Below are 144,179 nucleotides of genomic sequence, written 5' to 3' on the forward strand. Positions count from 1 at the left end.
ATAAGCTCTTTTATTTTTCCCTATACTTTACCATTGGGAGACCTCACTCCAATGGCGAAGACTTTTTTTCAGTGGTTATATCAATAGAATGCAGCCCTCCCTCTTAACTTTGATTGGCTGTAGCCAGCCAATCAATGTGGATGGGGTGTTTCACATCACGAGTGTATCAGTATGACTGAGGATGAGAAATAGGGACGATGGATGATTGATGAGAAGTAGGGATGGTGGATCAAAAGTAAGGATGATGGATCAGAACTAGGGAGGATGGATTAGAAGTAAGGATGATGGATGAAGGAGTAAGGATGATGGATCAGAAGTGGGGATGAGAGGTAGGTCTTATGGATGAGATGTAGGGATGATGAATGAGGGCTGAGAAATAGGGATAATGTATGATGGATGAGAAGTAGGGATAATGTATGATGGATGAGAAGAAGGAATGATGTATGAGGAATAGTGATGAGAATTATGGATGATGGATGAGAAGTAGGGACAATGGATGGAGAAGTAAGGATGATGGATGAGAAGTAAGGATGAGACGCAAGGTTTATGGATGAGATGTAGGGATGATGAATGATGGATGAGAAGTAGGAATGGTGGAGAAGCATGGATGAGAAGTAGAGGTGATGGGTGAGAAGTAGTGATGACGGATGAGAAGTAGGAATTATGGATGAGAAGTAGGAATGATGTATGAGGAGTAGTGATGAGAATTAGGGGTGATGGATGAGAAGTAGGGGTGATGGATAAAAGTAGGGTGAGAAGTAGGGTTGATGGATGAGAAATAGGGATGACGGCTGAGAATTAGGAATTATGGATGAGAAGTTGGAATGATGTATGAGGAATAGAGATGAGAAGTAGGGATGATGGATGAGAAAGTAGGGATGAGAATTAGGGTTGATGGATGAGAAGTAGGGATAAGAAGCAGGGATGAGAGATGAGAAGTAGGGATGATGGATGAGAAGTATGGATTATGGATGAGAAATAGGTCTGAAAAGTAGCTGTGATGGATGAGAAGTAAGGATGATGGGTGAGAAATGTGGAAGTAGGGATGAGGCGTGAGGAATGAGGAGCCCCAACATTCACCAATATGTTGGTGATGTACAACTCTGCTTGAAAGCCTCCTCCTCTCCGGACAGCCGACACCTCAAACACTGCCTGCACCCCTTCCAGATCTGGATGTCCAGCATCTATCTGCAGCTTAGCCTCACTGAAGGAGACTGTTGGAAGGGGCGATCTCCGAGGGCCAGGTTGTGCTCACCCGGTCACCCCAAGATCCACCTCTCCCACAGAACTTGCCGAGTCTTGATTGGGAGGTCCCCACCGGGGAGGACTTCGGGTCTAGGATCGTACACACTGAGCTCACACCACACTACGAACAGACACCACACCGTTGGATTCTAGTACCAAGTTCTTTATATAGCAAATAACGAAGGAAGCACTCTTATATACACAGTGGTCAAGGGACCCCAAAGTCTTGGAGGATTCGGGAAGGGGGAAGCGGGACAGTCTTTTAGTCTCTGGGTCAGTACGCGGCGTACCCTACGCACAGCTCTCAATCCTCGAGCCGGGGGTACGGGATGATGGTCGTACTGGCTGCCTCACCTCCGTCGAGTCGGCTCGGTCGTGATGGTGGTCTCGATGGTCCAGCCGGACCAGAGTACTCCTCGAGCCGCGACGAGGTCAGCAGGGCTCGATCTGGAGAGGTTCGTGAGAGCCGCGACAGCGTCAGCAGGGCTCCGATGGTCTTAGAGGTCGAGCCGCGACAGCGTCAGCAGGGCTCCGATGGTTGCAAGTTCAGCTTGAGCCGCGACAGCGTCAGCAGGGCTCCGATGGTTGCAGGTTCAGCTTGAGCCGCGACAGCGTCAGCAGGGCTCCGATGGTTGCAAGTTCAGCTTGAGCCGCGACAGCGTCAGCAGGGCTATGATGGTTACAAGTTCAGCTTGAGCCGCGACAGCGTCAGCAGGGCTCAGAGGTTCAGGATGAGTCTTCTTAGGGTCAGCCGCGATCAGATCAGCAGGGCTTCAGGTCCAAGATACAACTCCCCGCTAGTTGTCGGGCCGCCCCAGTTATAGTCCTCCTGCTCTTTGATCTCCGGACCCTCGCAGGCGGAGGTCTCAGGCCCTGGGGGCTGGTCGTTGGCGAGGTCCGGCGGTTGGCTCTTTGATCCCTTTGAAAGATGGGTCTGGCAATTCCCAGACGCCCAGCGGGGTCTGGAGCCAGCCCTCGGGGAGGCCAGAGGGGTGATCGAAACTGGGCCACAGGGGAGGGCCAAAGGTGTGACAGAAACCAGCCCCTCAGGGGAGGCCGGAGGTGCCATCGAAACTCCCTGGCTTATCTCACTCGGGAGCTTTTTACCCCCCAGCTGGGACTGGCGTGCCTTTGGAGTCTGGGTTTCGCTGGGGCCGGGGTCACGCTAGGCCCAGGGAGACAGGGATGTCGGGAAGGGAAGATGGCATCCGGGCCTTGTGGGGCATGCAAGGTTAGGCGCTCGGAGCCGGGAGTGGTGCGGGGAAGGCAGGCCTGGTCGAGGTTCCAGGGGGATCTAGGCTTAACTGGGGTAGGACGACCAGGCTCGGGTTGCAGGCTACACTAACGGGGAGGCTGCGCAGGGGACTCGGGGTACAGGCCTACGCTCACAGGGTGTGGAGGGACAGAGGCGAACCACGCCACGAGGCCGGGTCCAACACGCGTCCCCCCCAGCTGAAGGCGGGGAGAACTACCCATCCTCTTGGGGGTTCTCTTCGCTGAGGCGGAAGAATCTGGACAGGCCGTCTGCGTTGGCGTGGTCAGAGCCAGGCCGGTGTTCAACAGTGAAGTCCATCCCCTGGAGGGAGATGGACCAGCGCAGCAATTTGGGGTTCTCCCCTCTCATCTGCATTAGCCACCGGAGAGGTCGGTGGTCGGTCTGGACCCGGAAGTGAGTACCGAACAGGTAGGGCCTCAGCTTCTTCAGGGCCCAAACCACCGCAAAGGCCTCCCGCTCGATGGTGCTCCACCTTTGTTCTCGAGGGAGTAGCCTCCGGCTAATGAATGCCACTGGTTGGTCTAGGACGTTCTCGTTCACCTGGGACAGGACAGCTCCGATGCCATGCTCGGACGCGTCCGTCTGGACTACAAACTCTCATGAGTAGTCGGGGGCCTGTAGGATGGGGGCGGTGCACATGGCGTCTTTCAACGTTTCGAACGCCTCTTGGCAGGCGGAGGTCCAGCTGACCTTCTTCGGCTGGTTTTTGGAGGTTAACTCCGTGAGGGGGGCTATGATGCTGCCGTAACTCTTGATGAACCGGCGGTAGTACCCCGTGAGCCCTAGAAACGCCCGCACTTCCGTCTGGGTCGTGGGGGCCGGATCTATGATGTTACAACGCGTTATTTTACAACGCAGACCGTTACATCGCAATTTTTACAACGCAGGATCCATTACAACGCATGGCATTACAACGCATGGCATTACATCGCAGATGTTATTACAACGCATGGCATTACATCGTAAGTATAGGTAAGTATACCTTTTTAAAAAAAATGTAATTATTTTAATTTAATTAAATTATTTTAATCAAAATAATAGTAATTATTTATTTAAATTAATTTTAATAAAAAATGTAATTAATTTTATTTAATTAATATAATTAAATTAGTTTAATTTAAATATTTTTTTGATTGTAATTAAAATAAATTATTTAAAATAATGTATTTAATTTAATTATTTTAATTAAGAAATGTAATTAATATAATATAATTAATTTTATTTAACTTAAAAACACCCCTGTACCCCAAAACCCAAACCCTGCCCTGAAACCTAAAAACACCCCTGTACCCCAAAACCCAAACCCTGCCCTGAAACCTAAAAACATCCCTGTACCCCAAAACCCAAACCCTGCCCTGAAACCTAAAAACACCCCTGTACCCCAAAACCCAAACCCTGCCCTGAAACCTAAAAATACCCCTGTACCCCAAAACCCAAACCCTGCCCTGAAACCTAAAAACACCCCTGTACCCCAAAACCCAAACCCTACCCTGAAACCTAAAAACACCCCTGTACCCCAAAACCCAAACCCTGCCCTGAAACCTAAAAACACCCCTGTACCCCAAAACCCAAACCCTGCCCTGAAACCTAAAAACACCCCCGTACCCCAAAAACCAAACCCTGCCCTGAAACCTAAAAACACCCCTGTACCCCAAAACCCAAACCCTACCCTGAAACCTAAAAACACCCCTGTACCCCAAAACCCAAACCTTACCCTGAAACCTAAAAACACCCCTGTACCCCAAAACCCAAACCCTACCCTGAAACCTAAAAACACCCCTGTACCCCAAAACCCAAACCTGAAACCTAAAAACACCCCTGTACCCCAAAACCCAAACCCTGCCCTAAAACCTCAGTACACCTATACATATACTCCTATACTCATATTTATTTAAAAAATTACTTAAATTAATAAATTTAATTTATAATATTTAAAAACATAAATAAATATTTTTATTTATTTTTATTTATAATTAATATTAATTAAATCATTTATATAATATTAAATAAAATTAAAATAAATTATATACTTACCAATACTTACGATGTAATGGTATGCGTTGTAATAGCATCTGCGATGTAATGCCATGCGTTGTAATGCCATGCGTTGTAATGGATCCTGCGTTGTAATAGCTGCGTTGTAACAGCATTACGACGTAAAAGTTGCGTTGTAAGTGATACACACCGTGGGGGCCTCCCAGGCCACGATGGCATCGATCTTGGGCTGGAGGGGGGCTACGAGGCCGCTTCCGACCTGGTGCCCGAGGTAGATTACGGACCCTTGTCCGATCTGGCACTTGCTTGCCTTAATGGTGAGACCAGCCCTCCTCAGGGCGGTCAGCACCGCCCAGAGGTGCTGGAGGTGCTCAGGCCAGTGGGAACTGTACACTGCGATATCGTCCAGATACGCAGCGCTGAACTCTTCCAACCCAGCCAGGACCTGGTTCACCAGTCGCTGGAAGGTGGCGGGGGCGTTCTTCATTCCGAAGGGCATCACCCGGAAATGGTAGTGACCATCCGGGGTGGAGAAAGCGGATCTTTCCTTTGCTCCCTCGGTGAGGGCGATCTGCCAGTACCCACTGGTCAGGTCGAATGTGCTGAGGAAACGAGCAGCCCCGAGGCGATCGATAAGCTCGTCGGCTCGGGGGATGGGATGAGCATCGGTTCTGGTGACTGCGTTGAGCCCGCGGTAGTCAACGCAGAACCTCAGCTCGGGAACAGCACCGGGGGCGGCTGCCTTCGGAACCAGGACCACGGGGCTAGCCCATGGGCTGTCAGAGGCTTCGACCACCCCGAGAGCTAACATCTTCGATACCTCGGCCTTGATGCAGGCCCGGACTCGGTCAGGGACGCGGTAGGCTCTGTGCCGTACCGGTGGGCTGTCCCCGGTGTCCACGTCGTGGACGCACCAGTTGGTGACGCCGGGGGTGAGGGAGAAAAGGTCCGAGAATTGTCCCAGTAACTGGCGACAGTCCCCGCGCTGCTTGGGAGAGAGGGAGGAGGAGAGACTCACCCCCTCTACGGAGCCATCTTTTTCTTTTGTGGACAGGAGATCGGGGAGAGGCTCCGTTTCTTCTTCTTCCCCATCGTCCGTGGTGAGGAGTAAGCTCAACTCGGATCGGGCGAAGTGGGGTTTGAGGCGGTTTACGTGAAGGACCCGCAAGATGAGATAAGTCACCTGACTCTTGCGTTCTACCACCTTGAAGGGCCCTGTCCACTTGTCTTGCAGGGCACAGGGCTCCACGGGGGCCATCACCCAGACCCGCTGTCCGGGCTGAAACTCGACCAGAGTGGCATTTTGGTCATACCACCGTTTCATTTCTTCTTGGCTGGCCTCGAGGTTTGCCTCGGCCAGCTCTCGGAACTTCCTCGTCTGGTTCCGGAGGGCCAAAATGTATCGAAACACATCGGGAGGGGGCTCTGGGGCCGCCGTCTCCCACCCTTCCTTGACCAGGGTGAGGGGTCCCCGGACGGGGTGCCCGTAGAGCAGCTCGAAGGAGCTGAACCCCAGGGACTTCTGGGGGACTTCGCGGTATGCGAAGAGGAGACAGGGAAGGAGGACGTCCCACTTACGCCTCAGGGGCTCTTCGAGTCCCATGATCATTCCTTTGAGGGTCCGGTTGAAGCGTTCCACCAGACCGTTACCCTGGGGGTGATATGGGGTGGTGAACTTGTACGTCACCCCATATTGTTGCCAAAGGGACTTCATGTATTTCGAGATGAAGTTGGTCCCTCGGTCGCTGACGACTTCTCGAGGGAATCCCACCCGGGAGAAGATGGCCATGAGGGCCCGCCCCACTACGGGGGCGGTCACCGTTCGGAGGGGAACGGCTTCGGGGTATCGGGTGGCATGGTCTACCAGCACCAGGATAAAGCGGTGCCCCAAGGAGGTCCGGGGGTCGAGGGGGCCCACAATGTCGATTCCCAACCTCTCAAAGGGGGTACTGACCACGGGGAAGGGTTGGAGAGGAGCCTTGCGCTTCCCTCCGCTCTTTCCGCTGGACTGACAAGTGGGGCAGGACTTACAGTGGGCCTCCACATCGGAGCGCATGCCCGGCCAGTAGAAGTGGGTGACCAGGCGCTGGTACGTTTTGTCTTGTCCCAAGTGTCCCGCCAGGGGCACGTCATGGGCCAGGTTCAGGAGAAAGCCGCGGAAGCGTAGGAGGACCACCAGCACTCGGCCGGACCCTAGTTCGGCGGACTTTTGCTCGCTGTATAAGAGGCCGTTTTCCCAATAGACAAAGTGGGAGCCAGACTGGTCACCGGCGGCCTGGGCGGCGGCCTGCTGCCGCGGCCCCACCAAGGATGGACAGGATGTCTGCTCTAGGCAGAATTCTTCTCGGGACGGTCCCCCTTCCTGGCGCCATTGGGCCAGCTCAGGAAGGTCGTCCAAGGTCGGGGTCGGTTCGACACCAGGGCCGAGGGGACCTGCGTGGGGGGAAGCTCTCCCTGGGGAACAGCTCAGGGGTCTCAAAGGATTCAGGGACCTCGGGGTTCTCGGGGGTCGCCAGGGCCGCCTCTAAGGTCGCCCCTTCGGGGGTGGTCCTTCGGGCGGTCATCGACCGGGTACTCACACAGGCCCACTCGGGTAGGCCCACCATCTCTAAGTGGGTCCTTTTCTCAACCCGCTGCCATGGGGAGCTCTCTAGATCGTTGCCGAGCAGGCAGTCCACAGGCATGTCGGAGCGGGCTGCCACTCGTAACTCCCCAGAGACGCCCCCCATTCGAACGGGACTTGAGCTATCCGGCAGGTGCGGACGGAGTTATCAGCTGCGATCACCCTGCAGGAGATGTGGGGAACAATCTGGGCTTCGGTGACTAGGTGCCGTTTGACGGCGGTGATACTGGCCCCAGTGTCTCGGAGCGCCCCTATGTGATGGCCATTGACAGTCACCTGCTGTCGGTATTTCTCTGTGTTGTCGGGTAGGGGAGCTCCGGGGACCATCTCCCTATCACCCAGGGAGACTAACATCATAACTGCGGGGTCTGCTCCCTCGAACTCTTCCTCCCCCTCCTCTTCTAGGGCTACTGAGGTGATGTGGCGCACTGGGAGCCCTGCAGCGGCAGGCTTCTGGAACAATGGGCAGCGGGGGTCATTGGCATAGTGCCCGGGTTTCTGGCAATGATAGCAGGCTTGGCTGACTTGGGCCCTGGCTTAGCTGGGGGAATCCCTGCGCGCGCTGTGGGAGGCGAGGTGCCGGGCTGGTTTCTGGGGGGACTACGCGGGGACCCTACCTGAGAACCCCTCTGTCTATTCTGATTCCCCCCTCCCCTCTGGCGGGACGATCCCTGTTCATTTCGGCCAGAATCTCCCCCGGGCCCCCGGGGGACTCTGGTGCTCACCCAGCGATCGGCCTCGACGGCCAGCTTCCGGGGGTCAGCCAACTTGCTGTCCAGGAGGTGCTGTCGGAGTTCCACAAAGCAATTCAGAGACAAATGTTCGTAGGCAATGAGGTCGATGAGCCCCTCGAAGGTGGATACTTTGCTGCCCTTGATCCACCCTTCCAGGGCCCGGCTGTAGAAATTGACATATTCTACCCACGTGGTGCCGGGGATCTTCCTGCATTCTCGGAAGCGTTGGCGGTACATTTCTGGGGTGAGCCCGTACCTTGTGAGGAGGGCCTCTTTCATGTGGCTGTAGGAGGTCTGTTCGGCAGACGGTAGGTCGAGTAGGGTGTCTCTCCCCTCACTCAGGAATCGACCCCACAGCCCGGCTCCCCAATCTTTCTGCGGAACTCGGTGGGAGGTCATAGCTACCTCGTAGGCCTTGGACCATTGCTGGATGTCATCGTTTTTATAATATTCTTTGACCACATCCTTGGGGATGTGGACCTTGGGTTCCACTGGGGGAACAGACTCTCGGGTCGCTGCTGTTTTGTTGCCTTCGTTCCGGGCCTTTAGTTCTATTTCCAATACGCTGCGCTCGTGCTCCAGCTGGAGCTTCTTTCCGTCATGTTCTCGTTGGAGTTTCTTCTCCTCCAGTTCTCCTTGCAGCCGTAGCTGCTCGATGGCTAGCTTTTTCTCGGCCAGCTTGAGTTCTACCTCCATCTTTAAACGGGCTAGTTCTAGCTTGTGGCTTCGGTTGCGTTCTCGGTCGGTCATCTCTTCTCGAGATAGACCTCTCTCCGTGCTGTGAGTCCGCGTCGGGGACTCTGCTCTTTCTTGCTCTGGGGCGTGGGTTTCGATCAGTGGTGCTCCCCCTCCATCGGCTTCTGTCGGTGCTGGAGGTTGGGCTCCGGTCTCCACCCAGGCTGTTAGAGCTTGTTGAAAGTCCTCTTTGGTGTTTAATCCCGTTGACGGGATACGGAGATCTTTGCAGAATTGCTTGAGCTCACGGTGCGAATAGTCTCCCAGCAGCTCCATCTGGAAGGTGGTCTTGTCGCTCGTGAGGCTCATGGCTGCTCTTCGTTCGGGTAGTGTGTCAGTGCTGTACGATCCCTAGACGTAGGTTCTTATCGCGACGCTGCCACCAATGTTGGAAGGGGCGATCTCCGAGGGCCAGGTTGTGCTCACCCGGTCACCCCAAGATCCACCTCTCCCACAGAACTTGCCGAGTCTTGATTGGGAGGTCCCCACCGGGGAGGACTTCGGGTCTAGGATCGTACACACTGAGCTCACACCACACTACAAACAGACACCACACCGTTGGATTCTAGTACCAAGTTCTTTATATAGCAAATAACGAAGGAAGCACTCTTATATACACAGTGGTCAAGGGACCCCAAAGTCTTGGAGGATTCGGGAAGGGGGAAGCGGGACAGTCTTTTAGTCTCTGGGTCAGTACGCGGCGTACCCTACGCACAGCTCTCAATCCTCGAGCCGGGGGGTACGGGATGATGGTCGTACTGGCTGCCTCACCTCCGTCGAGTCGGCTCGGTCGTGATGGTGGTCTCGATGGTCCAGCCGGACCAGAGTACTCCTCGAGCCGCGACGAGGTCAGCAGGGCTCGATCTGGGGAGGTTCGTGAGAGCCGCGACAGCGTCAGCAGGGTGCCGATGGTCTTAGAGGTCGAGCCGCGACAGCGTCAGCAGGGCTCCGATGGTTGCAAGTTCAGCTTGAGCCGCGACAGCGTCAGCAGGGCTCCGATGGTTGCAGGTTCAGCTTGAGCCGCAACAGCGTCAGCAGGGCTCCGATGGTTACAAGTTCAGCTTGAGCCGCGACAGCGTCAGCAGGGCTATGATGGTTACAAGTTCAGCTTGAGCCGCGACAGCGTCAGCAGGGCTCAGAGGTTCAGGATGAGTCTTCTTAGGGTCAGCCGCGATCAGATCAGCAGGGCTTCAGGTCTAAGATACAACTCCCCGCTAGTTGTCGGGCCGCCCCAGTTATAGTCCTCCTGCTCTTTGATCTCCGGACCCTCGCAGGCGGAGGTCTCAGGCCCTGGGGGCTGGTCGTTGGCGAGGTCCGGCGGTTGGCTCTTTGATCCCTTTGAAAGATGGGTCCGGCAATTCCCAGACGCCCAGCGGGGTCTGGAGCCAGCCCTCGGGGAGGCCAGAGGGGTGATTGAAACTGGGCCACAGGGGAGGGCCAAAGGTGTGACAGAAACCAGCCCCTCAGGGGAGGCCGGAGGTGCCATCGAAACTCCCTGGCTTATCTCACTCGGGAGCTTTTTACCCCCCAGCCGGGACTGGCGCGCCTTTGGAGTCTGGGTTTCGCTGGGGCCGGGGTCACGCTAGGCCCAGGGAGACAGGAATGTCGGGAAGGGAAGATGGCATCCGGGCCTTGTGGGGCATGCAAGGTTAGGCGCTCGGAGCCGGGAGTGGAGCGGGGAAGGCAGGCCTGGTCGAGGTTCCAGGGGGATCTAGGCTTAACTGGGGTAGGACGACCAGGCTCGGGTTGCAGGCTACACTAACGGGGAGGCTGCGCAGGGGACTCGGGGTACAGGCCTACGCTCACAGGGTGTGGAGGGACAGAGGCGAACCCGCCACGAGGCCGGGTCCAACAGAGACTTCCTATTGTTCATCAAGAACAAGCAACAACTAATCCACACATAGCTAAACGACATGCACCTGAATTAAACCCAAGGTGTCACTCAAAGCCAAATCTTTCATAATCACCCTGGACACCAATCTCACCTTAAATGAAAACTAAGATGGCCTGGTGCCAGCTTTGCCTACTAAAGAAAGTGAAACCATTCCTTCCAGAAAGTGGCTTTGGAATGCTCTGAGCCACATTGACTGCACACCGCTGCACACGGCCAATAGGCATTGCGCATTGCCACAGCCTCCGGGCCAATCAGAAATGAGTGCAAGTTGTGGCTGAGCGGTGGATGGCACAAGGACTTCTGCAGGGTGTTACCAGAGACTGCTGTAAGTTTGCAGAAGCCAAGAACATTGCAATCTTGGAAGGTGTGGAGTAGAGTTTCAGGATGCAGATGCTGGGCACAGGATGTAGTTTGAGGCCACTGCACACCTGCACAAAGACCTTGCCAAGCACAACCAAATACCACAGGCTGTGAATTCTAGGATCACCATGCATGGGGTGTCCGCAAGCCACATCCTTTTCTGATAGTCTGCTCAGCAATTCTAAAAGGCACGCACTGTGCATTCCGGAGGAACAGTGGCTGATGGGTTCTAGCTGGACAGCATCCTGGCTCACTCATGGAGTCGCTGTGCAGATTGGAGATCAAAGCAAGAGGCCACCCCCCATACTCAGGTTCATACCCTGTGGAATTGAAAACCATGGGTTAACTGATTTTACTTTTACCACGACAATCAATAAATATATCATTAAAAAGCTCCAGATCTTAACAGAAAAAGCTGCGTTAAAGGAAATTACAATTACATGCCTTCTTCCGCTGCTGTTTCCTGCCCATCCCTAGCCAAACAACTCGTGCTCTGCCCCCTCCTAGGACCTACTAATGGGTGCCGCTGGCGCACCAAAGGCAAGCCCGACTGTGCCCGTCCACACCTGGACTGCCCCCAGCACTACAGACCCTGGTCCATACAACCGCCACCACTACACTTCCTCCAACTTGCTAGCACTCAACACCAATCACCATTATGATTGCTGCCCTTGCTCCAGAAGCCTCCCCATGTCACTATCTGCACACACCTCACCTCAGCTCACTTCGCCTGCGTGCTTCTCAACACCAGTTATCTCTGCAGTCAAACTACTGAGGTATGGAACCTCATTGACATACACTCCCCGGAAATCCTCTTTCTCACCGAAACATGGATCAGTCCATCATCCACCTCTGCCATCACAGAGGCCATCTCTCCTGGCTTCAAGCTCATCCTTCGTGACAGGCTCCACAAACTTGGAGGAGCTCCTGTGATCATCCATAAAGACATCCTCACCTGCACAACTGCAACTGATGAACCAACAGCGCTCATGGAACTCATGCACTTCCAACTTCACACCAGTCACAACATGACCCTCTCAGGCACCCATGCTTATTGAGCGCCAGGACTCCACACCACCTTCAGCAACCTTCTCACCGACTTCATCACTCCCATCACCATTAGATCTAACAACTTCCTACTGCTTGGCAACTTCAAGTTCTCGATAACCCGACGTTTTGCAATGCCACCGACCTTCTAGAGAGCCTCAACAACATTGGACTTACACAGCTCTTACAAGGCCCGACTCACATCGCTGGACATACACTCTAACCAATCTTCACAACCAACAACAAGATTACCTTCAGCCACCTCACCCCACTCACATGGACGGACCACTCCATCGTACACTTCTACATCAATACACCAAACTCAAGCAAAGCAAAACCAGCCATCGACTTTAGCCACAACTGAATCAACATAACAGAAGGAGACTGGACCTGCACTCTTAGATCCAACCAGCCTATCCTCACAGGCGACTTACAGAACAACCTATCCACTTTTCACAACTGGATCTCAGATTGTGTCAACACCTTGGCTCCCATGAAGAAGATTAGGCATACAAAATCTTGCCCTCAGCATGCGGGTACATGGAAGACCTAAGAGACTCCAAGCGATATTGCAAACAACTAAAAATAAGATGTAGAACTAGCTGAGAAAACACCTCTAGAGAAACCTGCAAATCCATTCTCAGAAAGACCACAAACAAATCAAAGAAGCCAGGAAAGCTGACTACGTGCTCAGATAAAAATGCTGCAGTACCATCATCACCCTCACATGTGCAACAACCTCTCTGACGTTTTCCACAGCAAAACACTCAAGATCTACACCAACGTTGCACTCCAGTCCACTGTAGTACACATCATCACGCAACCCTCCACGCCCAACAGGAGCACCCAACCTCTAACAAATAAGAGCCCACTCACCACAGACACCACTGCCAGAATCATGCAGACCGTTCCCACTGACCCATGTACCACCCGGGAAGCACACTAATCAGTGCCAACCTCACCACCAACATCAACTCCTCCATCCTCAGTGGAAACTACCCTGATAGCTGGAAACACACAAAGTCCTGGAGAAAGAGATCAACAGGCAACTCTCCGCCCATCTTGAACAACTAAATTTCCTTGACTCCACCCAGTCAGGGTGCCGCAGCAACCACAGCACATAAACCGCCCTCCTGGCAGCAACAGATGACATCCGGTACATCAAGGAAAGAAGAGAATCCTGTGTTCTCATCCTGCTCAACCTCTTTGCCTTAGACACCGTCTCCCATGGCACCCTCAGGCAAAACTCCAGGACTCAGGAATTCAAGGGCCCGCCCTGAGTTGGATCACCTCCTTCCTTCACAACAGGACTCAACAAGTCAGACTCTCTACTGCCACCTCCAAACACAGGATGCTTTTCTGCAGAGTTCCCCAGGCTCCAAAACTCAGCCCGACCCTTTTTATCGTGCACATGGCACCCCTTGCCTGAATCATAAGAGCCTACAGCATTAACATTGTCTCCCATGTCGACAACACTCAGCTCATCCTCTTCCCTGCCGACACAGACAACACCACCAAAGCCAACTTCACCTCCTATATGTCCAACGTGGCCAAGAAAACTGTGTTAAACTCAACACAGACAAAATGGAGATCCTGAATTTTGGAAACAAGAGTCCCCCTGGTACCCCTCCTGGTGGCCTCCATACCCACCCCCTCCGACCATGTCAGAAACCTCGGCATCATCATTTGTGACAAACTCACTATGAAAAAACAGGTCAATGCTGTGAACGCATTCTGCTGCCTTCTCAGAATGCTTCGCGAGATTTTCAGATGGCTCCCCACGCACACAAGGCCCTCATAACCAGCCGACAAGACAAAGGCACTGCACTCTACATCGGCATCTTCAACCTGCTCACGCAAAGACTCCATACCATCCAAACACCACCGCCAGACTCACCCTAGACTTCCCCAGAGGCGCTCATATCACTCCCTATCTTACTGAACTACATTGGATAGCCATCCAGAAACGTTGCAAAGTCAAGCTGCTCATCCATGCCTACAAAGTCCTTCACAGCATCAGATCAGCATGCCTCAATGAGGACTTCAACCTTCAAGACAGCTACACTCCACCTCTCTCTCCCTTGCACTAGTCCCCACCTCCGCAGAAGCAAGTCAGAAGGGCGTGCCTGCTCCTTCATCACCACCAAGAACTGGAACGAACTTCCTCAATACATCAGAACTGCTACGCCTCTTCTCGATTTCCGCAAGAAACTGAAGACCTTGCTGTCCTACTAGGAGCTCCACCTGGCCTACTTTCATGCTACAACGCCTGGACACCCTCACAGGTGATGAGTTGCGACATACAAATCTATATTAGATAACATAACATACTTATAAGAAATCTCTCTAAAGAACTTAATGTGTATAGAATTTATGGGTATGATACAAAACCTAAAAAACAATGACATTTTCCAGCTAAGGTGAGCCTAACCTCACACAATTTGCATCAATGGTGACACACAAATCACATATAGATCTATACCTGCAGATTTCTTTGTTTTTTGTGGTCAGTGCTGGAATGAAGGGGGGATCCAGCTGGATCCTGGATCTAGCAGCTATTATTGAGCTGAATCAGAGATCCGTCGGTCCCCAGAGAAATATGCTGAATTTGTCCCACTGTCATTTGCCAACACCAGGACACACTTCCGCAGCGCCCAAACGTTTTGTGCTTTCTGTTCAGAGCAGAAACGTGCAAGCAGTAAAGGAACTTTCTTATTTTAAATTTCAGCTGGGCTCAAAGCAAAGGCCGAATTTAAGGGGCCTTCTTTTGTCAGTAAATAATTCTGGCTGGGAGCTATCTGGAATTTAAACACCAGGAGCCAATGAAATGGAGGGAAACAAAAGCACAGTTTGTAATCACTTCTCAAGCACATAAGTTAGTATTTACGAGAAACTACTGTTTGGAGGCAATTTTTTACTTTTTTCAATCCCTGAATATAAGAGATAAGCATGTATTGTGAGTATGTTAGATGTATTGGTCTATATGAATATTTACGCATATAACAATTTAAATAGCAGTCATTTTTTTTTATTCTTTAATATCGCTTCTCATTCCAATGTAGGCTGTCAGAGTGCTTTACATCACACAAAGTATACATTGACAATAAATCATACAATAATGTAAATCAATGTACAGGATGTTACATAAGACAAAGCCGGTTTAAAGGTGTAGGGGTTGCACATCGTCTTTACTGGTAGGAATTATGTGTCAAGAGTTCATGGCCAGGAGAAACACAAAGTCAGGAATTCAAACGTATCGCAGTGCTTGGGGTGGTCTGTTCTAATACGACTTTATCACTATGCTAAGAAACCCTTTGTAGCAGCCTTAGAATAATAACAGATTGAGAAAAAACAATATGGTTCTAAGCCCATGCCTTGCAGTTTGCATAGAAGTCCTTGATGCCAGTTCATATCTGACTGCATGTTAGACAGTGTGCTTTGCTGGAGACCACATTAGCCCTCTATGCTACATTATGAGTCAAAACAGTGACTGGACAAACCACCAAAGTTATCTTACCATTATTATGATTCCCTCAGATTTACTGGGCACACAAAGCTCTCGCCAGCAGGTGCTTTAACGACATAAAATATTATAAAATGCAGCATTGTAATTAATTAAATCAAAACGGATTTTCTGTGACACTCTTCCTTGCTGGCAATTTCTCTGTGGCAGAGTTAAGAAAAGAAAATACACAGCTGTATTAATTGACTGGCAGACTGTTTTAATGACTCCACCCCTTAACCTTCAATATCTTTTTTTTTGTACTTTAATATTGGGCGAACTGGGCCGAAGGTATTGGAGCACTTTACATGAGCACCAGCTACTTTATACAAGAACACATTACATTTTTTTTGCCCAGAATCACAGGATGTTGAGCCAACGCTGAGACTCGAATCTTGTTCCCACGATCCAAAGTTGGCAGCTCTGACTGTTAAGCCATATCCAGGGCCACTAGAATTATGCGATTCTGCGGTTACACTGATTTTTGTATAATTATAGATTTGACTCATTTGCCACATAATCCATTATCTGCTGCATAATCTGCCGATGTTAACAAAAAAATAATTCTAGCTTAAACAGCTCAAAAGTTACTAAGAACACAGTGACGCATGTGGCTGCGCAATGGAAGGCCCTTTTCAAAGGTTGACTGGTCAACTTTCTCTAGCTTATTGTTATATTTTGGGAGTTAAACTGGTACTTATGAGGTACAACAAATGCCCAGACAATGCTAACAAGTTTTAAAATGTCAAAATAACGAAGTTCTACTATCCCAGGCCAAAATGTGCCGTATATTTCGGCTTTTCTTGCCGCATAATTTACTCAACTCTGCAACATAATGTGGCCCTCTCGAGCGCATAATTCCATTGGCCCTGGCCATATACTCTCAGAGTAAAGAGTGTTTCCAGTTCCTTCACTGCTTATTGTTCAGAGTGAAATTACACGTATGTCGTACTGCAGTAAGTGAAAGTGATGCAGTGGCACTGACTGACTAGGAAACGTCTGTCTTGTCTCTGGCCGATCCCAGCCGCCCTGTGATCGCGGAAGGTATCAGGAAGCTGGATCCGGGTGAGTCAGCGGATCCCCAGCAGGGAGGGGTTTGGCGCTCTGCCCCCAAGTGCCTAGTCTGAAAACCGCACAAACAAACAACGGCTGGCACCGTCGCTGGCACAGCTGCGTCAGCGCGTTCACTTCCAGGCTGTCCACGCCAGGCCCCCGAGTTGAGACCCTTGTGCATCAAACAGGTACGTTTCCCTCTCCTGCAGACACACACTGGCACCGTCGCTGGCACAGCTGCGTCAGCGCGTTCACTTCCAGGCTGTCCACGCCAGGCCCCCGAGCAGAGACCCCGTGCATCAAACAGGTACGTTTCCCTCTCCTGCAGACACACGCCCGGTCCCGCGTAGGCTCTTCCTGTGCTCCACGGCGGCCGCAGTCCACCGTCGCACCCAGCGGGCTTGTGCCCAGCAGAAATGTTTACAGCAGGCGCACCGGAGCTAAAAATAACCCGGGCCTTGTGACAGCTGTCGCATTCGGAGAGAGGGCCACTGAGACCGCGCGTAGAGCCGGTGCGTGCCATCCAGCGCGACTCCTGCTCTAGAGAAAGAGCCTAGAGGACGGGTGGGCGCTCCAGGGACCCTTTCGAAGTCATCGGGCCTGTCCCGTTCACAGCAAAACAGCCAAGTGTGCTTATACAGACTTCAACCGAGGTAAGCAAATTACAGTTCACACAGAATCGCACCTTCAGCGGAGAGGCCAAGTGTAGGATGGGCACTGAAACGTTGCTCTTGTTTTTGAGTGGTACTGGTGAACAGAGGAGAGTGTGAGAAGCTCGCACTGGTGGGAAATGTGAGACGTTGGCAGTGTGAGGAGCTCGCAATAGTGAGCAGTATGAAGAAGGCCAGAGTGAAAAGTAAATACTGGCAGGCACAGGCAGGGTGGCGTGTTCTCGCTAGTGAGGCTCTGTGCCACTGGGGACGAAGATAAGACGCTGGCACTGGGGGAAATTAAAAAAGAGAGAAGCTCACATGTTTCTGCGCCCAGAGAGGAAGAAGCCGGGACTGCTGGGAAGTGCACCCAAACGATAAATGTGGGTCGGCTTTCTCAGGCGTCTGCCCAGTTTGCTGGTAAACAACCAGTGCTTGAAATGGAAAAATAGAAGTGCAGGTACTCTGCTTGTTTCTGAGAAGTGTCGGTACTCTCCTATTAAAGGTATTGCATTTCTCTTGAGAAGTGCCGGCACCCTCTCTCTCAAAATAAAACAAGCATTTACAATGCAACGGTTTCGCCTTTGGAAATGTTAAAGCTATTTGCAATGTAAATGACAATGCCATTTATTTATCTGTTTTCAAAACCAACACATAAATACAAATGTTGTCATTTACAATGCCAATAGCTCAAACTTTTCCAAAGGCGAAACCGTTGCATTGTAAACGCATGTGGCTGAAATTGATGTGCTTGCAAAAATACAGGAGCCAGGCAGAAGGGAAGAGATTTTTGCCACACACTAAGCGTTTTATAGGACATAAAAACAAGGCCTGGCGATGCCTTCAGTACTCAATGTACATGAGCATAAAATTCGAATACGCCACACATGGAAGTGTAATGGACTGACTATACATTTCAATTTAAATGCTTCTTTTTCGATTTTTAGCTTTTTGAAACATGTAGCTTTCAAGTCACAGTTAGAATCATTCCTTCTACTAGTGGTTGAAATGTTGACATTACAACACCCCTCACCCCTCCCCCCGCCCCCATGTGGTGATGTCATAAAGCCACTTCATGCAGCTCTCCCTGCAGTCCGACCTCCTGATGCATCAGCCATGTGGTGAAAAAGGTCACATGACCTTTGCTTATACAGTAAAACAAAACCAATGATTTAATGTCCCGTAAGTCGGATATTCTATCCTTTGATATTTAAGGTGCACCCACGACAACAAGCAATACAAACTGCTGCTGTGACTCCCACTTATTTACTTTCATACACAATAGTGGAAAGGATTACTGTTTTGAAAACCTGGTAGAAAACAATCCAATCAAATTCAACCACTCCATTTCAACCTAGCCCAACCCAAACCAATTGAATACCATCTAATTTAACTAAATCCAACACAACATTCTCTAACCAAAGCAAGACTCATTCATTTCAACAGAATTCTGCAGATACAACCTAAACCCTGACCAACTCAAACCGTCTCTGTGGAAACCGTTAATAACCGTCCCCAGCAGCAACCGTAGCCAGGTAATCTTTTTTAAAATAGGACCGAGTGGCAATCCGCGTGTGCCACGCCGCGCTGCCTGGCAAAAAAAGTGCGGGCACGAACCAATGGCAGAAGAAAGTTAGAATCTCACTGCCACATGGGGTCGAGCTCACATAACCTGACACTATTGATTCATCTCCGGCGCAGGTTGTTCTCGTCAGTGAAATGTAAACGAGACTCTGACAGAACACACACCATGCCGCGTGACACGCTAATAACAATCATAACCTGGTTTACACATTACTTCATCTCGCGGTTGAGCAGTTTCGAACCGTGGTAAATAAGTGGCAGGTGTTCCTCTGATGTTATTGCGCTGTAACATCTGTATAGTGCTTACTACCCCTATAAGGGGCGCTGAAGCGCGTATCCACACGGACAGCATGGTACATACACCGCGTGTGTGTGTGGTTGGACGGGTGTTGGGTTTGCTTTGAGTCTACGTGGGTAGTGATCCCTAGTTGCTGAACTTGAGGATGGAGGGGTGTACCGGCATCGCCGACTAGAAGTCGCGACATGCAGATCACGACAGGTGTCAACAGCTAGCGCTTAAACTCACTGAACAATTTTAGGCTCTTCAGAGGCACATGCCAAGCACAATCTCAGAATATTATTTTCAGGCAGGTCAATAAATGTATAAAAATATGGAGTTCTGGGCAGTGAAGATAATAGCATATGTGTGATAATCTCATGTTTAATGGTAGCATTGCACGGAGGGGTGACGCACACCCAGATAAGGGGCTGTGTTACATGAGGTCAGCGAGGTGTTAGTCCGAGAAGATGAATAATTCTGCTGAACTTCAAAAGCTATGCACTGTGCGACATTCCCATATTATTTCCATTTCCCCACATAAAAATCCTTAATATCTGGATCTAGAACAACACAGTGGCACGTCTTGTTTGCAGAAGTAGCGCAGGAATCCCGGAAAGCTTACCTCTGGCCGGAGCAAGTGAGAGAAAACACGCCGAGTCAGCTCCCTGGACATGGCTGCTGAACACACCCCCAGTCCACGGAGTCCGCTACAGCTCCCAAAAGCAGGCAGCCCGGGCTCCCAGCTCCATTCCCGGCTCAGCGCAGAGGCACCGGCTCCCACAGCAACGAGAGGCGGCGAGAGCTGCCAAGCCCCGCCGGCAGCCTCACAAGCCAGCAGCAGCCCCCCACCACACTTTCACCGGCAGCAACTGTCCGGGCAACATGGTGCCCAGGCGGCGAGGGGGCACGGGGCGGCACAAGTTTGAATCTCCCAGCTCGGTGGCTTCGGCGAGGACCTGTCTAGAGGGGAGAGGAGGAAACAAGCGGGAGGGGGGCGGGAGAGAACACGGACGACGGGAGGGGGGTGGGAGAGAACACGGACGGTGGGAGGGGTGCGGGAGAGGACACGGACGACGGGAGGGGGGCGGGAGAGGACACGGACGGTGGGAGGGGGGCGGGAGAGGACACGGACGGTGGGAGGGGGGCGGGAGAGGACACGGACGGTGGGAGGGGGGCGGGAGAGGACACGGACGGCGGGAAAGGGGAGGGAACGGGAAAAAACGTAACTCCGCCCAGGGAAAAAATCTCGGGAACGCCCCCGAATCTGGTCCGGCCTTGACGGACAGATCCGGCACCCAATGGCTAGCCTCCATTTATGGAGCTAGCCAATGAGAGCCGGGGGACGTTCCCGAAGTGCTTAGTGTCGACATAGGATTTCACCTGCGCTGAAAGGCTGCGCAGAGCGCAGCCTTTCGGCAGGCGAAACCCAAAAAGTGCCGGTACTCCGTACCAGAGAGTACCGGCCCATTTAAAGCACTGTAAACAACCAACCTTATATGTAGCTCGGAGGATCCGATGACCCCCAGCATCCTCTCCTGTAAGTATTTTCTCACAGCCAAGCAGAGTAAACAAAATAACGTGACATAGGCTGGCTGCTAATCGCTTCCACACTCTCTTCTCTTGGTGACATAATGCTGTCGGCCCTCTTCATTTTGAACAGGTGCAGCGCCTTGGTTTGGATAGCACGGCACCTGGGGTGTCACATTCTAACCCTTTCGGAGGGATTGGCACCTGTGTGCCCATGTATGTAGCGCACATTTACTTAGGCTGTTGCAAAGAACAGTGTCCTGCTAGGTAGCAGCAACTTTACTACATGGAAAACCCAAGAAGACAAACAGCAGGCCTCAGAGCGACAGCAGCAGCACTTTGAGGATGCTAACGTGGAATATAACCAAAGTGATGATGGTATCAGAGCTCGCATGGTTACTCACTCATCCACCTACGCACCCCTCTCGGTGACTACAGCTCAAGCTCCAGAGCTCGCATGGTCCCTCACTCATCCACCTATGCACACCTCTCGGTGACTACAGCTCAAGCTCCAGAGCTCGCATGGTCCCTCACTCATCCACCTATTCACTCCCCTCAGTTACTTCAGCTCCCGCTCCAGAGTTCGCATGGTCCCTCACTCATCCACCTATTCACTCCCCTCAGTTACTTCAGCTCCCGCTCCAGAGCTCGCATGGCCACTCACTCATCCACCTATTCACTCCCCTCAGTGACTTCAGCTCCCGCTCCAGAGCTCGCAGGGTCACTCACTCATCCACCTATTCACTTCAGCTCCCACTCCAGAGCTCACATGGTCCCTCACTCATCCACCTATTCACTCCCCTCAGTTACTTCAGCTCCCGCTCCAGAGCTCGCATGGTCCCTCACTCATCCACCTATTCACTCCCCTCAGTTACTTCAGCTCCCGCTCCAGAGCTCGCAGGGTCACTCACTCATCCACCTATTCACTCCTCTCAGTGACTTCAGCCCACACTCCAGAGCTCGCACGGTGACTCGCTCATCTACCTATGCACACCTCTCAGTAACTACAGCTTAAGCTCCAGAGCTTGCACGGTCCCTTACTCATCCACCTATTCACTCCCCTCAGTGACTTCAGCTCCAGAGCTCGCACGGTCACTCACTCACCCACACTCTCCTCAATGACTTCAGCTCCCACTCCAGAGCTCAGATGGTCCCTCACTCATCCACCTATTCACTCCCCTCAGTTACTTCAGCTCCCGCTCCAGAGCTCGCATGGTCCCTCACTCATCCACCTATTCACTCCCCTCAGTTACTTCAGCTCCCGCTCTAGAGCTCGCAGGGTCACTCACTCATCCACCTATTCACTCCTCTCAGTGACTTCAGCCCACACTCCAGAGCTCGCACGGTGACTCGCTCATCCACCTATGCACACCTCTCAGTAACTACAGCCTAAGCTCCAGAGCTCGCACGGTCCCTCACTCATCCACCTATTCACTCCCCTCAGTGACTTCAGCTCCAGAGCTCACACGGTCACTCACTCACCCACCTACACTCTCCTCAATGACTTCAGCTCCCACTCCAGAGCTCACATGGTCCCTCACTCATCCACCTATTCACTCCCCTATTCACTCCCCTCAGTTACTTCAGCTCCCGCTCCAGAGCTCGCATGGTCCCTCACTCATCCACCTATTCACTCCCCTCAGTGACTTCAGCTCCCGCTCCAGAGCTCGCAGGGTCACTCACTCATCCACCTATTCACTCCTCTCAGTGACTTCAGCCCACACTCCAGAGCTCGCACGGTGACTCGCTCATCCACCTTTGCACACCTCTCAGTAACTACAGCTTCAGCTCCAGAGCTCGCACGGTCCCTCACTCATCCACCTATTCACTCCCCTCAATGACTTCAGCTCCAGAGCTCGCACGGTCACTCACTCACCCACCTACACTCTCCTCAATGACTTCAGCTCCCACTCCAGAGCTCACATGGTCCCTCACTCATCCACCTATTCACTCCCCTCAGTTACTTCAGCTCCCGCTCCAGAGCTCGCAGGGTCACTCACTCATCCACCTATTCACTCCTCTCAGTGACTTCAGCCCACACTCCAGAGCTCGCACGGTGACTCGCTCATCCACCTATGCACACCTCTCAGTAACTACAGCTTAAGCTCCAGAGCTCGCATGGTCCCTCACTCATACACCTATTCACTCCTCTCAGTGACATCAGCTCAAGCTCCAGAGCTCGCATTGTCACTCACTCATCCACCTATTCACTCCTCTCAGTGACATCAGCTCAAGCTCCAGAGCTCGCACGGTCACTCACTCATCCACCTATGCACACCTCTCAGTGACTACAGCTCAAGCTCCAGAGCTCGCATGGTCCCTCACTCATCCACCTATTCACTCCCCTCAATGACTTCAGCTCCCGCTCCAGAGCTCGCACGGTCACTCACTCACCCACCTACACTCTCCTCAATGACTTCAGCTCCCACTCCAGAGCTTGCACGGTCACTCGCTCATCCACCTATGCACTCCCCTCAGTGACTTCAGCTCCCGCTCCAGAGCTCGCACGGTCACTCAGTCACCCACCTACACTCTCCTCAATGACTTCTGCTCCCCCTCCTGAGCTCGCACGGTCACTCGCTCATCCACCTATGCACACCTCTCAGTAACTACAGCTTAAGCTCCAGAGCTCGCATGGTCCCTTACTCATCCACCTATTCACTCCCCTCAGTGACTTCAGCTCCAGAGCTCGCACGGTCACTCACTCACCCACCTACACTCTCCTCAATGACTTCAGCTCCCACTCCAGAGCTCACATGGTCCCAAACTTATCCACCTATTCACTCCCCTCAGTTACTTCAGCTCCCGCTCCAGAGCTCGCATGGTCCCTCACTCATCCACCTATTCACTCCCCTCAGTTACTTCAGCTCCCGCTCTAGAGCTCGCAGGGTCACTCACTCATCCACCTATTCACTCCTCTCAGTGACTTCAGCCCACACTCCAGAGCTCACACGGTGACTCGCTCATCCACCTATGCACACCTCTCAGTAACTACAGCTTAAGCTCCAGAGCTCGCACGGTCCCTCACTCATCCACCTATTCACTCCCCTCAGTGACTTCAGCTCCAGAGCTCGCACGGTCACTCACTCACCCACCTACACTCTCCTCAATGACTTCAGCTCCCACTCCAGAGCTCACATGGTCCCTCACTCATCCACCTATTCACTCCCCTATTCACTCCCCTCAGTTACTTCAGCTCCCGCCCCAGAGCTCTCATGGTCCCTCACTCATCCACCTATTCACTCCCCTCACTTACTTCAGCTCCCGCTCCAGAGCTCGCAGGGTCACTCACTCATCCACCTATTCACTCCTCTGAGTGACTTCAGCTCGCACGGTGACTCGCTCATCCACCTATGCACACCTCTCAGTAACTACAGCTTAAGCTCCAGAGCTCGCACGGTCCCTCACTCATCCACCTATTCACTCCCCTCAGTGACTTCAGCTCCAGAGCTCGCACGGTCACTCACTCACCCACCTACACTCTCCTCAATGACTTCAGCTCCCACTCCAGAGCTCACATGGTCCCTCACTCATCCACCTATTCACTCCCCTCAGTTACTTCAGCTCCCGCTCCAGAGCTCGCATGGTCCCTCACTCATCCACCTATTCACTCCCCTCAGTGACTTCAGCTCCCGCTCCAGAGCTCGCAGGGTCACTCACTCATCCACCTATTCACTCCTCTCAGTGACTTCAGCCCACACTCCAGAGCTCGCACGGTGACTCGCTCATCCACCTATGCACACCTCTCAGTAACTACAGCTTAAGCTCCAGAGCTCGCATGGTCCCTCACTCATCCACCTATTCACTCCTCTCAGTGACATCAGCTCAAGCTCCAGAGCTCGCATTGTCACTCCCTCACCCACCTATTCACTCCTCTCAGTGACATCAGCTCAAGCTCCAGAGCTCGCACGGTCACTCACTCATCCACCTATGCACACCTCTCAGTGACTACAGCTCAAGCTCCAGAGCTCGCATGGTCCCTCACTCATCCACCTATTCACTCCCCTCAGTGACTTCAGCTCCCGCTCCAGAGCTCGCACGGTCACTCACTCACCCACCTACACTCTCCTCAATGACTTCAGCTCCCACTCCAGAGCTTGCACTGTCACTCGCTCATCCACCTATGCACTCCCCTCAGTGACTTCAGCTCCCGCTCCAGAGCTCGCACGGTCACTCAGTCACCCACCTACACTCTCCTCAATGACTTCAGCTCCCACTCCAGAGCATGCATGGTCTCTCGCTCATCCACCTATGCACTCCCCTCAGTGACTTCAGCTCCCGCTCCAGAGCTCGCACGGTCACTCAGTCACCCACCTACACTCTCCTCAATGACTTCATCTCCAGAGCTCGCACGGTCACTCACTCACCCACCTACACTCTCCTCAATGACTTCAGCTCCCACTCCAGAGCTCACATGGTCCCTCACTCATCCACCTATTCACTCCCCTCAGTTACTTCAGCTCCCGCTCCAGAGCTCGCATGGTCCCTCACTCATCCACCTATTCACTCCCCTCAGTGACTTCAGCTCCCGCTCCAGAGCTCGCAGGGTCACTCACTCATCCACCTATTCACTCCTCTCAGTGACTTCAGCCCACACTCCAGAGCTCGCACGGTGACTCGCTCATCCACCTATGCACACCTCTCAGTAACTACAGTTTAAGCTCCAGAGCTCGCATGGTCCCTCACTCATACACCTATTCACTCCTCTCAGTGACATCAGCTCAAGCTCCAGAGCTCGCATTGTCACTCACTCATCCACCTATTCACTCCTCTCAGTGACATCAGCTCAAGCTCCAGAGCTCGCACGGTCACTCACTCATCCACCTATGCACACCTCTCAGTGACTACAGCTCAAGCTCCAGAGCTCGCATGGTCCCTCACTCATCCACCTATTCACTCCCCTCAGTGACTTCAGCTCCCGCTCCAGAGCTCGCACGGTCACTCACTCACCCACCTACACTCTCCTCAATGACTTCTGCTCCCCCTCCTGAGCTCGCACGGTCACTCGCTGATCCACCTATGCACACCTCTCAGTAACTACAGCTTAAGCTCCAGAGCTCGCATGGTCCCTTACTCATCCACCTATTCACTCCCCTCAGTGACTTCAGCTCCAGAGCTCGCACGGTCACTCACTCACCCACCTACACTCTCCTCAATGACTTCAGCTCCCACTCCAGAGCTCACATGGTCCCAAACTCATCCACCTATTCACTCCCCTCAGTTACTTCAGCTCCCGCTCCAGAGCTCGCATGGTCCCTCACTCATCCACCTATTCACTCCCCTCAGTTACTTCAGCTCCCGCTCTAGAGCTCGCAGGGTCACTCACTCATCCACCTATTCACTCCTCTCAGTGACTTCAGCCCACACTCCAGAGCTCACACGGTGACTCGCTCATCCACCTATGCACACCTCTCAGTAACTACAGCTTAAGCTCCAGAGCTCGCACGGTCCCTCACTCATCCACCTATTCACTCCCCTCAGTGACTTCAGCTCCAGAGCTCGCACGGTCACTCACTCACCCACCTACACTCTCCTCAATGACTTCAGCTCCCACTCCAGCGCTCACATGGTCCCTCACTCATCCACCTATTCACTCCCCTATTCACTCCCCTCAGTTACTTCAGCTCCCGCTCCAGAGCTCTCATGGTCCCTCACTCATCCACCTATTCACTCCCCTCACTTACTTCAGCTCCCGCTCCAGAGCTCGCAGGGTCACTCACTCATCCACCTATTCACTCCTCTGAGTGACTTCAGCTCGCACGGTGACTCGCTCATCCACCTATGCACACCTCTCAGTAACTACAGCTTAAGCTCCAGAGCTCGCACGGTCCCTCACTCATCCACCTATTCACTCCCCTCAGTGACTTCAGCTCCAGAGCTCGCACGGTCACTCACTCACCCACCTACACTCTCCCCAATGACTTCAGCTCCCACTCCAGAGCTCACATGGTCCCTCACTCATCCACCTATTCACTCCCCTCAGTTACTTCAGCTCCCGCTCCAGAGCTCGCATGGTCCCTCACTCATCCACCTATTCACTCCTCTCAGTGACTTCAGCCCACACTCCAGAGCTCGCACGGTGACTCGCTCATCCACCTATGCACACCTCTCAGTAACTACAGCTTAAGCTCCAGAGCTCGCATGGTCCCTCACTCATCCACCTATTCACTCCTCTCAGTGACATCAGCTCAAGCTCCAGAGCTCGCATTGTCACTCACTCATCCACCTATGCACACCTCTCAGTGACTACAGCTCAAGCTCCAGAGCTCGCATGGTCCCTCACTCATCCACCTATTCACTCCCCTCAGTGACTTCAGCTCCCGCTCCAGAGCTCGCACGGTCACTCACTCACCCACCTACACTCTCCTCAATGACTTCAGCTCCCACTCCAGAGCTTGCAAGGTCACTCGCTCATCCACCTATGCACTCCCCTCAGTGACTTCAGCTCCCGCTCCAGAGCTCGCACGGTCACTCAGTCACCCACCTACACTCTCCTCAATGACTTCAGCTCCCACTCCAGAGCATGCATGGTCACTCGCTCATCCACCTATGCACTCCCCTCAGTGACTTCAGCTCCCGCTCCAGAGCTCGCACGGTCACTCAGTCACCCACCTACACTCTCCTCAATGACTTCTGCTCCCACTCCTGAGCTCGCACGGTCACTCGCTCATCCACCTATGCACTCCTCTCAGTGACTTCAGCTCCCGCTCCAGAGCTCGAACGGTCCCTCACTCATCCACCTATTCACTCCCCTCAGTGACTTCAGCCCCAGAGCTCGCACGGTCACTCACTCACCCACCTACACTCTCCTCAATGACTTCAGCTCCCACTCCAGAGCTCACATGGTCCCTCACTCATCCACCTATTCACTCCCCTCAGTTACTTCAGCTCCCGCTCCAGAGCTCGCATGGCCTCTCACTCATCCACCTATTCACTCCCCTCAGTTACTTTAGCTCCCGCTCCAGAGCTCGCATGGTCACTCACTCATCCACCTATTCACTCCCCTCAGTGACTTCAGCTCCCGCTCCAGAGCTCGCATGGTCACTCACTCATCCACCTATTCACTCCTCTCAGTGACTTCAGCCCACACTCCAGAGCTCGCACGGTGACTCGCTCATCCACCTATGCACACCTCTCAGGGACTACAGCTCAAGCTCCAGAGCTCGCATGGTCCCTCACTCATCCACCTATTCACTCCTCTCAGTGACATCAGCTCAAGCTCCAGAGCTCGCACAGCCACTCACTCATCCACCTATGCACACCTCTCAGTGACTACAGCTCAAGCTCCAGAGCTCGCATGGTCCCTAACTCATCCACCTATTCACTCCCCTCAGTGACTTCAGCTCCCGCTCCAGAGCTCGCACGGTCACTCACTCACCCACCTACTCTCTCCTCAATGACTACAGCTCCCACTCCAGAGCTCGCACGGTCACTCGCTCATCCACCTATGCACTCCCCTCAGTGACTTCAGCTCCCGCTCCAGAGCTCGCACGGTCACTCAGTCACCCACCTACACTCTCCTCAATGACTTTAGCTCCCACTCCAGAGCTCGCACGGTCACTCGCTCATCCACCATGCACTCCTCTCAGTGACTTCAGCTCCCGCTCCAGAGCTCGCACGGTCCCTCACTCATCCACCTATTCACTCCCCTCAGTGACTTCAGCTCCCGCACCAGAGCTCGAACGGTCACTCACTCACCCACCTACACTCTCCTCAATGACTTCAGCTCCCACTCCAGAGCTCGCACGGTCACTCGCTCATCCACCTATGCACTCCTCTCAGTGACTTCAGCTCCTGCTCCAGAGCTCGCACGGTCACTCACGTCTCCACCTATTCACTCCTCTCAGTGACTTCAGCTCCTGCTCCAGAGCTCGCACTGTCACTCACTCATCCACCTATGCACACCTCTCAGTGACTTCAGCTCCCGCTCCAGAGCTCGCACGGTCAATCATTCATCCACCTACACTCTCCTCTCAGTGACTTCAGCACTCGATCCAGAGCTCGCACGGTCACTCATTCATCCACCTACACTCTCCTCTCAGTGACTTCAGCGCCCGATCCAGAGATCTATCTGTAATCGACAACTCACTCCTGCCTTAACTATGCACGTTCTGGGAGTCGTGAAAGTTTGTGCTAGTCTGCGGTGCCGGATCTGATTGACTACACGTCCTGCCTTCTGTGGGGCAGGGAGGCCTGCTTTGCTACTGCCATGCTATACCTGGCCCGTGAGAAAACCAAACTTCTCCCTGTGCTGTGATAGGGAGGCCTGGATCAGGACGCTACCGCCATTTGCACATAGCCGTGCCTCGATCTACAAGTCAGAATTTTACCGTGGACCACCTTTTGGACACACCCGTCTTGAGGTTTTCGCTTACTGGCAACTACTGCTCTACAGAGGTATACTTTACAAGACAGATTTGTTCCGCCTCTGCTTGCTACACAGCTAGGTTTTGATACTCACCGGACCTGCGCGTCGTTACTCTAACCTGAAGAATCCAACAGCCCTGAAGAGTCATATCCTTCACACGATGTGACGAAACACGTGTCGCCTAGTTGTATTTTCGTATGTACTGATCAAGATTGAACTATAAACTTACATTTAACGTCGCTGGATCTCGACCTCATTTACTTGAACTTTGTCCAACTTATCTGGTTCTGACAGAAGAACCAAGAATTTTGAAACGTGTGCACAGGACTTGTACTTATAGGGAGGCTTGTGTTGTCCCTGCTGTAGCTGTACTCTGCCCTCTAAAGTGGGGAGCTTCACTGGTTCTGCCCAGGTGCTGTATCACATATTCAGCGCGTTTTATGATCATAGTGATGGCGCTTTATGTGTGCCAGCGCTATCGGTGTTACAGAAGGGGACACACAAGCGTCTGCTGTCCCTTCTGTAATACCAAAGTGCCCCCGGGGGTGCGCAAAGAGGCCCCAGGTGTATGAGTTGTATGAAGAAGGGGCATGTCCACTGGTCCATCTTTCGCACAATCAGAGGGTATATAGAAAGCACTAGAATAACATACCCTGTGAACCACAGACCCTTTCACAATATTTCATCTGGGATACCCATAGTCCGGAGGCAAGAGCCTGCGGAAATCATTGAGCAGCAGTATATAAATATAGGTCTCAGTTTAAGAAAGGGAGAGAATAAATGTAGACATTAAGTGACTTAACCCCACCCTAGCTAGGCAACCCATAGCTGGAGCCTGCAGGGCCAGTGGACAGTAGGATCCCAGATGCTTCCCAGTGCTAGATGTGGAACCCACTGGTGAGGTACGCCACACTAGGTAGGTCAGGGTTCATTATACTATATGATTACATAAATGTATGTAATTCCATAAGAGTTTCTGCTTTTTCTTCCAGTAGTTTGGCATGTCTTATATGTTTATGCATGTTTATGTCTGTTAACAGAGAGCCTACAACAGTCCTTGAACTCATCTCACTCCTTCTTTAGTGTGTTAGCTACCTATATTGTACCTGTCATTTATGTGTGAAAATCGTGTGGTGTTCCTTCTGCTACTTCTACCTGTTCCTTACTTATTTTTTGTATTAGGGTGGTTGCGCTGCTGCTGTCGATGTTATACCTATATTTTGTGGTGTCAGAACGCCTTTCAGTGGATCACGTGGAAAGCAGGAGTTACTGGTCCCCCCTGTGGTGGGCTGAGGCCTTTAATCCCGATGTCCCGGGGCACGTCCTACTATGGATCCTGCTCAACTGGGTGAAGCACCCCTTATGCACCCGACTCTCAGTTAGGTAGCATGGGGGTTGGGAGCACACTGCCTCACAGCCAAGTTCATCCCAGGTCACAGTACCACTCACAGGCACACAGGTGCATCTCCAAAGGTTGTCAGCTTGCTGGCTCTAGGGAGCCTTTAAACAGAATGGGGGTTGGAAGCACACTGCCTCACAGTGCCAGCACAGTTTGCCCCTTTGCATCCTGGTAAATGCAGTACACAGTTCAAACTAACTTCAAAATTAGCTGGAGTTTTTCACCAAAGTTGGTGCAGACATTTCTGTATATCTCTAGACACGTGTTTCTGAGTTGAGCCCTTCATCAGTAGATAGCAGCAGTTTTAGAGAGCAAAGAAAAATCATCTGGGGTTGCTGGAAAGGCTGTCAATTTCCTTCCAGGTCACAGTACCACAGTACCACTCACAGGCACACAGGTGCATCTCCAAAGCACGTCAGCTTGCTGGCTCAAGGAAGCCTTTTAAACAGAATGGGGGTTGGGAGCACACTTAGGTAGCATCGTACAAGCACTCAAGGCTTCTTCGGAGGGGGCGGTGGTAGCACAGATACAAATCAGTGAACACGACTCATAACTCAACGTGCAAGCAACGTAAACAATAAATCAATGTCCAGCGGGGAGACTAGCAGCCCTGGGCCCCCAGTCCTGGTCACAGGCAGAAGTATTGCGGCACTTCCCCATCTCACACAGCCCATCTGGCTGCTTGGCCGTAGAGGAGATTGGAGTCTCAACTCCCCAACTCCCTACTCTTGTAGTCCTTTTCCAGGCACAACGTAATTTAGTGTTTGAATCTTTGAAGTTTTATGTTGGGGTTCTGCTTATTTGAAATGGACATTCTTCCCCTTACTTCTGAAGGATGTCTGTCGCAGCAAGTAGGGCTCTGAAGCTGATTACCCACAACAAGATTCATGGAAGTGACCAGAGTTCACACCTGGATGTCAGCCACAGTGATATGTGCACCAAGAGGTTAATCCTGGGCTCCCAGCACTACCCTGTATGATTTCCTTATCAGCCCCATCTCCTTGCACAAGATGTGCCCTCGTCTCTTCCTTGTGATCTATAATTGAATCAAAAAAACATTTTAAATGCACAGATAGGGTGTATCTCCTGTCCTTCAGGCCATGCCCTCCCAGCTTATAGGAATGCAGCAATACACTAATCAGTCTGGGGGGATTACTCTACTCATGTTATCCACCAGGCAGGCCTGGGCTTCTCAAATGGAACCCAAGGTCATCCATGAAACGTACCAGTGCAACCGCACTTGCACTCAGTTTACGTCCACAGCACACTTCGTGCACAGCACTGTTATTCTCATGAAGTATGCCACTACAAGCATAAGTACATGCCGTACACACATTCAGTCTACACACACTGTTCAGTACTACAGCCTTTCTGTATTGTACCAGAATGTGTTATTTAAAAAACACACACTGCCAGCATTCACACACTTACCATGTGCGCACTGTACCACACTTCACCCCTTGTGTAGTGTACTTCTTGCGAGCACACATGCACCCAGCACATGTTTCCATGACGCACGCCGTTCCATATCTACCCGATGTAGGCCAGGGGTGAGTTAAACACACAACAGCTTGACTTTTAAAAAGGGGAGTGAGCCTGTAGGCCTCACTTCAGTGACACATGGTAAAAAGATCATGTTCACTACTACTGAGCATACAACTATTTGCTACCACCACTGCACTTGTGCTACTGAACTCCTGATGAAGGTGGTAGCATTCCACCACCATGAGAGCAGGGCTTTGGGTGCCCCTTCCGATCCAACAAGACCGCAATCCGTGAGACAGGCCTATGTCATGGCACACATGCTTGATCCATGTTCGTCTATGACAAAAAGTCAGCATTTGGGATCCGGAAAACAATACAGTTGAGCACTCAGGGCAGGGGTACACGCCTTTTACCATGCAGAGGACTTTTCCGTCCCAACAGTTGTGAAGCTTGGTATAAAAATATGCAAAAAACAAAACAGTTTGCTTTGTCAATCCTGGATTTAATGCATGATGTGAAAGAAAGAGCGAAAACTCACAAAATATGTGAGTTGAGTTTACTTTTGATTTTGCCTGTGAAACAAGCAGTTTTTTAAATGGACTAGAGAACACTGATAAACATTAAAACATACCTGATAAGTGGTTCCATGTCATATATAATACCTTTGGCCAATTATTGCATTTTAACCAACAGGACTTTACATGTTGAGGTTTTCTGTCCATAATGAAACTGTTAAAAGCAAAAATACAAGCGCCACAATGCAACATGTTGTTGGCTGAAAAGCGAGGAACAGTGATGGTATATGTTGCGGTGCCATTTGAAAATTAGTTCCTGACTTTCTGCCTTGTTTTCGTGTAGGGGATAGCAGATTTAAGATCTCAGTGAGTAAGAGGGCAGAGTTTATCTTTCAAATGCAAGGGTGAGCATCTAAAAATCCTAGCAATATTACTGTCTTCTACCACCAACACCTGACTGTCCCCCCTCTGGGGTTCATGGTACTAAGAAGGTCAAATTGATGCACCCTTTTTGAGGATGGGTAGACTTCATTTTGACATGTAAACCTTTACTGAAGTGTACTTGTGCCTGAATTCAATATCTGCCTGAAAGTACCCCTCCACCTCTATGGTATTTCCCTGAAACGCCTTCATATTTATATATTTGGGCTCAAGTTTAACGTTCCCGCACACTCTTTGCACCAATGCTTCCAGAATAACCATAAGTGCACCACCTTGCCATTTATTTTAAAGCCAGCTTTCAGACAACAATTCCTACCTGATTGTTCCTCAGCCTCACCGGCACTCAAAATCCTATTGGCTTCTACCATCTACTCACTAAATACTGCAACACTTCCCTTTGCCACTATTGGTCCTCACATTCTGGCGAAGTGTCCCCTCCTACCACTTTACCTATATTCCTTGTTGAGTGCAAAATATGACTTAGATTACAAACTTTGCTATTCAATCCTGCACCTAGTGAACCTTTTTTTAACTTCCACTTCTATCCAGATTATGTCTTCCTGCTTTACTTCTCCTATGTTTGCTGACTCTCTTTTTATTGATTACACCAACTTCACCCTCACCACCCCTTGCCACCACTATCTCCATTCTATTTCTGTTTTGTAGGTTTTCCATGGCTCTCATGCCACAATTAGATTCCTCAACAATTTTTGCAATATCAGAGGCTTCTTTTAAGAAGGGGGTTCCTTGCAGCCCACAACCGCTCCTGCATTTGTTTTTACTGTTGCATTGAGCGATGAGGTAGTAATTAATTACCTTATCTATTATGTTGAGAATGTGACATTTGATTGCCAGCTCCAGTAGTCTAGCCACAGATTCATCTGTGCTTTCATTGCGTTCTCTGTGGCTGGGCATGTCACTTATGTCTGTTCATAGCCAGGTTAACTGATTCAGCAAACCTGTTGGCAAATCTCGACTTAGCCTCCTGGTCCACATCCGAGATTGTCATGGCTTTGTTGGTCTTTATGCAAAAGAAACAATTGATGGATGGAATGCTGTACAATGCAAACATTCACCCCCAGTCACAAGGATCTGGGTTAAATCCATCATTCTTTTGCTCACCATACCAACCCAGTTTGGACCCAGCCATATGCAAATCAGTCTTGACCATGTTCCTTGTGGGAACAGTCCAGCCTGAACTGCCAAGCCAGGTTTTCCCTGGACCTGAAGCAAGCATCCTGGGGCCGGTTTCAGGGCATCACCCTTCATCAGCCAGGCTAGCTTGAATCCAGTGGTGTAGTGAGCATGGGAAGGGTATGCCCAGGCGTGGGTCCTGTGCTCACTACACAACTGGAATCAAGCTAGCCTGACTGATGAAGGGTGATGCCCTGCAACCGGTCCCAGGATGCTTGTTTCTGGTCCAGGGAGGACCTGGCTTGGCAGTTCAGGCTGGACTGTTCCCACAAGGAACAGGGTCAAGACTGATTTGCATATGGCTGGGTCCAAGCTGGGGTGGTGTGGTGAGCAAAAGAATGATGGATTAAACCCAGATCCTTGTGACTGGGGGTGAATATTTGCATTGTCCAGCATTCCATTCATTAATTGTTTCTTTTGCATTTGTTGGTCTTTAGCCACGGGTAAGTACTTAACTACATGGTGCTCCTCTTTACCTAGAGCACTGATTAACAAAGACTTCTTCCTGTTGGACCCGAGGTTCTTCCCATCCAAGGAAACTAAATGGTTTTTGAATAGTTCCACCCATTCTTCCCAGAACATTGGTGTTGAACTTGACTTTCCATAAAGAAAGAGGGTTGAATGATGCCTGGGGAATCCATACTAATTGGTTGAGTTATCGGGGTAGAACTTTTCGTCTTTGTTTTTTACTGACAGTTTGAAACAATCCAGATTGGGGCATCTGACACCTCCACCACGGATCCGGTTTTGCTGTGGTAAGTTGACAACAACCTACAGACATGCTTGAGTGTTTCATCTTGGATGATATGACTGGCTGCACTGTTCGCCCAGATATCACAATTTATTGAAGATAACTCCATATTTTCAGACTTCCAAACAGGATTCTGTCTAGGAAGAGGCACAGAATTTGCCCTCATCTCCATCTGGGATGACCTCAAGAACACCATAGACTGGAACCGGGTTGCTGCAGATCTTCTCTTGGACATCCCAGCTGCCTTTGACACTGTTGACCATGACACTCTAGTACAAAGAGTCTACAAAGCAGGCATAGAAGGGACTGCTCTCAAATGGATCACATCATATCTGCAAAAGAGAACAAATGTCATCCATTCTTTCCCTTTCTCCTCCAAACCGTACTTCACAAAAACCGGGGTCCCTCAAGGCTCTATCATCTCACCCATGATTTTCAACACCTACATGAAGTCATTACCAGCAATGATCAATGAATTTTACCTTGCTTGCTATAACTATGCAGATAACACACAAATACTCCTTAAACTGGAAAGCCCCAAAGATTTTGGAAACTCACAAATTTTCCGTTGCCTCAGAGCCGTTGATCAGTGGATGACATGGAGCCATCTCAAATTGAATGCTTCCAAAACTGAAATACTCACCTGTAGCATTTGAAAAAAATATGACCCACTCGCTGCTTGGCCTAATGATGTGGGAACAGCTCCTAAACTATCTAAGGAATTAGGAAACCTTATAATTACCATGATCGCCAAGCTATCAATGAATGTCCAAGTGGACAAGTTAGCAAGATCAAGCTTCATTACTATGAAAACTCTGCGACGCATCTTCTCCCACCTAGGATTTCCACACAAGGTCCAGGCTACTATCTCTCTTGTACAGTCTAAACATGATTACGTCAATGGCCTCTACCACGGATCATCTTTATCAACTATGAAAAGACCGCAATTGATTCAGAACTCTGCTTCCAAACTACTCCCACATGTAAAGCCACAAGCCCACATTTCCCCTGCCGTGAGAGCCCTACATTAGTTACCGGTTGCCAGAAGAACTACATCCAAGCTTCTTTGTATCACCCACAAAGTAATACATGGAACAAAACAGCTCTTCATCAGAAAAGAAATCACCAAATACATTCAACAAAGGAACCTGTGCTCCAGATTTACACCTCGCCTCAAAATCCCACCAAACAAGCAAAAAACCATAGGTAGCACATCCTTTTGTGTTCAAGCACCACACTAGGGAACTCTTTACCCCAAACATAAGATCCACAGATAACTATCTTACCTTCAGAAGACTACTCAAGAGCTGGCTCTTGCCTACTCAACCAACATACTCAAATAGAAATGTACAGCAAATCACTGTGTATATAAGCATTTAATTTGAATACATTTATGTGTCTAGATATTTGTATTTCTTTGTATAAATATGTATAATAATTATGTTTGAATATATATAGAAATTCTTTAGGTCTGCTTAACAAATGTATCTATTACTTAAGGTTATTGTTTTCTATGCTGCACATCTATATAGGTCACTGCATAGTTTCCATATACGTTTATCTATCACAATATGTACATTTTATCATAACTACGTACAATTGCTTCACTAATGAATTATTAAAAAGAAAAAAAGAAAGCACACAAATAAATTTACTTAAAATACAGCAACACTTGAAAGCCTGAGTTTATCAATTACAACTTACATCTTGATATATTACCTTCCTTGTACATGCATACCTTTCATGTACTTATGTATCTATATATTTATTACTTTACTCCTGCTGTAAAAAAAACACTTTTGCGTCTCTCCAATGCACTATCATATGTTTCACCTTATTCCTCTCGCAATACATCCTCTACTTCCACTCTCTGACTCATCCTTAACCTCATTCTACTACTATGATCTCCAAAGGAACCAATTCTACTACTATGATCTCCGAACAACCCATTCTAGATTCTTCCCTCACGTATCCCTCCTTCGACTCATCTGAGACCCCATTTTACGACTAGGACTTCCCTAATCCATTTCTAGAGACTCTTCCCTCCTCCATCTCTCCTTTACTCATCCCAAACCCCTCCTACTACTATGATCTCCCAATAAATACTTTCTAGACTCTTCCCTCTTCTATCCCTCCATTATCCTTTCAATCCAACTAACAGACTTCCTATCCATCACACAAAGTAATTTATATTTCCCTAAACAAATTCAGTACTAACCTTTTTGGGTTATGGAGTAGCGTGCTACTCACCGAAAAAGCGCTTCAAAACCTCGTCAGGGGTAGTAAGTGTTATATAAATACATTTACTATTATGTTTTCACTTACTATATGTTGCCAACACGATTCAGAGTTTTGCAGGCCACCGCGATAAACAGCTGCATCAAATACCTCCAGCGGCTGACTGAAATGCAACACAGTAGAGCACGTCCCTCCATGTCCTGTGACGATGCAAACCTATTTATGGCTCCCCCTGAGTGTTGCCTAGGGCTCCAAATGGGTCAACACCAACATGGAACAGTCACTTCGAGTCCATCGTTCTTCTGAGAAGTGGAGTGCTGAACCCACTATTGGTACTCTCCACTGCTGTACTTGCTAGTGTACGCTCCGCTGCACTCGAGGGACTCTCAGCTGGCTTGCGCCTGGGTTTCAAAGCTTGAGAGACATGAGTTTAGGGTAGGTCTGATCATTGAACCAACCTGCAGAGTGCCATGCTACACTCAGGTGAAAATCGAGTTGAGGGCAAACGTTTCTGCCAACTGAATGATCTGTCACACAGAAATGCCCCAAATTGTATAGATCAGTACTTACAGAGAGTTTACCTGTGTTGCTTATGCTAGGCCTATGTCAGTTGTGCGTTCTTGACATCATCAAGTTCCACCATATATGCCAACCCTCCCGATTCAGGGGGGAGACCACCGATCTCAAGGCTCTTCTCCCGCTTCGCGATTCTTGCAAAAACCCAATTCCTTTGCAGGCTTCTGATGGCAGGGGCAGGTCTTGTGTGACTGCTTAATTTTCAGATTTTAACAAAAAAAGGTTTTTTCTAGCTCTAATATATGGTCCAAGATTGTGCTGGACGGTACAAAAATGAACTGGCCACCTTTTAGCTGTTTCTTGCTTTAATGAGGAATTAACTTGAGTGACAGCTTAGTTCCACATACAACTCTCAATCAATCAATCAATCAGTCATTTGTTAAGCGCACTACATACCCGTGAGGGTCTCAAGGCGCTGGGGGGGGAGCCGCTACTGATCAAACAGCCAGATCTTTAGTGTCCCCCTGAAGGTCAGCAGGTCTTGGGTCTGTCGTAGGCTCAGTGGGAGGGTGTTCCATGTCTTGGCGGCGAGGTGGGAGAAGGATCTCCCGCCGGTGGTTGTTCTTCGGATGCGCGGGACGGTGGCGAGTGAGAGGTCGGCGGAGCGTAGCTGGCGGTTGGGGGTGTAGAAGGAGAGCCGTCTGTTGAGGTAGGCTGGACCGGTCTTGTGGAGTGCCTTGTGTGCGTGGATGAGGAGCTTGAAGGATATCCTCTTGTTGACGGGGAGCCAGTGCAGGTTTCTCAGGTGGGGGTGATGTGGCTGTGTCATGGTACATCGAGGATCAATCGTGCCGAGGAGTTTTGGATGCGCTGTAGTCGATTGATGAGCTTGGTCGGGGCTCCCGCATAGAGGGAGTTTCCGTAGTCGAGTCTGCTGCTGACGAGGGCCTGGGTGACTGTCTTTCTTGTATCTGTCGGGATCCATCTGTAGATCTTGCGGAGCATGCGGAGGGTGTTGAAGCAGGAGGAAGAGACGGCGTTGACTTGCTTGGTCATTGAGAGCGTTGAGTCGAGGATGATTCCCAGGTTGCGTGCTTGGTCGGTGGGGGCCGGGGCTGCCCCCAGTGCTGTTGGCCACCAGGAGTCGTCCCAGGCTGACAGATTGGAGCCAAGGATGAGGACCTCCGTCTTGTCCGAGTTCAGCTTCAGATGGCTGTTCTTCATCCAGTCGGCGACAGCCTTCATTCCTTCATGGAGGTTGGCTTTGGCAGAGATGGGGTCCTTGGTGAGGGAGAGGATCAGTTGAGTGTCGTCGGCGTAGGAGATTATGTTGAGGTCGTGCTGTTGGGCGATGTGTGCAAGCGGGGCCATGTAAATGTTGAACAGTGTCGGGCTGAGGGAGGATCTTTCGGGTACGCCGCAGATGATCTCGGAGGCTTCGGAACGGAACGGAGGAGGTGGTCCATTCCAGAGCCTTGTCTCGGACCCCTGCGGCATGGAGGCGTGCGCGTAGTGTGCGGTGGCAGGCGGTGTCGAAGGCGGCGGAGAGGTCTAGGAGGATGAGTGCTGCAGTATCCCCGTTGTCTAGCAGGGTCCTGATGTCATTGGTGGCGGTGATGAGGGCGGTCTCGGTGCTGTGGTTGCTGCAGAACCCTGACTGGGAAGGGTCCAGGATTCTGTTCTCTTCGTGGTATCGGGTTAGCTGTCTGTTAACGATTTTCTTGCTGACCTTGGCCGGGAAGGGGAGCAGAGAGATGGGTCGGAGGAAGTTCTTGAGGTCTCTTGGGTCTGCCTTGGGTTTTTTGAGGAGGGCGTTGATATTGGCGTGTTTCCAGCTCTCTGGGAAGGTCGCGGTCTCAAGGGAGAGATTGATGACATTGCGTAGGTGGGGTGGGATGGAGCTGCTTGCTTTGTTGAAGACGTGGTGCGGGAATCGATTTGACGGAGAGCCGGAGTGGATTGTGCTCATGGTCTTGATGGTGTCATCGACGCTCACGCTGGTCCAGGCTAGTAAGGGGACGTGGTCGATGGTGTGCGGTGGGTCTGTTGTGTTGCTGTCTGTTGGGGCTGTCTGGGTGTTGAAACTGTTGTGGATGTCTGCTATCTTGCGGTGGAAGAAGGTGGCGAGGGAGTCGCACAGGGCTTGCGACGGCGGGAAATCGTTGGTGTTGGAGCTGGGGTTATAGAGTTCCTTCACGATGTTGAAGAGCTCCTTGCTGTCGTGTGCATTGCTGTCGAGGCGGTCTTTGAAGGAGGTCTTCCCGGCAGCCCTGATGAGGTGGTGGTGGTTGCGGACGGCGTCCTTGTGTGCTCGTTGCTGTCCGGAGTTTGTTCACTGTGCCATTTCTTCTCTAGTTTCTGGCAGGCTTGCTTGGAATCTAGGAGTTCTTCTGTGAACCAGCTGGCCCTCTTGCTGGTGTCTCTGTGGGAGGGTTTCTTCAGCGGGGCGAGGGTGTTGGCGCAGTCCTCGATCCACCGTCTGAAGTTGTGGGCAGCAACGTTGGTGTTGGAGGGTTCGGTGGGTGGGCTGAGAGCGAGGTTTGCATATAGTTGATCTTCGGTGATTTTGCTACAGCGGCGGCTGGGGATCGGTTGGGTGCGATGTTGTGTGGTGTGTTTCTGGAAGGTGAAGTGGATGCAGCGGTGGTCGGTCCAGAGGAGTTCGGAGGTGTGGCTGACGGAGATGTGCGGGCTTGAGGAGAAGACGAGGTCGAGCGTGTGGCCGGCGGAGTGGGTGGGCGTTGTGACAAGTTGTCTCAGTCCGAGGTTGGCGAGGTTATCGATCAGGGTTGTGGAGTTGTTGTCATTGTTGTTCTCAAGGTGAAAGTTCAGGTCTCCGAGGAGGATGTAGTCGGTGGAGGTCAGGGCGTGCGTGCTGATGAAGTCGGCGATGGATTCGCTGAACTGGGGGTGGGTTCCGGGGGGTCGGTAGACGAGGGTGCCTCTGATGGTGGAGTTGGGGGTCTGTATGGATCTGGAAATGCATGTGTTCGGCGGTGCTGAGCGTGTCGTCTGTGCTAGTCGAGACCCTGATGCAGTTCTTGTGGACGATGGCGATTCCTCCTCTGACTCCGTTGGTGTGGTCTCTGCAGGTGATCTTATAGCCGTCTGGGATGGCTATGGCGATGTCGGGTGCGGAGGAGTTGTTCAACCAGGTCTCTGTCAGGAAGGCTACGTCCGGGGAGGTTGTGTTGAGCAGGTCCCAGAGCTCGACGGCGTGTTTGCGTGCGGAGCGGGTGTTCAGTAGAATGAATCGGAGGTGGTTGAGGTCTTTCTTGGCGGGTGGTTCGTCGGCTCTGTGGCTGGTGTAGCTGCAGTTCCGGCAGGTGAAGGGACCATGTATGCGTTTAGGTGCGGCCTTGAAGCAGTTGTAGGTCCATCCGAGGTTGAGAGCGTGCAGAGTGCTGGTGTCATAGTGGCGGCGGTCGTCATGGTGGGTACGGGGGCCAAGGGTGCTAGCGCTGGGCACGGTCCAGGTGCGGATGGGCGCAGACAGGCTTGTCGCGTGCCAGCGGCGCGACCGCGCAGCGGCCGGCATGTATGAGGAGGTGGGAGCGAGGAGCAGGTGAGAGGCGGGGGCAGCGAATGGGCAGTCAGGGTGGCGGAGCCACAGGGGACGCAGTGGCGGGGGCGGTGAGGGGCAACGAAGGAAACAGAAGGCAAAGGGTACAACTATTGAGGGGTAAACGAGTGGCACAGAGGGCAGAAAAGTCACAAAAGGGCAAAAGGTCACAGAAAACGGGGGAAACGGGTGGCACAGAAGGCAAAAGATCACAAGAAAAGGGCAGTAAGGTCACAAAAACGGGGGGAAACGAGTGGCACAGAAGGCAGAAAGGTCACAGAAATGCAGGGGCAGCTAAGCAACAGAAGGAAAAAACGGTCAGAGAGACACGGGGGCCGCGAGGGGAGTAAAAGGAAAAACCGGGCAGAGAGACACGGGGGCAGCAAGGGGAGCAGAAGGGAAACCAGGCAGAGAGACACAGGGGCAATGAGGGGAACAGAGGGAAAGAACGGCCACAGACCACGTACAGGCAACGGGGGAGAAGACAACAGCAGTCACAGACACAACAATGAAAATGCAGTCACTACAACGGGAGCAATTAAAGAAAATACAGGCAATACAATGGAGGATGAGCAAACCTACGGCCTACCACTGGCCACCAGGGATGAGGCGCAGGTTGTAGCCTGCAGGTGGAGGAGGGCCTCGAACTTCTTCAGCAGCGGCAGCTGGGGCAAGGACACACAGGCGGTGCTGGGCGGAGGGGGAGCAACCTACCTGGAAGGGTCAATGGTCACTCTAACGTAAAATGTCAACATAGAGGTAGAATAACAACACAGAATTGGCCACTTAATTTGCCTCTTCTAGCTGCATCATTGGTTCATCATCCCTGCAGCATGATTTGGTCCTTAACTGACGCATAATTCTAGTCGCCCTGGTTTTTAGGCATGTGTGTCTCATAGGTTCACAGGGCCAGGACAGGATCAGCCCGCCTGTGCCTGTTCTCCAGGCAGAGCTTTGGCATTAAGTTGAAGTCAGCTCTCTGCCTACAACAGGGTGGGCTTGCACACAGGCAGCCACAAATCCTGTGCCTCTAAAAGCATGATAGGGTTGCAGCAATCAGGCCCAGGTATGGACAGCTATATTAGGAGGTATGTAGCTATGTCTCAGACTCCATCAGTGTCGGTCAGACATGAGTGACCTGTCAATCTGGAAGTATCTAAAAGGCAGGTATTGTTGGCAAATAGTAATACACTGGGAGGGCCAGCTTTAGGATGGTGCTACTGGTGCACCGGCACTGGGTGCTGACCTGGAGGGGGGGCACCGACCTCAGAGGGGGTGCTGTGTTTAGCAATAACTTAAAATAAAAAGCACCTGCTGCTGAGTTCCTTGTGCATTAAGCTTTCAGGCAGCAATAAAAATGTCAAGGTAACTTTTGTGATTAACGAATGTTCCTGCTAAAGTGAGAGATCGGAGTTATGTCTAATGGCAGTTTTCACTCCCATAAAGTAGTGCAGAGGGTTAATATGCTAGCTGCAAATAACAGATCTGTATTTTATGTGGATAGCTGAGTGGATTAGTGAAGCCAGCCTTTACCAGCACTTTACAACAAATGAAATGTGTGTGAGAGAGGCTATGGAGAATTGAAGTGCACTTTTGCTGGGTGGTAATGAGGGAATCCGAGGAGGAGGCCATGGAGGCGGACAGGGGAGAGGGGTGGGTGCCAAAAAAGATTGTTGCACCGAGCGCTGTGTGATCACAGGTCAGGCTTGTGGTTCTGAAATGCTTGTGAGGCTGCTGTGGAGTTAATCACGTCAGGTGTATGCTTCAAAAGAGTTGGCAGGATAGCAAGAAGGAGCCTCAGTCACAAGCCAGGCATGTGACTGAAAACGCCACTAAACCTAGGCATAGTCAGTCACAAGTCAGTTATTTGGTTTCTAAAAGACTTGGGCGTTAAAAGTAGGGGGGCTGGGTGTGCTGCGAGCACCCCCAGAATAACCACGCTGGGGTTCAGAAGGTAAATGAGCAATAAAGATGCCTTTACATTTTCATTTGATCTTGTCACATTTGCTGTGGTTAAAAGACAGAGGTCAAATGTCAGACTGTGCCTTCTGACAAATTGCTGCTTATCTTTTTTAACATTGAGAATGATATTTACTTCTCTTTCTCTGACTACAAAGTGAGACCATTTTGTAAAGTAAACTATGTGATAACCTTGCTAAGGTACATGGGGTGTGAAAGCAAGGGAGAAGGATGGCTACTTTTTCCTGACATACAACAAAAGTTAAAAAAACAGTAGAGCCGGGGCACCATGCACCCTAATTTTTTTCACTTAGTACAGAAGTTGGGCCACAGGCACTCTGCCAGTTTAGTGTGGGCAGTTTGAAGTCCAGAGGGGAGGAAAGCAGGGAGGGGGGCTGTTGGAGGGGAGGTTTGTATTTGTTTTTTGTTGAAGTTATTTCATCGACGAGCTATGTGAAAGGCGTGACTGAGGCTATGAGGATTTTCACTAGTCTTAATGCATACGCAGTGGGATAAGAGTGCCAGAATTCTGAGCGGTAACGTCGATGAGCTTGGGGGCAAAGTTAAATGCAGTATATATATATCAGGAAACAAGCCCCTGATGTTGTCCTCCTTCAGGAGACGCACTTGATAGGACATTCATGTGGCGCATGCAGGGTTCACAACGAGTTCGAGGGGGGTGGGTATTATGTTGAAAAATACATTTCACAAAACACGTAACGGAGCAGACCAGGTCTAGGAGGGGTGTGTAACTATGCAAGTGACTGCGAAACAGTTGGATGCATGTGTGAGTAAATGCTGTTGAGGAACATAAGCTAGAACCAATCCCATCAGCCCACCCTTTTGGTGGAGTTTTACGTCATGTGGGGGTTTTGCTGGTCATTCAACACCCCATCCGACCTTGTGGTGTCGGTGCGGGAATGAATGTCAGTACTCTAGCCATGATGATCATCGTAGAGTGGTGTTACTAAAGTGCAGTGCCAAAGTAATAGTGATACATAGAATTGACTACTTAGACTCGGCAAAAATGTTCAAATCGAAGTATATGTGTCAGGAGTTAAAAGCACGCCAAGTGGGGAAACTACCTAATGGCGCTGTGCAGGGCGGTCGACATGTTTCAGCCTATTGGGGAGTTACCCCGGCTTTCTTCAGGACCATAGAATGGAATAACTACTGCATCTAGATGTATCACTATTACTTTGGCACTGCACTTTAGTAACACCACAAAATAACATAACAAAATGATGTCCCTCCCCCGTTTCCTCTATGCCCTGCAAAACTCACTCGACCTTGTCCCTCAGACATATTTTAAGGAAATTGAACGCCTCCAGAGAGATTTATTTTGGAATGGAACGCCACGTATAGCCCTAGGCAAACTCACATTAAAATGGTATGATAGCATCAGCCTCCCTGATATAAAGAAATATTACTGGGCTGCGTATCTGGCAGCTATCAATCATGGCACCTATGGTAACCCTGACAACCCAGGCTACCTTATGGATAGGTGCAAAAACACAGTTGATAGACAGAATGTAGAACAATGTCATACATTCACCCCAGTACAAGGATCTGGGCCTAAATCCATCGTTTTTTTGCACTCCACACCACCCTGGGTTAGACACTGGCTATATGCAAATCAGCTCTGACCCTGTGCCTCATGGGAACAGTCCAGTCCGAACTACCAAGCCATGTCTTTCCCAGACCGGAATCAAGCATCCAAGGACCGGTTCCTGGCTATCAGCCTTCATCAGCCTGGATAGCTTGACTCCAGTGGTGTGGAGAGCCTGGGACTCACGTCTGAGCATACCCAGCCCACTCGGGGTGAAAATTGCAAAAAACACAGTGGATGGACAGAATGTAGAACAATGTCATACATTCACCCCAGTACAAGGATCTGGGCCTAAATCCATCGTTTTTTTGCACTCCACACCACCCTGGGTTAGACACTGGCTATATGCAAATCAGCTCTGACCCTGTGCCTCATGGGAACAGTCCAGTCCGAACTACCAAGCCATGTCTTTCCCAGACCGGAATCAAGCATCCAAGGACCGGTTTCTGGCTATCAGCCTTCATCAGCCTGGATAGCTTGACTCCAGTGGTGTGGAGAGCCTGGGACTCACGTCTCAGCATACCCAGCCCACTCGGGGTGAAAATTGCAAAAAACACAGTTGATGGACAGAATGTAGAACAATGTCATACATTCACCCCAGTACAAGGATCTGGGCCTAAATCCATCGTTTTTCTGCACTCCGCACCACCCTGGGTTAGACACTGGCTATATGCAAATCAGCTCTGACCCTGTGCCTCATGGGAACAGTCCAGTCCGAACTACCAAGCCATGTCTTTCCCAGACCGGAATCAAGCATCCAAGGACCGGTTTCTGGATATCAGCCTTCATCAGCCTGGATAGCTTGACTCCAGTGGTGTGGAGAGCCTGGGACTCACATCTGAGCATACCCAGCCCACTCGGGGTGAAAAATGCAAAAAACACAGTTGATGGACAGAATGTAGAACAATGTCATACATTCACCCCAGTACAAGGATCTGGGCCTAAATCCATCATTTCTTTGCACTCCACACCACCCTGGGTAAGACACTGGCTATATGCAAATCAGCTCTGACCCTGTGCCTCATGGGAATAGTCCAGTCCGAACTACCAAGCCATGTCTTTCCCAGACCGGAATCAAGCATCCAAGGACCGGTTTCTGGCTATCAGCCTTCATCAGCCTGGATAGCTTGACTCCAGTGGTGTGGAGAGCCTGGGACTCACGTCTGAGCATACCCAGCCCACTCGGGGTGAAAATTGCAAAAAACACAGTTGATGGACAGAATGTAGAACAATGTCATACATTCACCCCAGTACAAGGATCTGGGCCTAAATCCATCGTTTTTTTGCACTCCACACCACCCTGGGTTAGACACTGGCTATATGCAAATCAGCTCTCACCCTGTGCCTCATGGGAACAGTCCAGTCCGAACTACCAAGCCATGTCTTTCCCAGACCGGAATCAAGCATCCAAGGACCGGTTTCTGGATAGGTGGCTTCTTCCAGGAGGGAATTATTATAGGTCACTCTACTCGAAACCTGACCGGTTTCGCTTGACGTGCCCTACTGGTCACTCGGTAAGTGTAAGGATCCGGTTTCTGTTTCCGCAGGAGTGCCAGGAGCCGATGAGAACCCCAACCCTTCCTCCCCACACCTCCTGTGCCTATCGAACTCTAGGCCACAGTGGTGATATGGAAGGAAAGGAGGGAACAAAACAAGGAAAGTAGGGGAAGACAAAACACTGGACTCTTCAGACCCTGCTCTCTTCTGCGTCTGTTTGATGATGAAGCTGCAGGGAATAAAGGGGTTAAGACAACAACCAATCAACCACTCCACCCCTTCAATGATACACCAAGACCGACAATCACCTGAGAGTACACAGGAGTGATAATGTAAACATCTACTGTCTCATCTGGAACTGTATAGTAGAATCAAAACTTTATGGTGTTTGGGTATAACCTAAATGGAGGAATAAATATTATAATGCCAGTAAGACCTCTATGTGTGCACATTCACAGGAATGAGGCTCTTTCTCACCTATTCGATTTCCCTCCAAACTTATGGAAAGATAAGGGGCAGGCCTTGAGTCACAACAGGTATGACCTGTAGATTAAGGTGAACATACATAAATACCTCAAGTAGTCTGCATCAAATATACAAAGTAATAATAGTGCGCTACAAGCGCTTTACCGGGTCTTCTGGTCCTTATACTGTGATAAATGCCAGCATCCGGGAAATCCAGAGAATGCAAGGGAGTAAAATAAAAAGGGGAATAAAGAATACTCGCCAGGCGGACCACAAATCCCACAATGCCCCGTAACCCCACACTCCCCTGCTCCGCAAATACCGGCCGCTAGACGGGACCGTAATCCGGCCCAACGACGGGTCAGCAAGTAGCAGAGTGTATGGAATCACGAAGACACCCGGGTAAGATAGCCGGCACTGGTCAAGGGAAATAATAAACAACGGGTCCCACGTTAAACAGCTCACGTGGGTCTACCAGGTAGTGTAGGTAGGAACACTCCGTACAGCCTGTACGGAGTAAAAGCCGAGAGACACTCGACTTGCAAAGATTGGAGCTGCCAAAGAACCTCAGAGCGGTACTCTGAAGAAAATAGAACAGGAAATCAGGAACTCCGTGATAGCGGACGTTCAGAACGGATGTCCGCGAATAAGTGACTCCCAGCCGGGAACCACACTGCGAAAGGTCAACAGTGAACGAGTACACAGGAACAAGGATACACACTAAAGGTGCGCATAGGAATAGACAAAAGGCTAAGAGGAAGTGTCGCAAAACACCAACGGGGAAACTAGAGCGCAAAGCGTTAGACTCCGGGAGGAACGAGCTTTTGTTCCGGCCCGATTCCCTCGCGCATGCGCAGTTCCTTGAAACCATCTTGCTTTGGTTTCGATATTTCATCTGTGCTATCCGCGGATGCTCGGCAGGCATGACAGTAAGTGTGTGGCACGCCGCAAACAGATCCCTCGGATGGGAGCATAAACTGACGTTGGCTTTACCCCTGTGGGACTCTGGGCAATTGGGTAATCTGTGGAATTCAAAGGGCTTTGACAAATGGGACTTGATTGGTATCTCACAGATTAAAGATATGTGGGTAAAGGGAGGAGTGAAAACATTTGCTACTCTCCAAAGCCAACACAAGCTAGCTGACACTGAGCATTTTCGCTATACACAAGTTCGCCATACACTGCACTCAGTCCTCCCAAAGGGTTTCTCCCCTCCGGAGTCCTCCCCGCTGGAAGATAGGAAATTGGATGGCCACCTCCCCGAGAAAACCATATCACTAATTTTTAACAAATTAATATATAACATGGAGGATCCTCTTCCAGTACTGCGGAATAAATGGGTGGCAGATGGTATAAAAATGGATGATGAGGATTGGCAAGAGGAAGGGTCCTCCCCTAGGGTGGTGGCAATTCCAGCAAGACTTAGGCTAGTGCAGCTTAAAATCCTGCATAGGGTGTATATCACCGGACAGGATAGGTGCAGATGGGAAGAGCGGGAGCAGGGGAATGTCGCAGAAGGTGTGGGCAAATAGGCACCTTTATGCACATCATATGGGAGTGTGTACATATTCAGCCCTACTGGAGGGATATACGTGAAGTAATGGGGGTTGTGCTCACAGTAACTATTCACCTGGAAGCACATAGATGTCTCCTGAACATATGGGAACCTACGGATTTGAATACACATCAAACACAATGGGCCACTTCTGGATTTATGTTAGCCAAAAGAAACATTGCTCAGGCCTGGGGAGCAGCAACACCGCTGTGGGACTCTGCGCAAGCCTGGAGTGGTGCATGTTCAGGGGAAAGACAGTATATGTTGCCTGAGGTTGCCCTAAAAAGTGGTCCCCGAATATGGTCCCCATGGAACTCGTATCATGGAGACATATGTGTTATTGATTTGGATGGCCTGCTCACTCCATATTATGTCCTTCTGTGTACAATGTGAATGATTAGTGCCTTAATTTGTCATGCCTATGCCAATACTGACCTCATTGTATGATTGATTGTATGTCGATGATTGTTAAATAAAAAGATTTATAAAAAAAACAGTAGAATAACTCTCAAGATATTACAAACTTTGTCAGCATTTAGAACATCACAAGGGAAGCACTTTTTTTGTAGTTCTGAAATGTGATGGAAACAAAGGTTTTAATATGATCAGATAAATCAAGACACTTTACTTGCTGATGTACTCATGATACATATTTGCTGACACTCCACATATTATCTATTATGTGTGTCCTTTATAGTTTTATCAGTAAAACTGCCTGTGTGGGCAAATTTAGAAGCCATTTCAATGAAACATGTGCTGTCTATAAATGACAGTGCACTACCACACCATGCATTGGTAGTATATTGGCAATTGTGTGCTCCAAAATGCACCACTGGCTACATACCACACCTTTACTACTCCTCTGCTTAATTGTTTATAATAATTTGCTACCCTTGTTATTTACATGCTCCTTGGATTTTTCACAATCCCTTTGTCTTCATGTAACATTGAGCAGCAACCTACTCTGAAAACTGTTCCAGCAGCATTGCTAAAAGTCCAACTTGTTTTCTGTCACTCTCTTTTTCAATTCTAAGAACCATTCTATTATATTTCCTACAAAATCACACTCACGTTAAAAAACAAGCATTATCAAAGCCAATAGGTCTCATCTATGCAAGACCTTTAGTTTTGCTAATATGTTTTAGCCATATTGTACACCATCGTGGCTGCTGTTCAGCATTGCTAAAAGTCAGCGGGGCAAAGGAGAGTGGGGTGGAGTGCAATAAAGTGTAGTAGAGCGCAGTGCTATGGAGTGGAGTAGAGTATAGTTGAGTAGCATAGAGTGGAGTTAAGCGGATGTCATGGTGTGGCGTAGACTGGAGTGGTGTGAAATGCTGTGGAGGGAGTAGAATGTTGTAGAATGGAAGGGGTTAAAGTGTTGTGGCGTGGTGTAGAACAGAGTGGAGTGGAGTAGAGGGTGTTGCATAGAGTGGAGTAGAATGCTGTATAGTAGAGTGGCTTAGAGCGGAGTGGAGTGTCATAGAGTGGAATGGTGCAGGAGAGTGGAATGGCACAGTGTGGAGTAGAGTGTTGAGTATCGTAGAGTGGAGTGCATAGAGTGTCAGAGTCAAGTGGCGTAGAGTAGAGTAGTGGAGTGGAACAAAGTGGCATGGAGTGGCATAGATGGAGTTGTGCAGAGCGTCATAGAGTGGAGTAGCTTTGTAGAGTTGCATAGAGTGAAGTACAGTTTAATGGAGTAGAGTGTGATAGAGTGTAGTGTCATAGTGGAGTGTCCTAGAGTGGAGTAGAGTGGCCTAGCGTGAAGTGGCGTAAAATACAGTGGTGCAGAGTAGATTGGCATAGAGTGAAGTAGCGTAGACTGCATTGGTTTTGAGTAGAGTGGTGTAGACTGCATTGGCATAGAATGTAGTGATGTAAAGTAGAGTGGTGCAGAGTAGATTGCAGTGGCATAAAGTTCAAAGACGTAGAGTGGATTGGCATAGAGTGGGGTGTCGCAGAGTGGAGTAGAGTGGCGTAGAGCAGTGTTGTAGAGTGCAGTGGCATAGAATAGATTGTTTCAGAGTAGAGTGAAGTGGCATAGAGTGGAGTGGTGCAGGGTAAACTGGAGTGTTGCAGGGTTGAATGTAGAGGTGCAGAGAAGTGTGGAGTGGCATAAAGCAGAGTGGTGTAGAGTGTAGTGGCATGGAATGCAGTGGTGCAGAATGGTTTAGAGTGGCGTAGAGTGGAGTGACATAGAGTGCAGTAGAGTGGCATTGTGGAGTGGTGTAGAGGACAGTGGTCCAGAGTAGAGTTTGTAGAGTGCAGTGGCATAGAGTGCAATGGTGTAGAGTGGTGTTGCATGCAATGGCATAGATTGCAGTGGTGCAGAGAGCTGCAGAGTAGAGTAAAGTGGCTTAGAGTACAGTGGTGCAGAGTAGTTGGAGTACAGTGCATTTATTTTGAGTAAAGTGGTGTAGAGTGCATTGGCGTAGAGCGAAGTGGCGTAGAGTAGAGTGGTGCAGAGTAGAATAGAGTGGTGTACAGTGGCGCAGCGTAGAGTGCAGTGGCTTAGAGTGGAGTCGCTCAGAGTGGAGTAGAGCGGCGTAGAGTACAGTGGCATAGATTATGGTGGCGTAAAGTAGATTGTTTCAGGGTAGTGAAGTGGTGTAAAGTGGAGTGTTGCAGGTTGAGTGCAGTGCAATAGAGTAGTGACATAGAGTACATTGGTGTAAAGTGCAGTGACATGGAGTGAAGTTTTTCAGAGTATAGTGGCACAGAGTGGAGTGGAGTCGTGTAAAGTAGAGTGGAGTGGCCTAGACTGGAGTGGTGTACAGTGCAGTGGAGAAGAGTGCAGTGTTGCCAAGTAGAATGGGGTAGAGTGCACTGGCATAGAGTAGAGTGGTGCAGAGTAGTTTAGAGAGACGTATAGTGCAGTATTACAGAGTGCAGTGGTGCACAGTAGATTAGGGTGGGGTAGAGTGGATTCAGTAGAATGGTATAGAGTTCAGTAAGGTGGCATAGAGTGCAGTAACCGTAAGCCACAGCGACATTACAGATGCACTCACTGACTGGCACTCATTAAAATATTTGTCTAAAGGAAAAAACCAAAGGAACATCTAATGTACAGGTTGGCAACAGTGTTCCAATCAATCAAACCCACGGAACTGTTTGTATGCTGAAATCTCAAACCTAAGTGGGCAACTGCGTGGCTTTTAGATGCGCAGCGCAGGAAAGTGAAAATGAAAGGTAGGCCCCACTGGCTCAGTGCAGAAACAAACTTGAGCTGACGTTTGCTCAGTCGATGACAATAAACACTTGCGGATTGCTTCCGCTTCCCATCAGCCCACTTCACCTTAGAAATAATGGCTACAGACTCTTTGTGTACTCTGGTGCACCAGTTACCCTCTTGCAGTTACGCAACACACAAGACGTAGAGTGTATTAAACACCTTTGTCTTGCTCTCAGGTCTCTGCCAAAGTGCTGCCCTGTTTGGCATGGAGCCGTGGAAGTCCTTGGTTTGGGGTTTCATTTCACCTCGCGCAACAACTACACTCCACACTGTTATTTATAAGTGTAAAAGGCCATTTTATTAGGACAAGGTTGCCATAAGTCCAATTCGATTAACAAAACACAAATGCAACTGTATAACTTTTATCATAACAATAATTCATTCTGCCCATCCATTCCCAAACCGTCTCACCTGTTGTGCTCCTCCCCTTTCTAACTGTAACCTCCTCCATACATCCATTCTCACCTTCACTGCCCTCTAAAACATCCTCTCTTGACTTTCTTCTGTTGCTCCTTGCATCCTGTGCTCCGCCATCAGTCACCTGTGTACCCTCCCACCAAGAGGTGGCTCCACCTGTATGTGACTCGCCCCAGTAGGGCGGGTACCTGCCCATTTCAATCTATCCCGTTCACCTTTCGTATCCCTCAGAATTTCCTGCGACACTATATGGACTAGTTCCATATTTTGCTAATCACATCCCGTAGCTCCGTCATGTAGTATGCGTTCCCCATCCACGAAAGGTGCACCCCATCATCCCTGAACAGGACTGACTCCTCCAGCCTAAACCCCCAATGGGCAATCACTCTTACATCCTTTGTCTGGCAGAAAACCGCCATAGCTCTGTTCAATTTTCTGCGTGCTTTGTCAATGTCCGCATGACTGGTGGTCCCCCTCCACACTCTACGAGGCACCAGCTCAGTCCGTAATAAGCATTTTCCAGCCAAATTCTTCTTCAACACCTCCAAGTCCCTCTGCAATGGCTGCAGCAGTGCCAGTCCTGACACTCTCACTAAGTAATGTTCTCCTAGGTGTAAAACGAGCATATCTGGGAAGCCTCTCTGAGGTAACATCTTTGTCAACCATCGCAGTAAAGCACCCCAGCACATTCCCCCTTTATCCCACCAACAAATTTCATGATGGCTGCTCCTCAAACCCAGGGTACACCCATACACCTGCTGGAATGAATACTTGACTGCCCAGTGCACAAAAGAGTGTCCCACAATCCAGTTAACCGTCTTGGTTCCTGGTCCTCTCACGTAGCCTGTAGTATAAAGAGATGGTAATTAGCCTCCAGAAAACAAACCTCTTCATCACCCACCCACCCTCTCATCCCCCGTTGTTCTACCTCCAGCTCCACCCTATTTTTCTCACAACATCTGGAACGTCATTGTCCTATTTGCCGTATTTTGCCCCATTACCAACTTAAACGTGCCACCGATGTGGATGCGCCTATGCGAAGGAATTTATCCCACAGTCAGCTGGCTCCCTACCCATCATGCGAAGTGCCCAGCGTAATACCGCTAGTAACTGGAAAGCCGTCACTCGCTCCCCTGAAGCATGACAGAAAACCTCCGCTTTGGGCCGCCCCAAATTTGACATGTACTCCTGCCATTCCCGCACCAGCCGCACCTCTCTGCACCCATTGTCCTTCAACCCAAACCCATCTTTCTCCACCCGCCTGATCCGTCTTGGAGTGGCTCAACCAAATTCCTATTCTTCTTTGGTGCAACCGCACCTCACCATACGACAGCCTCGCCTGCCGTGGTTATCCCAACCATTCTGAGACGCTGAAAGCGCCAAAAAACATCCAGATCATGCATAATCTGAATATGGACACTTCATCTGTGTCATAAACACAATCTGGTAAAACCCCCAACAACTCCCTCAACATGTCAAACGTGATGGCTGCTCTCAAAGCTTCCTCCCCTGCCCCCTGCTCCAACCCCAACCTTTCAGCATTCTACTCAGAATGTTATCCTTGGCGGGATCAAAACCATGATATAGCTTACTGTAAAATGATATCCCAGCTCACTTCCCTGCTATTGTCGTCTGTGACAAACCTTTATCTATGCAACGTAACACAAAACTCAAAACTCCCTGTTCTACCACTTTACGTGTGGTGCTCATTGTCGCTACCCCTTGATTCAGAAACTCCCTAAACTCGGACCATGCCAACCTATAACTCCGTTGCGTGGATTCCGCCAACAACCTTTTAACCAGGCCTACTACTCTCACTCCCCCCAGGCCCTGATGTCGTCCGGCAACTCTGTCATGCACTCCTCTGCTCCGGTCCTGTGCCCCACTGGTGTCACCCTGCTCCTACCGCCTCACCCGTCGGTTTCTCCCACCCCAGGCTGCTCCAACCTGGGGGGTGCCCTGCACCACCATGTCTCACCCCCGTGCTGGCTCTCCCTGTTTTCTTACCTGTCTGCTGCTTAGCAGTGAAGCATACCCACTTGCCCCCTGCCGTCTCCTCTTCAGGCTCCTGCATTCCCCCAGCATCCACCTCCTCCCCCAAAGCCTCCCCTCCAGAATCTCCCAGCCCTCTCTCTGGCCTCACACATGGTTGCCCGTCTCACCTCGCTTTCCTGAATGGTTGTCCTCCAGGCTTAGCCCCTCCTAAATGAAGTAAAGAAGCTGAGAAAATTCTCCTGACCCACCCCCCTGTGGTCACCTCTGTGGCCCCTGGCCCCCTGCCATTGGATCCCACATTATAGGCTGGGACCTGCGCCTCCGCCCACTTTGATTTCTTTAATGCGGTGACAAGGCCTGCAACTATCTCCCCTGTCCCAGCCCTGGGGGGAGGCCTCCACGTGAGGTTTAATGGGCTGCTCCCTCCCCCCCCCCGGCGTCAGGCTCATTAACTAGCTTGCCGGCGCCCGTGCTCAGTGGTGCCGGCTTGTGATGGGACCGCCCCACCCCCTGCTGTTCTCCTCACTGTGCTCCAGCGTGTCAGGCAGCCACGCGGGCAGGCTCTGTTTCCTCAATAATATCAAGAAGCGGGTGCTGTTCCTCTATTCATGAGGCCTGAGCAGTAGGTGTACACCATCCATCAAAGGGTGATGGTGGTAACGGAGTGATACTAGGAGTAGTCGGGAATCACAGGGGATCCCGCTTTTGGGGAACTAAGGTCCTCACACACCCAGCAAACTAGGTGTCATGCTTCGTCATCTGGACCTGCTCCTCGTTGGGTTGGCGCTGCAATACCCAACGGGCACCCGCAAAGGGGCTCTTTGTCGGAGATCTTTTGTTCCTTTGCCGTTTGATGAAGTGGGGGTGTGTGGCCGGTGAAAGTGTAGATACAGTGAAGTGTAGTGAGTGAGTTGTTAAAAAAGGTTGGATATTCCAAAGGATAATTTTATTCAGGTTGGTTATCCGCCTTATTAAAAAATGTGTGGAGAGTGGCAGCTCCCCTGAAGTGAGGGTTCAGTTGGAGCTATACTCATCTCTCTACGGTCATTCCGCGCCGCGGTAAAATCCTACAAAAAAGAGCTCCGTAGCATCAAAACTAGTTTCTACGAGGACAGAATTAAAAACGCGGCCTGCTCAGCTCATGAAACCTATATAGTTCTAAAAGAACTACTCCACGCCCCCGACCCCCCACTCAAACCCCTCGATCCCAAAGCAGCTGAAACCAAATGTCAAAAATTAGCCACTTTTTTCGACGAGAAGATTAAAAACATTCTTCTAACCATACCCCCCCCCGAACAGGACCCCACACAGCCGGATCCTATCATCACTATCGCCAATCCTCAACTGCCGCCAGCCCTCCAACCCTCCCTGGACATTTTCGGCCCCGTAACAACGGAAGAAGTAGGAACCACGATGGCCGCAATTAAAAGTGGTTCTCCCCTTGATCCTGCCCCCCTCCGTTTTCTAAAAAAAGTGTCAAGTACCATCATCCCCCCCCTCACGGCCCTGATCAATTCCTCTTTCTCGGAGGGCATCGTCCCCCCCAGCTGGAAAGCGGCAGCAGTCAAAGGTCTGCTGAAAAAACCCTCTTTAGACCCGGAGGACTTCGCCAACTACAGGCCCATATCCCTTCTCCCTGGAAACAGCAAGATCGCAGAGAAGCTGGTAAATAAACAACTATCACTTTACCTAGAAAGTAACAACCTCTTAGCGGCCTCCCAGACAGGATTTCGTCCAGGGCAGGGCACCGACATCGCCCTCCTGACAGCAGTGGAGAAGGCCAGAAGCATTCTGGACACAGGAGGATCAGTGGCAGTGATCCTCCTAGACCTCAGTGCGGCCTTCGACACTGTAGACCATCCCACCCTAATCCACCGACTGGGAGAAATCGGATTAAAGGGTCTGGCCCTGAAATGGCTAGAATCCTTTTTGACTGGACGCTCCTTCCAGGTGCGGGAAAACGACAGCTGCTCATCCATCATCCCCCTCCGGTGTGGAGTGCCACAGGGCTCATCTCTGAGCCCCACACTTTTCAACGTGTACATGGCCCCACTGGAGAAGAGGGTTAGCTCGTTCGGCGTGTCAGTCATCAACTACGCCGACGACACTCAGCTGGTCGTTACCCTTTCCCATCCTCACCACGCCCCTTCCGACCTCCACAGCTGCCTTTCCGAAGTCCACCGATGGATGAATCTCTCCTCCTTAAAATTGAACGGGTCCAAGACCGAGATCCTCCTGATGGGCCACAATGGGCCCTCTTTACCACCTCACCTCTGGCCCAGGTGCCTAGGGGACCCTCCCGCACCCAAGGAAGAGGTCAAGAGCCTTGGTGTATGGATCGAGAAAGACATGAGTTTCAAAACCCAGGCAAAGAGAACCGCAGGGACATGCTTTGGACTACTCAGAGCCTGCAGGAAGATCTTTCCCCTGCTCCCAGAGACCGCAAGGAGGCTCCTCATCCAGGGTCTAATCCTGGCAAGATTAGACTACTGTAATGCTATATACTTGGGAGCCCCTGAAGCCACCTTGAACTCACTGCAGAAAGTCCAAAATGCAGCAGCCCGTCTACTCACGGGCACACCTGGAAGATCCTCCGCCAGGCCAGCCCTTAAATCTCTCCACTGGCTCCCAGTCAGAGAAAGGGTCTTGTTCAAAGCCCTCTGTCTGGCCCATAAAACACTCAACAACAACGGTCCCCCTCTCCTGAAAGAACTTTTAATCCCATACAAAGCAGAGAGGGATCTCCGGTCCAATGCAGAAAACCTCATTACAGTCCCTAGAGTGAGAAAAGCCAAGACCGGTGGCCGTCGCTTCTCGGTTCACACGGCGAAACGATGGAACCAGCTACCCCGAAAATTTAGGACAGAACCGAACTATCTTCAGTTCAGAAAGACCTTAAAGACCTTCCTTTTCCCGCAAATATAATCTTACTAGTTGGCCAAAAGCCCTGGAGAAGCAGTTTAGCGCTGGGATGCTCTTCGGAGTTACTACGCGCTTTACAAAACCATTAAAAAAAAAAAAAAAAAAAAACATGTTTCTTGCCTCGTGGTTAAAAAATACCGTGGCAATTCATAAGGACTTTGGACATGAAAAACTAACTACACTGTGTGGTGGTGCTAATTGCTAACTACCACTATGGAAGAACACTACCTCGAAACTCTCCAGTAGTGTTGTTTGAGGACCTAGGGAGAAATAAAGTAGATGGAAAAAGCGCATGAGCTTATCACAAACAGTATGTGAGGGTCCCTATAATGGCCACTCTAAGTAGTCATCTGAACTCCTAGTATGTGCTTTTTAAAACGTAAAGTGAAGAGCAAACCGGACACAGAGAACATGTAAGTGCCCTGCGAGTAACGTGAGTAAGGGGCATGGATGTTACCCCAAGCGCAAGTTAAAAATGTACAGGTGGAAACACCGTACAACAGAAGACTGGTCTCTTAATCAAGAACTTGTTACCATTGTGTCAGGATCATTAGTGCCAACAATCAGTCAATCAAACAGGCAGACAGGCTTTCATATGCGGGACAACCATGGTGGAACCCGAAGGTCAAATGCCTGCAAGGTGAAGGGAGGTGTGTTGGGGTGCCACAGATGAACTCACCTTCCTGTCGCTGGAGTGTCTCCTCAGCCGGTGCGGCGAGTCAAAAGAACACCTCGGAGGATGGTGTCCAGGGAATTGAAGTAAAGTGAAAAGCATATAAACGTACAATTGGTATAGGGAGCAGGTTGATCGATAAACCTCCATGTTTTGGAGGCAAACAACCCCACCATCTGTACGGACAGCAGCCTCCAAGATGGGCTACTCCCCTGCATCATTGTCCGCCCGCAAACGCTGGCGGCATCCACACACCATGCGTGTGTGCAGTCATGGATGGAGGTGAATACTTCCCCTAGTGCTCACTGTGCATGATGTCTGGGGCCCACTGAGCGGGTGGGGCCGGCAAAGGCAGTGGGGCGCGCGGTCCTAGTGACAACCGGCTCGACGTACAAACACTTGTGCGTGGTGCCAAAAATCAGGGCGGTTCTGAGGCCAACGCTCACAGCCCATAGCAGGTACTCACATGTCCGTCGCGCGGTCACGGCGATTCACCTACCGTCTGCGTCTGCACCGGGATACTGGTGAGTGACTCCCGGGCAGGGTTAAAGCCTGGTTTCCGGTTCACGTGCAGGCTGCCCAGGGCGGGCGTAGTCCGGACCACGTGATCTGCCCGTCATACAGGGCAGACTAAAGCACTCTCACGGCCCGCTGTGGCAGCCATATTGGAAAGGGCCGGAAGATCTTAGTGCCAGATCAGCGCTGGTGTACCGGGGCTGGTCCTCAATGTAGCGGGGCAGGCATCAGCGAAGGGTGGTGGGTTTTATTATCACACTGCGTAGGGGAATCTACTGTGTAGATGAGCTGAATCAGTCGATTACTGTAGGTACTGTGTGGCGCCTGGTCCCTAGTAGCCCGTTGGCAGGGGTAAGGGCCAAAACAGCATCAATGGAGCTATCTTGCCCCCTTGAAGGTGGTGGTCATTGTTGTGGTATGGGTTGGAGGGGGGGTTGTTGGAGGTTGGGGGGTTGGTATGGGGGTTCAGTGATACCCGGAAGTTTGGTAGGGTAGGGTCAAGGGAGTGCTTGATGTCGCACTTGGTTTGGGTGAATATCATAACAGTGTTCAGTAGCACTCCAACACATGCTGGTGGAACAGTATTGGTCACAGAGATGAGTTCATGCCCTAGTATACATACGTGTAGTTTCATCTGTTGTTCAATGCTGTCCACGGAATGTCATCATTCAGGCCAAGAGTGGATGTGGACAACTGGTGTATCCACCTCTGTTCTATCCTGAATAGTGCTTGTTGAGTGATTCTTGATGGCATTCTAATACCAGCCATTGCAGTGAGTCTGGGTTATGTCCCTGTTCTCGGTAGTGTGTGCATTTTAGTTGTGACCCTTTGGCATCTGATGTAAATGTAAATGTAGTTGAGCTTATATAGCGCACAGCTACCCGCAGTGGGTTTCCCGGCGCTTGCTTAGGGAACCCTTCCTGGTATTCCCCTGTGAGATAGCAGGGTATCCACAAGGTGAAAGTCAGGCATCCCGCCGCGAGGGGCCGTTGTGGAGATTAAGCAAGCTATTGCCCAGAGTCGCAGAGTGTGAACCCGTGAGTCGAGGAGACACCGGGGCGAGAATTATCGAGTCCGTGGAATTTTTTGCCCAAGACCCCGGGGAATTGAACCCTGGTCCAGGACCGATCTCAGCTTCCGGGTCTGCCGCCTCTAACCCCTGAGCCACACTTCTCCATGTTGCTTTTGTATTCTGCTATGCGAATCTTAAGGGCTCTCATTGTCATGCCCACATACATTTTGCCGCAAGGGCAGGTAATCAAGTAAATGCATCTTGGTGTGTTGCAGTTAGTATGTCTCCTCATAGTCCATGAGAAGGTGTCAGTCAGGTCTATCGTTTTCACAACCCTGGTTTGATCACAGACTACACAGTTGCCACACGGGTAATGCCCCGTGACGGCGGGGAGATCTCAGAGTGTTCTTTGGGTGTCATTCTGTCTGGTTTGGGTCTGGTGTGCACAATCACATCTTTCAGGTTGCTCGTTCTCTTGAATGTGAATCGGGGGGGGGGGGAGGGGTGAATTCTAGTTCGCCTTTATTCGGGATGGCCCAGTGCTTTTTTATGATACCTCTTATGTGTGTGGAGTGGGGTGTGTATGATGTAACACACGTTATTGACTTCTTGTGGGTTCCTTGTGTATGTTCTGCAAGAGTGTTTCTCTGGGGTTGTTCAGTGCCCTCTTGGCGGCATCCTTACCCAGTTTGTCAGGTTAACCTCTCTGTTTTAGGCTGTTTTCAAGTGCCTTAGCCTCGGCCTTATATTCACTGATTGTGCTACTGTTGCGTCTAAGGCGCAGAAACTGCCCAAAGGGGAGGTTATCTCTAAGGGCCCTCGGGTGGTCCCTTTGGTACAGCAGTAACCTGTTCCTGTCTGTGGGTTCTTTGTACAGGTTGGTGTTAGCTGTAAATTGAGGGGATATTTGTTTCAGAAATGTGTGGGTGAACCTGATATATTGATTTTGTGTATTAACCCACTCACAGAATTCCTCGCAGGTGGTCCGGTTGCCCTTCCAGAACACCAGAATATCATCAATAAACCTCTTCCATAAGGTAAGGTTATTGATGTATGGGTTATTGGCATTTCTGATGGTGTTCTCCTTGAATGTGGCCATGTAGAGGCAGGCCACACTCGGAGCAAAGGTACTCCCCATTGAAGTGCCTTGCGACTGGTGGTACAGCTGTATCTGGTACTCACAATAGTTCTCAGTTAAGGCCATTGTGGCACAATTCATGAGATGGGTGTAGGGGAGCTCCAGTCTTCCTTCCTAAGCCACATCTCTACTGCATTGAGTGTCTCTAGTTGTGGGATATTTGTGTAGAGTGCTTCTACGTCAAGGGTGAGCAGTAGATTGATTTCAGTTGTGTCTTGTATCTCCCCTATGATACACAATATGTTGGTCGTGTCCCGTACATATGAGGGGGTTTTCTTAACGATGGGCTGTAAAAACAGCCCTTTAGCCCCCCTTCGTTAAGAGACAGGCTCTGTCTCCTGCCTCTGCACTTCGGCTGCAGCGTCTTGCTTTGGCCCTGCCCTCTGGGCCCAGACGACTTCTTTGCGGTTGGCGGCTTGTCTCAGCATGCTGCTGCCGCCACACCCACTGACGCGGACTACGGGGGTCGGACCATACTGCCCACACATGTTCCAGCTCGCCGGGTCGGAGGAGGTCCGCCTGGCCTGCCTGCCCCAGCACCTGCAGCGCCTCATGCACCGCACCGCGTCGCTGTCTGGTCCGGCCATCTCGACGCCAATTGGCAAGGTAGGCAGTCTTACTGACCCCCACTTGGCGCTGCCTCTAAAGAAAGGGGCCTCCGTTCGAAAGCGCCCCTGTCTGGCCTAACCAACTACTATAACTAACTTTCTTTCCCCTAACTCGGTGGTGCGAGGTGTCAGGAAAGAGGCCGGAACCTCTCTTCCTGACACATTTATAGACCAACCCTGGTCCGCCCCAAACTCCCTCCTTTGAAACCCCCCTCCCACCTTGTCCTTCCGGCCTGTGCGAAGTGCCCCGGGTGAAGACTGGTCTGCAACCCTTGCTTCCCCCAGGGGCCGGCATTGTGGAAGTTGCTCTTCCATGCTTTTCAGTTCACAGTTCCATGCCTTAAATTCCATGTGATACAACACATTCTGTTCTTCAGTCGCTCTCGCGCCTTCAGTTTTTCATGCTGCACCCTCTCTCTGCTTTAATGTTCCTCTGAAGATTACAATTGGTTTGTTTGTATGACATTCCCTCCCTCATGTTCTTAAACATCAAGTTATTCTGTAAGGAATGCTGAACACCTCCTCTGTGCATGCATATGTCTCTGTATAGTATTTATTATATATGGCAACCCTAGCTGAAAGGCACTGGAGGTCTGTACAAGGTCCAAGGCAAAGACATTGTCAGTGTGTTATTGAAGGGGTGGATGGAATCTTATAGCCAGGGGCGTAGCTTAGTCAAAAACGTTCGGGGTGTGAGTCTGAGGTTTCCCAACTTGCGACATGGAGGACCCAACTGAAGAGTCACGACCGGCTGAGGTCACTGAATGACAATAACAAACAAGCTTAGGGGCATTAGTTTTAAGTTATTCAGTAAAGCAAGGACATTCTTGGTACAATAATATAATCTTAAACCACAACACAAGTTAGCATAGAACTCAAAGTGTTAACAATGTAAAACAAAGCTGCACATTTTCAAAATAAATGGCAATCATATAGTGAATCCAAATGTATTTAAAAATGATCCGATTTGATTTCCTTTCTAGTTTGCTGGGCTGAATACATCAGGCGTGTACTAACGTAGCACAGCACAAGCATGGAGAAGACAGAAATATGCTAGATCTTCAAATGCGAACCAGTTCTGTGAAGCTCAATTTTAATGACTGGGAGATAAACATTCAGGGGGATATGTACAAGGAAGTGGCGGAGAGAGATAAACATTCAGGGGCATATGTACAAGGAAGTGGCGGAGAGAGATAAACATTCAGGGGGATATGTACAAGGAAGTGGCGGAGAGAGGCGTTAGCCTTCCTGGCTTAGCGCCTCTCTCCGCCACTTCTGAAACGCAAAGCTGCACCATATTTACAAGAATGTGGTGCTGCCTTGCGTTTCCCCCTGCGATGGCGCTAAGATTAGCATCTTAGCGTCAACGCCGGTACTTTTGCACCATAGTGCAAGGGTATCTGTCTGCAGGGGAGGATTGTTTATGTGTAGGAGGGTGTCCCTTCCTGCACATAAACAATCCTAAAATACCATTCTGTCACTTTTATGTGTGCTGCTTCATGCAGCACACATGAAAGTCACAAAATTGCATTTTTTAAAGGATTGTTTATGTACAGGAAGGGACACCTTCCTGTACATAAACAATCCATGCCATTTTGCTTTTTCCATATGTGCTGCACAAGGCAGCACACATGGAAAAAGAACAAACAAGAACATTTCTCCTCGTTTTGCCAACTTAAGGCCAGGTTTTACCTGGTCTTAATTTTGACACTGCCTCCTATGTATGCAACCCTTGTACATAGGGGGCAGCGTCAAAATTAATGGGTGTTGCAGTGGAACACCCACCGCAACACCCACTGCCCAGCCTTAACGCTGCCTTGTAAATAAGGTGCAGCCCCTATCGCCACCACAACGTCTATATAAGTGATGTTGTGGTGGCAAAAGGGGCTTTTACATATGTCCCTCAGTGTTTTAAGTTTTATCCCACACCCAGGTCTCAGCATCACAAAAGGACAAAAAGTTCAAATGAAAAAGAACACTTAAAAAAGGACGATATTCTCTTTTTTTTTAAATTGCCTCTTGTTTAAGCAACTTATTCCGATTCTAGGGTCAGCATTACTGCTTGTGGCATGCGGTGCAACAATCTTTTTTGGTGCCCAGCCCCCCAAATTACCTCCTTCTCAACAGATGTCCTCACTAAAGCCATCCAACATTGCCCTTCATTTCTCCATTGCCCCTCGCGCAAACGCATTTCATTTGTTTTATAGCGCTATTCATACCAGTGTAGGGAGTCAGAGCCCTCTACATCATACAGACATTATACAGTGATAGTGAATCATACATGTGTAAATCAGTCTGTAGGAAATGTTAAATAAAACAATGAAGATTACAAGGTTTAGGAATCATCCATACTAGTAAGGAGTATATTTTAAGAGTGAGTGGTCTGAAGAAGCACAAACTCAGTATTTAAAACTTACTGCTGGGATTGGCTTTACTCGTGAGACTGTATTTCTATCCAACCCAACCCTTTTTTAGCAACATTAGAATAATGAAAGCCTGGGGAAAAAGCATAACGTTCTAACCTATACCATGCAGTTTCCATGCTACTCTTTGATGAAAGTTCATAGGTCACAGTGCTTTCTTTATCTTTACATTTTTAGGTTTCGTAACCTGGCGAGGGGCGAAGCCCCTCCCAGATCGAAATCTGTTGTTTTTAATAGTGAGGTTAGGACAGCCTCTGTTTCCAATTGGCTAGCTCCATAAATGGAGGCTAGCCATTGGGAGGCAGAGGCTGTCAATCGCGCTTTCTCACGAAAACGCGATTCGGGGGCGTTTCTGGTGCTTTTTTTAAGCCCCGCCCCTTTGTCCCGGGCCGCGCTGCGATTGGCTGCCGGCCCGGGACACCCCCGTGACGTCATTCCCGGGCCGCGCTGTGATTGGCTGCCGGCCCGGGACACCCCCGTGACGTCAGCCAATCACAGCGCGGCCCGGGACCTGACTTGTTTTAGTAAGCTTCGAATGTGCACGTGGGCAACACTACAGCTGGTCTAGACGCGAAAGGGTTAATGGAGAAAGCGGCGTTGCAGGCTTTACAGCATTTCTTGAAGCAGGCTGGTGTTTGTGCTCCTGCCGCCTGTGGGAGGCAGAGCGCACCCAGCAATTACAGAGCCGCTTCCACAGCCGAGTATCGCCAGGCAGAGCACACCTCCCCGCAGCCATCCCTCTGCATACCCACAATGCACAGAGACTGACTGTTCCAAAATAAGAATCTGGGCAGGTATGATGGCGGTGCTGGCAGCCGCCCAGAGGTCTCCGTCGTCCCGGGTGGGACCCGAGTGCTTGCCGATTCCCCCCGGACGAGCGACCGGTCCTTGGAGGTCGTTCAAATGGTGAGCGGCATGGCTGCCACCGAGCTTTACTCCAAGGTGAGTTCCCGCTGCTGCTAAAGAAGCCCACGCCTGTGCTGTTGGTTTTTATTCGCTGCGGGCGCTGCCGGTTATTTTGGGCAGGTGTGTCGGGCGGGGTGAGCCCGGTGCACGGCAGAGGGAGGGAAGTGGGGGCGGGCAGGGCGGTCCCTGCTGCGGGAAGAGGATGAGACAAAGGAGTCCGAGCACTGGAAAGGAATGAATGAAGGATACAGTGGAGCCGCTCTGCGAGCGGGCCCTGTGCACCCGTGCCTCGGCACAGCTGCTGCAAATGACAGATGTAGCACAGCGACAAATATATCTGGCATCTGGGCTATACGCCGCTACGTGCGTACGTAACATCTAAGCTGTCTGCTGCAGCCACACACAAATAACATCTCTCTGCTCGTGCCCCAGACCTATGCCACCGGAATGCCTTTTCTATTGTTTTCCCCAATGTTGCCTTGACAACCGTTACCGAGCAGTGGAGCCGTGGAGCACCGAGGTTGCCGAGTCGATCAGCCTCGTGGTTTAGACCGAGTGCTCCAAGAAAATGAGGATGTTATGCAAAACGTCTGCGGCACCCGGAGAGTCTCCTCTCTCCCCCTTGCCTTTTTTTTCTCGGAGCTCCTAAGCGAACCACCCGCACTTTTTCCAGATGATAGGAGATGATAGGAGATAATGCAGCCAAATCCTCGGTGAGTTGAAAACGGGAAGCGGGAAGAAATAATGTAGCAACGAGAATGCACTCACAGGTCCTGCCCAGATACACCGCGGCATCTTAACATTAAAGCGGTTATAGTGTTTAATAACATATGCTTCTCTAGACACAGGCAACTGAAGCGCCACGTAAATGTCAGTGATTAACTGCTGCAGATAGGTGAAAGACAATATGCGACATACGAACAAGCAGGTGAGCAGACAAGCAAGCGGGCAGCAGCTTACGATGTGTAGGTGTGTGATACGGCTCTTCAAAGTACTTTTTTTTCCACGGAGTTTCACACAGTCATCTTCTCCAGCCCTCTAATAGCTTTTGACCGACTTTTAGCTTACTGGGAGGTCACTGCCTGGGCTTCTTAGCTTATCTGTGTTATCCTATCTGTATCGAGTCACGCCGTGTGCTTATCACCTGCTGATTGTCTTATCAGAATCTTATCAAGGCTTACTTGTTACTTGCTTGTTACTTGCTTGGTTGAAACAGTCTGACCCTGTCCGAGTCCGTGTCTATCCCCGGCAGACTCCGACAGGCCCCGACAGGCAGGCAGGCAGGCTCCGGCAGCTAAGGTGCATCCGATCCGCAAACTTTGTTTGCTGCTTGTTTTGTAATTCTATCCCAAAATAGCACAACGAAAGAACAATATAAAAATGCAAATTAGGAACATTACATTCTCAGCTGAAGCCAGTCTATTTGAATGAAGAAACACTTTACTACACTATAAAGTAAATCCTCCCTGGCTTGCACTGGAATTGCTGGATAGCAGGGTGGATTATGCGGTGCGTGAAGCCTCCAGTGCACAGATTTATGTCTTGAGTGACGTCACTCTGTGTCTCATCCTTTTGAAGTTGTTAAAGCGGCGGCTCTGGACCCGGAGTACAAACATGCTGCAGCAGTTCTTGGAGACTGTTCTAGTTGAGCGAGTCAGAAAACATCGGCTATTTTATTTCACAATAAGACATGGGAAGTATCTTTCAGATCTTGAGGAGTACCTTAAGGAAGTTCGTCAACAAAGACCGGTAAGTGCCTGAACCGCATTTCAGCAAGAGTTTTGAAGACATAATTATAACACGCATTTGCAATGTAATAGGTCTCGCATTTGCAGAAGTTTGAGTTATTGGCATTGTAAATAACAATGACTTATTTCTGTGTTTTCAAAACCTGGAAGCAGTGTGTAAACACGCACTTTAAACTTATAGTCCTTGCTTATGAGAAGCACGGCTGGCAGTAAAAGAGGTGCAGTTACTGGCAGCATTGCTTCTCCTAAGCAACGACTACATGTATAAAGTGTGTGTTTACACACCCCTTGTCCTTTAAATTATCACTCCACTTTAAAAAACATACCTAAAAAACATTGTCATTTACAATGTCAATAACTCCAACAAATGCGAAACCTATTGCATTGCAAATGCTTGTTATTGTTGCCTGAATCCTGCTGGAACACACAACAACCTCTGCTGTAGCAGACACATTTAAACCAGGGTATTTTCTAACACAGGCCGTGTCCCAAACTCAGCGTCAGGTGCTTACTGCCCTAAAAGCCAGCCCTGTCCGATGCCCAGCTGTTGGTCACCCAAAACGACAATATGCAAGTTTTAAACTTCAAATGCAGCACGTTCCCAGAATAATAGAAGAATTCAGTTTTTAATTTGTGCCTTTTTTAACATTGTTGCTGATAACTGAAAGCTGCTTCAGACCACAGGACAATACATACTTACGTGAAACTCTATACATCAGAGTTTCAGAACAAGAAGAGTACATATACATGGCAGGTGCACATGCAGCCTGTGGTTGATAAAAATATAAAAAATGCACACCTGAAGAGCGTCAGTCTCCCCCGCCTGCCTGGTTCACCTGCCTTCTGACGAACAAGCACAGCGCTCCCAGAACACACTTGAGTAGATTCCAATTGTAGATGGATTCACTGGCCTGCAGAGACAGCAAGGATGCTGTTCAAGCACTGGCCCCGAATGCGGCACCACACCCTAGCAAAGGCGGGAAGGTATGAGACTTAGGGGCATATGACCAACAACGGGCGCTAAACATCGCTATGCGCAAGTAGCGCGATTTTAATTATCGTAGGTTTTTATCGCCCGGGTAGTGCGTTATTAACAACGCCTATCACCCAGGTGATAAAATTCCAGCGATAGCCGGCGAAATGCAGGAATATCGCTGGAAATCCAGCGATATTCCTGCAGCGATAGGCAATTACTTGTAAATAGCCCATGGTGGTTGTAGCCTGAGATTATACGCCCCATTACACATATAGCTAAGTCTGAATTTCAGCAGACGTTAGCTTTCAGCGATAACCGTGGTTAGCGCGGGTTTTGACGGCGCTATGTGTGTCAGGGCAGGACTTGTAAATACTGCGATGTGCGGTTAGCGACTTATTCCCTGTGGTTTTGCTCAGGAACGCCTACTTTGCATCTCATTAGAGATGCGATTCAAGGCTTAAGCAAAACTCGTGCTACGACAAGGAAACACGCGCTGGCGTGTCCTTGCTGATACTGCGATGCCATTATCGACGCTTTTCAGCCGAAAACGGCTGATAAAGCTGCGATAATCTGCTTGTTGATATGCCCCTTAGTTAGGTCACAGAGGCGTCCCACCAGCACCACAGTGGAGTGAGTGACAGGCAGAGAGAGCCCATTGCTCTGGCGTGATTATGCCAATTTCATTCGGATGTGTGCTTTGAGCTCAGGGCCTGCCTGTGCTCTTGCATACTCCCTCCTCCTGGGCCAGTAATCTTAATAAAATAAACACATGATTATGGACAGCAGAACTGATAATGCAGATTCGTAACTGACCGAACAATTATTGGGGCGGGGGGGGGGGTCGTCCACTCAATTCACCCCCTTGAAGCTACACTCCTGCTAATAGCGTCAACTGCATCATGATGCACAGTTCTGAATGAATACGTAGATTGCATATGATTATTTTAAAAATTTACAATTATTACAATATTATATAAAGCGATTTAAAGACGCCAGATAAAAAAGACATGGTTACATTCAAGATTTTCTTTTAATAAGGCCCCACTACAGTTTTGCTGGACATGGCCTTCTATGTCAGTTTTGTAGTTGTTTTTGCCTCCTGGTCATTTAGGGCATTTTGTATTTTGCATTTGCATTTTGTATTTTGTAAATGTTATCATGTCTTTTTTTTAATTTCTTTATTGAGTTTTGAACAATAAAACATTATAGCAGTAGGCAGCCTTGTAACTTCATTGCAAGGAAATTCAGCATTAACATGGAAAATGTGCTTTTTATCGAAGGACTTAATGTAGTTGACATCATTTTCACAGCTGTACCAGCAGACAGTCCATCTCAGTTGTATTAAGCATTTTTCCATTGTTCCCATCCCCACCATACCTAGAGAAAGAAGTGAGCATTCCAGTATGTGCCTTTAACAAAAAGCATGACATTTTAAGAAAGAAAACTTGTTCAGTGAGTGTTGCCATGGCCACAAAGGACTCTATCAGGCGCAAAAATATCATACTTCCCTGTATCGGTACAGTTGGGCACAGGAATTTCGGGGATACCAGGGGATTCCAAGGGAGCAGAGTGCCTATCATCATTCACATGCACAATCACACACACTCCCTCCCTGTCCATGCGTGTCTCATCCCGAGTGTTGCAGGAGAGGAAGCCAGTAACAACCTCCTGCCAGAGCTACTGGATTTCTGTGCAGACCCCTTGACACTTCTGTCTGCAGTGCAGCCCCTTCCACTTCAGCCATGTACCTACCTCTCTCCTCCATCTACTATAGGCGGGCCATGTGGTGATTTCCAATAGTGTGCTATATCTCTATGAACTATTCTAGAGCCAAGTCTAAGGACCGATCCCCTACTTTTATCTCTGGCTGCTATTTGTGCAGAAAAAGCAGGTCTTACTTGATAATTGGATAATGTTTGATACATACTTGGTGACTCTGGAAATTGAGGCAGAACAGTTTCACTGCTGCTAAGGGTCGTTGAGAGTAGTGCAAGGCTGTGACAAGGTGGAGGATTCAAGCGGCTGCTTCACTGTAGTCTCTAAAATGCAATAGTGTTTACCACTCTATGCATGCGAAAACCGGCTTTGAGAGATGACTATCAAAGTGGCTCAGAGAGGTAATGCTCATGGCTGACCTGGGGAGTGATCAGAAGGTCACAAATGGGGAGACATTGACTCAGCCTTCCATCCTTCCAGGGTCATTATATAGAACCTATTAAACTGTGCAATAGTAATGTCTGTTAGGATGTGCAATTGGAAAAAGTATTCATAAAATTGACAAAGACTATCGTCTTGTTTGAAATGTTAATCTCAGAAAAAGCAGAGTAGCAGACCTGAGCATCAGTTGCTGGAACATTGTGTTCGAGGATATCGCCTCCATCTCGAAAACGTCTTAGGGCCACATGCATCAACCTATTTAGGAAGTGCAAATGGTGCGAATCGGTAAATTCGGCCGTTTGCGATTCCTAAATAAGTTTTTGGGATGCATCATACATTTTTGTGAAATTCGCTATTTTTAGTGATTTCCAAAAATGCGATTGCTTTTAAGGAATCGCAAATTTGCGATTCCTTAGAAGCAATGCATGATTGTTTTTCAAATTGCGAATTAGCAATTAGGGGGTGCAAATTACCACGAGGTTGAACCTCGTGGTAATTTGCGAAAAGTTATGAAAATGCTCAAAAATGCATTTTTTTAAACTTTCATGTTACAGACACACATGTCCTTAGGACATGTGTGTGTGAAACATGCACTTTAAAATACATTTCAGGGGTGCAGTGGGGGGTCCTCTGCACCCTTGCAATGCATCAAACAAATGGGATTCGCAAAATGAAAAAGTGCAAAACGGTATTGATTCCTATGGGCTTCTAGGCCCATTGGAATCAATGTAATGCCATTCCTTAATTGCGATTAGCAATTAAGGAATCGCAAATACCGAAAATTAAGAAATCCTAAAAACTTTTAGGATTTCTTGATGCATTGGATTTTGCAATTCCTAAATTGCGATTCCTTAATTTTCGCAATTTAGGAAATGCAAAATCCTACATTGATGCATGTGGCCCATAGACTTGTTAGCTAACGCACAATACTTTCAAGTTCACAATCTGGATTTATTTTATGATAACGCAACAAAAACTTGATTTGTAGATTTGCATTGAAAGAGTCACCCTTAATCCTCCATGGAATATTTGCCATGCTTGCAGTCTTTTAGTTCTGAGTTACCAGATGACTAACAGGTAGATTCATCAAGCATTTTTGCGAGCGCAAACGGTGCGAATCGCAAAATTCGCCCGTTTGCGCCCGCAAAAATGGCATTTGAGATTCATCAATGGTTCATGAACTCGCAATTTGAAAAATCGCAAATAATTGAGATTTTTCAAATTGCGATCGCATTTAGGGAATCTCAATTTAAGATTCCTTAAATGCTATTCATGAACCTTTTAAAAATTGCGAAATCACTATTTTTGGCCGCTATTTACCGCGAAGTCTGACTTCGTGGTAAATAGCGAAAACTTAGAAAAATGCACTTTAGTGCATTTTTCTAAGTTGTATGTTACACACACACATGTCCTTTGGACATGTGTGTGCGCAACATCAGTCTACATTTACATTTCAGGGGTGCTACAGGGTGTCCTTTGGACACCCCTGGCACCCTTGAAATCGCATAAGCTGTAGAAATCGCAAATAAAATTGCGATTTCTACATGAATCCCGTTTTGTGAGTCTTTAATAGCGATTCCTTAATAATCGCTATTAAGGACTCGCAAAACGGCACAATGATGAATCTGGGGGTAAGTTGCTTGTTTACAGGTATTGTATTGTAATTGCATTAATATAGTGCTTACTTCCCCGGACAAGGCATTAAAATGCTTTACGTCGGGCAGCACGATATTCTGGAATCCAAGGCTAGTGGTTTATCCAGTGGTTATTGGGATGAGTTGTATGCTCTTGAGAAAACCATGCCATGCATTTACTCCACCTTCTTTGTAGCGGTTTAAATTAACAGTAGTTAGGTGTGATGATTACACTAGGGATGGTTTGTTAGTTAATGCAGGCGGTTGGTGGGATTACAGATAAATTAAAGGAGAATTGGTATTGGTCGGTGACTTTCATACAAGGAGAAGTTGTGATTTTTTTAAATTTTGGAATGAAATTATGGTAGTTGGCTAAAATACAGTAATAAAGATCAAGGTATTCATGTCACTTAAAGGAGGCTGTGCTCAGAAAGAGCATGCATGCAGAGGATGGGAAGTAAGGTGAGGTTCACGCGTAAGAAAAGGAGAAGAGAGTTTTCTATGCAGGCTTTCGGCAATACAGGGAAAGTTCTTTGAGACAGCATGCAATCCGAAGTTGCAAAACGATAGAAAGAAGCAACATTATTTGCATGGGAGATCATTTCTTTGATAGGTCCTAAGGTGGGGAACAGTTTATTCGCTGCTAGGCTACAATTAGATCACTGCTTCAGCAAGGACAGCCAATCAGCTCCGAGGCTGGAAGCGTACGTTAATGGCTCACACAAAGTATCAAGAGCTTCTGGCTGCACTCAAAGGGAGCAGTAACCTCATGATCATAGAATATACAGAGTAAATAATGCAAACACCGAAAAGGAGAAGAGGTTCTGGTTCCTTATGCCAATGGTAGGAGGAAGTGAAAAGCGTCCTGAATCTCTCTTATCTAGAGATACCACGGAATCATATTGTAATTATAAGTTTTGAGCTAAATATCAGCAGGTCAAACTAGCCAATTTATATCAGGTGAAAAATGCCCAGTATTTACCCGAACATGCATATTTTGGTAAGGCAAGAACGAAAATTCACGTTTTCCCCCCCAAAACTTGAACCTGGGTGTTTTTTTTAGCATCAACGGAGTTTGATTTAATCAGGTGCAACAAATATCACATCAATATCGGCTACTCGCAATGAGGAACTGGTAAAAAAAAATAAAGGCGGATACTAATTAATTAAATTAACAGTTGCATTGGAGAACATAATGCTTTAGTAAACAGAAATATAAAAAAATAACATGTTGGGTAGAAAATCAGGAATCTCCTTTGTAAATTGCATCTAACAAAACAATACGTGTGCAAATGACCGCTCTCTGTTTCAGCTAGGGCCGCTACCTTTTTTAGAAAAAAAATACCAGTTGTTTGTTTACATTTTGCTATTCTAGAAAGTTAAGAGCTGATGGGCGAAAAAGGATAAGTCTAAAATTCTAAGCATTCTTTTGTAACATGACAATTATTATTGTATGCACTAGTAAAAATCCTGAAAAGATTTAGAAAGCTCTCAAATACTTTTTAACTAATTTCTGTTTGTGTTTGCTCTTTCAGGTTAATGTTTCAGAAGCGAAAAATATCGTGTTTCATTGCTTTTCCAAATATTTTTTATTTGCTTGAATTTAAAAATACCGACCAGTAAATAGAAATTGTCCAGACAAAAACCTTTGTTTCAGCTGACGTGATATTCCTTGAGATACGGGGTAAAAACTGCCAGCTCAGCCACTTAGCAAGGTTGCCACCGGTGCAAGCAAGGAGAAAGGCCCCTCTAATTGCTGTTTGTAAATACAGCAATTGCCAGGGTTCAATGGGCCCCTCAGGAGTCTGGGCCTCGGTGCCACTGCACCTGCTGCACCAATAGTAGCTACGCCCCTGCTCAGCCGCGCTCCCCTCTCTAGTGAAAACATCTCACTAACAAGTGTCTCAGTCAAATACGTTCGGATGATTGGAACCAAAGATACAATTTCCAGAATGTCCGATGATGTGGAGTCTTAATTGGGTTAAACTGAAAACCACTACTTAATATGAGTTTTTGAAGACCTTTCAACGCACTTGTTAGGAGGATGTCCAAGCTGCACAGCAATAACTAAAACAAAAGCACCGTTTGCGCACATTGCGGCGCCTGCTTTTGTGCCCGATTATTGCTTTTGCAGTAAATTACGTGGATTAATATGTAAAAACATTTGTGTTACCATTTTTGATTTTTGTGTACACTATTACACCTGGTGTACAGTTTCCCCTTTAAATGACTCCACTGGGATGGAAACACTCATTCTGGAAATGGGTGCAAGGAGTAAATGTGGCCACCTTCACCTTACGCACACCTGTCTACATATTGTTGGAGACAATATTACAAATCGCTTCACGTAGGAGGCCCTCGGGGCCCTAACATCTTTTTTTAACTCACGGAGTCCTGGTCCGATGCAGGCATCTCGTGGTTCCAGAAACAGCCCGTGCGGAGGTGAGTGGACTATTCCCTCCTGTGACGAGAGCTATTGATGGCACTCCATTGGCTCTCACGGGGCAGGGGCCGGCCGAGCCATTGCTGGCACGCCATTGGCTCTCACAGGGGGCCGGCCGAGCCATTGCCGGCACGCCATTGGCTCTCACAGGTCAGGGGCCGGCCGGTGCCTGAACTCTTAAACCCCGTGAACGCAGACACCGGCGTTCTTCTAACAGATCGCGTCGTGACTTGTTGGAGAACCCACAGCACATGGCTGATCACTGCATGGGAATTCGATCCTGTGTGAACTTCCGCTTCATAAAACCGGTAAAACTGAGCCCCGGCATTTTAGCTGCAACCTGTCCCCCGTGTCTTTCCTGAACCCTGTGTATGAGGTGACCTTACGTGTGACAGAGGACATCGCGTTTGAGCTTTCATATAACATGATAGTGTATCGTGAGAGTTGAGGTCTTAGTTAAGTCGGAAGGACTCACTTGATGTTAGCTCTCCGTGTACAGTGTTTGGTAAAATGGAAAACCAGGACTGGAACATGGTGGTATGATGCGCATGGAGATACCTGGAAACATCAAGCAAATGTAACCTTGTCATTGCTTTGAAGTGTCCCAAGAACAACCCATTCCTGCTTCAAGGCACCCTGGGGTGACAAGATGACTCCTTCCTTGTCACTGGGTCACAACTTTTTCGGTTATGTTTTAACAAAGTGCATTCTGGGAATTGTAGTCTTGGTTAGTTATAATTAGACCAACACACCTGCTGACAAGGATATGTAAAGGAAAAGTACAGGAATAGGTAAGTGGTACCCAGGTGACCTGGAGCCATCTGGTTACGCTAAGGACCCCATCTCTAAATGTTTCCCTGCTTTGAAGTATCCAAAACATTTCCCCAAATGTCACTTTGCTTTGAGCCACCCCATACAGCACCCTCCCAATAAACTGAAAAGATTACAAAGCAGCTCTGTGCTCCAGGTCTAGAATTTCTGTTTGACATTCTTGTGCTTTCTGGGAGTTAAGGGGCTGGTTATCTCAACTGATCCTATTAAACAAAGACGCCTTATATAGAAAACCTTAGGATTGGCGCATTGTGTTCTTAGTGACATGGAGCCAACTGGAATCCTTTTATTTGATACATGAACCCCTCTCTGCCTGCTTTGGAGCGCCTTTCGCGTTGAAACACTGTCTGCATTTTTAGTATCTTTCACAGCCTTTAATCCCTCCACATTTTTCTGAGCTCTGACGTTTCCCAGTTCCAAGTGTAACACATTAAATCCAGATTTTTACTTTCCATTCTGGCACTTGTACTTGTGTTTATCCTATTAATAAAAAACGTGAATGCAAGTATCGGAATGAAAAGAAAAATACATGCCGGTTTAGCTACTCGTACAGCAATCCTGTACACTCTAATTGCAGCCTCAGCCTTCGATTCATGCCTGTTCTGCAGCACATTTCGTCTTAAAATCCCTGCCTGTTTAGCTGCAGTTTTGGGAGATTTTTTTTCCAGCGCCGTAGAGGCAGAAGGAAATCCTCCATTTTCAGAGTTGTACTGCGGGATAGAGACTTTTCTTCACCAAAGTGGCTATATTTGCTATGGAAGCTGCTGGTTTGGGGTATAAACTCTGACATGCCTGCCCGACGCCAGTTATGGCTACTTTACGAAATCATGTCATTTCAGCTTACACCAGTTTGGTTTCTGGGACTTGTAGTTTCCCTTCTTATACTGGGTTAAAAATCCAGCATACAAAGAAGTCCTGTTGGCTGCAAAGCAATGCCCGTCTCAAGGTGTCTCATGTGACCTTGAGGCAGCCTGGCAGCTGTGCGTCTTCGAAGCTGGGTCGTTATTCTTGTGTCAGAAGTGTCCGTCTGATATCTTTCTTGCTGTTATTCTCAGTAGCTGGACGCCATTACTACTCTGAGCTAAGCTATGAATAGCAGCAGGCCTAACTTGTAGATGACAAGTAGCGCTGGACCAGAAGCGAGGCCTTCAGCCAGTGAGAATGTTGCTTTATGGAGGCAGTAGTTGTACACAATTGCATGCTAGGGACGAGCCTTCAGTTCTCAGCATACAGAAGTCCTTTGGCAAAAAGGTGAGGCTGACTGCCAGGGATGCACATAGAACTGGGCTGTTTGGAAGCAGTGCTGACCACGGATTTGCCACAATTCCTCACCAATCTCGCCTGCCTGTCTCCTTTGTAAATCTCTGCATGTGGAATGCTCCCATGCTTGCCCTCTCGCGTGTGTAACAAAAAAACAGTTTTTAGGTCTTAGATATTAGAGCCTATTGTCACCAAATCTTTAACTTGTACATAGATTAGATTCTGGGTCCACCCAGAGAAGTATCATTTTCACACCTCATGTTATTGACTACTTGGTGTATCAATTCTGCTTTTTAGGAAGTGCTTCCACTGGAATGCAAGAGCGACTAATTTACCTCTGAATATGGCTAGAATGTGATAAATGCCGGCTCTGCATTTAAATAGCAATGTCATGTCGTCATCTTTTGCTCCCACAGGACTATCCCGGCATTGAGGCTTCACTCAAAAAAGGTGCCTAAGGCTGACTAAGACCTGAAAATAACCAGGTTTTTAAAAAGTTGTCACATTTTGACAAGTGCAAATTTGAGTTGCAGCGAATTTCCATGAGGCGGGGCCAGATGGGAGAAAGAATGGCCTCTGTTCTGAGTCGTCCAATGTGACGCCGCGACGGGAAGAGCCACTGCAGTATTGGAAGTTCTAAGGCTCCTGACCCGATGGTAGAACCTTCTTCTTGAATGAAGACCGGCCAGCCTTCCCCCTTTCAAAGCTCTGTGGGCATGGCAGAGAAGCTTGAAAATACTGTGCTTTCTAATGGGGAGCCAATGTAAAGATCTTAGGCATGGACCGAGGGGGAGCAAGAAGGAAGACAGAAGACCTGTCCGGCCTCCGCCTTCTGAATCACCTGCAATCTTGACAGAAGGGACTCAGTGGCAATAAGGAGAGCATTGCCACAGTCTATACAACTAGGTATAGGGGCTTATATAATGGACTTTCTACAGTTGAGGGGAACCCAAGGTAAAACATTTCCTAAGAGGGTGAAAAATGTGAGAATAAGAGCTACAAATTGACTTAACCTGGTTAGCTGAAGAAAGCTTAGCATTCGAAAAGAATGGCCAGATTTTTTTACCACCTTTTTTGGCCATGAACCGGTCCGCAACTCAGGCCATGAATCTTTCAACCAAATCTGCTTCGCTTTGCCAAATAATAGAATTGGTCTTCCCGCTACTAAGTTGGAGACCGTTATTTTTCATCCAAGAAGCCACTTCCCACGTGCAATCAGAGAACATAGCATCTGTAATTGCCTGTGTTCGCTTGTGTTTGCTCTCACAAGTCGAATCTATGGCATAAGTGCTTAATGTCATTTCCACTCGCTGACAGTATTGCCTGGAAGGGAAGAACTTGAGAATACCTTTTTCACGACAGGTTTAAACCATAAGGTACAGATTTCTCTACACATGTAGGGTGCTGGGTGTTTAATGGCAAGTGGTATCACGGGAAAGGGCCTGAAATCCTTGCAGTGAAATATAATCTCATTACTAAAACGCGCATTTGAGCAAGAGAAAATGGACTTCTTTCTAGATAGTCCGCAAATTGTCCCATGCTAGGTGAGATCTTCAACTGGTTCTGGCTTTTTAGCTGACATTTCTTTGCACTCGTGTGCCTATAGTCTTACTTTTCTTGTTACCGCTTCACCTTCCCAATATCTTTCCTACATCTAGGAAAGGAAAGCCTAGCTACGGGGTTGCCTACATAAGTCTTAAACTTTCATAGCTCCTAAGTTAGCCTGTCCCTTGCCAAAGTGGCAGTGTGGGCCGGAGGAGGGAGCTGGGGGCAGGGGTGCATAGGGGGTGTACAATATTAAACAAATAAATAACCTTACCTGATCGCCACCTCTGCCGTTTGCTCCATTGCGCTCTTCCTGCTCCTGGGACAGGTTCCCAGACTGCACTCTAGCCAATCATGACGCGGCTGGAAAGCAGACAGGACTGGCCTGAGTGCTGTGACTTTGCTCTCCCAGGCAGACTGGGAGCCTGTGCCTGCGTCGCTGGGGCTGGAGAATGCTTCACTGTGCATGAGATGTTTGGCTGGCCTGAAACGGCCAGCCAAACACCTCATGCGCACATTGCGCAGTGAAGGGACAAGGTTGCCCTAGCACTACTCCTCCAACCCCCCCCCCCCCCAAACAGTGTAATTCCCCTGCACCCACCCCGAAGACTCGTCAGAGTCCTGGGGCCGGGTCCAGGAGGGTTAAAATAAAACAGGTTAGAAACTCATTTTATTTGTTGGTGGTGGGGGGGGGGCGGTGCTCCTCCGCCCTAATGGAGGAGACGCCGCTGGTCATGACACCTTGAGTTAGTTATGCTGTTTTAGCCAACAATACTTTACGTGATGGGAGGTTTTTTCATTTCAAAAGGTTTTTTATTATGGCCTTAAAGAAAGATGTAGTGTGCTCTACTGGCAATTAAAGGCCCGCTTGAGTGTCAAAGGACCGAGCTGACGGGGCTGGGACTGCCTGTTGGAAACTTAGGAGTGCTGCCAGAGGCAGATCCCGGTGTAAAAGGTGCTTGCTGGCCTCCGGTGATGTCCGCCTGAGCCCCACCCCGCATTCCTCTATCCACCGCAGTGGCATTGGGCTGTGGCAGTGGCAGATGCCTGGGGAACCCAGAGTGGCACGGCGGATGTTGAGTGGATCGTGGCAAAGATGCCGCGGCCCACGTGGGCCGCGCTGAACACACTACAGCTGAGGTCTTGCCTTCCCTGCTGCTGTGGGGTAACCTCTACATCAATAGCGAGGGCCGACCTTCCCAAGGAGTGAAGCGGGGCCCCTCGCACCGCACCTCTGGAAGCACCCACTAGGCGGTGAGGGTACTCTCACCTACTTTCCCTAATCCGCACTTGAGGCGTCAAGATGTGGCAGAAGCCTGGGGGATCTGAAGCTGCCTGTCGGTCATCAGGTAACCCGCAGTGGGGACTCTGACCGAGCAGGCCACGCTGGAGCGTTCCCCTCGCCCCTGGAAGATCTACCTGGGGGCAAGAATACACATACTCCCTACTTGAGGAGAGGCCAGCTGCTTTTTTATACCTTGGGCTTCTGGAAGATGTCCTGTGGCCAGGTGGGGAGGAGCCATGCCACGGAGTTCACCTGCTGCTGGTAGGTGCTTGTTGGGCGCCCTTGGTGCCCCTCAGCGTGAAGGAGCCGTGCTCGCTGCCGGCAGGGGACTGCCTGTCCCTGTAAATAACATGGCAAAGAGGAGCCCTGCTGTGGACCTCGCCTGCTGCCTGTAGAGCGCTGTGGACATCACCAGCTTGGGGATCCCTCTACCGCCTGTGAGTGTAACACCCGGAAGGCCTGGCTGAAAGCAAGAACCCAAACAATGGCAAGATCATACATGCTGTGTAAATATATATTTTATATTTCTCCAACCCTAATCGCTTCAACTTTCATTAAAATGTAATCTTCAGTGAATTTGCAACTTGCATATATAACTCTAACCACTAGTTTCTGTAGTAGATTTATGTATTTACTACCATTCTTATGTGAATTTAGAGGTTACCTGTTTGTGTCTTTTTCTTAATTTGCAACTTGTGTGTGTGTGTGTGTGTGTATATATATATATGTTTGTATATATATATATATATATATATATATATATATACAATCTATCCTACTGGCAGTCGCCAGTAGGTATATATAGTTAGGACCTAGTTTCCATAGGAAATCCACAACATTCTATTGGGAATAACTTTGGCGCCGGTTAATGAATCTACGTGAATTTCTCAAAGAAGATGGCCCGTTACGCTCCGCTCCTTCCCTGAAAGTTTGAGGGGGGTTCGTCAAGTGGGGGCTGAGATAAAAGGGGGGTCCCAAAACGTGTTTTCCCCATGCAAATTTCCATAGGACCTTTAGACACGGCTACAGCCCAAACGGCTGAACGGAATTATTTGAAATTTGGTAAAATGGAAGAGACTGGTTCGCAGATTACGCTTTTCTTTAAATGGTGTAAATCCGTCCAGTATTTGCTGAGAAAATTGCATTTAAAATCACTTATATATCTATAGGCGCGCACCCGTGCGCGCACTGGCCAGCCCGCTTATTTTAATTAATTACGAGTGCCCACCTCGTTTTTGTCCCCGCCTGCCTGCCTGAAATCGGGCCGCCGCGCTGCCCGCGGCGACCCGGAAGTGCTGGGGCCGGCCGGCCAATTCCAGCACGGCCGGCCGGAAATGCCCGCCCCCGCCGCGAGGGGGAAGAAGGAAGACTAAAAGCAATGATTTTTTAACAGGAACAGCAGCTGCAGGACTGAAAACACTGTATACGGATCTCACAAAGCCCTTTACACTGCTGTTGAAGTTTGTTGGGATGCGGCTCCCTGGGGAAACCTCTGGATACACTATAGTTACACGTATGGCTCCTGCTAACGCCACATGTATCCGACTCACGCTCTAGACACATGATAGTAGCCCCACTTTCATTTCTGCGTGAAATGTGTTTCCTGCGGGGGGAGGGGTCTGTACTCTTTACTGCAGGTAAGCTCTGCGCTGTTCTCACTGGGCTTTGTGACACCTAGAAAGGTTTGTTGAAATGGAGCGGAGGCAGCCGGGGGCTTTCTATAGCCGTGGCAGGCTGCCGCCAGCACTCGCAGCCCACTCGTATCTGCTGCAGCTATTTATATAATTAATTCTGAGCCACCACACGGACTCCTATCCACGCGCTGTCCAAGTGCACTGCAGACGCAGGAATGCAGGTTTGTCTTTGTGTTGTGCTAGGGTGTTGGCAATAGCATTAGAATAGCACACAACAGCTATTGGAGTGTCTCTGTGTGCTGCTGCCTGTGTCTGTGCGCATGTGTATATGTCTGTGTGAGCGCTTATATGTATGTGCTGATGTGTATGTGCGCATATGTTTGTGTACCAATCCTTTTGTATAACTGGGAGATTCTTCTCCCAATAGCCCGAGTTGTGCTTCCACTATCGCAAATGGTAAAGTGTAAGACACAGCAGTGGGTCCCAGCATGCCCAGCCCTCTTCTTCCCAGGATCTCTCGTCTCCATGAAGTGCCTCGAGTCTCACAACGCTCCTTGACTCGCCTCTCCCCATCTTCCAACACATGACTGTGTGTGCTGTGAGTTAGCGTCCAGATGGGTGCACACAGGGCTTCTTAAAATAGCTGCCTCACACGTCATCTAGCTGTGCGTGGTTCTGTTATTGTAGAACCTGGGCTGGCAGTGCACTGCACTTTGGCATGCTGGCTAGGCCTCAGTCTTCTTGTGAAGTGCCATCCCAGTCCCCTGTGCATATAATGAGGAACCTCAGTCAGAGACAGGGCTGAGGCAGGCTAAACGTAAAATCTGTTGAAGAACTGGTTTACAGCATATTTTCACTCTTTGTGTGTGTGTGTGTGCTTTGAAAGTAGTGCAAAAACACCGCTATGACTGTGAGGAATGTGTGACGGTGCAACAATGTTACCTACGCTCTGACCCTTGATAAGAAATAAAGTAAAGAGGCAGGGCAGAGATGTGTTACAGGTAAGTGACCATTTCCGTTGGTTGGATGGTCTTGGTTTTGGGGTTATTTTACAAGCAGATCAGTTTGAGGATTGGGCACATTTTTTATTTGTTTCTAATGTTTTCTACACACTTGATCTTTAAAATGCTGTTTATGGAACCCCTTTTCTCAACAATTTGAAGTAGTGTAAAATCGACCATTTGAATCAATTTTTTTCAAAATGTTCTCACGGGGTAGAACCCCCCACACTCATCTGTTTCACTTCGGGCTCACTCATTTCGCATGCTCATTATACTCGGGTACAAAATGTATGCCTTACCTCTTTCAAAATCCACCAGCCACCAATGTATGTTGCACTGCCAGAGATATAGTACTCCGTGAGGTTTGAATCTTGCACCAAAAAAACTATGGGTGCATCCGCAAAATAATTGTGTGGAGTGCCTCCTCTGTACCGGTGAGTGCGGGAAAGTACTGTGTGGCCCAGCTGGTCTAGCGGAGTTTCCAGGCACGCTGCAAAGTGAGTGCCCTAGGGCTGGGCTGGTCCAAAAATTGGATCCTTAGGGCTGCTCAGGTGGTCCCACAAGGATATTAACATATTTAAACGTTATCCGCTAATAGAATTAGCATTTTAAAAACCTTGCAAATTCAATGAAAAAACCATAGGTTTCAGGCCTTATATAGTTAGGAATTAGCATTTAAAAAACCTTTGAAATTCACTGAAAAAACCATAGGTTTTAGGCCTTATATAGTTAGGAATTAGCATTTAAACCTTTGAAATTCACTGAAAAAACCATAGGTTTTAGGCCTTATATAGTTCGGAATTAGCTTTTAAAAAAACCTTTGAAATTCACTGAAAAAACCATAGGTTTTAGGCCTTATATAGTTAGGAATTAGCATTTAAAAAAACCTTTGAAATTCACTGAAAAAACCATAGGTTGTAGGCCTTATATAGTTAGGAATTAGCATTTAAAAAAACCATTGAAATTCCTCCTATATAGTTAGTTGGACTAACTATATTTGGCGCACCCGCAATCCACTGCTGATGATGTCACATATTACATCATTCATGACATGGTCAGTGACATCACTGATGACATCTCAAATGACATCACTGATATCACTGACATCTCATTTGACATCACTGATTACATCATTCATGTGATAATACGATGCACCTCCTCACACTCTAATATAACCTTTGATACACCCAGTGTTAAATACAGACTACCATTCTTGAAACCATTGACATACCAATACCAGTTACTACATAGGCACTCACTGATTCCTAGGTCTACTCACACATCCACTCATTCACCCATACAATCACTCATACATACAGTCCCTCATCAATGCAACACTATCATATGCACTCATACACCTATGCAGACACTCGCACACTGCCACTCATCCTTGGAGTTACTCACACACCTAGTCAGTCATGAAAGAATCAATCACACTTCCATTTCCTCATCTATACAGTTATACACACAACACCTTACTTATTCAAACATATACTAACACATACTTACTCTCTTATACAATCACTAATACAAGTACAAATTGATCTGCACAGAGTCACACACCTCCCAGCCAGCCACACACTCAGTCTCCCATACAAATACTTGGGCAACCAATCAATAACCCATATAGCCACTCATATAGCTACTAATCAACGCATGCAGCAGCTTACACAACAGACATACTGATGCACACATTCACACAGTTTAGTCACTAACCTATGCATTCAGTAAGACACATTTAATCACTCACACATACAGTCAGTCACGCACCTACTAAATCCTTCATCCAGACACTTATACATCCACTCGTTCTTCAATATGTAAAACATATTTAAACTTTACAGAAAAACAGTCACTGGATGATTTGAGATGTCATCAGTGATGTCATCAGTGATGTCACTGACCATGTCATGAATGATGTAATATGTGACATCATCAGCAGTGGATTGCGGGTGCGCCAAATATAGTTAGTCCAACTAACTATATAGGAGGAATTTCAATGGTTTTTTAAATGCTAATTCCTAACTATATAAGGCCTAAAACCTATGGTTTTTTCAGTGAATTTCAAAGTTTTTTTTAAATGCTAATTCCTAACTATATAAGGCCTAAAACCTATGTTTTTTTCAGTGAATATATATATATATATAAAACTCTAGCCACTAGTATCTGTAGTAGACTTATGTACTTACTACCATTCTTGTGTGAATTTAGAGTTTTTCTGTTTGTTTCTTTAATGAACTCATGTACTCTGAAGTCCTTATGTTATGTAACTGGTCCTTTTGTAAAGCTGTCTGACATCTTTGGGTAAAGTTTGCGCTGTAGAAAATCGTATTACATGAAAAAACATAAACCGGCTTCCTCCCCAAACTGGCCTGTTCACCCAGGAACTCAACCAATCCTTCTGCAATACTTTTAACCTAAACAACCTTGACTAACATTGAGGTTCTGGTCTGAACTTCTTCACAAAAGGAAAGCTTCCCATGAAGAGTCTGCCAGCTGACCAAACTCCCTGCTGAAAGCATCTAACAAGCATTGGCAATGCTAATGGGTCTGGCTTTAAAGGAATGTTGTATGATCAAGTGAAGCATTAGAAGTAAATAGCATGGGAATAGTTATGCATTTGTGTGGAAGCAATGACCTGTAGAATATTGGTTTAGATTAAAGGTAATGAGTCAGTTGCACTGTCACGCAAGATCGAAAACTCCATATAGGTTAATGACCCCGTGCCTCCCATCTGTGCTGCTGTTAAAATCCAACATACATTATCTAGTTACCTAAGACCCTTTAATAGCACTCCAGTACCACGTGTGTACCCTTGAAAGTTCAAGTTCAGGCAGCTTGATAAATAAACAATGATCACAGCTGCTGGAGACTGAACACTTTTTAGTGAAAGCAGTCAATTTCTGCCCATACTCCTGATTCCCAACATGTGGGCAGAGACAAAGGCCCACTAGTGGTCCACGCATAACTGTATGGCAACAGCTGCACTCAAGTCAAAACCTAAAAAATGACAACCAATACCAACCATTCCAAAAATCTAATTTATTTTCACAACTCGCACTCCCAGTTCCTTCTCTCCTCACTCCCTTCTCTTGTTTTTTCCATTGTTTGCCATTCCAAGTGGTCCCCAAATTTTCTACTCCGCTTCTTTTTAAATGTCTGATCTCTCATTTCTGCAACAATATAAATGTATCGCCTCAACTTATGACCAGTCTCTTTCCACATACGTATCCCTGCCGTCATTTAAACTTCCCAAATTCTCTCCTTGGTCTTCCTCCCCCAAAGTGCAAATCCTATATCTGGGCAACAACCTCCTTTGTGCCAGCTCAAAGCTGAAACCATTCATCTGATTGGCTCCCAAAAAACGCTGTGCCCTTCTCACCTCCACCCTCCTCCATTCCTGAGGACTCCTGCTTGACTAACTCTACCTGGATGCTGGAGAGTAAATGCTGGAGCGAGAAGAGGGTGAATCCGTGCACCGAAGAACGCCAACAGGCCCGATGCTTCTTCAAATAGCTGCCTCAAAACTGTGCACTAGAGATGTTGGTGGTTCATGGTGGCCAGGGTATAAGTATATTGACCATGTCAAGACTGTATACAAGTCATACATGGCACAGCTGGTAACTGCCTTGCCTCAGCAGCCAGCACGGTTAAGAGGAACAGCTGCCGCCTCCTTTTGGTGTGACTGGGTCTGTCCTGTTCTAAGTCTTCTATGTATACCCTCTGCCTGCTCACTGGCCTTTCAGTCTGACTCTGCTTCCCTCCTACGGAGGAGCAACAAACTAGCGATCAGAGTGTGCAAAAGCGGTGTATGTGACCTCTGATGCAGCATGCTGGGAAGGGTAGGAGAGTGCCGAGATCCTGTCGATGCCTCTGGCTCATGGTACTCCATGATGTTGGGCTTGGCAAATGTATGCAGTAAAAGGACCCGGGCGGGCTAGGGTTATCGAGCCTCCCTGCAAGGCAAGATTTGGGGCTATTGTTGAGGATGTAAAAGTTCCAGTGTAGATGATGATCTGAAGAGGATCCTTGCTATCTGCCCATGTTCTTAGAGAAAGCTGATGTGACGTAGGCATGTGACGTACTCTGCACTGAGGTCTAAAGGAGACTGTTGTACAGTGTATTCCTGGGTACTGCATATGACTTGATTACCTGGATTTTTGAAATCATTTAGAAGCTCTAGTTGAAGGAATCCCTTTCCGTGCACGCAAGTATTGCTAATTGTCATACTACACAGCCCATTCTTCATAACGTGTCCATTCTCTGAAATCCTTAAAGCCCCCATACACTGATAAATGCAAAACCTTTGGAAAATGTATTTTTTGAATCTTAAAAATAGAGTAGAGAGCCAACCAATAGGCCTGTCGCGACTGAGCACCTGCATCGCAACTGCTCAGCAGGTGGGACGGTCTTGACAACTGAACTTGGACAGAGTTGTAGTTATATTATCACACATTGAACTAATCAGATCATGGTGGATCTTTAGGCACTCTCAGAGGAACTCCAAGGGCGCCTGTAGGTGAGGCTTGACCAGAGGGGATGGTGGGTGGTAGTGACCAGGCCCTTGAGTGCTGTTGGCAGCCAAGGCCTTTGCACACTGGAAGGTGGAGCTTGTTAAAACGCTTCCTTTGGCATTCTGCCCAACTGCATATGGGTGATATAAGCCTCTCAATTCCCAAAGGTAGGTCTCCGGTAGTAGAGTAATTGGAAGAAGCTGCAAATCTGGAGGTCCACAGGGGGCAGGAGGGAGAAATCCTGAAGCTCACTTAGTCCAGCATCCTGAACCAATGTCTGGAAGCCTGTATATCAGAAACGGAACTACACCTATTTTACCTTCACATATCTCCCTAAGTGTAGGTGAGTTCCTCAGTGATCTGGGATGATGTGTTGAAAATTAGTACGTTTTGGTGAACATTATCTGCGCCATCTTGTCTCTTCCCCTGATGCCACACTTTTGTCGTGCGCGCCCGCCATTTTTAAGATGCTCCGATCAGAACGAACCCTTTTGCATGCTGCTAGCCCCTGACATAGCCCTTCGCCTTCACTAAGCCTGCACACTGACCACCCCCTGCTTGCACCTGCCCTGAGTCATAAACCCCTCTTCGGCGCTGCTCTGCCCCAGGCCCTCATCCTGTTCCCAGCGCGACACCTCCCTGCTTCCCTTTCATGATCTCCGGCCCTTAGATGCAAACCCCCTTTTTCCCTGTGTGCCCGTTTTGTCTTCCCCGTTCCCAGGCCGACACCCAGCTCTGCCGATACCATTCCTTGCCCCTCCCCGTACAATAGAAAGCTTCCCCCATCAAAGGATCCCCGGGTTGATCAAAGCCCCCCACCCCATGAGATCCGATCAAACCCCCCACATTCCGTGAATCGGCGGAATATCCAGCTGCGTGATACTCATCACCTATTGTGACTAGGGTGGGGACTTCAACTGTAAATGTGTGTGGGAACGGGCCCAAAGGGGATTTCCGGGAATGTCTTTTCCATACATCAAAGCTTTAACATGAATGTGTAATTTACAATAAAGTCATAAACCAGGGTATAAGAGGCCAGGCCTCAGAAATGTATCTAGAGCACCTCAGAACGATACCTTCTGTCCGTTTCGTTGTGTTCTCCTCCGGAGAGAATAAAAACCTTGTTTCCTGCTTTCCAGTCTCCAGCGCCTGCCTCTTCATTGATTAAATAACTAGAGGGTCACAGAGGCAATACCGCCGGGCAACTATCGTTTGTCCCCGACCCGCCTTAGGTTTTAACAGATGGACCCCGCATCCCTGGTTATATTCATGAGAATTTCTGGAATCCGAGACCCCCCTAAAGTATGGCCGCGATCACGGGGACCTTTCAGAGGAGGTGCTGCACAGCAACCTTGATCATCCAGACCATTGTAGAAGGCGCTGGGTCTGGGGGCTGAGTTTGGTGACAGATACAATCATGCTGGTGACATGAGAAACTGTCCTTTCCCATCATGTCTGCCCTCTCGTTGTCTCCGCCACAGTGGAAACTCCATTGTGCAGTTTGATAATATTGGAGTAGGGATCAGAAGGAACTGCTGTACAAACTGCCTTTACACTTTCGCGCCATCACTGATTACAATTGTTTTCGTAGGGATCTAAAAACATGGCTGTTTGATAACTAACCGACTTTCTTTTCTTAGCGGATTCTATTTGAGTTGTCCGCTAGCACCATGAGACTTACGGGTGAATTTTGCGCTTAACAAATGCCCTTGGTTTTATTTGATTTGATCTGTATTATGTTCATGGGTCCTTCAAAGTTCCTGGCTGCTTTCTCCCCCCACTTCCACACTTCTGTTTCCCCTGTTTCTCCTTGACGTGCTTTGTCTCCCCATGGTTCGGATTCTGGAGCTTAACCCTGACAATCTCTGGGTTGGGTTGCAGTGCATACAATACTGGTAGAGAGGACTTGTTATCCCTGTAAATCACCCCTGGGTGGAAAGCCTACATTGTTTGGCAGCTACAAATCCATTATTGAATGGGAAATGAGGCTGGCAAATACATTCTTGCTGGAGACCTAGGCCTTGCTAAATTCAGACCTTGTTTGCTGAACAGTTTTTTTTTGAAAATTTGTTTTTATTGTTGCCATCACAAATTAGCATTAACGAATATTCATCGTATCATCGCAGCGTCAACATTCAGCTGCATTCAATCCTTGGAGCAACTTTTCAAATTTCCATTTTCATCCCAACTCTGAACATACTACATAATAGGGTCAAGATGAACGATCCGCATCATAGAACAATTACAGTATCATCGTGAGTAGAGCCTACATGTACATTACTCTCATTGCAGATCACTAGCTATTCCGTCCATGCACCCAGAATCTAGTTCCCAGACTACCCCCCCTACAAGGTCCCTCCCGGAGATCTTACTTCAGTCCATCTCATCCTCCTCCCCAGAGCTATCTGCATCCTCATCTTCTGGTAACGGCTCACAAATATCCCCTCTATACGAGTTCCATGGTGTCCATATTTTATTCCACTTACGTGGATTGAGTCTCTGTCTATAAACCTCCCGTTCCTTCAACATAAGCATATCCATGTTCTTACACCACTGCGATAGCGTCGGGGTAGTCGGTGCTCCCCAGTTCTGTGCAATATCACGCTTCGCCAGCATCATACCAATGATCGCCCAGCGCTTCCCAGGCAGTGACAGGTCTGTCGGTCCCCACACATGCAGTATGCATATCAGAGGGTCAGGTGTGAAAGGGGTTTCAAGCGTCTGACTGATCGTGCGCGCTACGCTTCTCCAGTATATTTGTAGAGTGGGACATTCCCATAAAGTATGGAGCAGTGTACCCTCCTCCCCACAATTCCTCAAGCAATAGGGATGTTCTGCCCTGTGTATTTTATAGAGTGTTGTGCGGGTGTAATAAACTCTGTGCAAAATTTTAAATTGGACCAATCGAAATCGCATGGATATGCCTGCCTCTCTGGGTGACGCCAACGCCTCGTTCCACTCTGACTCATCCAAATCCCCAAGCTGCTGAACAGTTTTGTGTCCAATATTTATTACTGATCTGGAGATTTACCTCCAAACATGCCCTGCTGGCTACACACTGGAGGCCAACCCAAATCTTCCATCAATTTCCCTTTCAGTGGTTGTGGAAATGGAGAGGGATCCTTTCAATCAGTAGCAGTGCTTAATTTTTAAAAGAATGAGTGCTGGTGTCCAAAGCTCTGCTTGGAACCCCGCGGCCAGTACAGTTAAATGTTGGCGCACCCAATACCAAGGCTCTATGGTCCAGAATTCGTCCCATGCCCCTTTAATCCGATACATGACACTCCTGCCTCTTTATCTCACACTAGCAGGTTCCTGCTTTCTCCCTTTATAATGGGTTTTCCCTTTCTCTTCCTCTGTTTCCGCTTTGTTTTATTTTTTGTCTCTTGCACTCAGTATTGTCTAATCCAGAAATCGAGTTCCGGTCCACAAAATGAGTGCTGGTTGCCCCCACCGGCTCAAATTAATCACTGGTTAGTAGCCATTCACATTGATGATCACCTGAATTCCTATAGCATTAATGGCAAGCGGTGCGTACTGATGGACATGGTTTACACCATGCAGTGACCCCGAAGCTGTGGTTTTAGGCAAAGCAACAAATAAGTCCATTCTTGAATGTAATGCAGCTGTTTGCTGGGGGAGGAGGGAGGGCTTCCGTACGGGGTTCATTTTAGATGGAGGAACACAATTTATGAGGACGTTGGTATATGGCTTTGGGACATCGGTGGAGTGGAGGTCCACCAGATCATGTGTTACCACCCTGAAACAAATGGACTATGTGAGTGGTCACTGTAAGCCTTGAGCATGTGGGAGGAATAGCTTTCCTTCTTATTCCCCTCTGCTCCTGGGCTCATCCCCTTTTAACTCCTGAAGAAAGGGCCCCTTTCCCTCTGAAGGTGGTAAGGACTTCGTCTTGATCCTGATGAGGGTTCTGCAGAAGGAGTGGTGTGGTTGGGGATCCCGCAGCTGTCCAAGTACAAGATGACACTACTTTGACTGAGCGTGGGGCATCAGCAACCAAGCATAGGCCATGCCCTTCTCACCCCTCCAGCTAATAGAAGACTGTAATACTCTGGTAAGTAAACTCTCCTCCGTGCTTGTTTATAGGGTATTTCCTGAGGAGTAAAATTAGCCTGTGAGCGAAGGAAGTGTGTCAGGGCATCACAGCACTCACCTGTGGTGGCAGAGAAGGTTATTCTGCTTTTCTGTGCGCTTTGTGATTATAAGGGAAACTGTTCTGCATTGTATTTTGAGGTGCTGCATCTGACTTGATAAACCTGATTCTGTGTCTTTGTCTGAGCTGCTGAGCTTTAGGGCAGTGGTTCTTATCGTTGTGACTTCTGGGGACCCCAATTAATCATTACTGAATTCCCCCCCCCGATTTATTATCTGAATCTGGGGTTCCACCCCCCTTCCCTAGTCATGACTGCTAGCCGAGGGCCCCAGCCTAAGTACTGTAGATTAATTGAACTACGAAAACGATGCACAACAAAATACAGAAAAACATTCAAATAAAATCACAAACTTGTTTTTTATTAATTCACAAACACAATAAAAAAATAACATTTTAACATGAAGGTTGGAGCTTTTCTCAATTCAATTCAGGCCACTCTTCATCCATACTATATTCTGTTTGATGCACTTAAGTGCTCACACAAATCAATCTAGGATACTCATTTATTTTTTTAGTCTCCAATTTCAAACTCATGCCCACATCAAGTACATTTAAAAATTTTAAATTGTACATTTAGCTTCTTTATTAATATATACACACTCTCAATCTGTTAATATTTGATTCTCTAAGTAGTTGCAAACTCCCCGAAGAGGCTTTGCGGATATCAGGGGTCTCCGGATTTCAGGTTAGGAACCACTGATTTAGGGTATTCCCTCGGTTGTATAAATATCGCTGAACATCATATTACTTTGTCTGCTATTATCATTATTTTTATTGAAAAAATGTTTTATCTGTTCTGGGATGGACATTTTGGTGTTCCACTGCGCGGCTGACGAGCTCAGCCACACCCTGTTCTCCTGTGGCTCACATGTCCTCTCTTCACAGTGGCAGCGCTATGATCATTCCTGTGAGATGCTTCACCTGTGGCAAGGTGGTCGGTAACAAATGGGAAGCTTACCTGGGCCTCCTGCAGGCAGAGTACACTGAGGGGTAAGTACATATTGACATGTTTGTCTCTACACACAGCGCAGCGCCGAGACACCGAAAGGTATTTGCGCGCTTTAGAAATTTTATAATAATAATAATAATACACACAGCCCACCCTCCCTGCACAGAAAGACCCTTGGTGGCCAGCAAGGCCATGCATTCATATGGGTCAGAGTCCCACCGGTCACAACGGCTTGCTCTGGCTTGGATTACTGGGGCATAATGCGCACCGCAGACTGTAGTGTGGGACAGTACATCATTGCATGAAACACTGCATGTCTGTCTCAAGTGGTGACTGGGTGGATTTTGTCTACATTCTAGAATAGTGTGCTTGTTTGCATCGCCTTACCTAGGTCAAGGATTGCACTGTGAATCTGAATCTTTAACACAGCACTGGGTTCGGCTAATGGCGCTGAAGGGTCAGAACACTTGTTTCCCCTGGATTTATTGCAATATGGCAAGTACTATCATGGGTTGCCCACTGGAGGCAGGCTAATCTATGGCACTGAGTGCGGTGAGAGGTGGCACCTTGCTGCTTGGGACATCTGAGGACCAGACTGAGTAGAAGGGAAGCACAGCCTCCATGTTATTGTGGAAATATACCGTTTTAGGGGTACACTGGTGCAGGGTCACCCTTTTGTCCATGGGTTCAAAAACCAACAAAGTAGAGATCAGCACTGAAGTAGGAAATAAATAACAAGTTTATTAATCACTCATGAGTGGGACCACATCCGCACAGCACTCTCGTGCCACCTGAAGTAGTACACTGGCTTCACAAACCAGTGCCCTTTAAATACAGGTTTGGTGCATTGTAAGCACGTGAACAAAAATGGAAAGGACTGTTTTAGAAATAGTTACCAACAAACATGGGCAGATAAAAACGACATGGTCAGAAAAGTGGGAGGGGGAACAGAAATGCTGATGGCAGCAATAGATGACTGACAGTTAACCGATGTACTGGCAGCTACAACTCTCAGCACGTACATTGCTTTCAGCTGACTCAGGAAGTCAACTAAAATAGATAGCACAAGCAGAGTGAAAGGACGAAAGAATTATGAAGGAAACCTAAATGGATACCACAGCCAACATGGCTGCAGCTTATGCCAAGTAAAATATTACACATTTTCCACATTGTGTCACAGCAAAAATGACTCTGGCCATACCCCTGTAGTCTGAATTTTTCTATTAGTCCCATCTATTGACTGGGCCTCACTTGACTGACCTCCATCGGTTCCAACTAATGCCCATTGATCACAACGACCCTTCTGTTTTAGGTTTTGCTGAGCAGCATGTGTGCACTGTTGGTAAAATCTATTGACCAAACAAAAAAAGTTATAACGGGTATAGAGCCCCCTCCCCCTGCCCCCATTACTTACCATTGTGTGGCTTCCACATAGCTCGTGTTTCCTTGCTTATGATTAGTCGGCACCTTCTGCTTCCTCCAAGCGCTTCAAGTGTGTGTCCCTGCCGTGGGGCATGGACCTAGTACAGCTTTCAGCCTGCAGCCAAAGTCCCTCCACTGGTTGCACACACCAGTAGGTACTTTTTTTTTGTATGCACTCTGAGTGCATGTGCCTGCAGTCAGTCTCCCTTCCCCACTCCTCTCTCATGTTGCTATTCCCTCCCTGCACCTCCTTTGTGTTGCTTGTAACACCTTTCCCGCCTCCCACTGTCCGTTTTTGCTGCCCCCACCGTCCTCCCTCGCACCTCCCTTGTGTAGCTTACCCCCCTCATACTTTTTTTTACATGGCAAAGGCACAAGCTGCTGTACAACGTGGTTTAAGAAAAAAAGTGATATGGTGTGATCAGCGCTGGCTGCGTCATTGCTTTTTCTTTTTTCCTCAACTTTAAACCAGGTTGCATAGCAGCTAAGGAAAAAAAAATTAAATACACATTAACAACCAGTAGATCTTGCGTAGGCGGAACCTATTGCTTTGCCAATGCCCGGGTGTGGAATTACCCTGCTCAGTCCTATGAGGGCCAGAAAGGTGGCAAAGGCTTCGATGGTGTGAGTTAATGGTGAGCCTATGTAGGGTGTTCATCACTTCCTCCACAATCCATTACTTTACCTTGAACAGCGTGCATTCTAAGGAGGTCTCCGGGATTTAATAAATGTACGTGCATGAAATGGCTTTCACCATAAGGTTGTTGCTGCTTCATTCACATCACAAACACCATCTCCAAGAAAGATCTCCTTTTCAAAATACAAGCTCTGCCCCTATGACTTCAGAGGCGGTAAGGTGCAACCAGATCCTACTCAACCACTAGCATCTGGTCCAGGCGTCTCCTCCGCTTACGACCCCCCTAACCCTGCATTCCAGGCACCGTTTATAAATCCACATCTTGGGATGGTAATAGATGACACAGTCATTTGTAGCTTTTTTTAATGCAGACTGTAAGAATTATACAGCATCAGTATGGTCCATCTTGGATGTCAGAGAGCTGTTATGACTAAATAGAGAATAGTGATGCTGAACAGACATGGCGAAAAATGTGCATGAATAATCTTACAACCTACATTGGCCATGACAAAATGTGCATGAATAATCTTACAACCTACATTGGCCATGACACGGCGTAGAGGCATTGTGACCTGGCAGAGAACCTACTTTTAGATCTGAAGGGTGATGGGCAGCTCAAGGAGCTGCCATGTAAAGAGCATCACCTATATCACATTCCAAAAACTCTTAATATTTTCAGCAGTTTGGACTTTCGAATAAAAGTGGGGGCTGTCCCTTTATGTGTAAGGTATTTTTGACCTTTAACCTCCTATTATAAATTCACAGGGTCTGGACTGAATACCAATATTGCACATAAAATACATCGATTCTTTTTATTTTGAATTTTTTTTATGCTTTCCAAGTCAAATATGCATGCAGACTTAACTATTGTAAGCAACCCTAGTGAGTAGATGGTTCTAGTGTGCACAAACGGACGTTCTAATGTCTGCTGCCACCCATCAGCTGCCAGAGGGTGTGCATGAGAATGGCTTCTGTAATGTGTTAACTTGTTTAGTTTTATGTGCAGACATTTGATGTAAGGGTCTCTTGTTTTATTTTAAAATTTTTCAGGCAATCATTGGTGATTTGTGACAGTAAAAACATGAATTGTCATATTTTGTTTACCTAGGCAAAATCTGGACACTGTTTTTGTTACTAGAAACTGAATTGTGTAATGTTGAAGCTAAATGGCACCTGTCTGCAAACTGGCACCACCAGGCAGATGAAATACCCCAACTGCTTGAATATTAAGCTTTTCCGCAGGAGGTGCTGATGACATTTTATTTATTTTGTCCTCAGAGATGCCCTGGATGCTTTGGGCTTGAAGCGGTATTGCTGCCGTCGGATGCTCTTGTCGCATGTGGACCTCATTGAGAAGCTACTGAACTACGCCCCCCTAGAGAAGTAATCCAACTTCAAGTTGCTATGGAGAAGTTCACTTTTCAGAAGTAACCCCTACCACCTGTTGAAGCGTTCTATCCCCAAGCTCCGCTCCACTACTGTAGCCTACCATGCAGCTGTAACCTCATGCCTTTGGGGCTGCAGCCAAATTTGGAGAATTACTCAGCAGATCCCCTTGTAACCTCCTTGAGAAGTTATCCCTCCACCCAGGCTGAAACCTCAGATCCTCTGAAGAGAAACCCTCTCTGTGTGCCCAGAAGCCCTCCAATGGTGGTGCACACTAAGACTGAAAATTCCTCTCCACGCTGCCCCCTCCTTTCACTCCTACGAAAAGTAACTCTGGTTTGCAGGTCACCGTGGAGAAGTAACCTGCAAGCACACTCTGACTGTACTAGTTGAAATACCAGAATTCCGCCCCCCCCCCTTCCACCCAACAAATTTGCATTTTCTGGCCACAATCAATAAGTAACTCTTAGTCGCCTCCCTGCCCCCCTGATATTGTCGCCCACCGTGATAAGAGATCCCACATGGGCATACTGTAGGACTACAGCCCCCGGAAAACTACAGGAATCATATGTGTGTAAAAAAATCACTGTGAGGATGTCCACGTAGCCTATTTACCATGTGACTCAAAGACGACATTAAACAGCGATTCTCCTATTTGTCAGGCTCTACAGACCCCCCAACCTCTACCTTCTGAAGCGCAGTCCGCACCCTTGGTACTTTCATGTAGATCACTGAAATGGAAGAAATAAAGGCTTATTTGTGTGACTCATATTGGGTGTCCCGAGATTTACTTTTAATGTAAGTATAATATTGATTTTAAAATATAAATTTTAAAGGGTGGGTTTGGAAGACCATTTATTCAGGTTTCGTTTTTTTTTTTTTTTAAATCCGCAACGTTTACAATTTGGGTGAGTATTAATAGAAAGAATTATGTTTAAAATTTACTAAATAATGTACTTAATGTTAGGATTAGGATCTGAATAACGGTTATAATTTAATTTGGTGGAGGGCGTATAAGAAATCATTTACGGCAATGTTATTTTAATTTGCTTCATTTAATTAAAATTATTATTTGTTGCATTACTGTATGGGGTTGAGTTATTTTAATTAAATATATTCAATTAGGTTAGAATATAACATAATTCATATTTTAAGGTTGATGTTGGAAGTAGGTTAATTATTCCTATTAAAGATCACGGTTCATAATAATGGAATTAAAAATTAGATTAAGGAATGGGCCATGAGCGGCTTTGTGCCCAATGATGAGTTTTACCAGGAATCTGCCTTAAGTAAAGTGAGGATAATGATAGCGAGGGAGGATTATTCCACTGATAATTCTCTCTACAGGTGAAAAAGAAACAAAAATATGTTGGAGGACTTTCTAGTGGATTCTTGCATTTGTCCCATCTGCTCATGGCTAGGCAATTAAAGATGCAATTATCATATTAAATAGGATGAGTGGGCTAATCTTTATGATGTTGAAATGCTGAAATCTGACTGATGGCTTGTTGCTCTTTAATAGGCATTATTGTTTTTTTTTTTTCTGGTGATGCTTCCTGGTAGTAGGGTCATTATCTTAGATGGGACAATCGGTTTTCCTTGAAATCTTGATTATAAAGAAAGATCCCCCAATCGAGTATTTGATTTTGGGATTGATTGTGAAAAGTACAGTCATAGTGTTTTTCCTATTATAAAATATCATGAGTGTGAACTATTAGCTACAGTGTTCCTATTGGAGACTACTAAACCGGAAAACAGATTTTCGAAATTGCTTGCACACTAGTTAGATAAACGTAATACCTTGATGCCAAGTGTAGCTATTCGGCAAAATTACAGTAGGAAATCTGTACTGAAAGTGACTAGATCGATTCTGTTTGGAAAGTAAACCTTCAATCGTAATAACAAAAGGATCTTTGGGCTCTATGGGTAAAATAAATTGTCCTGAATCCCTAGTAGAGAAATGCTATTTTAGAATGCTGTGTGAGCATTATACCGCATTAGCAAGGGATTCATATAAGCGATTAAAATCGAACAACGTACTTGTAATTGGGGTGTAAATGTTTGAAAGAACCTATGCTTTTAGTTTGCTTCTTGGTTTTGTAACCATTTGGTCCTTGCTCTCTCATGCATGCCGCTATTGGACATACCTATGTGACTTTCAAATGTTGGACCAAGTCTTCTGACCTTGTGCTATATCCATGTTTTTCTTAGACAATATTCTGAATTTATCCCTCATTTTGGATCAATGTCTGGCTTTGTGCTAACATGAAAGCTATTTCTTCAAAGATACCTGTTGAAATTAAATCTAGTAATCCAAAGGTAGAAAATAATCCTTTAAATGGCAGCACAGTATCGCATAACCTAAAGAGAATAACAAGGACCCCCTGCTACTACATGAGATTCCTAGGGCAGGGCAATAACACAGTTGAGGGTATTGTCTGAGACCTTTTGACTGCCTAGGGATTTACCCTCCACTGAGCACAGTATCACATTTCCTAAGTCATTCACAACACAGGACCTGTTCACGGGGTGAATCTACTGCTCAAATCCTAACCAATCCGTTGTGGTATCTCAGACAATCTGTTGGGCCAGCGGTTAGTCATATACCGTCGATGCTATTAGCATATGGTTCACCATCTTTCCGAAAAAAGGAGGTTTTAAAAGAATGTATCTGGTGCGCAGCGCTGATACAGATTAAGGGGCACGATTACCAGCAGACATGGAGAATGTGAGTGTAATCCCCGTGGTTACAAGGATGGGGTTCTGATCTTAGAATCAATATGCGCTAAGCAGCACAAACTTTTTAAGAGACTGGGGCACTACTAAGGGAGCTGGGTGCAGTACCAATATAACCTTAGCAAACCGTGTGAATAGTAAAAAACCGAGAAATCCCCGGTCAAGGCACACTATGAAGTACATGATGGGGACATGCCCTTCACTGTAGAACGCTGAGTTTCATCAGACTATTAGGTCTTGCAGATTGACGGAAGCAAAGACTGCAAGAGCCCATAAGACTGTGAATATGCGCACACTCACATGTGCATATGGGTAAAGGTATGCCCCAAGCAGGGCTATATCCCGGTAAATATTATGACAACAGAAGAGTGGTTTTATTATAAAGGGACTGTTGTTTACTTTTTGGGATCAGGTGCCAACTGATCATGGTGCATTGTTGTTTTTACGTGTCTCCTGCAGGAACACTAAAATAGACATATACTGGTGAAGTGTTTGACCCACGCCCTGAAGAAATTGCTGTGAATTCTTCCCCCTGGCAATGAAACATGTCAGTTTTTAATGAGCAGACACACAGCACTGAATAAAATTGAATAGCTAGTGTGATCTAGCTCGGTTTTAAAAGGGATGGGCGGAGCAATAGGTTGGACCCCGCAGTCCCACTCGCTCGGTTGACTCTGCCGCACACTGATATTAACTGTCTGGTGCATAGGCAGTATTTGATATAACACCCTAGCACCTTGTCTTCTTTCTTTTTCTTTCACTCACTTTAAACACGGTTCTTTTTGAGTTGGTGGTTGCTAATGATGAGAACCTGAGGAAGCAGGCGAGAACCTTCCTGCTCACTCCCATGGTGGTACTTCCGTGAGGCACCACCAACCCCCACTCACATTTTGTCCTCATTCTCACAGCTGCTTTGTGCATCTGTACCATGATCACATGAGGGGATGGGTATGACTGTGGGAGAGATTGGTCGAAACGAACGCACCAGATACATTCTTTTAAAACCTCCTTTTTTTAGAAATATGGTGAACCATATCCCAATAGCATAGACGGTATATGACTAACCGCTGGCCGAACAGATTGTCTTAGATACCACAATGGATTGATTAGGATTTGAGCAGTAGATTCACCCTGTGAACAGGTCCGGTGTTGTGAATGACTTTGGAGTGGGGGGTGACCTGTTCTCTACCCCTGTAGCTCCTTTTTGTACATGGTCGCATATCCTAAGGCCAACACATCCAAATCAAAACTGCCCTTGAAACGTTCCACATTTTAGAATGCACATGGCAACCATAGCGAAATATTCAAAGGAAACATGAAAGCAAAACATTAACTAATAAGTATATACAAAATTGCATATTCAAATAAGGATACAACAATACCAATTCCCAGAGGCCTTGAGCTGGTGGTAGATCCCATAATGATCTCCAGCTTCTGGAGGAAAACCTTCAGGAAGCGACTTGTATTCAAGATGCATGCCAGTTTTTGTGTCAGTTTGTATTTTTTTTTTACTTACAAAGCTCCCAAATCCTGTTCCATGAGTCTACCCTCCCACCAACCCCCTGGCAGGCCAAGGATGGGTGGAGGAATCTGCACACCTGTGATTGGAAGGTGCTATCGTGATCACAACGGGGGCATGAGATTATTCGTGAGCTCTTTTAAAGCCTCTCTTTGCTTCAGTCCAGAGTTGGTCACTGTAGTAGTGTTCTCATTTGGGTGGCCTCCTGTGTCCCGTGAGTCTCAATCCTTGTTTCTTGATGTGGCCAGTTAGCAGTGTAGCCTCATTGTATCTGCACTCCTTGACAGTGTAGTCGGCTGGCATGCAAGGGTTGGAGAGTTGGTATTGTGAGACTGGTACTCTGTGAGGTGGTTGATGGTAGTACATCACTGCTAGTCTGTGATTGGTGTGAGGGAACAGATGGTAGTGTGTTACTATTAGTAACATGTGACTTCTTGTCTCTGAGGGGAGTTACAGTGTAATCCATAGTGTGCTGCCTCTAGTGTGTGGAGACTGAGTGTCAGCATGTGAATGCTAGTCTGGGATGGGTGAACAGTGCTTCTAGTAGTGTGTGGCTTCTACTCTGATGGAGTTGGGAGTACTTCCGGTATTGTGTGACTAATAGTCTAGGAGGGGGCATAAGGATGCTTCAGGTTCTGTTATGGCTGCTCTTCGAATAGTGTGAAGGCGCTATTAGTACTGTATAACTGCTAATCCATGGGGAGTGTAAGAGTGCCATCTGTAGCATTACTTCTAATCTGTGTCTATGCCCACGGATTCCCCAGCACACTAATTTGTGTTAGGGAAACTCTGTACTGTAATCAGCGGAGGGGGAGAAGGGTGCAAGGCAGAGGGGAGAAAGGTGCAAGGTAGAGAAGGATGCAAGGCATAGGGGAGAAGGGTGCAAGGTAGAGAAGGGTGCAAGGTAGAAGGGGAGAAGGGTGCAAAGTAGAAGGGGAGAAGGGTGCAAAGTAGAAGGGGAGAAGGGTGCAAGGCAGAAGGGGAGAAGGGTGCAAGACAGAAGGGGAGAAGGGTGCAAGGCAGAAGGGGAGAAGGGTGCAAGGGAGAAGGGTGCAAGGCAGAAGGGGAGAAGGGTGCAAGGCAGAAGGGGAGAAGGGTGCAAGGCAGAGGGGAGAAGGGTGCAAGGCAGAGGGGAGAAGGGTGCACGGTAGAAGGGGAGAAGGGTGCACGGTAGAAGGGGAGAAGGGTGCAAGGGAGAAGGGTGCAAGGCAGACTGGGAGAAGGGTGCAAGGCAGAAGTGGAGAAGGGTACAAGGCAGAAGGGGAGAAGGGTGCAAGGGAGAAGGGTGCACCGCTGAAGGGGAGGAGGGTGCAAGGGAGAAGGGTGCAAGGCAGACTGGGAGAAGGGTGCAAGGCTGCAGGGGAGAAGGGTGCAAGGCTGCAGGGAAGAAGGGTGCAAGGCTGATGGGGAGAAGGGTGCAAGGGAGAAGGGTGCAAGGTAGAAGGGGAGAAGGGTGCAAGGTAGAAGGAGAGAAGGGTGCAAGGCAGAGGGGGAGAAGGGTGCAAGGCAGAGGGGGAGAAGGGTGCAAGGCAGAGGGGGAGAAGGGTGCAAGGCAGAGGGGGAGAAGGGTGCAAGGCAGAGGGGGAGAAGGGTGCAAGGCAGAGGGGGAGAAGGGTGCAAGGCAGAGGGGGAGTAGGGTGCAAGGCAGAGAAGGGTGAAAGTTGGAGGGGGAGAAGGGTGCAAGGTAGAAGGGTAGAAGGGTGCAAGGCAGAGGGGGAGTAGGGTGCAAGGCAGAGGGGGAGTAGGGTGCAAGGCAGAAGGGTGCAAGGCAGAAGGGTGCAAGGCAGAAGGGGAGAAGGGTGCAAGGCAGAAGGGGAGAAGGGTGCAAGGCAGAAGGGGAGAAGGGTGCAAGGCAGAAGGGTGCAAGGCAGAAGGGGAGAAGGGTGCAAGGCAGAAGGGGAGAAGGGTGCAAGGCAGAAGGAGAGAAGGGTGCAAGGCAGAAGGGTGCAAGGCAAAAGGGGAGAAGGGTGCAAGGCAGAGAAGGGTGAAAGTCGGAGGGGGAGAAGGGTGCAAGGTAGAGAAGGGTGAAAGTTGGAGGGGGAGAAGGGTGCAAGGCAGAAGGGTGCAAGGCAGAAGGGGAGAAGGGTGCAAGGTAGAAGGGGAGTAGGGTGCAAGGCAGAGGGGGAGAAGGGTGCAAGGCAGAGGGGAGAAGGGTGCAAGGCAGAGGGGAGAAGGGTGCAAGGCAGAGGGGAGAAGGGTGCAAGGCAGAGGGGAGAAGGGTGCAAGGCAGAGGGGAGAAGGGTGCAAGGCAGAGGGGAGAAGGGTGCAAGGCAGAGGGGAGAAGGGTGCAAGGCAGAGGGGGAGTAGGGTGCAAGCCGGAGGAGGAGAAGGGTGCAAGGCAGAGAAGGGTGCAAGGCAGAAGGGGAGAAGGGTGCAAGGCAGAGGGGGAGAAGGGTGCAAGGCAGAAGGGTGCAAGGCAGAGAAGGGTGCAAGGCAGAAGGGGAGAAGGGGAGAAGGGTGCAAGGCAGAGGGGGAGAAGGGTGCAAGGCAGAGGGGGAGAAGGGTGCAAGGCAGAGGGGGAGTAGGGTGCAAGTTGGAGGAGGAGAGAAGGGTGCAAGGCAGAAGGGGAGAAGGGTGCAAGGCAGAAGGGGAGAAGGGTGCAAGGCAGAAGGGGAGAAGGGTGCAAGGCAGAAGGGGAGAAGGGTGCAAGGCAGAAGGGGAGAAGGGTGCCAGGGGGAGGGGGAGAAGGGTGCAAGGGGGAGAAGGGTGCAAGGGGGAGGGGGAGAAGGGTGCAAGGGGGAGGGGGAGAAGGGTGCAAGGGGGAGGGGGAGAAGGGTGCAAGGGGGAGAAGGGTGCAAGGCGGAGGGGGAGAAGGGTGCAAGGCGGAGGGGGAGAAGGGTGCAAGGCGGAGGGGGAGAAGGGTGCAAGGCAGAGGGGAGAAGGGTGCAAGGTAGAAAAGGGGTGGAGGTGGAGTAGGGTGCAAGGTAGAAAAGGGGTGGAGGTGGAGTAGGGTACAAGTGGGAGAAGGGTGCATGGGAGAGGGGGAGAAGGGTGGAGGGGGAGAAGGGTGCGAGGGGGAGAAGGGTGCAAGGGGGAGGGGGAGTAGGGTGCAAGGCAGAGGGGAGAAGGGTGCAAGGTAGAAAAGGGGTGGAGGTGGAGTAGGGTGCAAGGTAGAAAAGGGGTGGAGGTGGAGTAGGGTACAAGTGGGAGAAGGGTGCATGGGAGAGGGGGAGAAGGGTGGAGGGGGAGAAGGGTGCGAGGGGGAGAAGGGTGCAAGGGGGAGGGGGAGTAGGGTGCAAGGCAGAGGGGAGAAGGGTGCAAGGGTGATGCTGATGAAGTTAAAAATGTGCCCCCCCCCCGCAAAAATTTCTGCGGATGCCCATGCTCCCGAGCTTTCTCTCTAACCCAATGCTTTCAATTGCATCACCCCAAATGGCAGTTTTGCAAACCCCTTTCAAGTTATTGTACCCAAACTTAAGCAAGCAACTAGTGGTATCGGACCCTCTTGGTAGCTGCTGCAAAGCCTTCTGTTGCCTTGAGGAGCAGTGCATCTCCCTGTAAAGTCTAGAAGGCCTTGGAAACGGCGCTGTTTCCTGTTGTTAATAAAGCATAGTCTGGTTAACTGGTTCCTACATTTTTTTTTGTTGCGCCAAAAACCTTTGGGTAACATTGCGATACACAAATAAATGTCCCTTCAAAATATGACTTTTTATCAGGTTGTGGTGGCAATTGAACAGTGAAGTACTCCATTTTGGGTCCATATTTTTCTTTCTTAAGGAAGTACTACCTGAGAAAGTCGGGCATGTTGGCTTCGTTCAGGTGCTAATGTCCCATAACTTCAAAGTTTTACCTATGCCACTTAATAAGACTGGCATAACCACTGTTATTACTAAACCAGGAAGCAGCAATGCCCAGGTATGCAGTGCTTGCTGGGCTAACTTTGCTGCACTAACACCCAGCTGCAGTAATTGATGTGTTTTTTTCAATCAAAGCAAATAAACGTCATTTGAAACAACCACACTTCATGTTTGCCCATCCTAATCTCCTGTCATGACTCCACCAGTTGACGCTTCGCATTCTGATATATACTTCTACTAGCTGCAGGTGCCTCACCTCCTGAATATGGTAAGTCCCAGACGGCATCCAGAAACTTCTGACATAACTCTTTGGTGCCGGTAGGGGGCACTGGCTCCACCCTGACTCCTGAAGCGGAGCTGAGGATTGTAATTGGAGCCATACAATGCCCACCCTGTCGCCCTTGCTGCAGTAAAAATGTTCCTACCCCTTTCTACATGGGTCAGAAACTTCTCACCCTCTTAAGTTGAATTTTTATGTCCAAATTGTTCTACTTTTTTTTTTTTAAGGCAGTGCTATTAGGGACATGTCCTCAGTAAAAAAAGTAATCTGAATTTAAACCCTGTTGCAATTGCAACAGTCTGGTGTTGATCATGGACATCATGACTGATGTCTCTGTTGCCTGGGGTTGTGGAATGAGATTGATTTTAGAAGATCTTGTGACTTATACCTGGGAATGAACCCTAGGGTGCGTAAGGGTAGGGAGGCCAGAGTCTTCATGGCCCAGCAGTCTTCATTGACGGCATTTAGGATCACTCAAAAAGCAACCAAATTTCCGGTTTTTCCACATTTAAAAATAAATACAGACCGGAAAATAAAGTTTTTCTGTCTGTATCCTTAAAAATCAGTAAAAACGGAAAACAGGGGGCCTTACTTCTAAGGTAATATACAGTTGAGTTCTGAGGTCACAATACCTGCTGCCAGAGCCAGCAGCTGAGGTGAAAGTAAGGGAACATAATTGAGCAGTTCTTTTTAAAGCAACATTGCTTTTCTCTTCTTCATCTTAATAGCTTATTATGACAAGCAGTGAGAACATGTATTTTTTGCACTCGGAGAAAAGTGAGAATGATTGTGCATGTTTCTACATATTCTGAGCTAGTGCAGCTTTTTATTTTTAAAAACTGATTTGTATTGAACTGCTTGTGATATCTGTTTGCAACAAATATCTAACAGGTTTTTGATGTGTTTAATTTTGCACCGGAGGTTTTATTCTTCATGTTTGCAAATATGCTTGCTCTTTTGTATGAAAGCGCTACAAACCAAGGTTTTAAAGGGTTTGAGGGAAAATTATAGTGTGCTCATATATTATATGAGCTAAAGTACATATCCAACATAATAAGGATATTGCAAGTCAGCTTGGAGTCCCATAACCTTATAAAGGAACTCTACCTTGTTCCTCTGTAAGGGTTTGGAACTCTTCGGTGACTTGCAGCATCCTTATAATGTACGACAGGGGATATATTATCAGGTATATATTAAAAGAATACAGTGGAACTGTTCAAGGGGCCCTGGGAAAAATCACCACATTTGGTTATATGCGCATTTTTTTTGGCTTGCAGGCGAGTTCAAGACAGGGCGCTACAAATCAACTTAATAAACAAACCTGCAGAGGCAACAAGTAAAAACCAATGTTTACGGTGCCTTTTTCTGTTGTTTAAAGTAGGAAAGTGATTTAGTGTCTGAGAGAAGACGCAGGCCAGGCCTCTAACTCATTCAGTGAGCAAGAAGAATTGGCAGAGGGTTAGGCCAGCCGGGAGAGCACCTCACTCCCATATCTTCTGGTTCACCTCCAGACGATTGAGAGCCCTGTGTAAGCAGTGGGACCCTAGTGAGCCACAGAGGTCGTCAGAGAGATTAGTTGTGATGTGTCACAGATCAAGAGGGTAAACCCCAACAGGAGTATAACCCATAGACCAGGTTGAGATCTGGGTGAGTAAGTAAAGACTAGCAACAATGTCTCAACTGGATTCAATGAGTAAGGCAAATACATTGGTATGTACACAACATTACAAGAAGAAGAGAGGGAGACTCCTGGTTGTTTGTTCGAAAGTGCTCATGGCATCATATATTTAGAAACACAGTTTATACAGAACAGTACTGCAAGCATAAATTGTGATGGCAAACCAAAGGGGCTTGGTGCACGTTGTGCTCGTGACAAGGGGGTGACGGTGCAAGTGACTAGTGCAAAAAACAACAGAAGGCACAAAGTGGCAAAAAGTTATGTACAGTGATCAATGGTTCAGCATGGATAATTATATACAATGACTGTGCAAGGTTTTTGATTTTGAAGAACCAGAGTGAAATGTGCGCCAAGAGCTGCGCTGAGAGGTAGGTCGATGGCGTTTCGGTCCTATTTATTCAGGACCATGTAAATGTAAATTGATACTTGTATAGCGCACTACTCACCCGCAAGGGTCACAAGGCGCTTGTACGAATACCGCTGTGGAACCCATCCTGGCTTTCCCTGTGAGGTGTCCACCCCTGGGCACCCCCAAGGTGGAGGCCAGGCATCCTTAGCATTGTGGGGGCCGTTGTGGAGATTAAGCAAGCTATTGCCCAGAGTTGCAGAGTGGGACTCCATGATTGGAATAGGCACCGAGGCGAGAATTATCAGGTCCGTGGAATTTTTGATCCCAAGACCCGCCGAGGCGGGGAATTGAACCCTGGTCCCGGGCTAGACCTCTGCATCAGGTTCTGCCGCTCTAACCATTAAGCAACACTTGCGACTCTGCCTCTCTAACCATTGAGCCACACTTCTCCACTTTGGGACCACCATCATTGGGACCGTATTGCCAAAGTTTTGGAGTGCTGTAAAGGGGAGGAAAAAGAGGTTCAGAGAGAGAACCAGGGGTACGGGGACACAGAGGCTGTGGTCAAACTTCTGAGCAGGTGTCTTAGGTTTGTACTGACAGAACAGAGTAACTTTTTTGAACTACAAACCCAATTACTCCAATTCTTCCGACATATCAGACTACGACAATTCTTGTTGGACAAACCAGAATCCAGATACATGGCTGGACCCCGATTCCACCCCCCCCTCCACCTTTAATCCACCATCAACAGCAATGCCACCAGAAATACTCTCAGACAGACTTATGGGTAATTGGGGAGGCAAAAGGAAGAATCTCAGCAAGTGCCTCCTGCCAATTATGTCCAGCATCATGAAGGTAAGTTAGGAGGTGATCATCCTTAGCAGTAAAACACATGGGGGAGATTTACAAGTCCCATGCGCCTCCTTGCATCACTTTTTTGATGCAACGGCGATGCAAACAATGCGGCCAATTTACAATGTGATGCATCTAGGGAGATGTGTCACGTTGTAAAGCCCTGCATCACATTATACCGCCGTCAGGTATAATGTATTCAGGGTGGGCGTTTCCATGCAAAAAGCCATGTAGAACTGTTGTAGTGAAATTTACATTTCACTGCGTCACTATATGCCTTCACTGCCTCAAAAATCCCTATGCCTGCTCAGACCAGGCATAAGGAATGACGCTGGGCTTTTTTTATGGGGTCACCAATCTGTTGTGGCACATTGCTGGAGTTGCATCACTTACATGAGCAACTCCAGCAATGCGTCACTTTTGGGCCAACAGATATGTCAGAATTTCTGACGCACCTGTTAATCCTTGTGCCATGGAGCACTGTATTGTAAATACAGCGCATCTATGGTGGCGCAAGGACATTTGGTGATGGTGCAAGGAAACTGACGCATCTATGCAGATGGCTCAGTTCCTTGTAAATCTGCCCCACAGTGTTACTTGGGTTGTCCCCTTACTACCTGTTCTGATGACCCTGCTGCTAAACACCTCTGTGACCACCAGTCCTCTCTTGGTCTCTCCTCTCAGGCACTCTCCCAGTGGGTCTGTACTGCAACGTTTGTGGTGTCCGAGAGACTAGCAGCAACCAGAATGATCCCTACTTTTTTGAATGGTGTAAATCACAGGACGGATTGGGATGAAAAATTGGCCTGGGCACCCCCCAAAAAAAAAAGTGACCCACAATTGCAGTTTGCAACTATTCATGACAAAAAGGTGATTTCTTCTTATCCGTTTCTAATCAGATTTTTTTTATTGCAATGTTATTTAAAACTTTTGTGTTTCTTGTTTTTTCTCTCTCATTCCATTGCACAGTATTTGAATTGAGTTCCTAACCTCAATCCGAGAAAACTGGCAGCAGGCGCCCAAGACTTGTCTGTCTGGTTTTGTTAATTGCACTGCTCAAAAGACCCACAACACTCAAAGGCTCACTGACACCTTCTGGGACCTGGGATGGGAGGAGGTGCACCACATGATGCACTGCTCTCAAAGGCTCACCAGCATTTCTGGGGCCCGGGATGGAAGGAGTTGCACCACATGATGCACTGCTCGCAAACGCTCACTGGCACCTTCTGGGGATGGAAGGAGGTGCACCACATGATGCCCCGCTCTCAAAGGCTCACCGGCACCTCCTGGGGCCTGGGATGGAAGGAGATCCACTGTATGATGCATCGCTCTCAAAGGTTCGCTGGCACCTTCTGGTGGCCCGGGATGGGAGGAGGTGGACCACATGATGCACCGCTCTCAAAGGCTCACCGGCACCTCCTAGGACCCAGGGTGATGGAGGTGCACCACATAATGCACCGCTCTCAAAGGCACACTGGTACCTTCCGGGGCCCGGGAAGAAGGTGCACCACATGATGCACTGCTCTCAATGGCACCTTCCGGGGCTCTGGGTGGAAGGAGGTGCACCACATGATGCACCTCTCTCAAAGGCTCACTGGCACCTCCTGGGGCCCAGGATGGAAGGAGGTGCACTGCATGATGCACGGCTCTCAAAGGCTCACTGGCACCCGGGATGGAAGGAAGTGCACCACATGATGCACCGCTCTCAAAGGCTCACCGGCACCACCCGGGGGCCAAGGATGGAAGGAGGTGCACCACATGATGCACCGCTGTCAAAGGCTCACTGGCACCTTCTGGGGCCCGGGATGGAAGGAGGTGCACTGCATGAGGTACCGCTCTCAAAGGCTCACTGGGGCCCGGGATCGGAGGTGGTGCACTGCATGATGCACCGCTCTCAAAGTTTCATGGGTGCCCGGGATGGAAGGAGGTGCACTGCATTGTGTACCGCTCTGAAAGACTCACTGGGGCCCGGGATGGAAGGAGGTGCACCGCAGGATGCACCGCTCTCAAAAGCTCACTGGGGCCTGGGATGGAAGGAGGTGCACAGCATGATGCACCGCTCTTAAAGGCTCACTGGTGCCCAGGATGGGAGGTGGTGCACCGCAGGATGCAGCGCTCTCAAAGGCTCACTGGGGCCCGGGGTGGGAGGGGGTGCACCACATGATGCACCGCTCTCAAAGGCTCACTGGGGCCCGGGATGGGAGGATGTGTACTGCATGATGCACCGCTCTCAAAGGCTCACTGGGGCCCGGGAATCGCAAGAGGTGCACCGCATGATGCACCGCTCTCAAAGGCTCACCGGCACCCTCCGGGGGAACGAATGGAAGAAGCTGCACCGCATGATGCACCGCTCTCGAAGGCTCACTGGGGCCCGGGATGGAAGGAGGTGCACTGCATGATGTCCCGCCCTCAAAGGCTCACCGGGGCACGGATGGAAGGAGGTGCACAGCATGATGCATCGCTCTCAAAGGCTCACTGGGGCCCGGGATGGGAGGAGTGGCACCGCATGATGGCGTCCTCCTGACGCCCATTGTCATTCTGCAAATAACAATTAATGGGACTAATATGTGGCCTGCTCAGACTACCTCTCACCTATTGGTTAGAAAAATCAGCCCAGGTATTTGAAGTTGCTTGATCCACAGACTGAAAAACCGGCACACAAGATGGCCTCGTAGTAAATGGCAGCGTTCTAGGCTACGGGCTATAAGGATTTAAAGAATATAAAATAGAGAACTAATCTCTTATCAGGTCAGTCTTTCTATGCAAAAATATATTTTGCTTGCGTGGAATCGTGATCGACCTCTACAGCCATAATTTTAGATGTTTCAAATAACAAACCATGGTTGCACCGCCATCTTGTGGACAGTGGTAGAATCTGTGTAAAAGAAACGCGCAGTGTTTATACCCCGGCATGGCTCAAATCCAGGGGATTATAAACATACTAGGTCCTAGTTTGTAGGGATGGCCAGCCTTTGTTAATGTTGGGATTACGGATAACTAGCGCTGATAAAACAAAGAGAGCGGGCATTTGTATAGTGAAAAGGTTATCTCCATACCAGCAACACACAAAAATGAATAGCATGTTCAGCACCACTGCTTGCTTCCTTCACACACATCAGATACTCAATCAATCAATCAGTGACACTTATAAAGCGCGCTACATACCCGTAGGGTCTCAAGGCGCTGGGGGGGGGAGCCGCTACTGCTCGAACAGCCAGGTCTTCAGCTTCTTCCTGAAGGAGAGGTGGTCTTGGGTCAGGCGCAGGTCGGGCGGGAGGGAGTTCCAGGTCTTGGCGGCCAGGTAGGAGAAGGACCTTCCTCCTGTAGTCGCTCTTCGGATGCGGGGGACGGCGGCGAGGGCGTGGTTGGCTGATCGGAGGTGGCGTTTGGGAGTGTAGAAGTTGACTCGGCTGTTGAGGTAGCTCGGGCCTTGGTCGTGTAGGGCTTTGTGTGCGTGGGTGAGGAGGCGGAAGGTGATTCTTTTGTTGACGGGGAGCCAGTGAAGGTCTCTCAGATGTCCGGAGATGTGGCTGGTTCGTGGGATGTCGAGGATGAGTCTGGCTGAGGCGTTCTGGATCCGCTGGAGTCTCTTCTGGAGCTTGGCGGTGGTGCCGGCGTAGAGGGCGTTGCCGTAGTCCAGTCGGCTGGTGACGAGGGCCTGGGTGACGGTCTTCCTGGTCTCGGTGGGGATCCACCAGAAGATCTTCCGTAGCATGCGTAGGATGTTGAAGCATGCCGAGGAGACGTTGTTGACTTGCCTGGTCATGGAGAGGGAGGAGTCCAGGATGAAGCCCAGGTTGCGTGCATGGTCTGTCGGTTTGGGTGCGGTGCCCAGGGCGGGAGGCCACCAGGAGTCGTCCCAGGCGGAGGGAGAGGAGCCCAGGATGAGGACCTCCGTCTTGTCCGAGTTCAGTTTCAGGCGGCTGGTCGTCATCCACTCGGCTACCTCTTTCATCCCTTCGTGCAGGTTGGCTCTGGCGGCGGCGGGGTCGTTGGTCAGGGAGAGGATCAGCTGGGTGTCGTCGGCGTAGGAGATTATGCTGAGGTTGTGTTTGCGTACGATGGCCGCGAGGGGGCTCATGTAGACGTTGAAGAGGGTGGGGCTCAGAGATGATCCCTGGGGGACGCCGCAGATGACTTCGGTGGCCTCTGACTTGTACGGTGGTAGGCGGACTCTCTGTGTTCTCCCGTCGAGGAAGGAGATGATCCATTCCAGCGCCTTGTCCTGGATTCCGACGTTGCTGAGGCGCCGTACTAGGGTGCGGTGGCAGACCGTGTCGAATGCCGCGGAGAGGTCTAGGAGGATGAGGGCCGCTGTTTCTCCGTTGTCCATCAGGGCTCGGATGTCATCGGTGGCGGCGATGAGGGCGGTCTCGGTGCTGTGGTTGGCTCGGAAGCCGGACTGTGAGGGGTCGAGGGATCCGTTCGTCTCGAGGAAGGCGGCCATCTGCTTGTTGACGGTCTTCTCGATGACTTTGGCTGGAAATGGGAGGAGCGAGATGGGGCGGTAATTCTTGAGGTCGGTGGGGTCCGCTGTTGGTTTCTTGAGTAGAGCGCTGAGTTCGGCATGTTTCCAGCTCTCGGGGAAGATGGTGGTGTCGAAGGATGTGTTGATGATGTCTCGCAGGTGGGGTGCGATGACAACGTCGGCCTTGTTGAAGACGTGGTGAGGGCAGGGGTCGGTCGGTGATCCGGAGTGGATGGAGTTCATCGTGCGGATGGTGTCTTCGGTGCTGATCGGGGTCCAGGCGTGGAGGGTGGTGGTGGGGGGTGGTTGTTCGGTCATGGTGTGCGTTGGTTGGTTGTTGAAGCTGATGTGTATGTCCGCGATCTTGTTGTGGAAGTATGAAGCCAGGGAGTTGCAGAGGTCTTGTGATGGGGTGATGTCGTTGTTTCCTGCGCTGGGGTTGGAGAGCTCTTTGACGATGTTGAAGAGTTCCTTGCAGTTGTGTGCGTTGTTGTCCAACCGGTCCTTGAATGCTGTTTTCTTGGCGGCGCGGATCAGCTGGTGGTGTTTCCGGGTGGCAAGTTTGAAGGAGGTCCTGTTGTCCGGTGTCGGTTCCCATCTCCAGACTTTCTCGAGGGCTCGGCAGTTCTTCTTGGAGCTCTTGAGTTCGTCGGTGAACCATGGGGCTTTCTTGCTGCCGGGTCTGCTGGGCGGGGTCCTCAGTGGGGCGAGTTCGTCCGCGCAGTTGCTGATCCACTTCGTGAGGTTGTCGGCGGCCTGGCTGGGGTTCGCTGAGCTGGCAGGAGGGTGCTGGCTCAGGGACGTGGCGAGCTGGTCTGCTGTGATCTTGTTCCAGCTTCTGCGGGCGGCCTGTTGCTGGTGGTGGTGGGTCGTCGTTTTCTTGAAGGTGAAGTGGATGCAGCTGTGGTCCGTCCATTGAAGCTCTGTGGCGTGGCTGAAGTCGATGTCTTTGCTGGGTGAGAAGACAGCGTCGAGTGTGTGTCCGGCGAGGTGGGTGGGGGTGGACACCAGTTGCTTGAGTCCCAGGTTGGCGAGGTTGTCGAGCAGGGTGCTGGTGTTGCGGTCGTTGTTGTTCTCCAGATGGAAGTTGAGGTCTCCCAGGAGGATGTAGTCAGCGGAGGGGAGGGCATGTGGGCTGACGAAGTCGGCTATGTCCTCGCTGAATTGTGTGCGTGGTCCCGGGGGTCGGTAGATCAGGGTGCCTCTGAGGGTGGTGTTCGGGTTGGTGTGGATCTGGAAATGCAGGTGTTCGGCGGTGGTCAGGGAGTTGTCGGTGCTGGTCGTGAGACGGATGGTGCTCCTGTGGATGATGGCGATGCCTCCTCCCATCTGGTTGGCGTTTCGGTCCCTTCGGACGATCTTGTAGCCTTCTGGGATGGCGATGGCGATGTCGGGAGCTGAAGAGGCGTTCATCCAGGTCTCCGTGAGGAAGGCAACGTCTGGAGCTGTGGTGTCGAGGAGGTTCCAGAGTTCGATGGCATGTCTGTGGACGGAGCGGGTGTTGAGCAGGATGCACTTGAGGTGGGTGCTGCTGGTGTTCGACTTGGCGGGTGTTGGTGCGAGGCAGGTCCGGATGCAGGAGAACTTGCAGGCGTGGCAGCTGAAGGGTCCCTGGGTGCGTCGTGGAGTGGCTTGGTGGCACTCTGGGCGTCGGCCGGTGTTGAGTGCGCTGAGGGTGGCGGTTGAGTACGTCCTGCGGGTCGGTCGGGGTCTTCGAGGGCCAGGGGTCCTGGCGCTGGGCGCGGTCCGGTCGCGGACGGGCGCAGACGGGCTTACCTTTGGCGCGCCTTCGGCGCACAATCGGCGCGCCCGCTGCGCGTGACCGCTGCGCGTTCGCACGGTCGCCATTTAAGGCGAAGTGCGCGGGTGGGCGGAGCAGCTGGGAGGCGGGAGCGGGGAGGGTACAGAATAGAAAAAGGGGCGGGGAAAAGCGGCGGTGGCGGGAAGGGAGGGCGGAGGGCGGCGAAGGTAGGCGGACAACAAGGAAGGAAACCACAACACGGGGGAAATAAAAATTAAACAGAACGGGCACAAATTCTCAACAAAACAAGGAAAACAAGGAAAAAAACAAAGTTATATAAAACAGGCACAAATGTTAGACAAAACAAGGGCAAAACAACCGCAGCGGCGCCCGCCGGCAATCGGCAAAACGAGGCAGCAGCGAGGCAGGGGCAGGCAAGGGGCACACGCAGCAGCTGGTGGCCGTGCGGCGCGGGGGTGTCCCACAAGTGGGTCACACTCACCTGCGTCGCACGGTCGCCATTTAAGGCCAAGTGCGCGGGTGGGCGGAGCAGCTGGGAGGCGGGAGCGGGGAGGGTACAGAATAGAAAAAGGGGCGGGGAAAAGCGGCGGTGGCGGGAAGGGAGGGCGGAGGGCGGCGAAGGTAGGCGGACAACAAGGAAGGAAACCGCAACACGGGGGAAATAAAAATTAAACAGAACGGGCACAAATTCTCAACAAAACAAGGAAAACAAGGAAAAAAACAAAGTTATATAAAACAGGCACAAATGTTAGACAAAACAAGGGCAAAACAACCGCAACGGCGCCCGCCGGCAATCGGCAAAACGAGGCAGCAGCGAGGCAGGGGCAGGCAAGGGGCACACGCAGCAGCTGGTGGCCGTGCGGCGCGGGGGTGTCCCACAAGTGGGTCACACTCACCTGCGTCGCACGGTCGCCATTTAAGGCCAAGTGCGCGGGTGGGCGGAGCAGCTGGGAGGCGGGAGCGGGGAGGGTACAGAATAGAAAAAGGGGCGGGGAAAAGCGGCGGTGGCGGGAAGGGAGGGCGGAGGGCGGCGAAGGTAGGCGGACAACAAGGAAGGAAACCACAACACGGGGGAAATAAAAATTAAACAGAACGGGCACAAATTCTCAACAAAACAAGGAAAACAAGGAAAAAAACAAAGTTATATAAAACAGGCACAAATGTTAGACAAAACAAGGGCAAAACAACCGCAGCGGCGCCCGCCGGCAATCGGCAAAACGAGGCAGCAGCGAGGCAGGGGCAGGCAAGGGGCACACGCAGCAGCTGGTGGCCGTGCGGCGCGGGGGTGTCCCACACCCATACTGACAGAGTAGCAGCAGTGCCGGCCACCCTCACACACAGACCAGCACTGCTGTAGTCCACAATGACACCTAAGGGGTACAATACATGCACTGCGCGGATAGCCCTGTCAGCAGAAGAGCAAGGTATCCTCAGGTGCACTTCAGTGTTTAATTAGCATAAAAAAAGTGTAGGTGCCCAAAATTGTCTACTTTATACTTCATTCATTTCAGAATGCACCGGGACTTGCTCCGTGTCCCGCGTCCAGTTAGTTTGTCTGGGGGCTGAAGGGTTGGAGCCGACGTCACACTGTGTGCAGCAAATATTGAAACCAAATCTTGCTTCCAATAGTAGCCTAAGAAGATCAGTAAGGACAGCCACATCCAGTAGTGTCATCTTGTGAAATTTTAGGCATTTGTATGCTTGAAATGTGCAACGTGTACCATTTCTCATCAAGTGAAATACTGTGGGATATCTACCGTGAGATTGGTTAGAGTACAAAATGTCTCACCAAGAGACAGTTTCTCTTCGAAAGAAACATTTTGAATTAGTCTCTGTGACTCTTAGCTGTGAAATAATACCCTCACAGAGAACAGGTACATGTGATACAAGCGAAATATATTCTATGTAGTATGCATTATTTAGCAAAAATCACACAAATATACTTTGTATATCTAGCACAACTATAACCCGGATTAACGAAGTGCAGTGACTTTTCACTGTGTTACTCTTGACCTGACATGCCAGCAACACCAAGCACCAACAAGCATTGGCCTAGCCAATAGGTCCCACCTTTGGGACACTATAAGCAGTAAGCCATGCAGCACATTATCCTTGATGCTGTGCTGCCAGGGAATGAAGAGCTATATAATTAAAACTCACTTGGTCATGCAATCTGATTCAGGAATACATGTTTGCCAAACACACTGGCTTTACCAGGAGCTTGTGTGAGCCACAGAAAAACATGGTGTTTAATATGAAGGTTATTTACTTTAACCTAGTTTAGACTGTTAGAAAATGTTTACATGTATACCATCTCACTAGAAACGCAATGCTCCAGCAACAGGTGTTTTCATTTCTGGTGCCCGAATTCAGCAGTAGTAAGGGAAGTGTAGCTGGACTACAAGTTCCAGAATGCATTAGGGTGTTAAACAAAACACCTGAAGTGGAGCACTGCCTTCTTGATGACATGAAGTCCCCTGATTAACTAAGAGAACTAAAATGAAAGACAGACTATGGTGGGTGAACTGTGCTCAACTACCTGGAGACAGTGTACGATTTCTGAGGTAGCCCCATCGCCTCTCACCTCAACGATGCTAGTGTATTCACAGAGCGTGTCACGTCCACAATAGCTGCCCCCGTACCCCATGAACAAATTCATTCAGCCGCTCCATCAAGAGGACACACTCCCCTATGTACTGCTAGATGATGACTGCCCTTGTGCCCTTGATAGAAAACAACATCATGAGGTCGTGCAAAACCGTATTTTTGGTAGGAACTTGCTGTGTAAAAACCTCAAACAAGTAAACTGTGGACAATTGTGCATGATGTGAGCTCCACCCTGACTCACCATACTCAGAGCCTGCATGGTGCACTGGCAGAGAGTAACTTATCAAGGATCTGGTATTTGGTTTGTGTTCTGGGATCTCAGGTCATTGAGACTGGAAACACAAACACGTGGCATAACATCCAGAGCTGCCGACTTTAAACTGGGTTCGAGTCGCGGCATCGGCTCTCCACGTGCCTAAAAAAAAAAAAAAGTACTGCAAACAACATCTGCTCTGCAACTTGGCAGAGTGTACTTTATGAGAAAAGCTTACAAATAAGTACACCGCACGAGGTCACAAAAGAGCAGACCGTGAGATGCGCACAAGCAAACAAACCAGAGTATGTGGGAGACATGAAAAGCATAGTGCGCGCTCACAGACATGTGAACTCAGCTGAGCAGCCCGCCCTCTTTGCTGTGTAGAGTGGGATCTGCTTCTTACAAAGAAGCTGAAGGCATGTGCGGGACAAGAATTGCATTGTGGTCTGTAACTGTGAATAATACTGCAGGAGTGGTACCAACTTTGAAGTAATGCTGTTTAACAGGGAATTGTTGAAATGAGACATCCCTGATCGATATGGATGAGTAGCCCTATGCCATACCCTCTCGGTAAAAGCATGCCCCTCCCCTCACCTACCCGGTGCGCTATGCCCCTGTTCAAATTCTGCATCTTTGTTTTCCTACTGTATGAGCCCGAAGTCCCTTTTTTGTAACTGGCTGTCGTAAAAGAGAGCCCTACAGGTCGCAAACAATCCTAATAAAGAAGAGGTATAACTCTTGGCATGGAACTAGAAGACGGACTGCACCATTTGCTTTCATGTTTTTGTCAGCAGAGAGCCCTTGCCTCCAAAGAACTGTATAAAAGTGTCACATCTTATGTATGTGTGGACTTATTTGCATGTATGCATAATTGGATTTTTTTAAAAGGAGAAAGTAACGATCACGTTGATCGAAAAGCCCAATAAAATAGAATCTGGGGAGGCTTCTAAAGCAATTAAACAAAGTTTGTCAACACACGCTACCTTATGCTTGAAAAGTGCCATATGCCGTTAGCTGAGCGCAAAAGCACAACATTCCGAAAACACGAGCCTAGTCTGCCAAAACTAACATAAATAAACCAAATGGAACAAGTACATGTAATAGGGCTAGTATCCATGTGTGGGAACCAAACACTAGAAGGAGGGACAAATAAAAGCAATGCATCACTGGAAAACAAGGAACAGCACACAGAGGAACAAATGAAACACAATGGCTGTGCTTGAAGCCCGCAGAGTAGATACAGCATGTCTTGAAAGAGACCGACCATGCACTGCCTAGGCTCGACCTAAAAGGGACCCTGAAGAAGGCTCTGTTTATAGACCTGGACTCCCTTCTGCTCATTCCTGGATTGCTTTTTATTGGGACTTGACCTACCTGCCAAGCCACTGCAAGGTCCGTGACGCTGCTAGCACCACCCTCGCCCTGACGGCCGTCCCGCTGGTCTGGACGCGGGCGGCCTAGGACTACAGCTCCCAGCAACCCTCACTGGAAACCTTCACTGGAGGATCACGCCACGACTTGCGGAACCCGCTTCGCGGGTCCCGCAGCGCCACTGACGCCACTGACGAACTAGGAGGCGCAGGAACTTGCTGGGCGAGTGAGCGTGAGACAGGGCTGCGAGCGGAGGAACCGGGACTCGCTCTTCCAGGAGTCCCGGCAATCCTCAGGCCGAGTCACCTGGCCCGCTCTCCCTGACCGCCCCGCCCAGCTCAACCACCTTAAAAGACTCTGCTTCCCGTTGCCACAGGGGACGCCGAATTTAACTTTCCAAGCTGTTGTTTACACAGGAGGATCACGCCACGACTTGCGGAACCCGCTTTGCGGGCCCCGCAGCGCCACTGACGCCACTGACGAACTAGGAGGCGCAGGAACTTGCTGGGCGAGTGAGCGTGAGACAGGGCTGCGAGCGGAGGAACCGGGACTCGCTCTCCCAGGAGTCCCGGCAATCCTCAGGCCGAGTCACCTGGCCCGCTCTCCCTGACCGCCCCGCCCAGCTATACGAGCCCAACGACCATAAGTAGCGGAGGACTACGCTGCGCGGGAGCGCGCGGGAGCGCCCGGGGCTAAGCCCGGGCAAAGGGCGGGCCCTCTGAGGCCCTCCGAGGCCTGCGGAGGCTGGGCTGGGCCACATATTTTGGTTAAGCACATACAGTCCTAACCCGTCTTCTTATCTAGGCTTTACGGGGTATGTCCTGCCATTGAAACTAGGAGCATGGCCGCGGCAGGAGTAAAAAAGCTCACAGGGACCCTGGACGATTTTATCATCCGCACAAATGCATTAATTGACGAAGGAATTGTTCTTATGGACAGGAGGGTTTCCCAGGACCTGGCCATGGCCAGACGTTCCTCTCTTGGCCTCATCGCTCAAGCTCAGACACCAAAAATTGATCACCGGTCAGACATTCAGGTAATCGTACATAACCATGGAGGTAACGGGGACCTGGAGACTCCTATTATTGTCCAGGATCTGGAGGCGTCACCCAACCTCAATAGACAGACGGAGGGTGGATCGCAACATAGCGAGTCTATTACTAGTAACTCTACAGTTATTACAAAAGAAAGGGGCCGGATTGAAGGAGCAATCTCAAAGCAAAAGCGTAAAGGCAACAAACCATCTACCTCGAAAGGCAAGAAAGCTACTACTCTGCCGAATCTCCCTAACACTGAAAAAACACTAGTTGCTCCACCTACTCCTACAGAGGGCTCACTTCCCAATAAGCCTGTCTTATTATTGAGCCTCCCAGAGGACACTATTATCGATGAAAGCATGCAAGAATTTTTGGAACTCAGTGGAACCATAGGAAACTCGCTAATAATACCTACACAGGAGGAGTCCGGTTCAAGCATCAACAACACTGCTATCTTTAATATGTTAAAAACACTGCTAGAACCCATAGAGGTAAGATTGCGCTGCTTGGAAACGATCTTAAAAAATATCCATAAGGACATAAGTGCACCCACTTTCCCCTTAAATAATAAACCAATGCAGGCATCAAATACGACCAAATCCGTTAAGACCTCGGCGGTTGCTAACAAAGTGTTGGAGTCTAATAAATTGATGGTCACGCAACCCAAAAATACTCTGAATCATGTCGGCGTAAAATCTAAATCCACTGTATCTAATCAATCTAAGAAAACAGACTCAACGCAAATTCCACCCAATAATAATTCAACACCCCAGGCCACATCCAATGATGGTTCATCTGAGGTACCAAAACTTGACACACATGATAAATCAAAGGGCATGGCTCGGAGAAATATTCACCTCCCTCCGGATACCGCACCTTATGTGGTTATCCTCACTGGAGTCACTGAAATCTCCTCATTAGAAGAGGAATCATATCTGGCCCTTAAAAATAAAGTATGTCACTGGCTAGCTAAAAATTATCCACTCCCGCCAAACATACCATGTAACATCCTAATGATCGAGAGGGCTCCATGGGTAGGAGGAAATAGGAAAAATCTGTCAGGGGATTGTGTGGTGGTCACCTTCGAGAACCCGGAAGTTGTTGACTTTATCTTTAGCAGCGGGGCCCCCAGATTTCAGGCGAGCACAGTGACTGCTAGACCTCTCTCATACTTTTATTTCCCTCAAAATCAAGTGGACAATCGCTGGAGTTGGCTCAAGGGTTCCCACGACTGTATACCCAGAAATAGATCGAACCCCCCCTGGGTCACACAACCTCCCCTTATGAAGGAGGGCTGGGATGGAGGATGGAACCCCACGAGGAGTAGAGAAGGTAGACCACGGCAAGGTGCCCCTTTTTACAGTCCCCATTTCATCCAACCCTATCCATACCATCACCTGGCAAATGGGCCACCTAATCCCTCGCACTTCCCTTTAGTGAACCGGTTTGAATGCCTGTCGTCCACTGATTGGGTGGATTGACACGCACAGGGCCCCCTGGGGGGACGTAGCACAAGGATTAGTCCAACCTCCTTTTGCAAGGTTGTTGCAACGGGGGACTCGAACATAGATAACACACCTTCTACAATTGGTAACAGCCTGGGGGAGTGCGAAAGTAGGGGTGTAGCCTCGCCTATTGTCCCTAACATAGACCTAGTACTCTGTCAATTCCTTACCTGGAATGTGGCGGGGCTGAACGCGAGGGCCTTAGACCCAATATGGCAAGGATTCATTAAACAACACCACATTTTAGGAATCCAAGAAACATGGGATACTACATCTAGTTTTTCTCTAGATGGTTTCCGCAGTTTTTCGACGCCGGCAGTACCAGGCACAAGAGGGAGAGCAAAGGGTGGTCTTCTTACACTGTGCTCCCTGGAATTGGCTGGGGTTTTTAAAAAATTAGATTCCGCACCAACTAATACGCTAGCGGTCGAGTGGACCCTTCCTGATTCAAAGACTTTTTTGTTGATTAATTTTTATAATTCTAAGGAGTCCTCTATCGCGAACGAACATTTGATTTCTTTACTAAATTTTCTGTCAGTCTATAGGCTTGATTGCACCACTGTCCCAGAGCTGATAATCCTGGGAGATTTTAACATTCATGCCTGTGAGGGAGGTTGTTATACTGATAGTTATGGGGGCACACCGATTGAAGCCATCCCTCATTTTGAGCACACAATCGAGGGTGAGCATCTTGAGTCCTTTTTAGCTAATCTAAACCTGTATGAATTTGACCAAACCATTAATGAACCAAGAGCCCCAACTTTCATCGGGAGAGATGCTAACACTGTTATAGACTACATCTTTGTCTCAAATGGGGCCCTGGCAAGGGCACGTGAGTACAGGGTGGTCACTGCTATTTCTAATGATCATTACCCTGTTCTCCTGACCTTGGACTTAGATTGCTTCCTGACTGGTAGATCAATTGGCGTGGTAGCTCCAAGGGACCTGAAGGTTAAAGATCAGGGAAGGCGCCTAAAATGGGAAGTGATCGTCCCTGAGCAATTCTTTCAGTCACTTGCCCAAGAGTCTGAGGCTAATATGGCAGTGTGCTTAGATCCAACCGCCCGGGGCTCTGCTGTCCTGGTTGCATATGAGGATATTTGTGCAAGGATCTCCAAAAATTTGGAGGGAAGTTCAGTCGGCCTAAGGAATACGAAGAACCATAAATGGTTCAATAATGATTGTTCCCAAAAACACAGGGCCCTGATGAAAGCCATAAAACAAAAACCCAGAGATAGGCTTTTAGTGGCCAATTTAAGGCGGGATTATAAAACTGCAGTTCTTAACCGTAAAACCCAAATCAAGGAGGAAGCTTGGGACAGTCTTTTATCTACGGATGTGTTGAGAGACAGTAAAAAGTTTTGGGCAATTGTAAATCAGCCTTTCTTCTCTGAAAACGGGAAATCGGATCTAGACTGTGTCATAGAGGATAACAGTTGGTTAACCCATTTTGGAAAAATCTATGAATCCGTAGCTCTCGTTTCACCTGCCATTGTCCATGATGTCCGTAATAGGGTTATGGAATTTAATACCGTGGAGGTGGAGAGGGCTATAAGAGATACAAGCAAACACAAGGCCCCGGGCCCTGATGGGGTCCCTGCAGATCTCCACATCCAGTATCCACAATTTTGGTCAAAGATCCTGACCAATGTTTTTAACGCCATACCGGTAGCCGGCTTCCCATCTTCCTGGTCCACCTCCATAATTGTGCCTATATTCAAGAAAGGGAATAGGGGGGACCCAGCCTGCTACAGACCAATCTCCCTGCTGGACTCTGCTGTTAAGATCTTAGGCAGAGTCATTCTCCAACGAATGGGGGATTGGCTGGAGGAGAATGGGATCCTCTCAGACTTACAGTATGGTTTTAGAGCACATAGGGGGACGATGGACCAATGTCTAAACCTTCACCTCATTATTAGTAAATACTCCGTGGTGAAGGGGGGACTTCTTTATTTGGGATTTATGGATTTGTCTTCCGCCTTTGATTTGGTCAATCGTTCTAAACTGTGGATTATTTTGCATAATTTGGGTTTGGACACCACCTTGGTTAACTTTTTGCATGACCTCCACCTAAATTTATTTGCGTCTGTTAGGGTTACGAGGGATGGAAGATGTACAGCCAAGTTCAGATCAGGGAGAGGGGTCAGACAAGGCTGTATCCTGGCCCCTCTCCTTTTTACCCTGTACATCAATTCCTTGGGGCAATCCTTGAACTCAGCGACCTTAGACATACCGCGTATGGGGGGGTCACCCATCCCGGTCCTCCTATACGCGGATGACGCTGTCCTTATTGCTCGGACTGGCACAGGCCTGCAAAGACTTTTGGACCATTTTGGCCTCTTCATGGAAGCCCTCGACCTAAAGATTAACACCACTAAATCCCACGTGATGGTCGTAGGCTCACGAAAGAAATACTTGAAGATCAAATCATTTAATTGTAATAATTTGCCAATTTCGAGGGTCCCTAGCTTTTGTTACCTGGGCGTCACCTTTGACGAGAGAGGATCTTGGAAGGCACAAATGAAACTGAAGGAGAACTGAGTCGTTAGATCCACTACAGCACTCCTGAGCTTTTCTAAAAGATTGGGCTCAAGACCGATGGAAGCCATGACTAGGATCTATAGAGCGAAATGCATGGCAATTGCATCTTATGGGGCAGATATATGGGGCTATGTTTCATCCCCAGGCATACAAATTGCTGAAAATAACTTTATACGGGCCTTGATGTCACTACCGAAATCTTCTCCCACATATTCAATTCACAACGAGATAGGTATGGGATATATCTCTGACCTCTTAAAAATGTCCCCAGTCTTATGCTGGATTAAAACCTGGACAAACGAGGAAATCAGTTTGAATCACCGCATCCTTAAAGATTGTATGTCTCTGGACAATGCTCACAACATACCATGGCTGGCGTATGTTAGAGCGGCATGCGCTAGGCTTGGGCGTCCGGACATGTATTCTCTTCCACAAAATCTTTAAAAAGAGGATGTAAAATGGGTGAAACAGCACTTTCGTAATTTGTTGGAATCTGAAAGGGAAACGGTGGAACTTGGTAAGCCTATGGTAAGATCACTTTGCCAACTTTCGACATCTACAGTTATGGAACCTTATTTAAAATATGTCACGAAGCCTTATCACCGCTTCCTGCTTATAAGGTTCAGGTTTAACTTGATCCACTTTGTCCTTGGCTCGTATTCAGAATGGGGTACCCCAGAAAACTTCCCCCCCTGTTCCTGCGATTGTTTTTCCACGCAGGACACTCTACACCTAGTTATGTTCTGTGAGCACTACTTGGCACCCCGGAAAAAGTTTCTTGTACCCATCTTGAAAAACTTGAATTTTGTCCAGGTACGGCCAGCTCTACTATACCTTCAGATGTTGAACTCGGTGCAGGTTACATACGGGGTGGCCTGTTTCTTGGTAGCAGCCGTCAGACAAAAGAAAGTAAGAGCTGCCGCATTAACTAATCACTAATTTTGACTCTTGTATAAACCTTGGTGAGGATTTCCAATTTTTTTTTAATTCAGGTGTCCCCCACATCTATGTGTTTTGTTTATCTTTTATTAAGGAGTAGCAATCAACTCTCTATATTTGTTTAAATGTATTTTTTATCCTGATTTTATGTAATATGTACTGCTTTTATGGTTTTAATTAACCGAATAAAGTCTTTTTGACTGACTGACCTGGCCAACATTTTAATTAAGCTGCCGTAATTTTGGCCTTGTTTGTGTGATGACATGTACGTGAAATTACTGAGGTTATGCCAATAAACAACATTATGCATTTTCAGGGAGAAATTTTATTGGATGATAGACCTTTTGACTGCACGCATTTCAGGTAGATTTTTTTTACCAGAACGGACCATTCAGGTAATGTTTGAATGCAAAACAACAAATCCGAACAAGAGCAGCAGTGACTGGCAGTTCTTATAATGTGGTGGGGGTCAAACATTTCAGGTAGATTTTTTGCCTGAGTGAGCTGTTTGTGTAATTTCTTTTGCACAACAATCCAAATAAACAGCAGTGTTTCTGAAATCAAATCAAAATGATGTGTGAGATGCATTTCATGTAATTTTGAATTCACACAAGAGGTGCAAGCCCCCATTCATTTGTTTAAATAACACGTCTTCTTCCAAAAGGTGTGCAGTGACCATTTAATATCAGCACATTATTAATGAACACTGATTTTACTTTATAAAGCAACAATATGCCTCTTGTTTTTCAACCCGAATGATTCATGCAGCAATTTAGTGAAGAGTTTTGGTGAAATTTTTTTCCAGAATTGACCTCCGAATAATAACCGTTACTTCGATTATCAGAAAATGCTACAAAAAACGAATTCTAAATAGGGAGCAGTAAGGTCTGGGGATATAAAAACGAATCTACCATTCTGACATTAGACTTTGTTTAAGATAATCTGAAGATAAAGATAGCATCTATAAAATAAAGGATTTTTATGTGTGATGGTTTGGTGAAGTTTTTGGAGATTTAAAATAGTTCTTGATGCTTTACAATGCAAATACAGAGAAGGGAGAGGGGGGATGTACCAATCAGCCAAAGGTGAAAATACTTGTCTAGGAAGATTAAGTGCCCACTCTATTCATATTGTTAAGGATTAGCAACAGCAGCTTGCAAAGTAAGCAGTGTTGTAAAGGCAGGCCTACGAAAACAAGCACTGGGAATGCCAATAGGTATTGACAATGCGAGGGCTATTGGCTTTGTCAATGCCTGTTGGCAATGCTGTATAGCATGCTTTCATAAACTGGAACAAAGGAAATGAGAAGGACGCTGAAGCAAACCAATGATAAAGCTATGGGTGGGCTGTAAGCCCACTGTGTGCAAACAAAATGTCTCAGAGTGAGTGCATGCTCTGTCGAGCCAGGACTAAAACAGAGACCTAAAATGAACGTGTCCTTATGTAATGTAACTGGTGCTCCAGGAAAGGGCTCAGATACTTTTGGGTCGAGTTTAAATTGCACAAATCAAACAATCCCAGTGCCACCAAAGCCCAGGAGTCCAAGGGACACATTACACCTCAATGATAGCTGTTGTTACTGTTAAAGTAGGGGATAGATGCATATTTTGTTGCCATTTCCATTGGGGCCCAGTCACAGTGCTAATAGAGAGCAGATGGAACACGACAAAGAGGCATCTGTGACGTATCGGCCTCCCATAGAAAGGAAAACTGCTGGAGAGGTGACAATGTACAGCTTTAATAATAGGGAAGCGAAAGGAATTTTTTACTGGAGAGCACATGGGAAGAGGGAGCAGAAATATGCTTTTCTTACTTCACAATAAAAGGATGTGCCCCCCTCCACCCCCAGTGGAGACGAGACCAGTCTGTGGTAGGGCAGCATCCGTGATAAAGACACACCAATGAAACAGGAGAGGCAATTATTTTCCAATGAGCGGCCTGCTTGTGTGTCCCACCCATGGACTCTGTGCTGCAGTCGGAGTCTGGTCCGAGCGAGCTTCTCGGAAATGTAGTTTCGGGTGAATATGAATAGCGTGCAGGGTTTGCACGACTACATTCACCAGTTTACAGCGGATTGGCATGGTGGAGGGCAGGTACTGTGGAGTTTGAAGGAGTGGTGTTTGAGGTAAGTGACAGCTCCAACTCCACTAACATGCTGTAGTGAAACGGGAAAAAACGCAGGCGCCTAATTGGAGCAAACCTGTGATTTAGAGGACAGTAGGAGTAATGCTCCAGGTGGTGTATTTATTTATTTTATTTATTTATGCATTTTTATATAGCGCGGACTTTACCCGAAGGTGTCAGAGCGCTTTACAATAGAAACAGAACTGATACATGAGAAAATTACATGTGAACAAAATACAAAAGCAAACGTTACATTAAATGAAGCAAAATTGACAATTGTGAGCCAGCAAAATACAAGAGGTAAATGACAATCGTGTGCCAACAAAATACAAGAGGTAGCAAACGGTGCATTACAAAAGTGACAATCGTGAGCCAACAAAATACAAGAGGCAGCAAACGGTGCATTACAGGAGGAAAAAGTGACGTGTGCCGGTTACAAAAGCGTACAAAATAAACATAAAGGTATAATACTGCAATATAAGGAGGACACTCAAGCACAAGAACAAACGTTACGTAGGCACTGGTGGCACTTGTGCAGGTATCGAAAATAACCAAATGTAAGAGGTAGAAAACAAGGTGTTACAAGAGAAAGTGACGGGTGCATGTTACACACGAGTACAAAACATAGGTAGAAGGATAATACTGCAAAAAATGGCAGACTCTCAGACCACGGGAACACACTGGGAAGACACTTCCATAGTGAAGTTAGTAGATTAACTAAATGTAAGGGTTTTCTTCAGATAATAGAGAGGGCATGGATTACATTTGGAAGTGTCTTTGAAGGAGGAGAACTTTGAGGTCAGATTTGAAGGCCTGGGAGGAGGTGGTGGTCCGGAGCTGAGGCGGAAGTGAGTTCCAGATTCTCACTGCGCTGCCGGAAAAGGATTGGGCCATCAATCTTTCCTTCTTGAAAGTGGGAGGTTCAAGCAGTAGATTTTCCGCATTTCGTGATTGTCTAGAGCCTCCAGAGAGTTTCAGTTTATTCGCCAGGTAGCGCGGGGAGGAGGAGTGCAAGGCTTTGTGGGTGATGCAGGCAGTCTTGTAGATAGCTCTAGCCTCGATGGGAAGCCAGCGGAGGGTGGATAGCATGGGAGTGATGTGGTCACTTCTTTTGGCCCCAAAAATGAAACGAGCTGCTGAATGGAGAACAGACTTAAGGGGGGAAGGTGGGATTTGGGGAGGCCAGTCAGAAGAGAATTGCAGTAGTCCAGTCTGGAGAGGACCAGCGATTGGACCAGGGTTTTAAGGTCATGCTCCGGGAAGAAGCGACGAATCCCCCAAAGAAGGCGCAATTGGTATTGGGCAGACTTTGCAATTGAATTAATATGGGAAAGTAGATTGAGTTTTGTGTCGAGTATGACACCAAGGGATTTTGCGCTGTCAACAATGATGGGTTTATTGTTCAGCAGATTCATCTGGTCCATCCATGATTGAACCGGGGGAGGAGAAAGTGAGGAGGAGAGGAGGAGGAATTCAGTTTTGGAGGGATTCAGAATCAGTTGATGTGTTGACATCCAGTTTTGAATGGAGTCGAGGGTAGAGCTAAGGATGGAGAGATCGTGAGTGGAGGCAACCTAGAGGTAGATTTGAGTGTCGTCTGCGTGGAGATGATAGTTGACCCCAGATTTACTTAGGAGATTTCCCAGAGGTTCCAAGTAGAGATTGAACAATGTGGGTGCAAGAATAGAGCCTTGGGGAACACGTTGACCCACCGCCGAAGGAGATGAAAGACTGTCCGCTATTTTGATCATTTGGGATCTATCAGAGAGGAAAGAAGCAAACCATTTCAGCACAGTGCCCTCCATGCCCATTCTCTGTTGAAGAGTGTTGAGGAGGGTGTTGTGATTGACAGTGTCAAAGGCTGCCGAAAGGTCGAGGAGAATTAGAAGACAAGACCCCCCCGAGTCTAGTATTCGGAGCGCGTCATCGATCACTTGCAGCAGGGCAGTTTCAGTGCTGCAGTTTTGGATGAAGCCGGACTGAAAATTGTCAAGAAGATCATTGTCCTTGATATGACGAGAGAGTTGTTTCGCAACACATCTTTCTGTGATCTTCGCAAGAAAGGGTAGGTTAGTGATAGGGCGGAAGTTGTTGAGGTCATTCGCATCCGCAGTGGGTTTTTTAAGCAGAGGGGTGACCTGTCCAGTTTTGAAGGGAACAGGAAGGGAGCCTTGACAGAGTGAGAGGTTGACCAGAGTGGTCCAATAGAGAAGAGAATGGGTATAGAAGTCAATGGCAATGGCACTAGGGATGGGGTCGAGCGAGTGGTTGGAGGGCTTAGTTTCGAGGATGCACTTGAGGAGGACATCTTCAGAGATGGGGTCGAAGTTCTGCCAAATGGCTAGTGATTTGCGCTCCTCTGGAGGGGTAGGATAAGCGACCTGAGCCACAAGTGATTTCACTTTTTCGTCAAAGAATACAGCGAAATCCGCAGCTTTCTTTGTAGAATCCTCCAATTTGGAGTTTGGGGGAGCGAAGTTGGTATTCTTGATGAGATCAAATAGTTTTTTGGGTCTATTTTTGGCTGAGTCAAGGAGGGTTCTGAAGTGTGATGCTTCCCCAGGAAGATGTGCTTGTGGTATTTGGATCTTGCTGAACGAAGCGTAGCCAAATTATCGGTGGAGGGTGCTTGCCTCCATTGTTTCTCCAGGAGTCTTAGGTGCTTCCTCTCTTCATATAGGGATTTGTTGAACCAGGGTGCTGAGGGAATGGACCTTTTCTTTTTGCTTTGGAGAGGAGCAACGCTATTGATTTCGACTGCAAGGACTGAGAGGCATTGTGAGGTGAGATCGTCAACATCTAGGTTCGGGTCTAGCCTTGGAAGTGACAGCAAAGCTGATTCACAGAGGGAAACAGTGTCAATATTTTTAGCGTCACGGAACCAGGAGGTAGCCCTCTTAGGTTGGCCAAGAGTTATAGAGTGAGCTAGGTGAAGAGAGAATGCGATGAGGAGGTGGTCAGACCAGTCTACGTGAATAGGGGTAGCGATAGAAAGCATGCCTGCTTTAGAAATAACAAGGTCCAGGATTGAGCCCTTAGAGTGTGTTGATTCTGTGCAGTGTTGGATAAGATCGTTTGTAGAGAGGAAGGTGGCCAGCAAGTTCGCAGAAGAGTCATGCAGAGAGCCCCAGTGGAGATTGAAGTCACCCACGAAGGTCTGATTGTCACTTTGTGCGTATTGGTCGCTGATGAAGTCCGTGAGTTCCTCCATAAACGAAGGGCCGCTGCCAGGTGGGCGGTATATGACATGGAATCTGAGGGGTGAGCGGTGGTGTATTTGAAGCTCAAGAGATAGACATTCAAAAGTGCGGAAGGCGCTGATGGGAAAAGCCTTGAGTTGAAGGGAGTTTCTAAAGATGACTGCAACACCTCCCCCAACTTTGATAGGTCTGTCATTCCTGAAAATAGAGTAGCCTGTGGGTAGAAGGAGATCAAACATAGAGTGAGAGGTATCGTTGAACCAGGTCTCTGTTAGGAATAACAGGTCAATATTGTGAAGGGTGATGGTATCAGAGATTTCGAGTTTGTGTTTTATTGCAGATCTGCAGTTGTGGAGTAGGCAGCGCAGTTCTGTCGAGACTATTTTGGTGACTGGGGCACTGGGGCTAAAAAGGGTGACAGGGATATTATACCTATATGAGGGTGCACGGAAGGGTTTAGGTGGAAGCTTGGTTCTGACAGAGGAGATGGTTGGAATAGAGTAGACAGTTGGGTTACTCGGAGATGCTGGTTGAAGAAGGGTGGCATTCAAGGGCTTGTGTGAGTGAGCGATGTTTGCAGACGACAGGATATGCTTGGCTATGATGGGGTGAGGGGCGAGGTGCATCTCGTGGGAGGGTGAGAGTTTTCCAAAGGAGTTGAGGTGAAGGGGAAAGTTGAAATCTTAGAGCTTAGAAGTGAAATGGAAGCTACAAGCTGGGAGATTGAGGTGATAAGAGAGCATAGCTTATTTTCAAGAGAGAGTAGGGCAGAGCACGGAAGGTTGGGTGTTTCGATGGCAAAAGGAGGGGATGAAATAGGTGGTGGGAGGCAGGGAGAGGTGGGAGGACAGGAGGAGAGTTAAGGTATAGGGTTCAAAGGTGGGGAAAGGTGGAGGTTGAGAGTGGGGGTTGGAGTATCAGAGGTAAGGGGAGAGTTGTCTTTGGTGGCGTTGCACGAAGGAAAGGAATTTAGGACATGTTTATGAGGAGATGGGTGCGGAACAAGACGGTGGGGAAGAAGGAGAGGGGAGGACTGTGAGGTGTCATAGGAGTGTAGGAGGTTTGGGGGGGAAAGAGGGGAGGTGATTGGAGAGGTCCTGTTGGCTAGGAGAGGTGGCTGTGAGGGAACCGGCATCTGGTAGAGTGGGGGGGGTTGGGAGAAGGGGAAGTTGACGAGAGGAAATGGTTCTGCTGGGCCTGATGGGGGGAGATGGAAAGGGTTACCAGGGGGCTAAGGGGGGCAGCACAGCATTGCTGGCTGAGTGGGGGGATGGAGGGAGATGCAATGGGATTGTGAAGAAATCGGGGAAAGAAGAGAGGGGAGGAGGGGGTAGAGAAGAGGGGGAGAGGGAGGAATGAGGGGAGCATATGGAAAGATTGCTGGGGGAGGAGGTTGGCGGAGGGGTGGACTAAAAAAGGGAGTAACAGATAGGAATAGGGGGGACGAAATGAGGTTGGGGTACCGGGACGGTGCAGATTGGATGAGGAGCTTATTGCCTAGTGGTAAGGCTGACGTGACGAAGGAGGGGGCAAACTGTGATGTGGGAGGAAAGGGGGAGGAGGGCACAAGGGAGGGGGAGGGAAGAGGGCTGACCTGAGCCTCCCGAGGGTGCAGCCTATTGGAGTGAAGGGGGGTCAGAGGAGTTGAAAGGGAGTAAAGGGTGGAGCTAGATGGAGAGTCAGGGGAAGACCTGGTCGCAGAGGAGGGGAGTAGGGAGGGGAAGAGGTGGTCAAAGAGAGAGAGACAGGTGTCTTTGCCTTGGATCAAGACAGTACCGTTGTTATAGATTGAGATGGTGAGGGAGCCGTTGAAATATGCAGAGGGGGAAATCTTTAGTTGTTTCCCATGAGGGATAGAGGAGGAGGAGGTGACATTAAGGGAATTAGATAAGCTGGAGGCCCAAGAAGGGGTGTCGTGAGTGAAGAAAATGAAATCATTTTTGCGCCTCCCAAAACGACAGTTGTAAAATTGGTCAACAAAAAGGGAATCAGGGAAACGTTCAATAGTCTTATGCTTCCATCGTTTTACTGAAGCTTTAGTTTGGCCAGGAGGATAGATGATTTTGTAGCAGTTAATTCCATCCTTAACTCGAGAGGTGGCCATTATGGGAACGAGAGAAAGAGTGCGGGGGGTATGAGACTGGTGTTACTAGGAGAGCGGTGGTGATGAGAGGAATAAGGACTAAAAGGGGGCACATATTCCAGGCGTCGGGAGTGGGAAACTGAACTAATGTGTTATCCGGGAAGAGAGGTGGGTATTTGTTGGGCCCTTCATCTAGGTGTGAGTGAAACCAAACTGGCACAGGATAATATTTACACGTGAAATGATTGAATATGATAAGACCAGCTGGATTACTGTCAAAACCATCACAATGCACAATTTGTCAAAGAAAAGCAGATCACAAACGAACACCTAGTGACTATTGTTGATCACTGTACTTAGCAACAGCTTGAAACATAAGCACATTGGCACCACACGCATTGTACGCCCATAATCTCAGCAGACCACTATTGGATCCTAATCAGAAACCATAATGTCAAGGTTGCTGCCAATGCAGCGAGAGTCCTGACTCAATCAGAAATGTCCCCACAGAGAGAGGAGTCCTAAACGGTGCAGCTGGCACTACTTGCTGCACAGCTGTAAAAAGGCCTAAACGGTGCAGCTGGCACTATTTGCTGCGCAGCTGAAGAAGGCCTAAACGGTGCAGCTGGCACTACTTGCTGCGCAGCTGTAAAATGCCAAACGATGCAGCTGGCACTACTTGCTGCGCAGCTGTAAAGGGTCTAAAAGATGTATCAGCAGAGGACTTGCTGCACTGAAGAGAGTGTGAGCCTTCCCGCCCTCCTGTGGCGCTCAGCAATTGACGGGCTCAATCACCACTTAGTAGGGCAGGTGTATAATCTCATACCATCCTACCAGCAGAAACTGCCGCCCATCACATGCTCATCGCAACATCAAGGAAACATTTCTTATTTCGTTTCTCAGCAGGTACGTGCATTGGTTGCCTTGAACAATGTGCCCATCCATAAGAAACTCGGGTGAAAACAGCCTCGAGACCAACAGTAATCAGTAGTTGCTGAGTGTCCCGAACGGTGGCCATCTTAGGGTCAGGCATAGCTGAAAATGGGATCTTTCCATCTACACTGAGAAATCCAAGCATACATGCCCCTTCATGAGCGCAGGCAAATAAGGCAGCGGATGTGGTGCAAGCTGAGGGGAAGTGTGGCGGGATGCATTAACCTATAACGTCCTATAACATGATATCATAACATGATATCCACCATCAAGGTAAGGCTCAGAGCGTCAGTTTCGCCATGGCACCAGCAGCTGTGAGCAGGAATGCTTAGTGAGTCGGTCGCTATACTGCCATGCAGGTTTAATTGGCCGTCACAGGTGAGAGGGATTAGCGCCTCGAGGAGACAAGCCTATCTAGAAGTCCCTCTAGAATCGGGCGGCCGCCATTTTGTAAGTAATTACGCGCGGTACCTGATTCTATCTTCAAGGCAGTACAGACCCGATGCGCGCTGCAGTACCGCCCTCATCAGCCCACTGTGTTGAGACGACTGTGCTGGCTGGCGCGAGGAGCCTCAGAAGTTCGACGCCCGCTGGGGAAAGGCTGAGGCGATTACCGGGTGGTTCCGTGCGGCGGGCGGAGCTCCGTGCAGGAGACTAGGCGGCCGCAGGAGTCAATCGTCGGATCTGCCTCTGTAGGGCTGGGATGTTTGAGAAGGAAGGCTGTAGCCTATAAAGCTGGTGTATGCTAGGACAATCGAGAGAATGGACCTCATTGTGCAAAAGGGGCAGAGCATGATCCTGTCTGAAAGACTGGGACTGCACCGCAGGCATTGGTATATGGGAGATGGAGTGAAAACACAAGCACTCACATTGAGTGCTTCAACACAAAGAGAAAAGTAGCTTCAAGTAGCAGTGAATGGACACAAGTAATAGGTACATATTCTAGGGGAGGGCCAAACACAAGGAGAGGAGATGATGCAGGCATGACTTCACAAACTGGAACAAAGGAAATTAAAGGACCTCTGAAGAAAACCAATGAGAAAGCTATGGGTGGGCTGTAAGCCCACTGCGTGTAAACAAAATGTGTAAAAGAGAAAGTGCATTTGTGGTGTAACAAAAACGTAAAAACAGTCGAATTAGGGAGCCCCGTTGCATTGCTCTAGCAGCACGCAATATGGTGCAAGAGCGACGCAACTCAGACATGAGATTCATGAAAAGTGGCTTCAGAAATCTCGGGTAAAGCAATACAGCGTAAATCTTTTTGTTGCCTTACTCTGCGCCAGGGAGGCATTCCATGGGTGCTGCATGGGTGTTGCCAACCTCTGTCTTTATAGCTATTATTCTATGTATTTCTAAAGTGTTTCAGGCTGGTGCACTCAATGTGGCAGACTATGTTAGGCGTGTGTGGTGTAAAAACGTTGCAGTGATACCCTTTATGATTCAGGCAAAGTGAGCTGACTTCAATTAGGTGAAGTTTTAGTGGCTGAATAACTACTGCTGGATGCCCAAGATAGACCAGTAGTCCTGAGATTCAACTTTTAAAACAGGAAACCCTATTGCTTCTCCTTTATGCATTTGGAATTGTCCCAACGCCTGGTGGCCCATTACCTGGTAATGGGTCAATATTAGTGGGTGGCTGCTGAAAAGCAGTGGTGGCTAACCCATGCTTCTGAGAGGCAGCTGGAATGTTTACTGACCGCTGTCACGCAGGGCTATTTATTCCCACCTCATCCCCTTTTTAGGTCGAGCTGGAGGTACAATGCAAAGCATTGTCCAGCTCGACAACTATAGTCGTCCGTCTCCTGGGAATCTGAGACAGGGGATGGGCACGAGCGCCGATTTCTCCTCGTGGGCGTGCACGGCGCAGTGCACATCCCCTGCCTCAGATTCACAGCCTCTCTCAAACACACACAGCCACACTCACGCATGCGCACAAACACACAGAAACACACATGCAGGCACAATGCATCATGACGCACTTACAGACACACAGCCCAACGTTTCAAAAACTTTATTCGACAGCATTGTCATAAAAGCATTTTGTCCCTATTCTAGACAGAAATAAATACTATGCTAAATTTTAAGATCAGTTTAAGATACACATTAAATATCGGTTGCTGGCGAATTCATTTCACTAAAAGAATTTATACAGTTTTTTAAAAAACGGGGTATTTATACCTAGTGCATAAAAAGTTAGTCAAAGTTGAAACAACATACTTTTCAACATTCATAATTAATTGCAGTTAGAGTGCGGGTACGAATAATCCAGGCCCATCCCAAATATTTTGCTAGGGCAATTGCTAGATTGGGGGCGCAGTTTGATCTAAGTATTCTTAGTGCTTCTTGGTATTTTCTTATACCCAAGTTTTTACACACTGGTTTTAGCCATCTACTTCTTGGAGCAGCATACAGGGGGCATACAAACAAAAAGTGTGGGATATCCTCAACATGTACCTTGCAGTACTTACATATATTAACATTATTTGGTGACCAATTTACAGTAAAAGCATTCAGAGGTAGGCAGCCAACTCTAAACTGGAAATACATCTTTTTGTCCAAGGGTTTTGTGATCAGATCCCAGTAGTGTTCGCAATTTGGGGTTAATTTAGACTCCAAATACTGGGCTGTCAGCCTTGACGGTTGATTGGAAATTAAAACAGATTGATGTACCATGTCCCAATACATCTTTTTTAACAACGCCTTGGGTGGAAAGGCAGAAGGGTCAGTTATCATCCATAGGTGGTCTAAATGTAGTTTTTGTAACAAGTTCCTGATTTCTTTAAGCCAAGATATTTTATGGAACCGATCAGAGCTAATGATGTCCATAAGAGCAGATGCATAATGGCCCAGTTCAGGTGTTGTCTTTATGCGCCTCCAGTATAGAAGTGGGCGCAATCGAGCCATATCCTCGATCTTTTTCCTCCCAAGATCATAAAGGAGAGGAAGCGATGGAGTGCTCTGCGGGACACCAACCAACCGGCGAAGGAATTTGTTTTCTACAGTGGCCAAGACACCCAAATTGGCGAAGCCCCATAGCTCTGATCCATATAGACAGGCGCCCAGCACTTTCATACTATAAATCTCCATAATAGGCTGAATGGGTTTTGTAAATGAAGATTTATGTTTTTGTGCTATGGCCCCAGCCAGCTGATGGAACTTTAAAACCACGGAATCAATGTGTAATTTCCAATTCATGCTACCCTGCAAATAAATTCCTAGGTAGGTAAAAGCGTTCACCTCTTCCAAAGCCGACCCATTAAAAGTTATTTTACCCTTGAATTGCTTGGCGGGATTCAAATTCATAAACTTGGTCTTTGTAGTATTCAGTTCCAGACCCCGAATCCGACAGAAATCTCCAAATGCATCAATTGTCTTTTGTAAACCGCTAGGGGTCCACGAGACCAGCAGAGTGTCATCAGCAAACATTAATACTGGAACCCGCTCCCCATCTAGCGTAGGGGCATCAGTTGGTGATTTCTTTAAATAGTCTACTACGCCATTGATATAAAGGGAGAATAAGACGGGGGCCAGGACACACCCCTGCCTCACCCCACGCTCCACGGGGAAAGAATCTGTGACGTCCCCCTGTGCACCCCACCAAATTCTGGCGTAGTTATTTTCGTGCATACGTACTAACAAAGTCAGTAATTCGGGGCTGATACTAAGCTCGCTAAGAACAATCCAGAGTTTTTGTCGAGGTACTAAGTCAAATGCTGACTTTAGGTCGACAAAAACGGCATATAGTGGGCCATTTGTCAAGGTCACGTTTTTCCAGTAGAGAGTTAAAAAATGGAATACCTGGTCGACTGAACTGGTTAGGGGGCAGAAGCCAGCTTGGTAAGGGGAAAGGATATCCTTATCATCTATCCAGGCTTGAATTTTATTTTGTGTCATTCTACCCATCAGTTTTTGCGCTGAGTCGATAAGGCTGATGGGTCTATAGTTACTTGATAAAGCCTTTTCCCCCTTTTTAAAAACTGGAATAATCTCCGCGCCCTTCCATGAGGGTGGTATGTCAGCTCCTTGAGCGATGGAGTTTGCAAGCCAAACAAAATATTGGCACCAGTTAGCCCGGTCAGATAAAAATACATCTGCCGGTATTCCATCAATTCCTGGAGCCCTACCTCTTGTCACCCTGTCCAGTGCTACATTTACATCCCCACGTGTGAATACTTCATGGCTGTAAAATACCATCTTGGGGGGCGGGTGGAAGCCCAAGGGCGAATTATCAGCATACTGCGGTTTGAAGAAATCCACCCATGCTTCCTTAGCCACATAATTTTTTGGACACTGTGCAGTACCCCCCCTGCCCCACTTTAAGATAGCCCAAAACTCTTTCTGCTTTTTAGTTGCGCAGGCTTTTTTAAGATCTAGCCATTGATTTTCGTCCCACAGCCTTTTAGCCCTAGCTTGAGCCTTTCTATAATCATCCCTGGCCTTTAACACTCCTTTTTTACTCCTTAGCGCCAGGCTAAGATTCTGTCGTGCCTTTCTACAAGAATGGTCATACCATCCTTTATTTCTCTGAGGACAAGCACCCTTTCCCTGCTGAACTTTTTAAAAAAAAAAAAAGAACCCCTGTATATTAAGAAAGAATTTTGGGTATGATTCTTCAATTAATTTATTAAAATTAGGTTCATTACAATGACCCTGCAATCTATTAACCTCTTTTACAACAACCTCCAATAGGTCCTGCATTTCCCCTGGCTTATCCAGCAGAGTTGCCCATTTAACATGGCGATGGTTATTAGATGAAATAATGTTTAGTGGCAGGACGCCCCTTTCAAGATTTGGCAATATTATTCCTTGGCCCTGTTTGAAGAACAAGCACAACGGATTGTGGTCACTCTCCAGTCTAGGTGTTACTTTCATATCTATTATCTTGTGCCATTCTCTGACATCTATAAGGATATAATCTATCCGACTAGTTGCCCTTGTGTTATCAAAAGTATGAGCACCCTGGAGGTCGGAGGGGGTGCGACCATTTGCTGCCCTCAACCCCCTAGCCAAGCACAGGCTCTTTATTTGTACTGCCACTTCAGTCCATTTCTTTGCCATGGGTAAATCCAATTGAGGGACTCCCCATTTGGTATCTTCCTCTAGGGATATTTCATTATCCTCCTGGCCTAGAGGTTCGAATGTTGTGTTCATATCACCCCCCACTAGGATGGTGATATGTGTTGGAAGATTCTCTAAATCGTTGTCTAATGCAACTACCACCTCTGAGGTTTTACCCCCTGATATTGAAGGGCTGGGGAGGATATATATTTGCTAGGATGTTTGGCAGCACTTCAGGATCAGAGAAGTGTAACACCACACAATCCCCTCTAAATTTCTTGCTGCCACCCCCGATCCATTCTACTCTTCTAGCCTTCACAACTTCTTGTGTCAACTGGTCCATTCCCCCCGGAGTAAAGACCATGTTCCTTGATAACCAGTGCAACGATTTGTTTAATAGGGAAGATGGGTTCTCTACTTGCCCAGGATCTAAATGTGGGACGTTTGCCAGAACCAAAACCAGGGGGGATGCCTCTACAATTAGTTCTACTGGACCCTTCTCTCTGCTAGAGTCTACCAGCTTTTCCCTTTGAGTGAGCCCTTCAAAATCACCGTTATTATTACCCAGTCCCCTGGAGCCCCCCCCCAATATCAGTGGACAACATAGAGATTAGGGGAGGATTTTCCAAGGGTTCTGGCCTGGCGGCTGTCTGTGTAAAAACTCTAAGTGTCTCCTGTGTAGCAATTTTTGCTGTTTCCTGTAATGTTTTTTTCAAGAGTCCCCCAGCCTGTTCACCTCTTCAGTGAGGTGATCTATTTTACATATGAGAGGTTTGGTTATGGTCTTAATTTTACAATCTAGGGCGTTTAGCAATTTCTTGAATTGGTCTTCGTCCAAGTGTAACTTCCCCTCAGAGGTTCCCCTTGCATCTACTCCAATACTTTTCAGTGGGGATATATCTAGGCGTTTTTTTACCTGAGCGAAGCCCGCCCCTTTTTGAAAGACTCTTTTCTCCCCCCTTAGCTGTTCTTGGGGCTGGGACCGGTGCTGGGGGCTCCTCTTCTAGCAATACTATATCTTCATCTGGTATACTCTCAGTGACTGAGTCAGCTATGGCAGCTAATAGTTGGGTTAATGGATTGATATCAGGTTGCTGAAATACTTCATTACTAATGTCCAGGGCAGGTGTCTCAAGAGACGTATTGTCAGTTACTGGCAGTACAGGGGAGAGGCTCAGCCCCAGTGAGGATCTCCTATCACTGTTTATTTTAGCCACAACTTGAACCATATAATTGTCAATGGTGTTGACAGATTGGGTCGATTTTGGCTTCGACATAATAGGAGGCTATAGTGCAGGATATTCCCCGGGTATGCCGTGCAGCGCTGTTGCCAAGATTGATATTTCTACAATTACAAAGATAGATATTAATAATGAGAACTCACGGGAGTATTTTTAGCCAGCGTTCCAGGCCCTGACCCTGTCTCTTCCTGCCGATGAGGGCTGTAGAGGGCCCGCCCTTTGCCCGGGCTTCGCCCGGCGTCCCGCGAGGCGGTCCCTCACTTGATTTTGTAGGAGGGAGGGCGGCTGTGGGCGGGGCACGCAGGGGGCGCTGACCGGATGTTGAATGGTCTCGCAGGGACTCTTGGTAGAGTGAGTCCCTGCCGCGCAACTCCCCTGCAGCCTCTCAGCACCTCAGATGGCAGCCGGCAAGGACGGGGCAGACAGGCAGCGTTGGTGGGCGGACCTCCCACGCAGCGTAAGTAGCGTCGGTGAAGGTATGGACCGAAAACAGGCAGAGTGTCCTCGCAAAGTCCCAGGGATTAGACTAGGGGTCACCTAGCCCAACATATACACACGCACAGCTAACAGACATACAGTCACACATATACATACACATATACATACACACGCGCACACACACAGCTACACCCACACATGCGCACACACCCCCATCCCCCCTCCCCTGCCGCCACCCCCTGCTGCCACCCCCACTACAACTAAGCCCCACTTACCGCATGGGCGCAACTCCGGACTTCAGCCGCCACCGCGGGGCTCTCCCTAGGGCATGGGAGCCCCGCCCGCGTCACCACTGCTCCTCTCCTGGCCAGCCACTCCGTGGGCGTGAGCTTCCAGCAGGAAACGGAAGTCCCGCCCCACGGCAGTGTTCGTCACGCGCACGTCTTGTTGTTTACCATGAAAGCCGCCCGGCAGTTGCTCCGGCCTACTGGCTGCAGCCCGTGTTTGTCTTTTTAGGTGTCGGATAGGCGCGCTTGCCAAATCCCTGCTTTCAATTGGGAGGGAAGCCTGTTTGGTTCCCTCCCTGTCTTTCTCCGGCATGCCTGCCAGGACAGGGCATGTGCACGCGCCTGTCGCCTGGACACCTCTTTCCCGTGCCTCCACTTGGCCACAACGGTTCGGCGCACTTTCACTTACTCTCAGCGCTGAAGGCTGCTGGTGATGGATGCGCCCAATGATGGCAGCGTTTTGCCAAAGCACGAAGGTGAAATCCCAGCAGTGTCCAGCGCACAGAAATCACGGGGACCATGAGGGAGCACAGGCAAGAAGCGCTGAAGGCTGCTGGTGATGGATGCGCCCAATGATGGCAGCGTTTTGCCAAAGCACGAAGGTGAAATCCCAGCAGTGTCCAGCGCACAGAAATCCCGGGGACCATGAGGGAGCACAGGCAAGAAGACCGCGCACCTGCTTTATGCCCTCTTCATGTATTAATTCTGTTCCTATTGTGAAGCGCTCTGACGCCTTCGAGTAAAGTCTGCGCTATATAAAAACGCATAAATAAAATAAATAAATAAAATACTCCTCTGCCCTTCTTCTCTCTGTATCCCCTGCTGCCCGACCGTACTCCTACCCAGCAGCCACGCTTGCTTTATATCCTGCTCCCCTCCCCTGCGATCAGACCGTATTCACGGGCCATACAGCCCTCCCTGCAACATGCTCTATACCCTGATTAATTTGTCTGCTCCATAGTCCCTGCTGTTACACCCTACTCCTATACCCTGCAGCCCCTGCACCCTCTTTTATACCCAGCTAATGTCACTGCTCCCTTTTCCGTTCTCTGCTATCAGACCTACTCCCGTACCCTGCACCTCCCCCTGTTCCATGCACAGTACTTCTTGGCACTTTGTGGCGCCCTGAACCCATCCCTGGCTGCTCTTTGGGAAAGCCTTCGTTAAAAGCAATGCGGGCAGTACTGCCTAGTCAACAACATTTACTGCTGTGTGCTCCGGCTAGCCCTCCACCACAGCAGACGGCGCAAACATTCCAGCGCTTCCAGCCTCGCGTGACTGCCGCTTCAAGAACCCATCTGTCCCGACAGAGATCAGAGATTTACGCCACGCGAGGCTCAGACATCCCGCATGACATTGGGGAAGAAGTGGTTAAAATAAACACTTGAAGTGTAACAGAATGCAGTAAAATATCATTTTGATGAAAATTGTTTGCTTTGTGAAATATACACAGGTATTTTATGCGGGTGTCAGAGTATGGTGACATTGCAAGTTTAGTCGCGCTCCATTCGCCCCTGAAATACAACACACATTTGCCTAACCTCTGGGCCCCCTTCTCTCAGCTGCACAGACTTGTCACAGAAGCACTCTAAACAGAAACCCTGCATCCTGATCACTCTCTCGGCTGCAATAATGAGCGTGTTCAGTGTAAAAATAAATGGAAGCTAAATGCAAATTATTATGCAAGTACACTGATTTACAAAGTTTTAGAAGAGGCAGATTTCTCAGAGTGCTTTGTGTGTATAATATCTGTGTGGCTAGTAATGGTTCGCTGCCCCAAGTGTTTACACTAGCAGGAAAAATGCTGGCACTGTGGGTGTACCTGCCATTGCCAGTGCACAGTGGGTGTTTGATTTGCACACAGTCACGTTAACTGCATACACTGGGTGTGCGAATATGATGATGCATAGAGTCAGGACACTGGCACAAATCAATTTGTGCTTGTGAGTTAACACCTCTCCAGTCCTCTGGGAATAATGTGTGTATAACTGTGTATAACACAAGGTGTGTGTACCTGCCATTGCGGGGCATACTGGATGCTTGATTTGCACCCATTCAGAATACCTACATGCACTGGGTTTAAGAACATGAGAGTGCACACAGCCCGACACTGGTACTAGTTAACACCTCTTTAGCTCTGTGTATGCTGAGTGTCTATGAAACATGCACACACTACGGGGCAGATTTACAAGCCCCTTGCGCCTCTTTTACGCCACGGTTGCGTCACTTTTGTGATGCAGCGGCGGCGCAAAAGATGCGCCATGCTGTGGGGTATGTACAACATGACGCATCTGGGAGATGCGTCACGTTGTAAAGCCCTGCGCCTGAATGAGGCGTTCCTGCACAGGGAGGGGGTGTTCCGGCGCAGGAATGCCTCCTAAGAGTGGCTGAGTGAAATCTACAAGATTTCACTCAGTCACTTTGGGGCCCATGCTGCGTCAAAACCCTGCTCCTGCTTGAAGCAGGCGTAAGGAGTAGTTTCTGTCCTGTAACTCCAGTTCTGTAGTAGGGGTATCTCTGTTATAGTCATAATCTAGGGAATAGTCCCGCCCATGTGCGTGGGACCCCGGAGCAATCAAAAATAATCTCTTACAGTGTCAAAAAATGCAGAAAATGCATAGACACTTAAGAGAGAATTTAAAGACAGATAATGCAGCCAAAAAGGCTACACTGTCCAGTACTTCAACTAGAAATTCCACCATAAAATCCACAAAACAGCAAAGCCTGTACAGATTTCCCTTGCTTAACAGCAAAATCCCTCAAGAATGATAGAGAGAAGAACCTGGACAGACAAGCCCCATAGGCTGCCATTATGTGGCTTAATTAGGATACTGTGCCTTTAAGGAACCTTCCAGAACCTTCTCCCAGTATCCCAGAATGCATAGCAGGTCCAACTTAGTTTCAGTTCTTTTTGAAGGCGTAGAAAACGCCAGACCTGTAGCATTATGAACATGAATAACTCTCCACCGGGGAGGCGGGAGGGCGCTTATGACTATAACAGAGATACCCCTACTACAGAACTGGAGTTACAGGACAGAAACTACTCCTTCTGTAGTAGGGGATCTCTGTGTATAGTCATAATCTAGTGAATAGAATGGCAAGCCCATCCCCACACCAAGCGGCGGTGGAGAATAAAATAACGCCACTACTGTGCGAACAGATTCCGCAGCGAAGCCTGCCCAACCTGAGCGTCTGCCCTGGCATCAGTGTCCAGGCAGTAATGCTTAGCAAAGGTATGGACCGACTTCCAAGTGGCCGCCTTGCAGATCTCTGCAATGGGAACATTACGGAGCATAGCTGTCGTAGCAGCCTTGCCCCTGGTGGAATGAGCCTTAGGCTTGCCCCCTAAGGTCTTATTAGCTTTGCAGTAACACAACTGTATGAAGGACACAATCCACCTCGAGATGGACTGTTTAGAGGTAGCAAGACCTGTCCTGACTGAGCCATAATTGATGAACAATTGGTCTGACCTACGAATATCTTTAGTCTTATCAAGATAAAACTTCAGCACCCTCCGCACATCCAGGGAATGTAAAGACCTTTCCGCTGGAGATGAAGGATTCTGAAAGAACGTAGGCAAAGTGATAGTCTGGTTGATATGAAAATCAGAAACAACCTTGGGAAGAAACTTAGGGTGAGTACGCATAACAACCTTAGCATTATGAAATACAGTATAAGGTTCTTGGCAACACAATGCCTGAATCTCACTCACCCTGCGGGCCGATGTAATGGCCACGAGGAACGCCGCCTTCCAGGACAGGTGCTGCAACGAAGCCTTATGAATGGGTTCAAAAGGCTCCTTCATCAATCTGGACAGCACCACATTCAGGTCCCATGAAGGCGAAGGAAGCCTGACAGGAGGGAACACTTTCTTCAAGCCTTCCAAAAAATCTTTGATCACAGGGATCTGGAAAAAGGAAGTCTGTGAAGGGCCTTTCCTGTAGGCAGTCAAAGCAGCCAGATGAACCTTAATGGAATGGACATTAAGGCCCGACAGCGCCAGATGTAGCAGATATGGAAGGATGACATCTTCCTTGCATGTCGTAGGGTCATAGCTCTTAGACCTACACCAGATGCAAAACCTCTTCCACTTGTAAGCATAAGAAGTCCTAGTGGAAGGTCGCTTAGCCTCCTTCAGTATGTCCATACAATCCTCAGGGAGATTCAGATGGCCATATTGCACTATTTCAGGAGCCATGCCGCCAAACTCAAAGACGAGAGGTTGGGGTGCACCATCCGCCCCCCGAACTTCGTGAGAAGGTCCGGCCTGCACGGCAGCTTCATGTGAGGAAGGAGAGATCGGTGGAGCAGGTCCGTGAACCACCACTGTCTGGGCCATTCCGGGGCAATCAGAATCATTCTCGCCCTGGATTGGGACAGCTTGATGAGAACCGCCGGAATCAGGGGAATTGGTGGAAAAGCGTACAGAAAGCTGTTCGACCAGTTGATCTATAACGCGTTCCCCAGCGTCCCCGGCTGGTAGTACCTGGAGGCGAAGCCTCGGCATTTGCTGTTTTCGGCGGTGGCGAACAGATCTACGTCTGGAGTTCCCCACCTTGCGAAGACTTCTCCTAGTACTTCGTCGTTTATGACCCATTCGTGGTTTTCCTGAATGAGTCTGCTCAGTTCGTCTGCCTGAACATTCTGCACACCTGGCAGATGGGTGGCCGTTATCGACAGTCCTCGAGCCAGAAGCCAGTGCCAGATCGCCTGCGCCTCCTGCGATAGAGTGCGCGATCTCGAGCCCCCCTGCTTGTTGAGGTAATACATCGTTGTCGTGTTGTCCGTCTGAACAAGCAGAGAGTTGGTCTGAAAGGATGGATGAAAGGCCTTCAGTGCCAAGTGAACAGCTCTCAGTTCCAGGAAATTGATGTGGTACGTGGACTCCGTCGGGGACCACGTCCCTTGAATTTGCAGGTCTCCGGAGTGCGCTCCCCAGCCTTGGAGAGACGCATCCGTCACGATGGTCTGTGTGGGAATGTCCTTGTGGAAGGGAACCCCTCTGAGGAGATTCTCCTTCGAGCACCACCACTTCAGAGACTGAAGAGAATGTAGAGACAGTCGTATCTTGTCGTCCCAAGAACCTCTCCTCTGGTCCCACTGATCCTCCAAGCACTCCTGCAGAGGTCTCATCTGTAGCCGTGCGTGAGGAGTGAGAAAGATGCAAGAGGCCATCGATCCCAGTAGAGAAGACACCGTCCTCACAGTCGTAGACGGAGTGTTCATGAGAGCCTGAGCCTTCCAAACGAGTGATAAACGTCGCTCTTCCGAAGGAGACACGCTTGCTGACAGCGTATTGATGGAGGCTCCCAAGTACCGGATGCACTGGACCGGAATCGGGACCGACTTGGACATGTTGATGTGCAACCCCAGCTTGTTCAAGAGAACGCACGTCTTCTGGAAGTGTGCTTGAGCTTCCGAGAAGGAGGAGGCCTTGATCAACCAATCGTCCAGGTACGGGTAGACAAACACCTTGTTCTTCCGTAGGTGTGCTGCTACCACTGCCATACATTTCGAGAATGTCCTGGGTGCAGACTTCAGCCCGAAGGGTAGCACCGTGTACTGATAGTGATTGGTGCCGACTTGAAAGCGCAGAAACTTCCTGTGTTTGCATGCAATGGGCACGTGGAAGTATGCGTCCTGTAGATCTATGGCACACATCCAATCTCCTTGTTGCAGCTGAGGGTAGATCTGATGCAACGACAGCATGCGAAACTTTTCTCTGCGAATCCACTTGTTTGCCTGTCGCAAATCCAGAATGGGCCTGAACTCGTTTTTGTCCTTCTTGCGGACAAGAAAGAACCGAGAGTAAAGACCTCTTCCTCTTTGAGACAGAGGTACGTCTTCGATCGCCCTCTTCCGTAGCAGAATGTCCGCCTCCGCCTGAAGCTCGCGCAGTTGATACTGCGAGCTGACGGGAGGAATCGATGGAGGAGGGCTGGTGAAACGTAGACTGTATCCATTGCAAACAATATTCAGCACCCACTTGTCCTGAGTAATTTTTCTCCACTCTGCCAGAAAAAATTGAACGCTTCCCCCCACCGGAGCGGGTAACGGACGAGGGGGAAGTAACCGCTCAGGGTCGAGACCCGGCCGGGCCCTTGGTCGCGGTAGAGGACTGTTGTCGACCTCTACCCCCTTGGCGTTTCTGGAAGGGCCGCCTGTACTGCTGCTGCTGTTGCTGCTGTTGATGTTGTCCAGCAGACTGTCCCCTTCCACGACCCTGCGACCCAAACCGACGTTGGAACTGTCGGAAGGGTTTCTTCTCCTTGGGCTTCTCCAAGCCCACCGCCGTCAGGGTCTCCGCCTCGGCCTTCATCCTGGCCATCTCGTCATCAGCGTGTTTTCCGAAGAGAGTATCTCTGGAAAATGGGAGATTCGCCACGCGTTGCTGTGCTTCCGGTTTCAGTGACGTCAACCTGAGCCAAGCATGGCGTCTCTGGTGAATCCCGTGGCAGTATCCGTGCGCTGACAGCAAGGAGATGTCCGCTGCGGCGCCGATGGCCTGGTTAGAGACCAGCATCCCCTCCTGGACGATCTCCATGAAGTCCTCCTTGCGGTCTCGAGGGACAAGGTCCGCAAACTGCTCCATCGAGTCCCAGAGTGCCCGGTCGTAACGCCCCAGCAACGCCGAGTCACTGGCGGCCTTCATTGAAGAGGCGGACGTCCCACACGCCTTACGACCAGCAGAGTCGATCCAGCTGCTCTCCTTGTCCGGAGGCACTGTGGACGCAGGGGAGGTGGCATGAAGCTTTCGGGCAGCTGTCACGATCACTGAATCCGGGACCGGGTCCTTCCTCAAGAAGGCTGGGTCCGAGTCCGGAGCCCTGTACTTCTTTAGGATCCTGGAAGGCGCAGACTTCACCACTGCCGGCGTCAGGAATAGCTGTTCAGCGGGCTCAAGGAGCCCTGGCACCAGAGGTAACAGGGGGCGAGACAAGTGCCTTTTGTGTAATGTCTCAAATATCACAGAAGTAGAAGTGGTAGGCGCTTCAACCTTGATTCCCAACTTCGCCGCTCCACGCAGGAGAACCTCCTGAAACGTGCCAATATCGTCTATAGGAGACACTCTAGTCTCCGGCGAATCGGACAACGTGGGCGAGTAGGAACGGGTCCCAGAGGCAGAACGCGACCTGGACCGACGTCTCTTATGGTGATGCCTGGATCTTGAGGAAGATCCACGTCCACTCCTCGATCTGTCCCGTCTCCCCGAGCGAGACCTCGACCTCTCGGGTCTCGGACGTTCCTTCGGCCTCCCAGGGTCAGGAGTCCTAGGCTTCTTAGGAGTCTTCTTCGGTGGCGTCGGAAACTTGGGCATCGACACCGCCCTCGGCGGGACCGGGGGTGGAGGAGTAACCGGACGCGGGGTCTGCGGAGCCGGCCTCGGAGGTGGGGTCGGGGCCTTCGGAGGCGGACCCTTCGGCAAAGCAGGCCGCGAAGGAGGTGCAGAGGGCTTCATCGGAGTATCCACCCCGGAATGCGCCGTTCCCGGCGAGCCACCATCCCGTCCGGAGCGTGGGGAGCCCCCCACAGTCCTGGGCCTGTCCTTAGGACCTCCAGACGCCGAAGATCGGTGCCCAGACGACGACCGATGGTCCCTCGACGTCGAACGGCCCTTCGG

The 144,179-nt window shown here is 48.8% G+C and overlaps 1 protein-coding gene across 6 annotated transcripts; it reads left to right on the plus strand.

Annotated features, from left to right (window-relative positions):
• Positions 1–16,529: 16,529 nt before the first annotated feature.
• Positions 16,530–94,263, plus strand: LOC144770594 (DNA-directed RNA polymerases I, II, and III subunit RPABC5-like). 6 transcript variants are annotated; one of them, XM_078655256.1, is made up of 3 exons: positions 16,530–16,652; positions 89,986–90,090; positions 93,387–94,263. In XM_078655256.1, exons 2-3 carry the CDS (start codon positions 89,996–89,998, stop codon positions 93,493–93,495), a joined length of 204 nt encoding a protein of 67 aa, XP_078511382.1. In that variant the 5' UTR covers positions 16,530–16,652; positions 89,986–89,995; the 3' UTR covers positions 93,496–94,263. The 6 variants fall into 6 exon arrangements, with proteins under 6 accessions (XP_078511382.1, XP_078511377.1, XP_078511378.1 ...); XM_078655251.1 differs by having other exon boundaries at positions 16,642–16,771; XM_078655252.1 differs by lacking the exon at positions 16,530–16,652 and adding an exon at positions 16,920–17,117.
• The last annotated feature ends 49,916 nt before the right edge of the window (positions 94,264–144,179 follow it).

Source organism: Lissotriton helveticus, chromosome 7 (assembly GCF_964261635.1).
Source record: "Lissotriton helveticus chromosome 7, aLisHel1.1, whole genome shotgun sequence".
Taxonomy (NCBI): Eukaryota; Metazoa; Chordata; class Amphibia; order Caudata; family Salamandridae; genus Lissotriton; species Lissotriton helveticus.

Bases quoted from the DNA above. Each gene is read 5' to 3' on its own strand.
- LOC144770594 (XM_078655256.1), top strand. From the start codon at position 89,996: ATGATCATTCCTGTGAGATGCTTCACCTGTGGCAAGGTGGTCGGTAAC. The intron at 90,091-93,386 runs GTAAGTACATAT...TTTTGTCCTCAG, and splicing joins CAGGCAGAGTACACTGAGGG to AGATGCCCTGGATGCTTTGG.